Source organism: Talpa occidentalis, unplaced genomic scaffold (assembly GCF_014898055.3).
Source record: "Talpa occidentalis isolate TD23 unplaced genomic scaffold, MPIMG_talOcc4v2.1, whole genome shotgun sequence".
NCBI lineage: Eukaryota > Metazoa > Chordata > Mammalia > Eulipotyphla > Talpidae > Talpa > Talpa occidentalis.
In genome coordinates this window covers 68,021,835-68,166,013 of record NW_026555331.1, presented here as the reverse complement: position 1 = coordinate 68,166,013, position 144,179 = coordinate 68,021,835, and the positions used below count along the sequence as shown (strand labels likewise).

The 144,179-nt window shown below is 37.1% G+C and overlaps 1 protein-coding gene across 1 annotated transcript; it reads right to left on the bottom strand.

Moving 5' to 3' along the window:
• Positions 1 to 30,861: 30,861 nt before the first annotated feature.
• Positions 30,862 to 128,317, bottom strand: LOC119243697 (suppression of tumorigenicity 18 protein). The gene is made up of 20 exons (XM_037509662.2): positions 128,288 to 128,317; positions 125,739 to 125,769; positions 99,929 to 100,128; positions 92,283 to 93,071; positions 85,993 to 86,127; positions 83,909 to 83,999; positions 82,698 to 82,802; positions 79,788 to 79,981; positions 77,364 to 77,575; positions 69,337 to 69,582; positions 61,497 to 61,612; positions 56,497 to 56,559; positions 55,625 to 55,693; positions 53,022 to 53,084; positions 52,823 to 52,903; positions 51,657 to 51,878; positions 47,182 to 47,270; positions 37,407 to 37,510; positions 35,397 to 35,540; positions 30,862 to 33,326 (listed from the first exon to the last, which is right to left on the bottom strand). Exons 2-20 carry the CDS (start codon positions 125,762 to 125,764, stop codon positions 33,186 to 33,188), a joined length of 3,090 nt encoding a protein of 1,029 aa, XP_037365559.1. The 5' UTR covers positions 125,765 to 125,769; positions 128,288 to 128,317; the 3' UTR covers positions 30,862 to 33,185.
• Between the last annotated feature and the right edge of the window lie 15,862 nt (positions 128,318 to 144,179).

The following is a 144,179-nucleotide window of genomic DNA, read 5'->3' as shown; positions in this document are numbered from 1 at the left end:
TCCAAATAAGGGCAGAATTTGAGGTATTGGATGTTATAACTTCAACATGTGAATTTTTGGGTGATATCACTCAACCATGTAATAAAGTATTTTTGTGATACTTAATTTGTATATGGAGGCCAAAAAATTGCAATACCAGGCCCCAATTTGCTAGATATATATAAATTTTGATTTCTTGAAAAAAAAAAAAAGAATACTACTAAAGTAATTTGGACCTTTTTTTCAATGATCAAGAACTTATACATTTCCTTCTATATATTTTATGGTTTCAGGTATAGTTTTTAATCCATTTTAAGTTGGTTTTTGTGCATGGTGTGAGGTAGTAGTCAAGCTTCATTCTTTTGCATGTAGCAGTCCAGTTTTTCCAGCACCATTTATTGAAAAAAACTTCCTTTACTCCATTGCATATTCTTTGCTCCTTTGTCAAAGATTAGTTGACTATAAATCTGTGGGTTTATTTCTAGATTTTCTATTTGGTTCCATTGATCCATGTGTCTGACCTTGTTCCAATATCATTGCAGTTTTGATTATTATGGTTTTATAGTATAGTTTGAAGTCTGGGCATGCGATGCTTCCATTCAGGGTTTTTGGTGGTTCCATATGAATTTCATCAATACTAGTTCTATTTCTTTGAAGAATGCAGTAATAAGAGGAAAATATATAGTAGTACAGGCTCACATTAACAAACAAGAAAGAATTCAAAGAAACAACCTAATCTCACATCTCAAAGAACTAGAAAAAGAACAACAAAAAAACCCTAAAGTCAGTAGAAGAAAGGAAATAATAAAAACCAAAGCAGAAATAAACGAATTGGAAATTAAAAAAACAATCCAAAAGATCAATGAAACAAAAAGTTGGTTCTTTGAAAAAACAAACAAAATAGACAAACCTCTACAAGGCTCACAAAAAAACAAAGCAGGAGAAAACACATGTAAATAAGATTAGAAATGGAAAAGGAGAAATCACAACAGACTCAGTAGAAATCAAAAGAATAATCAGAGATTACTATAAACACCTATATGCAAACAAATTCAACAACCTAGAAGAAATGAACAAATTCCTAGAATGATATAATCGTCCAAAGCTGGACAAAGAAGAAATAGAACAACTAAACAGACCAATTACAAGCAGCAAAATTGAGGCAGTCATCAAAGCACTCCCCCCAAAAACAAAAGCCCAGGCCCAGATGGCTTCACAATTGAATTCTACCAAACATTCAGCAGTGAATTAGTGCCTATCCTACACAAACTCTTTCAAAAAATTGAAGAAGGAATACTACAAAAATGTTCTACGAAGCCAACATTACAGTAATAACAAAACCCAACAAAGACAGCACAAAAAAAAAGAAAATTACAGGCCAATCTCCCCAATGAACACTGATGCAAAAATCCTCAACAAAATCCTTGCCAACAGAATCAAACAATGCATCCATAAGATAATTCACCACGACCAAGTAGGATTTATTCCAGGGACACAAGGATGGTTCAAGATCTGAAAATCAATCAACATAATCTAACACATCAACAAAAAGAAATATAAAAACCATATGATAATATCCATAGATGCTGAGAAAGCATCGGCAAAGAACAACACTCATTTATGATAAAGGCCTTTGAAATTCTTGGGCTACAAGGAACATACCTCAACATCATAAAGGCCATATATGACAAGCCCACAGCCAATATCATTCTCAATGGTGAAAAGCTGAAAGCATTCCCATTAAGATCTGGAACAAGACAAGGATGTCCACTCTCACCACTGCTTTTCAACGTAATACTGGAAGTCCTCGCCAGAGCGATAAGACAAGAGAAAGGCATACAGGGAATCCAAATAGGCAAGGAAGAAGTCAAACTATCACTATTTGTGACAATATGATAATATACATAGAGAACCCCAAAAACTCCACAGAAAAACTAGTCAAACTAATCAATCAGTTCAGTAAAATGGCAGGATACAAAATCAATGCACAAAAATCAGTAGCTTTCCTATACCCAAACAATAAATCTGAAGAAGAAGAAATCAAGAAAACCATTCCTTTTATTATTGAAACAAAAAAAAAATCAAATACTTGGGAATAAACCTAACAAAAGAAGTAAAGGACCTATACAAAGAAAACTATAAAACACTGTTAAAAGAAATAGAAGAAGGGTCTCCCCTGGTGGTGCAGCAGTGAAGCGCTGGGTTGCGAGGCTGCCCACAACCTCTCCAGCGCCAGTTCGATCCCCAGCCACTGGCAAGGGTCCCACCAAAAAAAAAAAAAAAGAAAGAAAAAGAAATAGAAGAAGACACAAAGAAATGGAAAGACATCCCCTGCTCATTAAAATTTCAATGTAATTCTTCAAAGAAATAGAAGAAATATTGATGAAATTCATATGGAGCCACCAAAAACCCCAAATAGCCAAAATCCTCTGGGAAAAAAAAGAAGGGAATGGAGGCAACACTCTCCCAGATTTCAAACTATACTACAATGTCATTGAAATTTTTATTGGAATAGCATTGAATATGTAAATTGCTTTTGGTAGGATGGCTATTTTGATAATGTTAATTCTTCCAATCCATGGGCAGGGGATGTCTTTCCATTTCTTTGTGTCTTCTATTTATTTTAACAGTGTTTTACAGTTTTATTTGTATAGGTCCTTTACCTTTTTTGTTAGGTTTATTCCCAAGTATTTGATTTTTTTTTGTTTCAATAGTAAAAGGGATGGTTTTCTTGATTTCTTCTTCTTCAGATTTATTGTTTGTGTATAGGAAGGTTACAGATTTTTGCGTGATGATTTTGTATACTGCCACTTTACTAAACTGATTGATTAGTTTGATTAGTTTTTCTGTGGAGTTTTTGGGGTTCTCTATGTATATTATCTTATCATTTGCAAATAGTGATAGTTTGACTTCTTCCTTGCCTATTTGGATTCCTTGTATGTCTTTCTCTTGTCTTATTGCTTTGGCTAGGACTTCCAGTATTAGGCAAAACTCCACATGACATACACCTCAGTAACATTTTAAAGACTCATCACCCAAAGCAGTGATAGCGAAGGCAAAGATAAACAGCTGGGACTACATCAAATTAAAGAGCTTCTATATAGCAAAAAATACAGTAACTGAAACAGACATTCCACCACTGGGAGAAATTTTTGCACACAGCTCTAATGATAAAGGACTGATAACAAAAATCTATGAAGAGCTGATGAGACTCAACAAAAACAAAGAAAATAATCCAGTCAAAAAATGGGCAGAAGAGCTAAAAAGAAACTTCTCTGAAGAGGAAATGCAAATGTCCAACAGGCATATGAAAAAATGTTCAGCATCACTTGTCATCAGGGAAATGCAAATCAAAACTACCATGAGATACCATCTTACGCCAGTGAGAACGTCACATACTAAAAAAACTAGCAACAACAAATGTTGGTGAGGATGTGGAGAAAAAGGAACTCTCCTGCACTGCTGGTGGGAGTGGGAACTGGTCCAACCACTATGGAAAGCTGTGTGGAGATTCCTCAGCCTGCTAAAGATGGAGCTTCCATATGACCCAGCAATTCTACTCCTAGGTATTTACCTAAAGCACACAGAAACATTAATTCAAAAGGGCACCTGCATCCCTATGTTTATAGCAGCACTGTTTACAATAGCTAAGCTTTGGAAACAACCCAAATGCCCCAAAATAGATGACTGGATCAAGAAGATGTGGTACATATACACCATGGAATATTACTCAGCATTCAAAAAAGATAAACACATGCAATTTGCAGCAACATGGATGGCTCTGGAAGGGATCATGCTCAGCGAAATAAGCCAGAAAGAAAAGGAAAAATACCAGATGGTCTCACTCATAGCAGGAATCTAGAAAACCTAAGTATGGACCAGGAAAAGAATAACTATAAGAAAGAAAAAAATCAAAATCAACAAATAACTATGAACCAGAGACACTCTTTGGTGGTGGTGGGGGAATGAGGGATTGGGGTCAAAATCGGGGTTGCAATTGTATGAGGAATATTAAAAAAAAAACAAAAAACCTCCTTTGAACAGTAATATGACTTCCAAAAGTTGATTGTAAAATGGTAACTCACAAAATTAGCACACTCCCCGAAAATAAATATTATGCCCATTAGGCAAATCTTGATCTACCTGATAGTACATTTTTTTCCAAAATTTTTCTCAAGGTATAATTGCCATCCAATGAAGTGTATATATTTAAAAATATACAATTCGATCTTTTATCACATTTTTTAATAATGATGGAAATAATACCTCAATCAAAGTAATGACAGGATTCATCACACCACAAATTTCCTTGTGACCTATGTAATACTCCTCCCTCCCCTCTTCTCTCATTTCTGTCCTGAAATCCCAGTAACCCCTGACAATGTGGAATTGAATTAAGCACTGTGCCACTGGAAAGCAGTGATGGTTAAGAAATAGCACCACCTCATCCTTTTAAAAATATTCCAAAATAGCTTATCTCTCTGAGCATGATCCCTTCCAGCTCCATCAAAATAGAACTCATTTGCCTTCATTTGCATATTCTTAGGTAGGACCCATTTCCATTCTTCCTCATGACTCTCCTCAGACACTTTTGAATCTCTTGCATCTGCTTCTCAAATTACAGACCCATTTCCTTGTCTCTGTGATATTCCTCATTACTGAGTATTCTCTCTATTGCTGTAGCCTAAATACAATTATCTTAATTGTGCAGTGACCTTGGTATTTGACAGTATGATGCTCTGACAACATAGGATTGGACTTTACCTTTGAATTCAGATTTATTCACTCAGGTGAAGAGACTTTAATGGGCTTCTTTCCTCGTTGGTTTTCTGGGGACTCAACAGCTTGACTAACTTATAGTCCTGTGCTCTGAATTTATAAGCACTCTCCACTGGTAGTACTGCAAAGATTTGGTTTTGCTTCTTTTTGTGTTTTCATTTGATTTCTGGTGCTTTTGTTTAGTTCTATGGTCTAACTACTTGGTGATTTCTCTAATGAACTGATGAATTATAGAGATCTTGGGTCAAAGACAATAAAAAAAATCCTATTTACTAGTCTGTTCTGTTTGTCTGTTTTTAACTTGAACCAATTAAGAATTCACACCCTTTGGGAAGAGAATAGCTCTTTGACATAAGCCAGTGAATTTTGTAATTCTGTGTTTATCTTTGACCAGAGACTGAAATCTTGAATTGACGGTATGAAACTTCTGTCTCTAAATCATATGTTATTTATTTTTTAAAGATTTTATTTATTTATGCATCCAAGAACTGGGGTGTAGGCTAGAGGTGCGGGGGTGGTGAGAGGATTCACCAGAGAGAGAGTGGGATACAGAACAGGTGAATCTACTGAAATACACTGCTGAGGGGAGCAGTGCGTGAGTGAGACAGGAGAGGTCTGCTGTACCATGTGGGTTAGCTCCTTCGCTGGAGATTGAACTCATGCCACAGTGGCTGATGATAACTTGATAGTGCTGAGACTTTAACCCCTGTGCCACAAGGGAGGGCCCTGAGTCATGTATTTTTATGTCTGTTAAGTGGAAAGACCTTTATTCATTACTCATAAGTATGTAATATTTTCCTACCATCAGGTGGTAGTAATAAATTAGATTATAAAATATCTTGAAGGCTTAGAGATAAATAAAAACATAAACTGAATATTTATAAAATACTAGAAATTAAGGAAATTTATCTTCTAGTATTTGGTGTTCTCAAAAAATTATATTCATATAAAAATTACATCAAACATTCTCCCTATTATAATAGACTGGGTAAAAGCACATGCTTAGTTGTCTAATACATTTTTTGCTTGATACCCCTGATCTGTTTCCTGGTATTACAGTTTTTATTTCTAGAATTTTATATAAATGGAATCATACAGAATGTACTTTTTTTTTTTTCTTTGACTCCCTTTACTCACAATGGTGTTGACTATATCAACAATTCACCACCTTTTGTTATTGAGAGTATCCAATTGCATGAATTTACCACATTTTAAAAATAAATCCACCTGTTGCCAGATATTTGGACTGTTTTCAGTTTGGGACCATTACAAATAAGACCACAATGTACAAATATTTTTATGACGATATGGTTTTAATTCTCTTGAGTCAATACCTAAGATTGGGCAGACAGGTAATTATCAAATTGAAGTCTTTAACTTTGTAATATAAATCCCCTGCAAGAATTTTTTTTAAAGATTTATTTATTTTTGTACAAGAGTGGGGTACAGGCCAGAGGCACGGGACGCTGAGAGGATTCACCAGAGACAGAGCTGGGAGTAGAACAGGCAGACTGACGAAATACACTGCTGAGGGGAGCAGTGGGCGAGACAGGAGAGGTCTGCCCCGCCATGTGGGACCCTCACCAACCGGCAGTGATCGAACCGGAGCTGCAGAGGCTGCAGACAGCGTCACAGCATGGCACTCAACCTGCTGCGCCACCAGTGGAGGCCCCCTGCTAGAATTTTTTGAAACTCAGCTATTACTGTAGGGCCAACATAGTGATTTCAGGCAGAAACATTCTATAGTGACATTCGTATGATAACGGGATGGCCATAAAATATTTTCAAAAAAAATAATGAATTAAAAATCTATTTGGCCCTAATGTAAAAAAGAAAGAGTATTAATGTTGCCTGTAACATCTATAATTTTCAAATAATTTGAATAACAAACTTTATCATAATGAGATACCATTAATAAGAAATTATAATAATCATTGTTATAAATACAAATTAATATACCAATGATGTCATTTTTTAAATTTTATTTTTATATTCCCCATACAATCGCAACCCCCTTATTTTGACCCCAATCTCTCCTTTCCCCATCCCTCACCCCCCATAGTGTGTCTCTGGTCCATAGTTGTTTGTTGATTTTGATTTTTTCTTTCTTATAGCTATTTTTTTTCCTGGTCTCTTATTTAGGTTTTCTAGATTCCTGCTATGAGTGAGACCATCTGGTATTTTTCTTTTTCTTTCTGGCTTATTTCACTGAGCATGATCCCTTCCAGCGCCATCCATGTTGCTGCAAATTGCATGTGTTTATCTTTTTTTGAATGCTGAGTAATATTCCATGGTGTATATGTACCACATCTTCTTGATTCAGTCATCTATTTTTGGGCATTTGGGTTGTTTCCAAAGCTTAGTTATTGTAAATAGTGCTGCTATAAACATAGGGGTGCAGGTGCTCTTTGGAACTGATATTTCTGTGTCCTACCAAAGATGTAATTTGTATAGGAAAATAATGTAAGGTTGATGGTAGGGGATATAAAGTACAGATAATTGAAAGAAGAAAAAAATGTTTTAAATGGATTTCAAAACTGTTATTCAGGCATGTTTCTTTGTAGATAATATATGTGCCTCTTACCTGCTCCTTTCCATCAACCTAGAATCATATTTAAGTATTTTCCAATCAAAAGTGAGAAACTAAAACAGAAGTACTACTTTGAACTTGCTTGCTTTTCCTGCTGTGGTCTATTTTCTTTCTTTTTTTCTAATGTACATTTAATGTGCATAAAGGCTGATATTGATTTGCTCACAGTGCTTTTATGTTTCTGACTTTCAGCTTTTGGTCTTTTTTGTGGACCTCTCCCAACCACTTTCTAAACATATTTTTCACTGCTCTTTTCTCTATATAGACTTTTGTTTTAAAAGGATCGGGCTTAAATTTCCTTTGAGAAAATTACAAACACAGGAATCCCTGCAATTAGATAAGTTAATTAAAATCAGCCGTTTCCTTTTACACCATAGCCAAGTCAGGATATATGGTTTCCAAAGACTATATTTCACCCTCATCCATTGCCTTGCAGTCACTACTGAGCAAGAGCACTAACTGCATAGTTGTACAGTGACCTCAGCTCTCTTGGTGGTGTTTTTCAGGCTCATGATGTTTCCTTGCTCCTTGCTGTTTCTCATTGTTTTAGAATACAATACAATCTGGAAGACTGGGGGAAGATAAAAGTGTTTAGCTGCACTATATTTTTCCTTCTTTAGCTCAAAATTCTTTCATTCTATTGTGATAAATGAAATTGACAAATACAATTAAAAACAAAATTCAGAAGGAAATGAGGGGTTGGACAATGGTAGACAGACAAGGTCCTTGAATTATGACTTCCTTTAGGGATACAGAGCATAAGGATCTGGAGGGAGCAGTCACATCTGGAACAGAAGTGAGGAAGTGAGGACCAGTATCTTAACAAGGAAGAGAGACTAAAAACACTAGGAAAGACTGAGAAACAATCAGACCAGTTCACCTGGAGGCAAACAAGCCCTCCCCACACCAGTGCCCTGAGCTCTCACATGGCCCTTGCTTGGGAAGGACAGTACATAGCTATTAGTAAGCATTAACCTCAGGTGGCTGAGAATGGGGATCATGAGCAGGAAGGGCAACATGGTCATCCACAGCATAGTCTCTAGACTCCCACAATTGTTTGTGCACACTCTGTGGACACCTAGAAGACACCTGTGCTTTCTCTTCCCTATGATCGCAGCTGCTCACCTAGAAAGAAAGTGCAAGTGGTCACAGTGAACTACCTCTGTCTAGCAGCTTTTTCCATGCTACTTTGCGAAGGTAACTGAAAGACTGGCTGGGAACTGGCACAATTTCTGGCTTCTGCCTTGATTCACATCATCTGCATAGCCTTTTCAGCAAGGAAATCATAGACTGCACATTTCAAAAAGATAGTACATATCTATCCCTCCTCTCTGTAAGAACTCTGAGCCTGCGCCCTTTAAAAATTCTATTTTGCTATTGCTTAAAAGTAAAGAATTCCTAGGGAGACGATATAACACAAAAGGATATACAGGGAAAAAACACAGCACATAGCAACTTGAGACCTCAAGAGAGTTTATCACCACAAAAAGGAAAAAAACTCTTCAGAACCTAACCACAAAGATATGGAAGATTTTATATTCTTATCAGACAGAGTTTAACACTGCCATCATAAAGAAATTTAAAGAAATGAAAGAAAATGCAGCCAATACAGGAAAAATTGAATGAATTGAGAAATGCAATTAATGAATAGAAATTAGAAATTGAATATTAACAAGAAAATAAAGGTGGTCGCAAAATGGAAAATACCAATAAAAGGGTTAAAAGATTTTGTATAAAAGTTTTCAAATGGAGAACTAAATTAGTGACCTTGAAGATCATATTACACAAAGCATCTGGTGGAAGAAAGAGAAATACAAAGAAAAAAAGAAGAAACACTCTGAGACTCTCTGACCCCATTAATTAAGACAACATAAAGACAATAGGTTTCCTAGAAGGGAAAAAGATAAAAAATGTAGAAGATATTTTATTCAGAGAAATAAAGGAGGAAAACATCCCAAACTTGGCTTAGGGACTGAATATCTAAGTTAATGATGCTGAACAAACACCTAGTTATCTAAATGTAATGAGACCTATGCCAAGACACATAGTCATGAAAGTACCAAGAGTTCAAGAAAAGAAAAGAAAATTAAATGTAGGTAGAGGCAAAACAGATAATTTATGAAGGAAATCCCAAAAGACGGATATTAAAATTCTTGGTGAAACCTTATGGGTAAAGAGAATGGAAATACATATTCAAAATACTCAGTGATAAAAATTGTCAGCTAAAGTCTTATATCCTGCTAGATTCTCCTAAAAGGGAGAAATAAGGGTGTTCTCAAAAAAACAGAAGCTAAGAAGATTTGCAGAAGTAGACCTACCTTACAAGAAATATTAAAAGAGGTTTGCCTATCTAAATCTAAGAAAGCAAAATATATAGAAGAAAATATAGGCAAAACACTACATGACATATACCTCAGTACATCTTCAAAGACACATCACCCAAAACAAAGATAGTGAAGGAAAAGATAAACAGCTGGGATTATATCAAATTAAAGAGCTTTTGTACAGGGCCTCCCTGGTGGTGCAAGGGGTTAAGACACAACCTATGAAGATGTCCACAGTCACTGCAGCATAAGTTCAATCCCTGGCCAGCCAGGGAGCAACCCACATGGTGCAGCAGACCTCTCCTGACTCGTCTGCTGCTCCACTCAGCAGTGTATTTCAATCAATCTGCCTTTTCTGTTCCCCACTCTGTTTCTGGTGAATCCTTTCACCCCTACACCTCTGGCCTGTACCCCAGCTCTTGTATGCATAAATATGTAAATCTTTTAAAAAAAGAGCTTCTATACAGCAATAGAGACAACAGCCATAACAAAGAGACACCCCACTGATTGGGAGAAAATTTTTGCACACAATACTAATGATAGGGGACTGATCACAAAGATCTACAAAGAGCTGAAAAAAACTCAAAAAAACAAAGTAAATAACCCAGCCAAAAAATGGGCAGAGGAGCTCAAAAAGACACTTCTCCAAAGAGGAAATACAAATGGCCAACAGGCATGTGAAAAAATGTTCAGCATCACTTGTAATCAGGGAAGTGCAAATCAAAACCAGAATGAAATACCATCTTACACCAGTGAGAATGGCACATATTAAAAAAAAAAAAAACTAGCAACAACAAATATTGATGAGAAAAAGGAACTCTCCTGCACTGCTGGTGGGAATGCAAACTGGTCCAACCACTATGGAAAGCTGTGTGGAGGTTCCTCAAGCTGTTAAAAATGGAGCTTCCATATGATCCAGCAATTGCACTCCTAGGTATCTACCCTATCAACACAAAAACAATAATTCAAAAGGGCACCTGCATCCCTATGTTTACTGCAGCACTATTTACAATAGGTAAGCTCTGGGAGCAACCTAAATGCCTCCAAATAGATGACTGAATCCAGGAGCTGTGGTACATAGACCAGAGAGTTAGATACACAATGGAATATTACTCAGCAATAAAAAAAGATAAACTCATGCCATTCACAGCAACATGGATGGAGTTGGAAGTGCTCATGCTCAGTGAAATAAGCCAGAAAAAATAAGAAAAATACTGGATGGTTTCACTTATAGGAGGAATGTAGGGGATCCAAGAAAGGGATCAGAAAAAAAAGTAATTATAATAAAGTAAAAATCAAAATCAACAGGCAACTGTGGACCACAGACATTCTGCAGTGGGGGGAAAAGGGAATGGGATCAGAACAGGGGTGGAAAGAGCACAAGGGACTGTGGTCATGGTACATAGGTGTATCAGTGATGGGGATTTCATGGGGAATATACCCAAGATGATAAAGCATACATTTGTATAAAGATGAAGAATGATGTAAAAAGTATTAAAATAATAATAATAAATAAATAAATCTAAGAGAGGGAAATCCATGAAGAAATGAACAAGGAATTAGATAGGACCAGAAAACTAAAAACAAAATGACAATAATAAATTCTCACATATCATTATTCTCCCTAAATGTAAACAAACTGATCAAAAAGCAGAATGGTCAGTTTGGTTAAATAACAAAAACCTAATTTTCTGTTGTCTGCAGAAAGCTTGCCTGAGCCTCAGATAAAAACAAACTCAAATTAAAGCTTGTAAAACAATCTTACAAACAAATGGGCCAAGCAAAAAGCATGGGCATCCATACTATATCAGACAAAATAGATTTTCCAGCTAAAAAAGGTAACAAGAGAGAAATGGAAACTATATAATGATTAATATGTCAATACATCAGGAAGATACAACACTCTATCTATCTATCTATCTATCTATCTATCTATCTATCTATCTATCCATCTATCTATCTAACTATCTGATCTATATATACACACACATATATATACATATATATGTGTATATATATATATATATATATATATATATACACATACACACACCAAATACAGGAGTTTAAATACATAAGTTAACTATTATCAAATCTGAAATCAGATATTGACAATAAAACACAATATGGTTGGGAATGATAACCCCCTCACTGTCAGCAATCAACAGATTGACCAGGTAGAAAATCAAAAAAGAAAGCTATGGCCTTAAATGAGGAATTGAACCACATGGACTTAATAGACATCTACAGCACAATATACTCCAATGACCTGAATACACATTTGTCTCAGAAACACCTGAAACATTCTCCAGGACTGACTGCATGCCAATAAATTTTGAAAATAGAAATAATATCAAGTATATTCTCCAATCACAAGTTTATAGAAGTAGAAATTTATTACAAAAAAGGAAACAAGATCAACCTCTAATATATGGAAACTGAACACCTCAGTACTGAATTACCATTGCATAAATAAGGACATCAAAGAAGAAATTTAAAAGAATTCATGGAGATTAACAAAAATTAAGATACAAACTATCAGAATTTATGGGACACAGCAAATGTGGTATTAAAAGGAAAGTATACAGCAATACAGGCCAACATCAAAAAACAAAAAAGAGCTCAAATAAACAACATTACCCACACCTCAAGATATTAGAAAAAGAAAAACAAACAAAACCAAAGCAAGTAGAAAGAAGAAAATAATACATTTTAGAGCAGAAATAAATGAAAAAGAAGTACAAAGAGACAGTTCGACCATAAAGGTTAAAACTCATTCAAGATCATGTAGCTAGAAGTTAACCCTTGCAACCCAGTTCTGTCCATATTAAGGACAGCTTCCCATCATTCCATAGAGTCTGATTTCAAATCTCTGGAAGTCTTGATTCCAATGGACTCGTTATAGAAATGCTTTTTCTTCTTTTTAAGTTAGTTCATATTTTAAAATTGAAGGTGATATTGGCTTACATTATTGTTGGTATTTTGGAAGCATAAGATACCCTCCCTTCAGGTATCACTACCATAATACACCTGCCACCAAATAGTCCATCACTATAGTCCAATGTGCTCCCTTCCTGCTAAAACAATGAGTAGAAAATATTTTTAAAAGACAGAATTTATTTTAACTCCACCTTGAACTTATGTTGAAGGTCCTACTTTGCTGTTGAGCTTAAATTCAAATACTCCTTGTTGACATGGCTGGTGGATTTCTCCTGGTCCTCACTCTTTACCATGTCCAAAGACCTCTCTGGCATCTGGACCCTTTTCTCCAGGTATTCTTTAAGTATAGTTTTGAGAATTTCCCTTGAAGTTGGAATTAGAACGAGGAGTTGGACATGCTGAGAGAAATGGAAAGTCAATTTAAGCATCTAACTTCTACCTTCAGTGTTATAACCCAAAACCATGTTTAGAATTCCTGGTGAGCTTGCTAAGGCCATGAAGGAAATGTGGGTGAACACATCCAAAGTGGATTTAGTGCTAGGAATATGCTAAGAGACAACCTTCATGAAACTATTTTCTTTCTCCTCTCTGATAGGGCACTGTATTGTGTCCTCTGAAGGAAGGAGACTGAAAGCATTGTGGGTCAGCTGCAGTAGGTGAAGTTCCTCCAGTGTTCTAGATGGCAGAGAGCAGAGGGATGAGGGTCCTTCATTCAGGTTTGAGAGGATGTCCTGTGGGGATTATTCCCTGAGGAGGCTGCAGAGCAGGTGATGTGTATTTGGTTATCCCTGGGAAAAAGGGACACTATGACTGCATGTTACACTTTGGTCATTCTTTTGCATTTCCCAAAGCCAAAAGAACAAAATTTATTATGGATATTTTTAGAAAAAAATCTTTAAACATCTCGAGGCTATGAAAGGACATTAATAAGAGCTAGGGAATGGATATTAACTCATTGTAAATCTACTAGCCAAAACTTTTGACCAAATTAGAGAATACACTGTACTAATTTTCAAACAGAATATAATGTAGACTTTATTGGAAAATAATTATTGGAGCAGAAGTGCTGGAAGAAAAACAAAAATGAATTGAAAGGTGATGAAACTAGGTCATAGTTCTCAGGGTCTATGAAATACAGGCAACTCCCCCTTCTCATTTCAATGAGTTCATGGATCATGTAAGCCAACCCTTTTATGAAAGAGTAAAACATTTATCTATATATGACATAAGATTTTCTTTCATTACGTACCCTAACTAAATCAGGTATTTGAGGAATCAAATATAGAAACAGCCTCAAAATCATGAGGGAACATTCAGAAAAATGATATGCACTATGATAGGAAATGAGTTTTGAAATTAAGAGCATCATGGGAAATGTGTATAATTCTGTCATAGGAACAGGCTAAAAAAGGCTATTGAAAAGTTGATTTACTCATAGCTTAGTGCCAGATCCAAATGTAATTGCAGTGGAGAAATTAGCATTAGATTATTGCATAGCAGTTTTGAAAAACTGTGTCTTGGCCAATTTGTTTTTCTAAATCTATATAACATTAGCTAACATGAATCAGGCTGTGATATTTTTGCAGGCTCTGCCTACTTAGTGCCAAAACCTTTAGATGAAAAGAGAAAAAAAATGTATTCATACAGATACAGATGTTTTCAGCTCTCTACCAAAATCCTCACCTATCGTACAATTTGGGCTAACATAAGTCACAGATTTGGACATTTTAGGTGATAAAGACCAATGTTATATAGCATTTTTGGAGATGGCGTGTGGAATGTTTCATGGGGCTGCCTTTGGGTAGCCCCTCAGATCAAGAAATCAGACTAGGCATGGGGTAAAGAGATAAGGCTTGTGTTTGGCCACAACCCTCCTCTGCCTACCTTGATCCCCACCACATCTTACTTGGTTCCTCCATCCATAAGTCCCTGGGGCCAGGGTTTAGTGACTCTGACATTAGGAAGTGTTCCCAGGAAAAACTGCAATTGGAAAGGGGGACAGGGAGGACACGTCAGGGTGCCATGTCAGGCAATGTCCACAGGGGGCTCTAGAGAGGGGTGATCTGGCTCAGCTCTATGAGGGAACTTAAGGGACACTTGAGGACCCACTTCTCATGCGTGACTTAAGAACAAGGAAGCTGGAGTGTTTATACCAACCAGGGTGGTACAACAGTTAAGAGAAGTCCGTTGGAGGTCAGGGGATGCAGCAACCCAGGCTTTGCCAGCCCAGACAACTAAGTGCCTAAAGCACCCAGGGAAGGGGGCACAGATATGTTGAGGGGATCTCACAGTGCCAGTGGCACCTGCAGGGCAGGGCAGAGCTGCCTCAGGCACACAGCCCACCATCTCAGCGGACCCAGTCCCTTCCATTGCTCAGACTGAAACTCCTTATTCCTTCAACACCCAACAAGAATCTCAGAGCCTCAGCTTGTGTTGACATAGGTCTCCACCCTGTTGACCTATTTAAAGTGAGTGAAGCATTAGTGAGTTTATTAAAGAATTAAGACTAAGGATTCGAGCCTAGTTACACTACTCAGATAGCTCTGGGAAAGCTGTCTGAATTCTGAGCCCCACAACAGAATTATATAGAGTCTATATAAAGAAAATATTTTACATTTTCAAGGATTTTTACAGAGGAAGTCTGGACAGGTGTCTCGTTAAAGTATCTAATTGATCTTGTTTATGTATTGAAGAAAACAAGGCAGGGGTTGGGGGGTGTTAACATTTACCTTATATATCTAGAACCTTATCTGGGAGTGTTAGCAATGCCATAAACCTTAAAGGTTGTCCTTTAGAAGGCAGTTGCTGATTTGCTCAGAAACAACATTTTGTTGCTGATGCAGCTTCTTTGCAAGGTCAGTCCAGCTATGCCTTGGCTTCTTAGTTAGTGCCACTTAATTGAGACCAATGAGAGGGATGCCCTTTTTAATTTTTGATTTCAGTTTATAGTTCACTCTCCATCCTTTCCTTGTCTGCTTGTAGATTGAGAAAGGATCTGAAAAAATCTGGCCATTATTACCAAAGACAGGTGGAAATCAACCGAACAGTCTTGTCAAACAAAACACAAAAATATTTGCCACAATGAAAACCTGTGAGTTCAGGGCTTCTGAGAAGTAGCCACGGAGATATGACTGCGGGGAGGGTGTTGCACTGAGAACTAAAAGGAGGGGAGAGCAAGGGCAGGGATGGGGCTGTGTCTGACCTGAGGAGGAGGGTGAGGTGGCACAGGCTACAGGTCAGAAGTTCGAAAGTCAGCATAGGGACCCTGGCAGCACAAACCCCTTGGCATCTGACCAAGGTGGTTTTAATTATCATTAGTAGGGAATAAAGAAATAGCTTCATTAAAAATGTATAGTATAGTGTAGTATGGTATAGTTAATATATGTCTATAGTACTTACTATCTATTTTACATAATATACATCTGTATTACCATTCTTTTCAAATAGTCTACATATTCTCACACTTGTTATCACTCAAGAGGCTTGAAGAGAACTGAGTCATATATTATTTTACATTTGAGACAATAGACAGCAAATATCTATGGCATTTTAGATCTCATTCACACATGGCTTCATTCATTTATTCCTTCAATCAGTTATTCACACTGTACTGGGGACCATCTCTAGTCCTAGGAAACAGCAATGAGTATAATAAAGAATTGCCCCCCCCCCCACTAACACATATTTCAGCCAGGCTTAAATGTTTCACAATCAAATAGTCATAAATTATAAAGTATTTGGTATGTCTGATATTGCAAAAGACATACTTATCCCTTTGGTGGAAACTTTAGGATCAGTGAGAGTAGAACTCTGTGGGATCAGTGTCTAGGAAACTGGACATTTTTGGTGCCTCAGCTTGAGTCACATCAATAAATGCATATCAAACCTTGGGCATCCGAATTTAAAATACAGTAAATAAAAAACATTTTTAAAGCAGTGATCTTAAAATTTGTAGTGAAGGGACTATTATATTACTTAAGGAACTCTCACCAGTTCTGTCCAGGATAAAGGAGCCATATCAAGTTGCCCGAGTGGTGGAGCACTCGAGGCACCCACCTCAATACCCAGGTACTTCCTGCTGAATAGCAGAACTCCGAACACCAGTTCCTAGCTTTGTATATTGGCATCCAATAGAAAAGACTTCCTCTAGGATTAGGTAAGCCCCTGTGACTAATTATGGCCAGTGAAATTAAGTACAAGTGTTTTGTGTATTGTAGATGGTTAAAAGGACCTGGTGGGCATCCCTGGCCGGTTTGATCCCAGCCGGCAGGAGAGAATCCCACATGGCGCAGCAGACCTTTCCTGACTCACCCGCTGCTCCCCTCAGCAGTGTATTTTGTCAGTCTGCCTGTTCTGTTCACCGCTCTGTATCTGGTGAATCCTCTCACCCTCTCTCACATATGGCCTGCACCCCGGTTCTTATTTTAAATAAATCTTAAAAAAAATTAAAGGGCCTCCCTGGTGGCGCAGCGGTTGAGCGATGGGTTGCGAAGCTGCCCACAGCCTCTGCGGCGCCGGTTCAATCCCCGGCTGCTCCCCGGCCACCAGCGGAAGGTCCCACATGGCGCGCAGACCTCTCCTGCCGCCCGCTGCTCCCCTCAGCAGTGTACTTCGGTCCTTCTGCCTGCTCTGCTCCCCGCTCTGGCTCTGGTGAATTCTCTCACCCTCCCGCGCTTCTGACTGTACCCAGTGCTTGTATAAATAAATAAATAAATCTTTGAAAAAAAATTAAAAAAAATAAAAGGACCTTGGGTTCCCCTTTTACTCTTTTGCCTTTCCTGTCCTCTTTCTCTTAGTCTAGGGTATAGGTGACATGACTGGAGATTGAGTAACCATCTCAGGTCGTGTGATAACCTTGAAGTTACAATCTACTGATAGCATAATGGATTAAAAAAATAGGTCAAAGTACAGCTACATTGTACTGCTTGTCTCTTGGGAAGAGTGAGAGAGAGTGGAGGGGAAGAGAGGGGAAGGAGAAACAAGAGGGGAAAGAGAGAGAAAGAGAGAGGAAAGAGAGAGAGAGAGAGAGAGAGAGAGAGAGAGAGAGAGAGCCAGCAAACATTAGCTTTCTGTTGTTTTAAAGCTATTCTCTATGGGGTTTTACTGTTATGTTCAGAGGAACCAAATTCCTCTAATATAATTAACTGTATTACTTTTTCTTTCTATTAAATTAGAAAATACTAACATAATTATAAGTCATTAAGATGATAGCAGTTGTTCTGATGGATCTTGCAGCAATCTCTGGTTATTTGGACTGAATATGAATCCACAAATATGATGGGATTGCTACACCTTACTAAGGTATTAAGGTGACAAACACCTCACACTCAAACGCTGAAGGTAAAATGTTAACTTGAACAATAACTGTAAATGGATTCCTAATCCATTCCTAGGTTATATATGTCTCTGAAAGTATTTTGTAATGTACTTGATCTTAGTATAGTTCATAAATATATCCAGTAGAGGTCATTATTTCTTTCTTCATTGAGAAAAAAAAATAATCAAGTATGTGAGAGTATTAACTCCAGATGTTCAATCCATATTTTGATTTATCCAGGAAATTCTGCTATCATATCCTCAACATTAAAATATTGATATTTTGTCTATAAGTTCATAGATTCTTCATATTTAAGACACTAACTTTGAAATCCAAAATAGTCAAAGCTGTTCGAAACTTTAGAGATGATTTAATCGGCATTATCAGTGCAATGAAGAAATGTCTTTGTCTCATTCTTTTTTTAAAAAAAATCTGATTAGCATCTACACCTTTCTTTTTATTAGAGAGCATATGCCAGATTGAAAAAATAAAGCATTTTTTTTAATTCTCCACCAAGAATGCTAGGAGATATATATATATATATATATATATATATATATATATATACTCACACACATATCCACCATTTCCTTCAACTCAGCATTAAGAGGCATATTGCAATGCCAGCTGCTCTCTGTGATGAAGTAGCTTGTAGATTGACATTCACTTTGAGTCAGTTTATTCCTGTGCAAATTCCCTTCTTTTTATCACACTTAGCAGGTGCTCCATTTGTAGTAATATTAACTATAAATAATTACTCAAAATTTGTCATTAATTCACAAAAATATCTCACAGATTTTGGATGACAACAGAACACGTTTCCCTCATCAACTGTAGGGCAGTGTATCAGAGTGCTTACACGCACAGCTCCTGACCTGCATTGGTCAAGTTCAAGCCTAAGCTCTACCACTTACAGGCTTTATAATCCTTGTTTATGAAATCTCATTACACCATGTACCACTGGACAGTGTGCTAGTATCTGCCTTATGGAAGTATGTTTTTCAAGACTGAAATATTTGTGTTTGAATTACTACCTCTTTCTTTTCTTTTTTTTTTTAAAATAATACTTTTTTTAAAAAAGATTTTATTTATTTATTGATACAAGCACTGGGCACAGTCAGAAGCGCGGGAGGGTGAGAGAATTCACCAGAGCCGGAGCTGGGAGCAGAGCAGGCAGAAGGACTGAGGTACACTGCTGAGGGGAGCAGCGGGCGGCAGGAGAGGTCTGCGTGCCATGCAGGACCCTCGCCCAGCGGCCGGGGAGCAGCCGGGGATTGAACCGGCACCGCAGAGGCCACGGGCAGCTTCGCAACCCAGCGCTCAGCCGCTGCGCCACTGGGGAGGCCCCTCTACCTCTTTATTTTCACATCCATGCATCAATTTTGCATGCTGGTATCACCAAAACAATACATTTAATCAACTTAGTCATAGGCTTCAGCTGATATAAAAATACATTTGTTGAGAAAAACTGCACTCCATTTACAAATGTTGGCTTATATGAAAATGACCCACCCTATTGCTACAGACACATCTCCAAAAAAGAGAGAGATGCCATGTTTCCCAACCCCACTTACCCGCAGTTGCCTTGGACCAGCTACTGGGGAGGAAGAGTGGGGCTGAGATGCCAGGTGAAGCAACAGAACATGGAAGAAGACAGGCAAGAGAAGGAGAACTCCAGCTTCTGAAGCCAAACTTGCATGCTGGTACTGTGGGAAGGAGACACATGAAGTAGAGACATGTAGAGACACTTGGAAGAGATGTGGGGGAGAGATAAGTGTCAGCCTCCTGGCTGACAACTGCAGCCCTATCTTAATGTGGTATCTCTGTCTGTCCCAGCTTCCTGGAACCTGCTTTAGAACACCTTTACTGTGATTCCCTGCCAGAAGTTGCCATGGACATGTGGAAAGTTTCTGGGCCTTGGTGACCCTCATTTGGGTCATCCTTGTTTTGCTGGACATTTACCCATGCAGTAATGTGTAATTTTGGATGATTCACTGGAAAACTATGATTAGCAATATCCTTTCTTCTCCCTCTGTACTCACTAGTTCTATTAATGTTCTTTCACACTAAGAGTATGCTTTGACTTTGTACACAGGAATGGCCAGGTCCCTTTGGAGTGTGCAAATTTGGGAGTCCCGGGGTACTCCTCGATTGCAGGTTAACAATTGCAATTGTTTAGAACCTAATAATAAATATGAGTTCTGTGAAAATAATATTTTAGATTATATTTTAAATACATAAAATGCATGGACAAATTTATTTTCCTTCTTATTTCTCTGAAACTGTCAGACCAATTAGATTATAGGGCAAGCCCCCAGGACTCACTGTGCTCTGCTCACCACACTTCAGAAGTCCCAGAATTAAATTGTCAGCTAAGCCTCAGGGATTTTTCCAGTTGGGATTAAAAAAAAAAAAAAAATCACAGGTCTTAAGAAAGAGACAGCAGACACAAAATGGAGTCACTCGAGTTAAGCCCAAGACAACGAACTTAACTGCAGTTTCAGTCCCTCCCAAGACTGCAACCTTAAACTGGTCAATCTTATATTTCTTGGTCAAGGTAATCTGCCTGATATACCCCTCCTGTATTTCAAGGGAAGGTGATCTTTTCAGAAACAGTCTACTTTCTTATCTCCATTCATTCTCTCCCACAAAACGCTAGTTTCTTGTCTATAAAAGTGTCCTATTTGTACAGCTCTTCAGAACTCCTTCATATTTGCTAGATGATACTGCGTGATTCATAAATTGTTTGATAAAGACAATTAGATCTTTAAATTTACTCAGTTGAGGGCTCCCCGGTGGTGCAGCGGTTGAGTGCTGGGTTGCGAAGCTGCCCGCAGCCTCTGCAGCGCCGGTTCGATCCCCAGCCGCCAGGCGAGGGTCCCACATGGCGCGCAGACCTCTCCTGCCGCCCGCTGCTCCCCTCAGCAGTGTACTTCGGTCCTTCTGCCTGTTCTGCTCCCCGCTCTGGCTCTGGTGAATTCTCTCACCTCCCATGCTTCTGACTGTACCCAGTGCTTGTATAAATAAATAAATAAATCTTTAATTTACTCAGTTGAATTTTGTTTTTTTAACATGGGTCATAAGTATACAAGTAAAATAGAGATGTTTCTGAATCCTTGGTTCTTGACCTCTCTGAGAAATAGAAATAATGGAAACTTTAGTCCTGCAGGCACCTAACAAGGTTTTATTAAAGTTTATGAAGTTTAGCAAAAGAAAGTCAATCAGGGGCGGGGTCTGTATGATGCGCTGCAGAAAAGCGTGGAGCCTCTATTTATGTAGTTTTAACTAGACATAATTTAGGGGCTGGGGTGTTTTCTTCTTTCTTCTTTCAATGAGATCTTTCCATTGCTGGAACTTGCAATGCCCCTGGTGCCTACAATCTCTTGCTGTCTCATGATAGTTTCCACATCATTAACCTAGAGAGTTTATTTGTGGTCTAAGCTTTTTTGACGTTTTTTTTTTTAAAGATTCATTTCTTTTTATTGTTTATTTTTTAAAAGATTTGTTTATTTATTTATACAATCACTGGGTACAGTCAGAAGTGCGGGAGGGGGAGAGAATTCACCAGAGCCAAAGCGGGGAGCAGAACAGGCAGACTGACGAAATACACTGCTGAGAGGAGCAGCGGGTGTGACAGGAGAGGTCCTGCCATGTAGGATCCTCGCTGGCCCGCCAGGATTGAACCAGCGCTGCAGAGGCTGTGGGCAGCTTCGCAGCCCAGAGCTCAACAGCTGCGCCATCAGGGAAGTCTCTCATTTATTTTTATACAAGAGCTGGGGTACAGGCCAGAGGTGCGGGAGGGTGAGAGGATTCACCAGAGACAGAGCAGGGAGCAGAACAGGCAGAAGGACGGAAATACACTGCTGAGGGGAGCAGCAGGCGAGACAGGAGAGGTCTGCTGCACCATGTGGGATTCTTGCCGGCCAGCGGGATTGAACCCGTCCTGCAGAGGCTGCGGACAGCTTCACAGTGCTGTGCCCAACCTGCTGCACCACCAGGGAGGTCCTTTTTTGACAAGGTTTTTAATAATTATATTAATTTTAGGAATCCACTTTGACTCTTCCATATGTGCATACATTCCACTCACCCTCCACCAAACACCACACCCCCCCTTCCAATGCCCTATCTACTTCCTGCCCCCTCCTCCCTTCCGCTGTTCCCTCTGGTAACCAGGAAATTTTTTTCATTAAGTCAGAGATTCGTTTTTACTGTATTTTCCCACTGTATATGTTTTTGTTATTTATATTCCATGAGTGAAACCATCTGATATCTTTCACTTTCTGACTTATTTCACTTAACATAATCACCATCCATTTTGTCCCTACACAGCGATTAAAAAATATGAATGCTTTTGGTAATTTAAAATATGCATTTGGCATGGATTTATTCTGACAGAAAAAGACAGTTACAGTCACTTAGCAAAATGTGGGTACACGACTTGCCTCAAATCTCCAGTAAAGAAAATGCTGTTTTCTACTTCATAATGGTGTGGTGGGTCTCAACCTGAGTTAGGTCCAGCACCTCGGAACCTCCTAAGACTCACCAGACCCTTTAAGCTGCCTAACACATAGGTGTCAATTTTTTTTTAAAGATTTATTTATTCGTGCACATAAGAACCAGGGTACAGGCCAGATGCACGGAAGGGCAAGAGAATTCACCAGAGACTGAGTGGGGAACAGAACAAGCAGACTGACCAAAACACACTGCTGAGGGGAGCAGTTGGAGAGACAGGAGAGGTCTGCTGTGCAATGTGGGTATCTCCCCGGCCAGCCGGAATCAAACCTGCACTGCAGAGGCTGTGTACAGCCCCACAGCGGTGTGCTCAACCGCCTGCACCACCAGGGAGACCCATAGGTGTCGATTTTTAAACTAATTAAAAAGATAATGTAATTATACCTTTTGAAATATTCCCTTGAACTTCCTCCTAAAATTCAAAACAGTAGCTTTTGTTCTGGCCATCTTTTCAGCCTTCTCAATTCCCTCCCAATTGCTCTTCCTTAGTCTTCATCATCTACTTCATCCCCCACTCAATCTAGTATTTTTCTCAGACCCTGCTCAGTATAATGGGGGTGGAAGGACTGTGTTATTTGGAATTAGACAGACCTGGATTTGAATTCTAGCCATCCTGTATGCCAGTTGGGTAGTCTTGTACAAGTTACTTAACTATTTTGAAACTTAAGCAAAATAAAAATACAAATATCTGCCTTGGGGAAAGAAATTTTCTAAAATCATGTGTATTCAGCATTTTGAGAGTGTTTAGTTTACATTAAACATCCCTTGATCAATTTTGCTGCGTGCAAGGCTTATATGTCTGTTAAGGATAGAGGCAATGTGTATGCTTTCTAATTAGCCCCTTCCCAGATATACACAATAAAGGAGTTGGATCAGGGTGTCCAGGATGACGCTTTGGTCATTCATAGATAATGGGCTTGTTCTGCTACATTTTCAGAGCATGTAGGAACGACTGTTGACTCTGGCTACCTGGTCACTACACCTTTCCTGAATTATGTCTGTTAGTTTGACAGCCTAACAGGCTTCCTAACAGGATTCTGTAACTCCACTGTCAAACCTCTGCCAATTTACTTTGGAGAGCAGAAACTGTCTTCTGCATAGTTTACACATATAAATTAACATGACTTTACTACTGCAGTATCTTTATACATATGTACTATTCCAGAAAATTCTGCCCAGTAAGATGAACTTTGCATAACTTTGTTTTTTTTTTTTTAGGAATTTCCTCAAAATTCATTTAAAGCAGTAAACTTTCAATATATAGCATCAGACAGTTATTTACTCTCCTCCAAGACTCTTTTCAAAACTCTCACCCATATCCTTATCCCTTATCCATTGATTCCAAGCTATTATATCACTGAAACCTAACCTAATTAGTACTTCCACTGAGACATCTGTCTTAAACCAGAGCTCCCAAATTATAAATATTTATTTATGTATGCATACAAGAGCTGGGGTATAGGCCAGAAATGCAGGGAGTGAGAGGATTCACCAGAGACAGAGTGGGGAAAAGAACAGGCAAGACTGACCAAAGCACACTGCCGAAGGGAGCAGCTGGTGAGACAGGAGAGGTCTGCCTCGCCATGTGGGCCGCTCCCTGGCTGGCTGGGGATTGAACTCATGCTGCAGAAGCCGTGGACTGCCTCATAGTGTGGTGCTCAACCCCCTGTGCCACCAGGGAGGTCCCTAAATAGCCCATTTTTACCTTTTCCCCTCCAGAGGGATATATGTCTTAGGAGGCAACAATAAATTCAATTTTCCTTATCAACAAAAGATCATGCTGCTTAAAGGAAAAGGAAACCACCTGATTTTGAGGGGGGAATACTTAACTTTATAGTAGGTTCTCTAAGCTTCTAAATGTATATTCAAACTATTATAGTGTCAGCAGGCAGAGTGAGGGGTACCCCAGCACCCCCAAACTTGCATGCTCTAAATGGGTTCTGCCACCTGCCACATAAAGGCAAAGCATACTCTTAGTGCATAAGACCTTCAGTAGAAGGTCATCCACACTAATGGAATTAGTGTGCAACAGACAGAACAGAAGAGGAAAAGGATATAGTTTCCCAAATGAAACACCCAAAGTTACTCATCCCTTCCTGGGTAAATGTCCAGTAAACAGGGTTGACCTAAAGTAAGACCACTAAGACTGAAAGCAGGTCACAAGTCTAAGGCATCATTTGTGGGGACCCATAACAAAGGGACATAAGGGGCCATGCAAGTCTGGAGGGGAAAAAATAAATGCCAAGATAAAGTTCTCCCCATGGTTCTCTCACCCATGCCTCTTCAAATGTCTCTGCCATGTCCCCCATGTCCCTGGTACAAGTCCAAGTCTGAGAAGGAAGCGTGGCTTCTTCACATGTCTTTCTGCTCCAAGTGCTTCCTCTGGGTCTTCTTCAAGTCTCCTCTCCCAAGTCCTCTTTAGTCTCCCTTCCCCTCTCAGCTCCACCCTTCCTTTGGTGGGAGAAGAAATCTGGAACCTCCCCTTTCTGTGGGGATTATACTGTTACAACAGTGATCTTTCAAAATAGAAATTGCTTATAAAAGAAAGAGGAGGAGGAGGAGAAGAAGAGGAGGAAGAAGAAAATATAGATATATATTCATTGGTGTCTGTAGAAATTATTTCAGTCTGTCCAATTTTGCTCCTACATAATACAACCCAAATAATCTGCTGCTATCACAAACTCAGTTGACCTTGACAAGGTCTTGGAATCTGAGGGGAAAGGCAAGAAAAGGTGGGATGTTCCTATGTTGGGGTTGGGGGTTTGGTTTAAGAACAGCCTTTGAATGTGAGAGTATGAGTAGATTGGAGAAATTCATGACATAACAGTTGGAGGAGACAGACAGCAAACCAGGAGTGCAAAGTGAGTCTCTGAGAGTCAACAACCAGGAGGCTGTCATTCTGAGGAGTGTTTACTCTAGGAGTTGAGTAGTTCCTATTTAATTAAATGTATAGTTAGCAAGTTCATATAACAAGCAATGAAGATATTTTCCATTTTTATTCCTAAGCAACAATTTCCTGGATGGTAAACTTCTATTATTGAGATGATACAAGCCTCAAGGTAGTTCAGAGAAGCTCATCTACTGTGGCCTGGCGGTACCCATGGAGAACTGCATGGATGTAGATGTGTCTGGTCCTCAGGTCTCTGATGAGGCACAAAATCTGAAGGTCAAGTACACTAGTCTTGGGACATATTTTGAAATTCAGGTATGCTGATGTTAAAAAAAGCAACAGGCCCAAGTTGGGGTCATTTATACCAAGTTCCACCAAAATTTAATACCTAAAGTAATTGTGGTATTAGTTGCTCCCAAAAGTGAAATTTCAAATTAATCAATCTGGAATTTTCTGGTCAGCTAGTGAAGATATCTGCATTGAAGTTGGCTTTCCCTGAACTTTTTCTTTTCTTATCCTACTGGCTTTCTGACTATAAAAACCTTCTACTTCTTACAGCCCTTTGCAGTGACTTTCAGTTGTTAAACAGTATACTGCCCAATTCATGAATCATTTGAGTTTGTTAGATCTCCAAATTCATTCAGATGGACTTTGCTTTTTTTAAATGCTAGTCCTGGTGATAAATATTTACTATTTATAAAGATTTATAAAGTCAAAAGTTATACTGTTAAAGGCATTGCTAGAGTGGCATATCCCCTAAGTGCCATTCTTAATTCAAAATACATAGCCCGTACATCCAATCCCGGTTTTCATTGCAAAAGTAATCAGTCCCAGAAGGAAAATGACTGGGTTTATATATCATAGCGCAAATCCAAGTGGAAAATCCTAAAACCGCAGCTGTTTCTGAAGAGATTTAGAACAACCCTGTGTAGACAGGGGTCGGAGGCCATGCCCTGAGGCCTGCACACTGCGGGCCAGCAAGGCACAGCTCCTTGCGTGGCTGTGGTCTGAATGCCACACCTGACGCTGGAGGGCTCCTGGGAAAGAGGCGGAGTTGAGTGACCATTTTGGGAGACTATAAGAGGAAGATTTAAGAAAAAGCGACGCAAGTGGGTGTGTTCCTTGTTGGCCAGCTGGGTAGCATAGCTTTGCCCACCCCGCAGGAGCCCCGACCACAGCAGTAACAGGCTTCTGCCACACCTGCTGGCTAACAATGTTGCAACTCCACCTCATACCAGCAGATGGCAACTAGACCTTCTCCTTCCCCCTCTATCCTGCTCTACCCCGCTGGTTATCCCTGGTGGCGCAAAGGGGTCGAGGCACTGCACCGTGAGACAATCCGCAGCCTCTGCGGCACGAATTTGATCCCCTGCCGGCCAGGGAGAAACCCACATGGCGCGGCAGACCTCTCCTGTCTAGCCCCCTGCTCTTCTCAGCAGTGTATCTCAGGCAGTCTGCCTGTTCTGTTCCCCACTCTGCCTCTGGTGTAATCCTCTCACCGCCCCCCCCCCCGCATCTCTGGCCTGTACCCCAGCTCTTGCGTGCATAAATAAATAAATCTTTAAAAAAATACTCCCCCCCCCCCTTTTTGCCACACCAAAGGTGCTTTTGTTTGTACTTGTGGTGTTGGAGGGCTGGACCCAGAACCTGTGAGAGGGGTTCTGAACTGGTGACCATTTTCAAACCTTTTTCCTGTTAACAAGAGCAGGGAACCATTTGGGTTCTTTTTTTGATTTTGGGTATGTAATAGGTGGTAAAGATCAGTACTAAGTACCCTTTTTTGGCAATTGTTGGAGGTTTATCCAAAACTGTCCATCATATACAAAACAACTAATGACAGAACTAAATAATTATGTTATTTTCCCTAAAAAGAAAAACCATAAAAATGAGTTATTTACATTTTTCTTATTTGGGCAGGTTATTATAGCCTGTATCAAGAGCTTCCATTCCAATTTGTCAAATAAATTAAGGTGTCACATTTTTATCGTATGTCTTTACAAGAAAAATACATTATGATGATGTGGTTGAAATGTGAAATTTAATCACTTTAGTGAGCGTGGTGTTTAAATTGACCATGATTTCGAGGCAGGTTAGGAAGATGGCCGGCAAAGCGACAGCATCACCTCTCTGGGTAAAAACTGGGTTGAATTCTGACTTTGGTACTTTGGGACATCAAGCTGATTCTTTACTCTTTTTTGAAGCCTTGGATTTCTCCCAGTATAATGCTAATTATAATACTCTCATGACAGTTGACCACAAAACCTACAAGAATGAATTCAGGGGCTCCGAGGCACTCAGTAATGAGGGTGGGCAAGTATAGTTATCATGTGAAGATTTAAGAATAGTGGGCTACCATATGCCTTCATTTAACCTAATTGTTTTATTTATTCCAGGTGAGACAGCATTTGACAGGTTAGTAGACAGTTCCCTTGGGCTAGATCTTAAGATTAGGGGAAAGGGACTAGTTTTTTCAATCAAACACATCTGCAGTTGAATCAAAGTTGCATCTTTGAACATTAGTATTTAGAACTCTGTGTAAGTGAGGTTGGGAAAGTAGAGCGTGCCCACACATGTGTGTAAATCAGCAAAGTACAGGAGCCAGCATGACTAGCATCTCCCGATGTTTCCTCCTCCCATGGAAGGGAGGGGAGGGTTTCTGAGGTCCCATAGGGAAGGTTAGTCAGATTCAGGAAAGTGCAGGTAAGAGTCCCCTTGAATGCATTAATGGACCTGCCTTCTCTTCTGTTGTTTTGCTTTCTAATAACCTCTCTTGTCAAAATAACAATTTGCTTTTGTTTGAGGTCAACACATCTTTCCCTAGTTTTATGGTCTTGGGCAAGTTACTAACTTTTCTGAGCATAGTTTTCCTCATTAGTTTAATTGGGCCTGCTGATATTTACTCTATAAATACATTAGAGGGTTTCATGAGATGAAGTATACAATATATCATTGCACCTGAGAATATAAGTGACTATTTACCAATTTAACCTGTTTACTTTGTAGTTATCTGATGAATAATAACAGGAAATAGTAGGGTACCATTCAAGACCATGATAATATGGACATACTATAGGAATAGATGTATAAAATATTAATTTCATAAATAATAAAATGTTTATATACTATAAAAAGTTATTTTTTAAAGATTTATTTATTTATTCAAGAACCGGGGTACAAGCCAGATGTGCCGGAGGGTGAGAAAATTCACCGGAGACAGAGTGGGGAGCAGAACAGGCAGACGGATGGATGACACTGCTGAGGGGAGCAGCGGGCGAGGCAGGAGAGGTGTGCCCCACCATGTGGGTTTCTCCCTGGCCGTCGGGGAATTGAACCGGTGCTGCACAGGCTGCGGATAGCCTCGCAGCGTGGCACTCAACCACTGCGGCAACCGGGAAGCCCAAAAGTTAATTTTAAAAACATTTTCTAGTGAGGAAACAAAGACTTGTTCACCCCTCTCCTTATTCAGGTCATTGCTTCAAGTAGAAGTATTTCAGTTCTGTGCTTAAAGTTTCCAGAACCTCTCAAGGATTGGCAATAACAATGTCTGTATGATAGCCTGAAAATAATCACAGCAAGACTCATTGCCAATTTTTATGTCTCACAATATAACAGAGGTACAGCAATAAACACAATTTTGTTGCCTTAATGTAAGAAATATTAATTGTTGGGATTGCTGGAATAAATTGTCTCTAGTGGGAATCCAATCATGTCATTTTCTGGTTTTAAATATTCCTTTGGCACCCCAAAGTCTACTTGTGGAAATTAGAACTCTTTAGCATGATTTTCTATAATATGACCCGCTCTTACAGTTACTCGGGCTTGTAGCCTCCTATTGTGTCACTTTTCACCAACTGTTTTATATTTTAATTCCTGTATGTGGCTTGGCTGATGATTTGTCTCATCACTATACCTTTTCACCGGCTGTTCCTGCTGCCTGTCATGCCTTTCCTCAAATTTGCTCAGCTGTTCTATAACTGGCACTTTTGCCATGAAATCAGATCTAGTAAGGCAACCCTCTACACTGTTTCCACAGACCACTTCAGTCATACTACCTGTGACTCATTTCATTGTCTCCCACGAGGCTGAATTTGCATGGAAGTCAGAAAATGGGCCGGGTATGAATCTTCTAATTGAACATCTACTGTATGAATAGGTGATCGTACGAAGCATCTCTTAGTTTTACCAGAACTGGTGCTCATCCTTTGACCTGCTGGGTGATGGGAATGCAGATTCTGCTCGTTAATGAAAAGTCCCAATCAGGGCAAGGTGCACATACTCTGCTTAGGGTAAGCTGAGAACGTGGCTGAGAAGGTTTGCATCTTGTGATCCATGGAATGGATCATTTGCACATCTTGCAAAAATACGGTTGGTGAGTAAAAGAAAGTTAAGCTGTGCATTAACTGATGTAAACCAAGCCCTGTTGTGTGACTATCTAGCTAAATGCAATCCTACCTTTCTCTGGGGGCCCCAGCATCCCTTCAGTCTATTTTGCCTCACCATATGCATTACATGGGTTTCACCACATTGAGCATAAATGGCAGCCAGTCCGAGAGCTGTAAATCTGGGTAGAAACAGAAAAGTAATATTAAGCTGACTGACGTTAGATAGGAAATATATGCAAGCAAAAGATATGTAGTCAAGAATTAATATTTTTAAATTTGCATTCTACTGACTTGTATGAATATAGAGGTAAGACCCTCCCAATGGATGCCTGAAACTGAGTAGTATGAAGCCTATATCCACTATAGGTTTTTTCTTCTACATACAAATTAGTGATGAAGTTCTGTGAATGTTGTCTCTCTCTCAAAATATTTTATAATATGCAATGTTTTCGGACCTCACTTGACCAGGGATAAATTATTTTTTTTTCTTTTTTTTTAAGATTTATTTATTTATTTATACAAGCACTGGGTACAGTCAGAAGCGCGGGAGGGTGAGAGGATTCACCAGAGCCAGAGCGGGGAGCAGAGCAGGCAGAAGGACCGAAGTACACTGCTTAGGGGAGCAGCGGGCGGCAGGAGAGGTCTGCGCACCATGTGGGACCCTCCTCCGATGTCCGGGGAGCAGCCGGGGATGGAACCGGCAGCTTCGCAACCCAGCGCTCAACCACTGCGCGCCACCAGTGAGGCCCGACCAGGGATAAATTAAACCACTGAAAGCAAAACCATGGACAAGGGGGGACTACTGTGTACTCAGTACCCGAAGCAGCTTTGGAATCAAGAAGGTGGGATTTATATCTTACTGATCTTAGATCCAGGCGCAATTTTTGCTAGAGACAGCAAAGGCTTTCCTTACATCATGGACGTCTGCTATTCGGCAGGTGTACAATGAACCAAGGGCTACGATAACTTGTCAGCTAACCAAAAATCCTGTCCACTCGAGGTGAAAAATCAAGCCTCTGCTGAACAGAGAATGTCAGCAGAGGGGCCAGGTGTACTCTCGGCCAGCAGAACTCCTTCTGGGACAGTGCTTTTAATGGCATGGCAATGATTATTTCTATATAGAAGCTTGAGAAAGATCACAGTAAAACTCATTATTAATTTTTATTTCCTACCATACACCAAATGTACAGCACTGAACACAATTTTGTTGCTTTGATGTAAGAAATATTAATTGTTTGAGGAAACAGTTTACAAACAAACTACTTCAAATTAAAAAAATGCATACATCATTGCCTTTTTTGTTGTTTACAAAAGACCCAATTTACAGTATCAATCATTAACATAGTCAAAAGGAAAAATAATTCAGTGCACATTACAAAACACATCAAGTACAAAGGAAGCAAATAAATACAAACAAACTTCACAAAATATCCTGCTCAAACTATGCAAACACAAATAAATTAACCTGAAGTCATAGTAAATTATATAATAAATACATACGTTGGTAAGAGATTCCTTTTAAATTAAATAAAATATATAACAAACCTGTTAAAATATTTAGCAAATTAAACTTTTGTCTTTGTAATAAGTGAACTCATTTGTATGCATCTATCAAGTACTGTATAGCAAAATGTTTGCAATTACATAACTTTAATAGAAAATTTTGTTTGGTGTCCCATTTATAATAGACAGCACATATGGCAGCTCTTTATTTAAAATTGATTTTTAAATAAACACCATTCCTACCTAAAAAGAGACACCTCATTTTCACTAAACTAAGATTCAAGGGTCCAAAGGAACCCCAAACCAAAGATAAATCCCACTTAGTACATAACAAAGACCACAGTGTCATGAGAGTGGATTTCTGTGGATATTACTTTTAATTTGTGCAGGTAATAATAATAACAGAGGAATATATCAAACCTGTGAGTGCCTTCATATTCAATCTACATACCCATGAGGCTAATAAAAAATAAACACTTTTGTTATAACACAGAAAATTAAGCCCACACTAAGTTCAAGTGTCCATTTACACGGAGGCACATTGCACACGAGGTGTGTGTGCACACCAAAAAGGCAGTTTAGCTGGTTGTCTATACCTTTTTCTTAAAAAAAATAAATATAAAAAAACTTTTGAAACAATGCTGAACTACTTTACAATCCCTGAAATAGACATTGCCTTTACTATAGCAACTTCTAAACTCTGATCCATCCAGAAATTCAAGATTGCGGGCTCATTTTCACATGTGTGTGAGTGTATGGGATTTGTGAGTGTCTATGTGGGTGTGTGTGGGTGTGTATACTTTATCTGCACTTGTAGTATAATAGAAAGATTTTTATCAAATTGAAAGTTGTCTTGTTGCCTAGAGAGGGTGAGACAATGTCAGTAGTATTCAAAGTAATTACTCAGAGAGGAGTAAAATTGTTTCATGTGTTCTATATTTACCATTCTTTTCCAGTCAACCCAGTAAGATAAATGCTATTTCAGGGGGTATGGTATCTACAAAATTTCCCATTTGGATGTGTTTGCATTTGATAAGTACAAATCTACATCAATATTTTTACTTGTATGTTGTACCAACATATGGCAAGAAAGCCTGGCTGGTCACATCAAGTCTTGGGAAAAGAGTTGCCAACTATCTGATATGACTTGAAAAACAAACAGACAAATCTGCATTACTAAAAAGCTTATGTTTCTTTAAAACATTTCAAATAAATAATTCATATTAACTAAAACCGCACAGCCAAGCTGAATACTTTGCTGATTGCTATATTTAATTATTGCTAACAAATTCTGAACAGGCTGTTTTCCAGTATACTGTGCTTCTTTGAGTGCCATTGCCCACAAGGGGGCGCCATTTATCTTTTGATTCTTTTCACGCCACTCACCTCATAAATAGAAAAGCCAGGGGAGGGGGAGTGGAGGGAGAGAGGAAGTGTGCAATAAAAACCAAACTGGACCATAGCATAGTCCCTAGACAAGAATTTCCTTTATACTTTTTTGTTTTCTCATTTAAACCCAGCAAGATACGGGATTTGAGAATAGCATTTCTATTTAAATTCTATTGGAAAATAAATTAATAAACACACTTGTAAAAATATGGCAGACTTCAAAATGCAGTTAAAAGATAAAAAACTCTTTGATTAGAAATAAATAAAATATAAAAATGTCACATTTATTTTACATATTTTTACAAAACCAAACCAAACCAAAACAGTGCAATGAAGAAATAAAAGAAAAACGTATGAAAATAAATAAGATCTAGTATTTGACTGCATGGAATTTAATCCAAAGAGTCTATCATAGTTTTTCTTTCCTTTTTATGTTAGCTGGGGGGGAGGGGGGATTAGTGCAATGTTGCAATTGTAAATGCAGTACGGCAACCTACATGCCCCAGCAGCACAGGAGCTCCTACCAGATCCATTTATTCTTACTGCTGTGGTGATTTCTGTTGCTGGCAGGACTGGAATCCTACACATGGATGCCCTTCACTGCTTGTTTGATACTTTCCAGCAGAGCTTTGCATTCTGGGGAATAGTCCCGTTCCAGATTGCTGTACATGTCTGTGAGTGTATTTACATATGCTTCAAAATTCTGCTCACTGATAGGCCCCTAAATGAAGACAAAACACATTGAACCAATCACAGAGATCCAAGAAAAGGGGGACCATGTAACATCCAAGAGTAGCAGTGAGGCAGGAGTCCCGGAGGGAAGGTCAGGATCCACATGACTGCTGGAGTTTGGGGAGATGGAGAGAGATTGAATGTGTGTTGGGATTCATCTCACTTTTACTCAATTAATAGAATTAATGTACAGTAATGTACAGTATTTTGTGGTCAATTTGGAGCCACGTATAGGTGATGTCTTGCTGCTAAGCTGGATCTCTCAAAACTGCAGACTTGAGAGGTAGCCTCAGCTTCAACAGAGCATGCCCAGCACAAAATAGACCTCCTGTATGCAGAAGGCGAATGTTGGAGAATGTTCCTTTAGCAGAGCCATTCTGGAATTTAAGGAATTTAAGATTTGGGCAAGTTCCTCACTAACCAGCTGTCTGGTGGAAAATTGCCCTCTTTCATCCGCAGACACTGTTTTATCCATGTTGCCCTCGTAGCTTCATTGTAATATACATCTTTATTTCTCTATCTCTTTTTTTCGGGTAGCACATCAGATTCCCAGAGCCAGGATCTGTTCATCCCTTGTTCTTTTTGTGTTTTGGGGTATCTCCTTTGCCTAATGTGGTACTTCAGAGAGAGTGGACACTCGATATGTGGAAATTACATGCAGAAACGAAAGGAAATTAATAACACACTGGAAATGCTGCTCAACTATTTTTTGGTACCTCCATTTCCCCATCTTTTTGAAAACAGGACATATACCTGACTTCACAAGATGCTTGGAAGAAAGGATTTTTAAAAGGTGTAAGTGCTATAGTTACTAACGATATTATTTGCCATTGTTGCCATTTAGAAGGTAGACTTTCTAAATTCAAAGATTACTTTGTTGTGCTCAGCAAAGTACTGATCTACATGTTTAACTTGTTTGATCAGGGTTCTGTTTCCTTTAGGTTTCTGCCTTTGCTGTGCCATGTTTCTTGGTAAAGCATGTACTAGGACCAGGACCCAAGCAGCAGAGTAGATAGAGAACACACAGCACAGCCAGGCCCCCTGGTTAATCTAGCTTTGCAAGCTTGCTCAAATTACATAATCTCTCTGAGCCTGCTTTCCTCAAGAATACAATGGGAGTATCAATGCTCAGTCTTTGGTGCTTTAAGACACATTTAGTGTGTCACCCCTAAACTTCACTACTAGAGTACCTTGTACATAACTAGATAGGGTGCAAGTTATCTGGCATGGTGATGGTTATTTTTATGGCACTGGCAAAGAAAAAACACTGAGGAATATAAATTTGAAGTATGAGTTAAGGCAAATGTTAATAAGTAGTATCACCATAATACTCAATAATCAATTTTGGCTATCAAATAATATATTTTTCCTTTCTGTTTCTTATTATTACATTGTTATAAATTTTTTTTTTGTCAAGAGTAACATTTGGAATTGATTCAGATGATGGTTTCAGGCTGGAAGTTAGGTCAATGGAGGGATTTATTGCTTTCAGCAAACCAAACATACTTCATTAAATTTCTGCTTCTTTATATTTAAAACTCAGAGCTTTAGAAATATTCTGATATGCAGCACTGAGGAAATTACAAACATTCAACAGTGCAACTCCTCTCCCATATGTTCATTCTACTTATAAAAATGTCAAGGAAATTAATTTTTTATGAATTTTAAGTAGTTGCTGAACCTCAAATATATGTTTAAATTTTGGAAATAAGGATGCAATGCTCACTTTGATGTTTCTTACTCTGTAAGTGGAGAACTTAAGTATGTTCTTCAAATTTAGTAGAAAGAAGCACCAAGCTTAAAACAGTTCTTTTTTTTTTTTTTTTTTTTTACAGTTCTCAAGTTGGGTGGATGATGCAATGAAGGGGCCTCAGATTTTGTAAGTTCCCAGTGAGGAAGGTCATCGTAAGTCAGATGCAGTGAAGCCTGGTGCCTCTGCAGACTGCTGAAGGGTCCCCTCAGAGCTAGGTAATGTCACTGGTAATGTCACTGTTGGTGATTGTGCACGGACATTGCAAACTCCTGCAATGGAGAGACCAAGTTCTGGCCCTGGACTTACCATCTGTGGCAGCTGGATATCAGCAAGGCTTGAAATGAGAGCTTGACTCAGCCCCGCCAGCTCCTTCAGGAGACTTTCATTGCTCTGTTCTATAAGTTTGTTCTCCTCCTCTATTGTCTTTAAGTTGCTCTCCATTGATGTGATCTAAAATGGAAATAACTTGGAAATATGAGAAGTAGAGTTTGAAAGTACAAAAGGTTCCTCTCTGAAGGAAAATGTATCAGTTGAATTAAATGCCAAGGAATGCATACACTGTAATCTCTCTTCATAAAATTGTAACCTCATCATTTTGCTCTGTTTTGGAATCACATTCTCAAATCAATATCTTCTTCTCAAACTTCTTCATTGACTTGCAAATTTTGCATCTCACATGTCTATACAGTGGTTATCTCAGGTTCAACATGGTTTAGGAGCAAACCTTTGCTGTTTTCCCAAATCTGTTCATTGACACATAGCCCTCTGATTCGAGCTGAAAGCAACTTGAATATTGCTTGGGATTTCAAGGTATCCCTAGTGGCTCTCTTCTTCTCATACTTCAAATCCACTGGGTTCCTCCTTCCAAATTCCAGGATGCAAAGACTGCCCACACCTGCCCCGCTGCTCCCTGGGCCCAGTCACCAACATGACTGTGACTGCTTTCTCATTGAGGGGAGGTATGGTAGGGGATACCTGCATCTGACTTTGCTCAATACAACCTCTTCTTTGCCTATTTTCAACACAACTACCCAACCAGTCTCTTAAAATGTAAGTCAAAATGTAAGTCAAATGTAATGGTTTTCACCTTGAGCTCGACAACCCATAATGACTGTGATATTCAGAATAAAACCAAGGTCTTTAAAATAGTCTACATGTTTCCTTTGGGGTTTCTCTCCCCTTAACTTGCTTACCTGAAGCTACCCTTTCTATCTTATTTATCAAAATCTTGGAAATTCTCAAGATTTAGGGTTTTTGCACTTGCTGTTTTTGTTATTAGACATACTCTCCCCTCATACTTGTTTAGCTAACTCCCGTCATGCCTCAAGTCTTCATCAAAATGTTTCCTTCCTCCTGAGGCCTAGCCTGACTATCCTGTTTCATGTTGAAATCTGGTTGCTTCTCCCAAGTCCATGTCACATATGATATAATTTATCACATGATTCTTTTTTGTATGGTGTGATTCTGTCTTCTAGGCTTTATGTTCCATGAGAGCAGAGGCCTCTGTTGTCTTTGCTAATGTTCCTCAAGAGGAGCTCCTATGAGTTCTGACCAATGCTCCATGCTACTGTAAGCCTGATCACTATTAAGGAAGACTATGACAGTGAACACAATGGGTAAGGAAACCAAAACTGCTTTCAGATGGAGTAAATCCCCCATATTCAGTTGCTGTGAATGAGGATTTCTGTGATTCAAATGATGTGGTCTAAGAATCATACCTTTCAGGAGACAACAGAAGGAAAAAAGACACTTTTTCCTATACTTTATTTCACTTTCTTTTCCTTCTGATTTGTTTGTTGAGAGTCATTATTAGTGTTTGAAACAACCTGGAGCTGAATTTTTCAATCCATTTGGATACATTTCATCAGGGGAAGGGGCAGGCATGATATATGAAAACTGCAGACTTGAGAAATTGTTTGGATTTTTCACTAAAGAATCCATTCAGGAAAATCTTCAAAAAGCTCTGTTTCTAACAACATTGACACATTCAGAGGTGTTCTAAGTTAAATTTGAAAATTTGCTCCATTTTTACTGAATTTTGAATGAAACTAAATCATCTCCTTTCTTCTCATCATAATTTTTCCACCTTACTTGATCTACCTTACTTGCTTACAAAGTCTTTGATACAGACAAAGTAAAACATGAATACCTTTACTTACAACTACCAAATCAATAGTAGTCCACGGTGCTCCACCTAGTCAATACTTTATAATAATTGTATATACTCAGTATATCCATTGTAAGATATCAATATAGTTTTAAAACATTTTTTATAAAATATTTTCAATGTTTTATTTCTCTCTCTTCTTTTTTTACCTGCGTCTGAAGTTTCATCATATCTGCTTCAATTTTAAGGTTGGATTCATTCAGTTCCTTTATTTCTTCATCCAAATGCCTAATTTCTTCATCACTCTCTATACCTATAAAGAGTCAGAATATCTTAGTACAAACTAAAGATATTAGGCTGTGACAAATATGAATCATCTGACATTGAATTCATTATATTAATTTGTGCCTTTAAGTGAACATTAGATTGACTTTAAAATGTTTACTATTTATCCAAATTCATAACCAAAACTCTGAAAGAGTGAGTTCTAAAACTTAATTCCTTTGGAAGAATAAAGGAGTAGAAAATGCCACCACTTAATACAAATCTGTTATTTTCCAGGGGGGTGGTGCTGAGCATCGAAAGGTATTCTCATTTAAACTTCACTGCACCCTATGGGGCATGTTCCAATATATCTTCTCACATGATGACATTAAACCTTACAGAGAGTAAAGAAACCACACTAAGGGTGGGTGGATGTTATATATCTTGCCCAAATCCAAAGTAAGAGGCAGTGTGGGCCTCCCCAGTGGCCTAGGGGTTAAGTTTCATCACTATCACCTCCATGGCCTCAGTTTGATTCTCGACCAGGGAGCTAACCCACATGGAGCAGCAGACCTCTCCTGTCTTGCCTGTTGCTCTCTCAACAGTGTATTTCAATAGATTTGCCTGTTCTGCTCCCCACTCTGTCTCTGGGGAATCCTCTCACCTCCTGCACCTCTGGCCTATACCCCAGTTTTTGTATGCATAAATAAATAAAATAAATCTTGAAAACAAAAACCAAAACCAAAGTAAGAGGCAGAGCTAGGACTGAATTCAAAATCCATGCATTGTATACAACACTACAAGAATATTTAAGATATGAATTATGCTAATCAATTATATATTTGTCATGTGAGAGGAACCTTATGGACTGATCATCATTAAAGACAGAGCTAGGGTGCTGGCAAGTGGACTAGAGTCCAGGGACACACAATTTGGGTTCTTAATAGGGTCGTGGGAGCAAATGCAATCTACAGAGGGAACATGGACTATGGAATTTGAATGCTGGGCTTCTGCATGCTTCAGTTTCCTCTTCTGAAAAGTAAGATAAAAATCTATGTTCTGAGAATAAGTAAAAAGTGCTGAGCATATACTAAGTTCTCAATGAACAGGAGTCATTTTCTCATTATTATTTGATAGAAGGAATATGAATACATTTTAATATTTTTATTTATTTATACAAGAACTGGGGTTAGGCCAGAGGTGCAGGAGGGTGAAAGGATTCAACAAAGACAGAGCAGGAGAAGAACAGGCAGATGGACTAAAAAACACTGCTGAGGGGAGTAGTGGGCGAGGCAGGAGAGGTCTGCCATGCCACGTGGTTATCTCCCTGGCCGGCCAGGAATTGAACCTGCGCTGCAGAGGCTGTGGACAGCTTCACAGCATTGTGCTCAACTCACTGCACCACTGCGGAGGCCCTGAATACATTTTAAAAATTAAAAAACTGGGACTGGTAGATAATACTAAGAATGCTAGAAACAGGATTTAAAGTAATCTTATCTTTTAGGAGGAATGTAGAAGATCCAAATAAGGGATCAGGAAAAAAAAAGCAATTATAATAAAGCAAATATCAAAATCAATGGGCAACCGTCGATCAGAGACACTCTACGGGGGTAAGGGGGCAGGGAAGGAAGCAGGATCAAAACAGGGGTGGGAAGAGCACAAGGGACTATGGTGATGGCACATGGGTGAATGGGTGGTGGGAATTTCATGTGGACTATAACCGAGATAAGAAAGCACACATTGTACAAAAGTGAAGAATGATGTAAAAAGCATATGAAAAAATAAATAAATAAAGTAATCTTAGCAGTCCAGAATGATTAATCTAAGCCAAAGAGATGACAGGAGGATAAATGTAAACTTCTGCATTTATATTTAATAAGATCAATTTCATGAGAGCATGATGTGAAGATGACAGTAGGTTTGAAAAAGGGCTAGTCCCTGATGCTTCCCTGGCATTACTACATGAAAACAGTTTATTACCTACTGAAAGTGAATGTCACATCCCCTCATAGATACACACCCAACACAAATATTTGCACCAGTGCAATAGGAGGCATGTAGAGGGGTATGTAGCAAATGGTTCACAGAAGTACAACCTGGAAATAATTCATATGTCCACCCAAAACAACATGAACAGCTCTAACCTAACATTAAGAGAATCAAGATAATCCTGAAGTTTATACACAGCATGATATGAACAGGTGGCTGTTTTGTAGGTATTTATTGACTTATTAGTAAGCAACTATCTAAATAAAAGTGGCTGTGTGCATGGACCAATGAAGAGAGTGTGTCATAAAACTGATCTAATACTGGGGTCTGAGATGCAATCAAAAGAAAAGCAAGCCAACATCTAAAATTTAAGTATTTTGGTATTTAAAACAATTTGCATATGTGTCAAAAGTGTGATACAGTTACTAAGAAAACAATAGGAACCCCAGACTACACAAATGTCACTATAGTATTCAGGGGACACAGAAACGACTGCACTGGCCAGTTGTTCCTGGAGAGTTGTATAGTATTCTGACTGCTGCACTATTAGAGGGATCTTCTCTCAGACAACCAGATTAAAATATTTTCAACAATTTTTGGGAGATTTTCAGTCAAACATTTTGAGTGCTGTCAATACTTGAGAATTTTATGATTTGAGCAAATGAACATTTCTGTTGCTGTATTTCTTTGACATATTATTTTTCTCTGTCTCTGTGATAGAAATCTACTGCACAGAGTAGTATTTTCTTACACAGTATCTGGTGGCACAGACCATGAGAAAGGAAACACAAAATATAAAAGCTATGAAGAAAACAAGTAGGCTATTAGGAGGACCCTCACTACAGAAACTTCCTTTACTTAATCTGAGACTCTACTGAAATGAAAAAGGCAGCCATAGCCAGAGTGAGCAATGAGCAGAGCAGCCCTCTTAGGGATACAGGAAGGTCAGAGGCCCGCAGGTGGGCAGGAGTGGGAATGTCTGCTCCTGGGGCCATGAAATGCACGTGAGATGGCAGCGAGTGAATGCAGTGGATCATGGGGCACCTCAGAAGAAGCCTGGCTCATTCCATGTGCAATGGGAGTCGGTGAAGGACTCAGATTTTTCCATAAGGAATGGATTAAAGGAGAATCCAAGAAGGCACCAGAAGAAGATAAATTTGGAAGTCTTGGCTGGGTCTGAAGGCCCTTGCCCCACACAAAAAATAACAGAATAATTAATTAAAATGGATTCAAAATAAGCTTAAAGGTAGAATTTGCAAAGAATGTGATGGATTGGAAGAAGGGAATGAGAGATGGAAGGAATTGAGGGTGATGGCTTGTTTCTGCATGAGCAGCTGGGTAACTGAAGTCACATTCTGGGGTGGGGAAGACAACAGCAGTTTACAGCCAAAAATCAGGAGTTCAGTTTTGCCTACTAAGCTATGGATGCTTGTGAGAAGAATCCTTTTGTTATCCTCAGGTTTGTCCTCATCTTGTTTGCCTCTGCCTCATTTTTCAAATTAATTTTAAATAGTTTTCTTTTTTTTAAAGGTACCTTTGTACTTCCTACCCTTTAAGTATTGTTCGAGGGCCTCCCTGGTGGCACAGGGGTTAAATACAACGGTATCATGCTACTTGCAGCCTCTGCAGCATGAGTTAGATTCCTGCCTGCCAGGGAGCTACCCATAAGGCGCAGCAGACCTCTCCTGTTTCGCCTGCTGCTCCCCTCAGCAGTGCATTTCAGTAGATCTGCCTGTTCTGCTCCCCACTCTCTCTGGTGAATCCTCTCACCCCCTACACCCCTGCCCTGTAGCCCAGTTCTTGTATGCATGCATAAATACATCTTTTTAAAAAAGTATTGCTTGAAATAAGGTTAAATAAATAAATATTAAACTGTGCCAACTTCACCAAACAAGTGGGCATTTGAGGAGTGGGGGGTATTTCCAAGGAACAATCAAAGAATCTGGAGAAAATGCTTTGACTAAGTACCTGAACTTTGGAAAAAATATAGGCTGCAGACCTGTCCCTACATGCAGCATTTTTTTCCCCTCCCTGACTGCCTGTGGCTCTCAGTAGTGACCACAGATAAAGAGAGGTCCCAAGGGATCACTATAAATAAAATGTGACAGTAGCGAAGCCTCAGAGGGGAAATGGTAAGAACCCCAAGAGTGCTTTCCTCCCTTGGATATTATACATCTTCTATTTAAAAATCACAAACAAATTAAAAAGATTGAGCAAGCTTTCAGAGAAATAAAATAACAGCAGTTAAATGCCAAAGATGCTATTAAATAAAATATCCAAAGCAAAATAATTGTATGGCATCGTTTCTCAGATGTTTTTGAATGATTCTTGCTGGAAAACAAAACATGCTTGAGAGAATGCTGATGAGAGGGCACTCAAGAATCAAAGAAGAATTGGAGATTCAAATATATAGCTCAGAAACCAGATATTACCTTTGATGAGGGATTGACACTAGAAAAATATGTAGGAAAATAGAGATGTGGAAATTAATACTGTAATGCTATAAACAGCGATAACTTGTAATACTATAAGATATTAAATTATTCAAATACATCATGAAATATTATTTTAAGTATAGAACAAAACTGAAAGATATAAAGATAGATGCCAGAAATCATGTATCTTAAAACTGGGTAGAGAGCTTACACAAGGAACACACATACAAATAGTCATGCAGAAATTTGTCACTTTGAACACAGGAGGAATAAGTTCGGCCAGTCTTTATTCATTGACTATCACTGCTTGAGTTTCTCTTTGGAGATCCTTATTAAAAGTAAGGGGGGGGTGGATTAACATGGCGGCGAGGAAACACTTCGAGTAAGATCTCCCATTAAATAGAAGTTAATAAGAAGGAAAAGAGGCAGGTCCCAGTGAGAACTGGGACATGGAAGATAAACGGACGACTCCAGCATACTACCTGAAGAAGAAAGTTGCCATAAAAGAGGACTAGAAGGGAGGAAAGCTCAGAACCCTGCTACCCTCCCCCAACCACAAAGTTGGCACTCTCCGACCAACAGAAAGGAGGAAAAAACAAAAAAAAAACCTAAAACAACCAACAAGAACAAACTACGCATCAAGCGGGACTGAGAGTGGAAAGGAACTATTTCAGCCACCACACCCCATGAACTGGAGCTGTGGAGAACCCTGCAGGATTTGCCACGGAGATGAGCAAACAGCTCCAGGCGCCATTAGAGAAGAGCAAAGACTCCCGGAGACCTACACACAGCCCCAGGCCAGTCAGTAAGCTTGTGCGGAAAACCAAACACGGATCGCGGCTGCCCAGGTCCCCGCGCCTGTGACCTAGGCTTGCTGGGAGATGTGTGGGGGCCCTCACTGAGGTGAATGTCCCTCACTGAGTAATCAGAAACCAGGTGCTGGGACACAGGAGCAGGGTGCAAAAGGCGCCATTTCTGCGGACACTGAACTGAGCTACAGCCTGTGTCCTGGACCTGAGGATTTGGAACTGAGACCCGGGGCATGAAATTCGGGGTGTGGGTTCCCCACGACGATGGAGCACAAGGCAGACACAGCACCTCAAAGCCGTTGAGGCTTTCCCCACCACTCCCACTCTGTTACCCTTCCCACAGTGTAAAAAAACAGCTCCCCAAGGACACCAGGAGAGATCTCTAGCACCACCTAGTGACCAGGAAAAAAATCACCAACACTCCATAGAACAGGGACCTTTCTTCAGTAAAGATGCTTGAAACCAGCAGAAGGCTCCCGGAGGAGCCAGTGGTGAGCTGGGAAGTTCGCCCACGCCAGGCCCCTTCTGACCAGCAGTCCGAGCCCAGAGTGGGAGCAGGCACCCACGGCTGAGGCAGACCAGACGTGTGGAAGTGGGTGCCTGTCTCCAAATCGCCATTTTAGAATAAGGACCTTTCTTCAGTAAAGACTGCTTGAAACTGGCAGAAGGCTCCTGGAGGAGCCAGAGGTGAGCTGGGAAGTTCGCCCACGCCAAGCCCCTTCTGGCCAGCCGTCCGAGCACAGAGGGGGAGTGGGTACCCATGGCTGGGACAGACAGGGAGTGCAGGGGAGTACGTACTTTCATCACCTTTTTAGAACAGAGACCTTTCTTCAATAAAGGCTGCTTGAAACCAGCAGAAGGCTCCCAGAGGAGTCAGAGGTGAGCTGGGAAGTTTGCCCATGCCAGGCCCCTTCTGGCCTGCAGTCTCAGCCCAGAGGGGGAGTGGGAACCCACCGCCGGGGCAGACCGGGCACACAAGGAGTGTGTCCCACATCGCCATTTTAGAACAGGGACATTTCTTCAGTAAAGACTGCTTGAAACCAGCAGAAGGCTCCCGGAGGAGCCAGAGGTGAGCTGGGAAATTCGCCCACACCAGGCCCCTTCTGGCCTGCAGTCCCAGCCCAGATGGGGAGCGGGAACCCACCGCCGGGGCAGAGCAGGCGCGCAGGGGAGCGTGTCCTTTCATTGGCATTTTAGAACAGGGACATTTCTTCAGTAAAGACTGCTTGAAACCAGCAGAAGGCTCCCGGAGGAGCCAGAGGTGAGCTGGGAAATTCGCCCACACCAGGCCCCTTCTGGCCTGCAGTCCCAGCCCAGATGGGGAGCGGGAACCCACCGCCGGGGCAGAGCAGGCGCGCAGGGGAGCGTGTCCTTTCATTGGCATTTTAGAACAGGGACCTTTCTTCAGTAAAGACTGCTTGAAACCAGCAGATGGCTCTCAGAGGAGCCAGAGGGGAGCGGAGAAGTTCACCCAAGATGCCGGCCGGTACCAGCAACACAGTGTCCCAATACATATGGCAAATTAGAAAACAGACAGGAGGGAATAGAAGAACCACACGCAACCTAACAACTCCTCAGGAAAAAAGCACACCACAAAAAGAAAACCACCCCCCAGATTGCAATGACAGCAACTTGGAAGAACTTCTGAGCCTTCCAGAAAGAGAATTTAAAATTGCCATGATTAAAAAACTGACAGAAGTTATAAAAGAAAACAATGATAAGGGAAAAATAATCAACGATCAGAAGAATGAAACTGAGTCCCTAAAGAGGGAAGTAAAAGAAATGCAGGAGATCAAAGAATTAATGAAGGCACTAAAGAACTCTGGGAAAAGCAATGAAAGCAGAATAGATGAAATGGAAGAACGAATAAGTACTCTTGAAAACACAGAAATAAAAAGAACCAAAACAGAAAAGGAAAGAGAAGTACAAAGGAAAAAGACCCAAGAAAGACTTCAGGAACTATCTGACTCCATGAGGAAAGGAAATATAAGAGTTACAGGAAACCCAGAAGGAGAGGAGAGAGATGTAGGAACAAAGAAAATATTCAAGGAGATAATTGAAGAGAACTTCCCAAACGTGAAGAAGGAGCTGAAAATTGATATACAAGAAGCAAGAAGAACACCAAACTTCCACGATGAAAGGAAAAATATAGCAAGACACATAATAGTAAAGCACCCAAGAATCCAGGATAAGGAAAAAATAATGAAGCTGACAAGAGGGAAGAAACAGATAACATTCAAAGGAAAACCAATCAGGCTGACATCAGACTTCTCTGATGAACCACTACGTGCAAGGAGAGAGCGGAGGGACATAGTCAACAGACTCCAAGAAAACAGATGCCAACCAAGAATACTCTATCCCGCAAAGCTGTCCTTCCTCTATGAAGAAAGAATAAGGACCTTCCCAGACAAACAGAAACTCTGGAATTTCATTACGACTAAACCCCCACTCCAAAAATTACTACAAGGAGTCCTAAAGCCAGAACCTCAGAGGGACGAATAACAACGAAAGAAGGCCAAAAAAAAAAGTTATTAAAATAATAAATAAATAAAATCCAAGGAAAGACAAACACAATGGCAAATACAGATACTAACATATCAATATTAACTCTAAATGTAAATGGATTAAACTCTTCAATAAAAAGACACATAGTCACAGCCTGGATTAAGAAACAAAACCCAACCTTTTGCTGTCTCCAGGAAACACATTTAGCTACCAAAGATAAAAATAGATTCAAAGTTAAAGGATGGAAAACAATCCTACAAGCAAATGGACCAAAAAAAGAAAGCAGGAACAGCTATACTTGTGTCAGGTAAAACAGATTTCAAACTCAAAAAGATAAAAAGAGACCCCAACGGTCACTACATTATGATCAAGGGGATAATTCTTCAAGAAGAAATAACACTCATTAACATATATTCACCCAATGAAGGAGCACCAAAATATATCAGACAACTATTGTCATCTCTGAAAACAGACATCAGAGAAAACACATACGTAGTGGGAGACTTCAACACACCACTATCAACAATGGATAGATCAATGAGACAAAAAATAAGTAAAGACACTAAAGCTCTAAATAAGGATCTAGAGCACTTGGGCTTAACAGACATCTATAGAACACTAAACCCCCAAAAAACGGAGTACACATTTTTCTCAAGCACACATGGATCATTCTCCAGGATTGATCACATACTGGGACACAAGACAAGCATCAACAGATACACCAAGATTGAAATCATATCGACCATCTTTTCCGACCATGAAGGCATCAAACTAGAAATAAACCATAAAAAGAAGGCAAGGAACTCTCCTACTTCATGGAGATTGAAAACCACACTGCTGGAAGACCACTGGACTAATGGGGAGATCAAAGAAGAAATTAAACAATTCTTTGAATTGAATGACAAGGAGGACACCAATTTCCTAAATGTATGGGATGCAGCAAAAGCAGTAATAAGAGGAAAATATATAGTAATAGAGACTCACATCAAGAAACAAGAAAGAACTCAAAGAAGCAACCTAATCTCGAAGCTCAAAGATCTAGAAAAAGAACAACAAAAAAATACCCCAAAACCAGTAGAAGAAAAGAAATAATAAAAACCAAAGCATAAATAAATGAAATTGAAACTGAAAAAACAATCCAAAAGATCAATGAAACCAAGAGCTGTTTCTTCGAAAAAATCAATAAAATAGGGCCTCCCCGGTGGCGCAGCGGTTGAGCGCTGGGTTGCGAAGCTGCCCGCAGCCTCTGCAGTGCCGGTTCGATCTCCGGCTGCTCCCCGGCCACTGGAGGAGGGTCCCACATGGCGCGCAGACCTCTCCTGCCGCCCGCTGCTCCCCTCAGCAGTGTACTTCAGTCCTTCTGCCTGCTCTGCTCCCCGCTCTGGCTCTGGTGAATTCTCTCGCCCTCCCGTGCTTCTGACTGTACCCAGTGCTTGTATAAATAAATAAAAATAAATCTTTAAAAAAAAAAAAAAAAAAATCAATAAAATAGACAAACCCCTAGCCAGGCTCACAATGGAAAAAAGGGAGAAAGCACAAATAAACAGGATCATAAATGAAAGAGGAGAAATCACAACGGACATAGCAGAAATCAAAAGAATAATCAGTAACGACTATGAACAGTTATATGGAAACAAGTTCAACAATCTAGAGGAGATGGACAAATTCCTACAACTCTACAATCACCCAAAGCTACATAAAGAAGAAATAGAACACCTAAACAGACCAATTACAAGCAGCGAAATTGAAATAATAATCAAAAACCTCCCCAAAAACAAAAGCCCAGGACCTGATGGATTTACAAATTAATTCTACCAAACATTCAGAGACGAATTAGTGCCTAGGTAAAGGTATAGTTTTCATTCAAATTTGAGGAAATCTTCCTTCTCACATATTAAAATTACATGTCACCTATGAAATAGAGTCTGGGATACGCAGGCCCTGGGGTGGCCCAGGCTGACACTTCCAGCCTCGCCTCTTACCTCCAGTTGCTTTGAGTTTGATGGTCATTAGTTCTTCTGAGACCTTGCCCTTTTTGATTGCTTGTGCATTTAGAGGGCATCCAGATAAACTGTGAAAATAGAAATTATACTGTAAAAAATTAAATTATAATTGAAACATGTTATTTCTTACAAAACTAAAATTTCTATTCACTATTTTTTAGTCTTTGCCTGCCTACTAGTTGCATTATAAGCTGTAGTTTCTTTGTAGAAAGTAACAAGTAAATAAATATCGTTAAAACAAATGCAAAAAGACCTTCAAATTAAGTAAAATATTTTTTTCTTAAATCAAAATACAAGTGTCTGCTTCCATTATCATTTAATTAATTAATTTAGGAAAATGCTACTATTCTGATGTATAAGTGGGCCTTTTTACAGCAGTGGTAATTATTTACCCTAAATGTGAAACTGTGCATAGATATTATGAATAACAATTGTCCCAAATGAGTCAAGATTGCACGAATCATCAAGTTGAATCTAGTTCTTCCTGTACTGATAGCACTACTGTGTGATCATCACAGAATAACTCAATGCAAGCCCAAAATAACACCCTACACCCTTCTTCAGCAACTTCAGTTTGGGTATGGAAAACATTCTAATTTTTTCTTTAACTTTAGAAACATTGCTTTTCATTATAAACAAATTCCTTAAGCTGAAAGAATAAAAGGAATTGCCATAAGTATATTCAGACGCAACCATTGCCGGGATGTCTATTATCCTGGAGTGGCATTTATAACCTTCCTTTAACAGTTGCATTCTTCAGCAGTGATTATTTCCTTTAATGTCATCTTTTATTTCAGTTGCACCAAAATAATAATGACAACAGTGAACAAAACTTGTTTTCCACAGTACATGATCAGATGGTTTTGTTGTTCTAAACAGCAATTAATTCCTTCATAATTTGTTGTATTTTAGAGATAGGATTCTTAAATGAAATTAAAAATTATCACAGCCATGTAAAATATTTTTTCAACAGGTATTTGGTTATAACTTGTATGAAATAATCACTTTCAATCCAAAGATTATATATACCTGGCTAAGTGAGACTATTTCTGAGACAATGCCTTTAATAATTGCTGAGTGAATGTACTTTTTGAGAATTCTAACTTATTCTATATGAAGATTTTATGAAACATAAAAAGCAATACATATGTAATTATAAATAAAAAGGATGCTATGTGGCTTGACAGAATTTAATAAAGTATAAAATATTTTATACAGGAAAAGAAAATAATGAAAAAGACTAACTGAACTTTGAACCTGACTTTTCTATTTTGGAAACCTCTCATTATTCAATGTGGCCGATGTAAACTTCATTATCTTTTCTTCTATGGAAAGTTTGTACAAATCTGTCTTGTTTAATGTCACATGTTGTTCTCTCAGAAAATGGTCAGGAACAGGATTATTATTTAGTTGGTAAGTTGGGTTTTAAAAGTGACCTGTAATAAGTCCATTGCTAAGGTAATGGTTGTTAGTACTTTATGAGAACTTCTCTGACTCACTCCCTAAAGGATCTGCTTTTTTCAGTGGCAGATGTTAACAGGGCTGCGTGGAAAGTTAAAGTTTCTGTAACCTCCTAACTTAGAACCCGAGTCTTTGGCTTCAAAACCACCACTTGATGTTTTGTATCTTCAAATATAGTTCTATCTTCCAGGATATAAAACAAACACTAATTGTTCAAAAATGGTGTGGGAAAGTATTTTTGATGTCCTTTCCCTTTAGAGGATGGCCAGTTCCTTCACCAGGCTGGCTGGGGAGTCACTGTTGAGGTTTGGACTTCATTTTGCAAAGGCAAAAATCAAAAAGTACCTTATATGTTATCGTTTTGTTTTTAAAGATTTATTTATTTATGCATACAAGAACCAGGGTACAGGTCAGATGTGTGTGAGGGTGAAAGGATTCACCAGAGACAGAGTGGGGAACAGAACAGGCAGACTGACCAAGACACACTGCTGAGGGGAGCAGTTGGAGAGACAGGAGAGGTCTGCCACACCATGTGGGTAGCTCCGTGGCCAGCCAGGATAGAACCCACACTGCAGAGGCTGAGGACAGCCCCACAGCGCTGCACTCAACCACCTGTGCCACCCTTATATGTTTTTGACCAAATTTATAATTCTATTAAGGTAAATCAAGGCAATTCTAATTACATCCTTGCTGCCTTGTTAAAGTAAAGTGGTGGTGCTTCCATCAGAGAGCACCCCAAGTAGATGTTAACGTTTCTCAGTAATTGGAAGAAGCACTAAACAACCTCATGGATTTTAGGGTCAAAATACATAAAATATATAAGCCTATCATAGGTTAGAACATGCAGTTCTAGGATAAGCCATTCTTGCTTTAATGAGTTATTGCCTATATACATGTTATTAACATAATTTTTACTAAAGGGAAAGCAAATGGGATGTGTTAAATACCTGTTATGTGGCAGGCAGTAAGTTTTTGTTCTATTACTTCATTAAACTCCAAATATAGTAAAGAAAAATCTTCTATTTCAAGTTAAATTAAATTTCTTAAATCTTTTAAATAAGAAAAATTTCTAGTGAAGAACAGTGAAATTTGACTTGTTTGCTAAACAATTGCTTTCCTTATCTTAGAAAATAGCATCTTAGCATTAATATTAAAGTCCATATTTTTTGAATTAAAAATTATTTTTTGTGAAATACCTAATTTGTAGATAAAAACTTGCAACATGTATTTGTAGTTTAAAGAATATTCTCAAAACAAATACCATTTACCTGCAAACATAAAACTTGCCTTTAATAATGTACCTTTGAAGTGCCATGGCTCCCTCCATATTGCTTATCTCCTATCCCCCAGAAATGACTTAATAATTACTGGAGGCTGGCTGGAGAGTCACTTTTGAGGTTTGGATTCTATATTGTAATGTAATTTGCCCATGTTTTTAAACTTTTGTCAACAAAATCTTATCATATGTACTCTTCACAGCAATGTTTTCCACTCTGTTTCCACAAGCCACTCTTGCTATGCCTTCACTGTTACCTCTGAGGGGGCGCTCCTGTGTGGGGATACGACAGTTCACTTATGCACATGACTGTGAGTGGCACATGTCCCTTCCAGCTGAGTCAGTGACGCTACTACCACACGCGCAGACATGTCTCTGTGCCCCGACGTGTGGGAGATTCTCTAGGGTGTAAGTGGGTGCAGGGCATGTTCATGTGCTCATTTTCATCTTGACTCCTGAAAGGCAAGTCGCTTCCCAGTGTCCCTATCAATGATTCTTTCACCTACAGTGTAAAGGAGTTCCTGTTGCTCCCTATCTTCACCAAGTCTTGAAACTAAAAACTTCACATTTTTTAAAGATAGTGCTGTTGGTAGGGAGGGCTGCGCTTACCTCAGTGCAGCATTAGTGCTTCATTATCAGTGTTCACAAGGACATGAGGTGTGATCAGCAAAGCTACCGTGCAGAGTGCCATTGCGCACACTTGATTTGTGATTGTCATTCCCGAATATGAAATGACGATGCAAACTCAGAACAACACATTGTGTGCTATGGTGGATATGACAATTCATTTGAAAACTATGTAAAATAAACCACTTAAAAAAATTCAGATTTTCTCCAGAAGACTGTGGGACTCAATAATCACTTAGATCGATGATTCCTAGAAGGTTTCATTTTCTGATGCCATTGATATGTGTCCTTAAAACTAAATAAGTATCAAAATGCCCCAGTTTTGCTGACTTTGCATAGTGTCCCTCAGCTAAGCATAAGGATCCTCAATGCTTCATGGAATTTAAATCCACATCATGTGCAATGGCCCCGAGGCTCGAAGGGTCCCTAGTGATTAGAGAAGTGTAGAGGGAATCTTCTAGCTACTTTCCTTCAGGTATAATGTACACCAAAAAGCTGGATGAAGATCACTGTTCCCAACAAAGGACTCTGTTGAAATACATGACATTCCGTGATAAAGGAAATAAGTCATTGTGAATCTATAGAGGGTTTTCTAAATCTCTCTCATCCCGCTGAACACTTATTAGTCATTGTGTCATTTTTTTCCCTGGCTCCTGGGGTTGAGAGTCGTATCTTCCCAGCAGCAAAATAACTACAATTTGGTCTGAAATTGGGCCAGTTTACAAGAGGGAGTGACATCAATGTGTAAAGTGAAAGTTTACAATTACATGGCATACTAGAGTAGATATCACCACTTTGAATTGAAGTGACCCATTAAAAGATTGAAGCCTTAAAAAATAGCAGCATAAGCAATATTAGGACACACACAAAAAATTCAGTTTCCAGAGCACCTTGAAAATTGTGCAATGAATTTTCAAAAAAAGAGAAAATACCATATTTCATTCTTTAAGCCAGTCAGTATCATCTAGGAAGACAACTGTTGTAACATCTAAAGTGCCATGCTTAGTAACATAGAAGAGGGCTTCTCCCCCAAAGCAATCCAGATGACAGGCAATCACAGCACAATGAAAAGACAGAAAACAAATGTTACCTTCTGTGGGTGACAAAAACATTATTTACATGGCCCAGCCCATTGCAGCCTGGCAAGGGACAGTGTGGTAGCTCCTGCTTGTTTAATTTCCAGGAGAGGGGGGCCCCATTGAGAGGATTCTCCTTCTGTCTCTTGGCAGCCAGGGGACAGCCAGAAGCTGTGCGGTGGGACGTGTATTTGCCTGATATGTGACCTTGGCCGTCACACCCTATTACAGGACATCTAGAGAGACACAGCAGAGACATTATCAGCTGGGAGAGACAGGGTAAGTCACACGAAACGCAGTAACCGGGTGAATAAGACAGCAGTGGTGATTCCGTACTGTACAGAAGGCAAGTGGCGCAATACGGACTTTCAAAAGACGCCCCTGCTACAACTATCAAAACAGCATTTTATTAGCACAGTAATGGTCCCCAGGCTCTGAGTTATGTAATTGCTATGCATTACCTCACGACAGCTTCACTGCAAACCTATGGGGCACAGTGTTATCCCATTTTGTAGGTGGGGAAAATGAGATTTGACGACTTTGGGTTACCTGCCACCCATTTTACCATAAGTGATGTCAAGTTCATGCCCACACTGTTTCGCTCGAGAACCAACTACAGATACACTACATTACATTGACTACAAACACCAAAGGTATGAAATTTTAACTGCCTTGCCGATGTGACTTAGCACACACTCGAAGAACTGGAATGTTGGTTTCTAAATGTTTAAATACTGCATTAAGAAAGGTGGTAGAACAAACCATTTAAATTTCTACATATATATGTGCATGTATCATCTAAGTTTTTGGTAGCATATTTTTCAGAAGAGGAAATTCAATTTAGATAAAATTTCACCCTGGGTATAAATAAAGTTTTAGGGAAAAAGCAGCCATATTTATTATTCTCTAGCACTACCACAATGCCACTTTCCTTTAAAACAACCAGAAAAGTCATGAAGTTCTCCTGTTCCTTTTGCAGGCTAATTAACTGTAGGAAAATACCTAGGAATGGGAACATTTTCTTGAACCTTCAAGTACTCTGCTGCTTCAAGAATCTTGTGTTTAGCAAGCTACGCTGTCCCTGAAAGCCAGCCTATACATAGTTGCATCTAATCAAGTCTTCCCAGCTAACCAAGGAGTGGCAGTGGCCCTGACACCATTGCTCCTCTACCCCACTTACTTGAGCTCAGGGTCTTCTTTTTCTTCCTTCGTAGGAGTCATTTTGACACCACCTTTCCTGGCCCGAGGACAGCCAGACAAGCTAAAATATGAACCCAGGAAAAAAAACAAAAACAAAAAAAAAACAAAACTGGGTGATCTCATTGGTCACGTCGTCTGACACTCTGCTTTCTATCTCTCAGAAATGAGATCAATCCTACCTTCTGTGGGAAGCATAGTTTCCAGTCACATGCCCTGAACCATCACAACCTGGAGTTGGGCACCTGGAAAACACAGGAACAGAGCTCGGGCCTGTGACTTACTGGAGGGAAGGGGATCAGGACACAGTTAGAGGGAACTAAACAGAATGAGCTGCTATTTGTGGGACTCTTTTTGCTTAGATACAATTAACTTTTGGCTAAGAATTTATTTGAAAAAGATTGTTAAGACACGTAACTACTGCATGATACTTGATGGGCAATGTATTCATTGCAATACACTCATTTCCCCCAGCCTTTTTTAAAAACCTATTTTGGAAGGAAGCTGAAATTCAGCATACAGTTTACTCCAGGGCTTCTGTCTACATTATTCAAAGTTCTTATCTTTTACTTAAGAAAAAAAATTTTTCCAAATTGGTTTTCGTGCTTAATTTATTTTCTTTTAAATGTTCTACTACCACAATAATTCATTAAATTCAGATGAACAACAGCAGAATACCTGAAATCCAGAAACTATGCACATTTATATGGTTATCAAAGAACCCAAGTCATTTCCCTGGTGTTTCTGCCTCATAGCTCCACGTAAATGGCTTTTTGGAAAATCTAACAATTAAAATTATCAACAACCAACCATTAAATTTGGAATAAAGAGGGTAAGAGGAGGGGAATCCGATTCTACTGGAAATGCTAATAAGGAATAGCTTTCAAAGTACACTTGAATATAAAAATGTACACAGATTCCCATCCTTTTGCTGCCTTTAAAATAATCTTAAATACTAATTAAAACACAGGATGCCATAAAATGTTTTTCTAAAGTTTTCTATAGACATTATTTTGGTATTACTTCGCATGTATCCTGGCCTTAATTCAGATTTCTACTCGAGTAATAGTTTGAAAAAAGTAACAATACAAAGAAAAATGTGAATACTATCACTTTTTAAAAACTCTAACCTACTGAACTTTCACAGAAATGATTTTATTTTTAATCCTCAGGCAAAAAACAGGGAGTAAGTGCTTTTTCTCAAGTGAAATATAGAATTAGCATACATCTCTCCAAGCTAACCAAAGAAACTTATGCTAAATCTTTATTCAGTCATTTAGAAATATAATGTGTATTCGATATTGTAGGAAAGGTTTGAATGCTAATCTTTTTTCATTAACATTTTTAGTAAAATTGTAATATACTAGCATATTGCAATTATAGAAAAATTTGTGCCAAATAACCTTGTTTTGGAATTCTTGAGTATCTAAACAAGAGGTCAATGAAATGTATCTTTTTTTCCTCTGCATGGAAAATAACCAGAGTTGTTACATATTAGGTGACTGTATAAAAATGCAAATAGTGAATTTTGCTGTAGGAATTTTAAATCTACACATTTTCAATATATTATCAACATTTTTTCTAGAAAGAATATTCAGAGAAAATACTAAAGAGAATTGATAGCAATTATTAAGACATAACAGTATAGAAGTTTAGAGCAATTGAATAAGACTAAGTATTGAATAAATGAGATTAACTACTCTTGGTACTTTTCTCTTTTCAATCTGTTAATTACTAGTCTCTACTTAGTATTCTTAAATTTCATCCTAGAGAGGCAGCAGTAAATAATATCACTTCCAGAATCTACACTGACACAATCAATTGTACTTTACACTCTGAACATGAGAAAAGTTGTATAATTCATAGTTTCATTTTCTATTTTTGATTATAAAATTTTAATTTTTTATATACCTGCTTAATATGACACCTTCTTTCATAAATTTATTTATCATATTTTAGATTAAAAAATAAACAATTTTGAAAATGGAAATACCATCAAAATGTTAAATAAATATCTGCTATTTTACCTACGATTTAGACATCAAATGCTGATTCTATTATTCATGTGAGTAGTTTTATTACTAGAGTCAGTAATACTCATTCTTCCTAAAAATATTATTTGCAACTAAATTTAATTTATTGTGTTTAACATTATTCCTTTACCTTTTAAAAACTTCTGCCTCATTGTATTTATGAGAGGCATAAGAGAGATGATAACATCTTATTGTCCTATATGATGCAACATAGAACAAGATATGAAAATAAATAAGTGAGAACTTTGGGAAAATAGATAAAATTAGGAAATAAAATCAGTAAATTAAATTTAATTTACATGTGACTTGGAGATCCTGTGGGTTAAGTAGAAATGAGCCAAAATTGTGTCTACATTCAAATGTAAAACTCATATGTTTCATACTGCCCATAAAGTAAAATACCATGCGGTTTTCTTAAAATTAGATATTAATACTTTGCCACACCTCCAAGGTATGATTTAGTATATAAATGTTCAAATTAACAGAAAAAAAGTATTATGTAAACTCTAACATCATCGCTTAAAAATTATTATAAAACACAAAATCTCTAAAGCAAGCAAATTAACAAAATTAAATTACAATGATTTGGTTTTAGTCATTTGAACTTTCCGGTGAAAGATTGTGTTGATTATAATTTATTTTGTTGGTTATAATTTAGTTAGACATGATTTACTACTTGTTAATGGCTACACTGTTCCTGAGGGGGAGAGTCCTACCACAGTGGGTAAAGGGCAAGGAGGTCCACCACTTACTTAAGCTCCTGAGAGTTAGCAGCCATGAGGGATTTAAGAGTCTTATCTGCTAAAGGACATCCAGAAACACTAGAGAGGGATGAGAAAACAAAAACACACTTACATACAAATCCAACTCACACGACATCCTGAGTTTGTGAACATATGTTAAATTTACTGGGGACTGGGGACTGGGGACTGGGAAAGAAAAAATAACTGGGATTGAATCTGACTTTGCTATTCGAACTAGTCTAAGCTCATGGGCACATCAATTATTTCTCATTGACTCAGTTTTCTTTTCATCAGATGAAGGACTTTAATCTAGTGAGACTCCCAATTCTAGAATTAGGTATACAATGATTACTGACCCGTGTCCATTCCCTTTGAATCACCAAGGGATGGTGGCTTAAAGGTTTTAACCAGTGCCTAAAGAAAAAGTAATCACATCAGTGAAGAAGGTAAGTGGAAAGATTCAACACAACCTTTGCCTTGTTAATTCTCTTTTAAATCTTGACTTATTGCCCAGGACTGGGCATACTGCATTCCACAGGATAAGTCATAACACAAGTTACTCTGTTGTCTTATATTTGTTCCACTTGAGTCCTAAAACTAGGCAGAACCAAAACCTTGACATTAACTTTAACCCTTGATTTGTAAACTGGACTAGAGGATCAGAAAACTGTTGTTGATCAAAAATCATGGTGTCTATACCACAAAAGTGATAAAACTATATTTAACTTAGTTTCATTTTCTAAAAAGCAAAACAAACCAAACCCACCTAATTCAATCTCCAGACCCTGATCCAGATAATATCTTTCTTGAGTGGGCAATAATAAATATTTAAATTGGAACAAGATGATGAAAACCTGACTGTGCACCAGGGTATTAGGTACCTTCGATGAGATGCATAGTTTCCTGTGACGTGGCCGCTTCCATCACATCCTGGCGTTGGACAGCTGGGTCAATAAAAGCAATACTTAGAGTTAGGTGCATTTCATGGATTTGTTTCCTCTGTCTGATTGATTATAAGGTAGCTTTACTTTTCAGCATAAGTTAACACAGAATAGGACACACAGAAGCTAGTGAAGTAAATTTATGTTACTAAGAAACAGTAAACTAGCTAAAGATGCAGGTTTCTGAATCACATTGAAATCTCTAATTCAAAGGATGTTGGAGAGAATATTAAAATCTATGTGCTAGTGAGGTTGTGAATCAACAATCGGTGGTGTTTTACTTCCTTGAAAATAGAGTGTTATAAAAATAAACATTGTAAATCCATGTCTTTAATGATAGTGACTTATGGGATTACTAGCACTAATCATGTAACAGAACCCAGAAAAGTATTTTTTCTTCAGAAAGGAATTTTTATGGATTTCAAAGAGAATGTCTTCATAAACATTTTAGAAAGACCAAAATCTTTGAAAATACTGCATCCTGAAATGTAACCTGACATTATATTTATTTATTTTTTTAAAGATCTATTTATTTATTTATTTATTTGTTATTTATTTATTTGTTTGTTTGTTTGTTTGTTTGTTTGTTTATACAAGCACTGGGTACAGTCAGAAGCACGGGAGGGTGAGAGAATTCACCAGAGCCAGAGCCGGGAGCAGAGCACGCAGAAGGACTGAAGTACACTGCTGAGGGGAGCAGCGGGCGGCAGGAGAGGTCTGCATGCCATGTGAGACCCTCCTCCGGTGGCTGGGGAGCAGCCAGGGATTGAACCGGTGCTGCAGAGGCTGCCGGCAGCTTCGCAACTCAGCGCTCAACCTCTGCGCCACCGGGGAGGCCCATGTAACCTGACATTTTAGATGGAAATGTTACTGACAGTACAGAAACAGATTACAAATTTAGTTAGTAAATCATGTGATCAGTTTTGTCCTAAACCAACAAAGATTATTACTTAAATACAACCATAGTTACTAATTAACAATTAACCTAAGAATCAGGCTCTCTAAGCTATCTGCCCAAGACCAGAGTCTGGGCCATGCCCTTCATTTTATCTTGGAAGGTGGTCAGGTTACACCTCATGCCTCTATGTGCATCTTAGGTGGGTCTTGTACACTGAAGTAGAGGACAGCTATCCTAAGCCGTTTTGCTTTCAAAGTTCATAGATTTCTTGGCTTCTTGATTATTTTCCTCTGACACTGCTCAAAAGTCTCTCATTTGAAATAGAATGACTCCAGCCTACTCAGTGCTATTTATGATAGTTTTAATAATCAGAGGAGAAACCAATCACATCATCACCTACCCTTCTGATTTTCTCTGACATCCTCCCTAAAGTGAAAGATTATTTATATGTAGAGAATACAGAATTTACCCCTTTGAAGGGTCATTTAGGGATAGAGTGACAACATGCAAGATTTTCTGAAAGGACTCCCTTTAAATAGTTTTCTCGCTGTAAGTTACTTTACAACCTCTAAGACACTAAGAAGAGGTAGACCATTTCTCAGAGAGATGTTTGACTTTCAGGGTTTGAGCTAATCTGACTCATCTTCTTTTCAGTCACCACTTTTCTAGATGGGATATTAGATGGGAAAATAGACTAGTGGCATAGTGGAATATTTATATATATTAAGTAATTTTTAAAAAAGAATGATAATTAAGATTTAAGTTGTCTGGCAAGTGCCATTCACAAACTAAATGGAGATGAATTTTTTTTTCTGAACATTATACAACTGAAATATTCAGAGCATGAGAAATGTTTTTATTACCCGGGGATTCCCACATTGGAAATTTGTCCCCACATAGTGTGCCAAAACAACACTGCAATTATTTTATTTTGTATTTTTATTTTTAATTAATTCTATTTTAAAAACAACTATAAATTACTTAGGATAATAAAGTATGTATTTAATTAGCTGTCTATTTAATTTTTTGAAGCTTAGTGGTATAAAGAGGTCAAGGAATAAAGAAAGGATTGCAGGCAGTTGTATAGGAATAACTTCTGTTTCAGATTCTGGTAACTGGCTTATATTACAAATCTTCAATGAAAAATCTTATGCAATAACATGGGCTAATTCCAGCTGGATGGTTTATTCTAGGTTTGAAAATAAAGTATCCAAATTACAGAATGGAAACCACTAGTTAGTTGCCTTAGTAAATGACACTCAAATGCTAACCAAATTCATGCTAATTACATTAAAAAAGTATTCTAGCCAGTTTTTGATAAGTAATAAGGTATATTTATCTTTTGGAAAAATAAAATACAACTTAATTTGGACATGGTGAAACTGTAAAGTAATGAAACTTTTACAAGAATTTTTATAACATCTGTGTACTAATATAACATCTGTGTACTAATACAATAATATAATAACTACCCACTGAAACACTCACCTGCATGTAATAGAGGTGAGAACCATGAGGTCTCTAGAGAGTTAATTTCCTAGGAATTCATGATCATACTCCAAAAATTATTCAAAATATGTTGGGAAAATTCCCTTTTCCATGTTCACCTTTGACCCACTCAAAAGTGCCCATTGCAAAATAATATTTCATTCTTCTCTCCAGACAGTAATGCAGTCTAAATATCAATCTTTTACACTACATTTAGTTTGGAATGGCTCTGACAATTTCCAAAAAATCAACCTTCAAGAGATAAAAATTCGCTGGTTTTGAAGATATTCAAAAATATTTGCAGAAACAAAATCTATAACAAAATTACAAAACTTGGATTATAGCTCCATGAGGGAATAAGTATATGGTTGAGACATGTGACTTCTGGGGGAGCAACTACTCAGTGAAATTGAAGTTCTAGTGTGTTTGGGCAGTGGCGGATGGAGAGGCAGGGTCAGGGTTTGAGAAGAAATGGAGAACCCATCAACGTGTGTTGCTGGAAATAGATCCAGAGTGATGTCAGTGTCAGTGTAGAAATGATTCTTACACTGTGAGTCAGGGGGAGAAAGTATGGAGAGTAGAGAGAAGGGTCCCAGGACAAGTTTCTGAGTTACTCCCACCTTTAGAAAGTTGCACCTGAGTGTGTAAAAGGGTAACAGGTGAGGCGGGGAAAAACCCAAAGTCTGGTGTCCTAGAAGCCCAGTGAAAAGAGTAGGTTTAGGAAGAAGGAGTGATCAACTCTTAAATTCTTCAGTCTGTCATGCACAATCCAGAAGACCAAGAGTCATATCAAGATGGGGGTTCCCTGGAGAACTTAAGAAGGATTTTGGTGGAACCATGCAATTCAAAGTTGGGAAGATTCAAGAGAGAAACTGAGTTACAGAGGAAAGATAACTTTCTTGAAGAGTTTAACTGTAAAAGGATAGAAAGACAGGGGTGAGGTAGGGATATAGAAGAAAGGGACAGACACTATTGCCTGAGGGAGGGGTCACTGCTAGAATTCTCATTCATTCTTCCCCTTACTCATGCTTAACACAGCCCAGCCAGGGCCACACTTCCTGTTGAGGATAGACGTGCAAAAAAAATCACTGTTTATGCCTGTCTTTGCCTGAAAGCCCTCTGTCTTCATCCTCACTCAATTAATGTCTACCCTGACGTCCCCACTGGGAAACTGGAAGCTGGGGTGTGAAGGAGCTCAAGACTTCAATCTGATTTGTACTCTCTTTCCTGATAGTAACCCAGATGAACTCATATCAGGGGGAAGTTGAGTGAATCATACTTTAAATTTTTACATCCTACAGTCTTCAGGTTAAAATAATAATAATAAAAAGGATGTGTGAGCTGAGGTTAAGTCCACAATCTCAATCAGTGACACTACAGTAATTTGGTGGCCATGTCCCCATGGCACCCACCCACACTCTTCTCAGGGGATTTCTCCACTTCAGGCTGGCTACTCTCTATTATCCACAAGGCCAACTTTGCAAGAATTTGTCCCCTTTCTTATTCAAACTTTCTGAGCTTTTGGTGACATTTAGTGTTATGAAATGCCCCATTATGGAATTTCCCCAGCGTTTAGCTCCCATGACATTCACTTTCCTTTGTTCTCCTCTGTCTCTAACAGTCTCTGCCTCCAAACAGTATTCTTTATAGGTTTCTTTTTTCCCTCCTCAGGTCTCAGCAGTGTGTATGTCCTCAAATTCCAGTCTGAGCATTCTGTGCTTCACTATCTGGACTTCTGCCTCTACACATTCTTCCCAGACCAAACTATCATGATCTCCTTTCTGAATATGCAAAGACATTTTTGATGATCTTCCTGATTCCAGATAGTCCCCAAGTGTATCCAGCCCCAGAATGATTGTGTACTCCACTCTTCCTAAATAGTTAATCATTAGTTTGCTTTGCTGCTCAAACACCTTGTGACTTGTTCATGCAGAACCTGTATCCAGGCACTTTTTGTGGGGCCCTTGTCTTGCTCTATCTTATCTATACTCTCTTTCCAGGGGCATGCTTGCTTGCCCTCGGGACTCAGCTGAAGGTCTTTTGCTCAAAGCAATATCCCTGATCCTTGCATCCTGACCTCCACCTCAGAAATCTATTGCACTTTTAACTAGTACTTACTCCAGGCAGGTACGCTTGAAATTCTTCTGAGTCAGAGAAACACTTGAGAATGTTATTTAAAAAAATCTTTCTTTCCAAAATTACAATTTGCATTAAGTTTTTTAAGGTTTGTAGATCCTTTGAAAGACCTGACTTGGATGTTCTAGGGTCAATGAATTTCAGATTAAGAATTTCTTATCAAAACACAAACTTTTCTCATGATTTTTTGTTATTTAATTAATTAGACTTAATTCTCTTAGCATGAGCTCATGTCATGATCTTCTTAATTGTAGTCACAGGTTTGTTATATACAGAACATTTAACTATTGACTAGTTGAAATTGTCATAAAACATTCTTAAACTCAAATATATAAACTCATGATATTATTACTCAAAATTGTGAACTTGAGTCTCTCAATTCTAGAATCTTACTAAGCATGCTTTGCATATCACTTACGTGATTAGTTCCTTTTTGAGATCTCTTGCATGGAGCTTAGATTTAGGGCTTGGTATGGAGGTCTCTCCAGGAAATTTTTTTTCCTCTAAATTTTCTAGAGAGTTCACTGGATCTTTCTGGGAAAAAAATACAGAAGCACAGAAGATGTTAGAAAAAATCAAAAAGACAATTGAATTTGATGCCACAAAGGTCAACTTTGAATTTTGGCTTAGCTGAAACTGCCCATAGGATTTGTATATGAAATACAATGATAATGATTATAAAGATATATTTTGATTGTTATGAATATTTATCCTCGGTGAAGAATAAGAAATTCAATTGATGAGGACACCTTTAGTTTTATCTTAGCAAACATAACTACAGAAGAATTTCTTGAGGCATATAAATAGGTTAATGTCTCAATATGTTTCAGGTTTAATTATATAATAAACATTCCCTAGAGAACACAAGAATACTGGTTCTTTATGTACACAACAGTCATTGGCAAGATGACCAAATACGGGCGCGCAGACCTCTCCTGCCACCCGCTGCTCCCTTCAGCAGTGTGCTTCGGTCCTTCTGCCTGCTCTGCTCCCTGCTCTGGCTCTGGTGAATTCTCTCACCCTCCTGTGCTTCTGACTGTACCCAGTGCTTGTATGTATAAATCAATCAATCAATCAATAAATCTTAAAAAAATATTTAAAGATGACCAAATACTGCAAAAATAAATCACATAAATTTTTAAAAAGGAGAAGTTTAGACAAGCAGAATGTTTTCTTCTAATATATAAATAATTACTATATAAATCATTTAAAAATAATAACTGAGTCATTTAGGTATTTCAGTTTGATTTTTTCTGGACAATTGTTTTCATTCTCACATAACTTCATGTTTTTAAGTTGCTTCTTTTGCTAACTTGTAATGTTTTCACTTATTGGGTGGACATTTTTGTTGAGTATCATTAATTTTCCTGGCCATTATTCAAACTTAATGCTGATCTTGAATCCATAGGGAAGACTGACTAATCCTTTCATATAATTTATCGTGTGATATAGTATCTTACAGAAACAATGTTTTTTTTCAGTCATATAATTAGTTTACTTTCACATTAAGATTATATATTTAAAATATAGTATTCTCTGGATTTCATATTAAAATCATATTAACTAACATAGAAAACTCTAATTCTTGATAGTACCTTCTAGTTAAGGTGAACAAAAAACATATATATATATATATATATGGATATATATATATACATGGATATATATATGGATATAAAAAGTGGTGCATCCATATTTTATATGGATATAAAAAGGTGGTAGCAAATACAATTTTTATATTTCCCTTTCATTAGTTACTTGGAAAACAATACAGTTATTTTACATTAGACCAAGCAGTAGTAAATATTAGTTTGTTGGAAAAGTCATGACACATTTTTGCTTGAAAAACATAGAAAAATACATCATGACTTTTCTGGCAACCCAATCTATTGGTAAACTATCTAAAATAATATAATCTTCAGAACAAATTAATAAAAGCTGGTTGGTACAATTTCTTTCTTAATATTATTTAGAGTGCTGAGTAATCCCTCTTATTTAATTGATAGCTGTTTGAAAAGGCCATCAAATCCTCCATATCCAAAGCATTCCACATCTGTGGATTCAACCAAAGATTGAAAATGTGTACTACGTCTTTAGGACTGTGATGGCTGCATCTTTACTGAATGTACAGACTTTTTCCCCTCAGCAATATTCCCTAAAAATATAGTATAAAAACTGTTTACATAAAATTCATGTTGTATTAGGTTTTGAAAAGATGTTAGAAATGACTTAAAGAATATGAGAGGATTACATAAGTTATATGCAAATACCATGCTGTTTTTTATAAGGATTCAATCTCCTCTGATTCTAGGGACCACTGTACTAGCAGGTTATTATACATCATTTAAAAATAGAGAAACATGTGCTTGACAACTGTTGTCTGCAGAACAGAAAAGCTTCTTCTCATTGCTATCATGAAATCTATAGCAAAATAGGTAAATGATGGAAAGGATGGTGGAACTATCAGATTTAAGTTCTACAAGCAGGAATGGCTTCACTTTAGGCATTTACCCTGTAAAACCTTCCAATTGGTAATATTTGGCTTCAGTCTGGATAGTATTTTCCACTATAATTATGTCTCAACTTTTTGAAAGTAGATACAAATGTTAAATCTGATTGGCTCACTGGGAATCAGCCTTTGTTTTTCTGTTTAGACACTGAATTTTAACAAAAATGCCATAGAGTAAAGGAACAGTCTTATTTTTAATGATAAAATTAAGAGCAAAATATTTCTAAGGCATGTACATTAACGGATGAACATATATAGGTTATCAGCTATTGCTTGACTGCTGACTATACAGTATGGAAGATAAGGAAATGGAGAATGGAGATTTTGAAAGAAATGATCAATTATCTAAGATTAAGTTATTAATAAAATGGAAACAAAAATAAAGCTTACAGAATATATAGTATTTGATTTTGTACAGTAATGTGGTAATATTTAAATAGGATAATTTTATTGGATATAATCTTTTAAATTTTCTAACTTCTAAAAACAATGGATTCTTACATATTGAATTGCATTATAAAATACTTGTCTTTTTACCTTTTTCTTTTTTTTTTGATTACCATACTATTCCTGGAAACCTACAAAGAACATACATACTAACGTACAGGTGGCTACCACTAAAGGAATCCTTAATTTTATAACAGAAGTATTTTATATCCAGTGCAAAATTAGTCAATAACATTCATACGATTTTTTTTTCAAAATTTCAAGTATCATTTTGAAGAGAGTAATTTTTATCCTGTGGATATTTCAGAAAGAATGTGGCATATATGTGTGTGCTTAGAGAGTAGATGTGTCCACTGAAATTCCTTTAATGTACAGATGGAAGTTTATATTGATTTCAGTAAAGACTGGAACATAATGGTAACATGAATAGCAGATAATAGCATCTGGCACTTTTAACATTTTAAGCCCTGAAATCTTTGGAGAACTGACAGTTGAATGAAACTGACAGCCCTAGTTATTTCTCAGCACTTTCCTTTTGAGATATTTTGAGTTTTTTCCAGATTCAGGATTTTTTTTAGGGGGCATCTGGACAGGCTATTTCACTGAGAGAGAAAGACAATATTTTCTGAAAATTACCACCAAAATTAAGCAACTGTTGTGCATATGAACTAGATAACAATGAATTAGAAATAATCACTCAGTTTTCACTAGTGTGTGTACATGTGTGTCCTGTGGGGAGACAAGAAGGGTCCCAGGACAAAGAAGGGCAGGATTCAAGGACAAAAATTGTGCAAGAATTTTTCTATTTCCAAGGACTGGTAAATAAGAGGTTAAAAACCTGATGACCTGTTGCCATCAATTTCTTTGGCTTTTTTTTTTTTTTTTTTTTTTTACTCTCTAAGCCATCTTTCCACAGCTTATCAAATTGGCTGCTATGGGAAGGAAAGGGAGTTGCAGACCCAGAAGAAAAAAAATAACAGACCTTGAGTCCAGACCAGTTCAAACTGGAGCTGGGGACACACAGCCTCCATGAGATATTCACCATAGAGGTCAGGAGCCCCGTATGACCACAGAGCTGTTGCTGATTGGTGCCCACCACTACCAACATGAAAGGGACCTTCTTTCCAATCTTGACAGGTCTCTCGAGAGACCTGTGCCCAGCATAGGCACGGAACCCCTTGGCCCACCCCTCTGTCTCTGGGAGGGTGAAGCAGTGGACAGCAGCTGGCTCACCTCCAGCTGCACTGTTGGAAGATGGGATTGGACTGGGGGGTCCCAAGGCTGCGCCTTATCTGGTGACACAAGGAGGTGGAAGAAGTGGCCACTGGAAGGAAGGGGATATGGGGAAGGAACTGGTTTTCAAACAATCACAGTCCGTCACCTGGGCCACATGCAGCCAGCAGAGAATGTTTGGAAATGAGAAGCATGAAGCAATCTCTAGCTGATTTGTGTGGTCACATCCTGTAGATCTGGGGCAGAGGTTTGTCCTGCAATCCTGAGGTGCCATAGAACAGCATTGCCTCTGTCACAGCTTGCAAAGTACCATGTCATCACTGTTTTCTTTCTAATTTTTCTCAATATTTCTTACTTATTACCATTTTTTTAACTTCTCTCAATTTTCTTCCTTCTCTTTTTTTCATGATTTGGGAGCCCGGGCTCATTACTTAATTACTTAATCAACAACTTCACCTTCTTGAGCCTCAATTTTCTCCTCTAGAAACTTTGATGATAATCCTGCTTTTCAGGATTGCCAGGATCATGACACACTAGGTAAAAAGACCTTTATAATTTTATTGAATGCTATGTCCTCTGCTGTGTTCCCAATGAGGACACTGAATACAGTCTACTTTTTCAAAATGCCTATTAATTATCAGATTTCCCATTTTCAAGATTCAGAATAAGATATGAAAAGACTCTCTACTAGTAGATTACATTGGCATGTATGAAGCCACAAAGAATACAGTGAGAAACTGTATTAGAGAATTACATTGATTCAGAGGCACTTCTGTGTATGTCCCCAATAGCTCCAGCTTTCTCAAGCAATAAATCACCTATCATCAGATTAACTGTGGCAATAAGCATTAAGCTTAAAAAATATTTTGCTAATTCAAACCAAGGGCAAGCACTTTGACTCTAAGAAATCACTTAGCAGCTTCTCTTTGTTATTCTTACTGACAATGACTTCTTAGTGACATAGCTTCTGCATTACAGAAGCTTCTATATTTCAAATACTTAGGTCGCAAATTGTGGCAGTAAATGTCTGTACCCTGGGACCTGAAGCAGGTAAGCTATTCCAAAAAAAGGAGAACTCTAATTTAAATAAATCCATTTTCCCCATGAACTTACTGAGAAAAAAATGCTGCCATAACCCAGCTGAATCCATAACACTGTCAAGGTGAATTCAGATTTTTTTGAGTTATAAAATATGAGATTGGAAAGGAAATAAAAATATTTGTTATGAGACCTCATTTTATGACTCTCTGAATAATAAGAAGTATAACCAAGGAGCCCCCAAAGTGCTTACTAGACCCCTAAAAGGGAGGAGTCTCTCAGAATACAGTGAAATGCTGACATTGATGCTGAGGGCACAGCATTATAACAAATATTGAACAATACAAAAGACCCTAAATGGAAATGGGAACCAACTTGATGCAAATTTGCTTTGTTACAACTCAGGATTGGACTCATATGTCTGACACTTGTAGGACTAGAAAGATTTCTGGTGTATGCTAACCACAGTCCATTTATAGCACAATCACAAGGTTGGGGACACACAGTCTCCATCTTATCCTGCACAGAGAGTTAACATCCTTCCAAACTGAGTAGATTTTATACTAGCAGGAAGCTGCTATGCTCTGTAAAGCACTGTCCCTCCTGTAACATCGAACTTTTACTGAATCCCCATCAATGGATCTGTGACTAGGGCTTTAATGATATGCCTTAATCCCACTGGCTGCAGTAAAGCAGAATTCATCCTTGTGAATTGAAGGATGTTCCACTTTTCCTGAAGTTGATTTGCATGGAGTGGGATGGAATCAACCATCTTGATCTTACGATTGTGTTTCCCATTCTCGACCACCTACCACAGCCCAGTTTGTGCCATACTTCCCTTTCAGACTAGTTGTGCAGAATGACCAGTTAAAGTGAATATTGACAGCTTGCTGCATTGTAAAAATAGATGGGAGTTAAATGTAACTTCTTTTCACTTGAACAAGCCTGGTTTGTCAGGGGGCTAATGTATTGGTGAAGGGAATCTTGTTTACTGGTTTATAGTTATCACTTAAGGCAAATCAGCCTATAATTTGCTGTTTTCAGTTTTATACTTATTAAAGTCAAACAGATTATTTTAAGAAATGGCTCTTTTAAAAGAATATTATGATAGGTTTATTAAGACTAGCCCTAAATACTTCAGATGAATATTTTAAAGTTAAATAGAATAAAAATCAATATTTCTGAATCTAATCAGAAAGCTGTTGATGTATGATTCCCCTCACCCTTCTCCACTATGGTGCATATGGTGGTGACACAGAGCTTGTTTTGGGTCTTTGTGGGCTCCCCAAAGGACCGATGACCACCCACCTTTTCACATTGTGTGCCTGCTCATACTACTCGACTTATGAGTGTACTTGGTTACATGTCAGTCCTCCCAGCACACTGAACAAATGTGTGGCAGGAGCATGTTTTATTTGGTACTGCATCCTTAGGTCCTGTTTTACTTCCTGGACATGGAGCTGCCACTGAAAGTGTGCTGATTGAAAGAGGGAAGGAAGGAAGGAAGAAAGGGAGGAAGGAAGGAAAGAAGGAAGGAAGGAAGGAACTGTGGTTAGCATACACCAGGATAACTAAATATGCAAATGTATCTCCTTGACTTTGGAATTGGTAGAACTTAACACATCCAACAATCATGACCCAATACTCAGTCAATGCATAGCGATGCAAGCACAGCTCCTTCGTGAAACCAAGGAAAGAAGTTTGATGAGTCCCACTTGTTCCTGGGAGGGAGGGAAGGAGGGAGGGAGGGAGGGAGGGAGGGAGGGAGGGATAATTACTAGAAACAACCCAGTCTTGTAATGACTGTTGTTTATGTTCACTATTACTCTGAGATGTTAAAGCATGTGCTAAAATCAAATTAATCTTCCACTCCCAAACTCCCTGAACTTCAAAAAGTGAAAAAGGTGGGGTATTCTTTAAAAAAAGAATGCCTATTTCATACCTTTTGCCTGTCTGCCTGTCACCTGGCAAATCTATCAATAGTTTACCTGACTGACAGCAAAACAGAGTCAATTAATGTAATGATAGGACTATGTATGTAATTACATGCAGTCTAAACAATGGAGGATTCTAGTAATGAATTCTTTGCAATGATACTGTCATGTTAATCTGACCAAAGTAGGTGTTTCAAATTATTGTGATGAAGACTAGATGAATTCTTGCATAGTCACTATCTGGCTTCCAGTGGTGAAACCACCTCCAGGATAACTAAATATGCAAATGAATCTCCTTGACTTTGGAATTGGTAGAACTTACACATCCAACAATCATGACCTGATATTCAGTGAATGACTCTATGCATAGATATGCAAGCACAGCTCCTTCGTGAAACCAAGGAAAGAAGTTTGATGAGTCTCACTTGTTCTAGTTTAATTTCATCTTCCACCCTCTGGTTCACAAAAAACAGTGAGCTGGAACTCACTGTTGAGTGCACATTGCCCCTTACAATCTGCCATATCCAATGGGGTAGATGATGTCATCTCTTGAATGGTGCACACAATTTTGGTCATGAATGAGGATAAAATGCACTATAATATCATATCTTAGACAAGTGACAGAAAAAGTTGGATGCACTGATAAATTTCTTCTGAAATTTAAAATCATTACTTTTCCAAAATATAAAACCAGGTAAAGAATTATGTGTTATCTACATAGGAATGAGGGCCTCCCTGGTGGCACAAGGGGTTAGGCACAGCACTGTGAAGCTACCCGTGGCCTCTGCAGCACAAGTTTGATCCCCGGCCAGGGAGCTACCCACATGGCACAGCAGACCTCTCCTGTGTTGCCCACTACTCCCTTCAGCAATGTATTTCAGTCAGTCTGCCTGTTCTGCTACCCACTCTGTCTCTCGTGAATCCTCTTGCCCCCTGCACCTCTGGCCTGTATCCAGTTCTTGTATACATAAATGAATAAATCTTAAAAAAAATAAAAAAAAACCAGGAATGAGAAAAATAATTTAGGGTGAAAAAGCTAACAACACTAACAACTCTCCAATCATGCTCTAGCTTAAACTTATTGATTGAAACAATACCTCTTTCTCCTCCTCTGTCTTCCCATGAGTTTTGCTATAGTTGATAGGCGTATCCCAGCCCTCTTGGTCACAGAGAGCCTGATAGAATGCGGCATTGACCAAAATGCTGCTTGTTTTGAATGGGGAAGAGGAAGGAGTTGGAACAGAAGCATTAGAGGAAGTTAAGGGTGCAGCTTTGTCCAGGATTCGGTTTTTTTTCATGCTTAAGTCCAATGTGCCATTTTCATCCACTTCTATCTCGGCTCCCTGGTATACAATAGGAAACAGAAAAACATTTAAGCACGTTACAGTTATAGCCTAGCCATGTGGAGCTTTTAAGTGATGATTTCAAATGCAGGCTTTCATGTAAGCATATCTGATTTCAAAGCTGGCTTTCTGGTCTGCCTTGAATAGCGTTGAATTCTTAGGCAGACTTTTAAGAGCAGTCCCATTAGTGAGCTCTGTGTTCCTAGATTTAAATAAATTAAGCTTAAAATAAGTAAGATATTTCAAATACCAAACATATAGGCTAAATCTGCTTTATATATATATATATATTAAAATTTAGCATTTATCTTTCTTTTTTAGTTTGTAGAATTATCACTGCCAATTCATCATTTAAAGCTTTAACACTTGAGTTTATAAAAAGGCACAACACTACTTCCTACCCCCTCCCCCGCTGCCCCATCACAATGTTAATCTAACATGAGAAATATGCAAAAATAACCAGCTGGAAGAGAATTTTTATTGAAATATTACATTAATATGAAAGTGCCATTTTACTCTGTGGAGTGGAGCAGACAGTGCAAACCATAGCTCACTTGGGGGCCTTTAGGTACCAGTTGGCCACAGGACTGCTGGAGGTTTAAGTTCTAACAGTGGAAACCTAGAATAAAGGTTTCCAGATACTTAGTATGGAACTTAAAGCCAATTTTACCTCCCAGTATTTCTCCTGTGATATCTTAGGCTACTGTTTTGGTTTTGTTTAGATTAAAGTCCTAGTAAAGGACCCATGTGCTCTGGATGATTTCCATGGTGTCAGGTGTGATGCATGTTGCCAGGTAGTAGCTCAGTATGTGGGGAAAACATTCTTGCTGTTTTTCTAAGTGCATCAAAGGAATACCTTCCTGGTACTTTCTTCCTCATCCACCAATTCACAACCAACTTCTGGACAATTTCTCTGCTCTTTTTCCTTTTGACTGGCAAAACAGGAATCTCTGAATATGTTAATAAGATTCCTAACACATGTGGTCACTTCCCAGTATTTCCAGTCACTTCCCAGGGGGTTATTTTTACTCACCATTACTCTCTACCCTTAATCCCCCTGCCCCAGAAGTTGCCAGTGAGGTTCAGGCCCCCCTAGCTGGACTCCAAAGCCTCACTGTTCGTACTGACTTAGAAAATAAAATCACCTCTTCTATTTGCTTCTTTTACCTGCAAATTTCCTATTTTCAACCTCTCAGCCTATAAGATAAATGTGCTTTATTGTATTTGTGGGAGGTAAATACACTTTTAATATGTTTGTATTAAGATGCTTTGGCCATATCTTTCTGTCCTTTTTAGTAAGTAGTTTAATCTCCTGTGATAGTTTTAAGCCCTGAATTTGACAGCACAGCTTATCCAGGATAATAACTTAGTAACCACAACATCCTATGCCATCTGTATAATATCAAATACGTTTTTATACCAGCATTAATAAAACTTACAAAAATCCAAGATATTAAGCATATCAGTGCCACGTGGCTCGCTCCATGATATACCAATGTCTTCTGCCATGAGACATCAAAAAAATTTTTGGCTAAATATCTATATGTAACTGTAGCAATAAAACAGCTATAGTAATTACGTTTAATGGCCAATGTAAAGTAAAATACTAAATATTGTAGTTGCTGACATTTTTCATAAAAAAATTTTAAAACTTGGGTTAAGACTGCACAACCAACATTCACATAAAATTCCAGACCTCTGTGACAGATGGCTTAGGAAAAAGAAGCCATGTGACTGGGCTGCAGAGTTTTATAGTGCAAAACCCATAAATAGTGCAGATTTGATCTCACTGAAAAAAATATGAACTATTCCAAGACAACGCTAATATGTTTCAGTTTTTTTACAGAAAAATCTAAATAGTAAATTTAAAAAGTAAGAGATTTCCAGTGTTGCTGGGATTATATTTCTTGAGTAAGCATGTGCTGATTGAAAAAAAAAAAATCACTCCTAATATTTAAAAGAGGTCCTTTTCTGTCTCCTGTGCCCCAGCAGGCTGCTCTGAGCACCTGACTTGACTGGAGTGAGCACGTTTGGGTAGCAAGGTACAGATGGGCTTTAAGTGAGCACACAGATGCAGTCAACAATTACACACAGTACCAGAGAAGGGCCCCTTTCTGCCCATAGATCGGTGGATCACACATTTATGTGTGAATTTTGATTCAGAGCAATATCAATAGACATCACATCTAGAAATCACTTGTGTTAAAGCTCCAAATGGCAGGACAGAAAGGCTGGGATGGTAGGAGAAGCCACAGGAGGAGGAGATAGTCCTGACATGTACAGCTCCAGCACATACCCAACCATCCCCATGACCCCCACCTTCCAGACTTTAACATATTGATTTCTCAAAATGTCATTTTGGATCCTTATTTTAATCCTTAAAATTTATATTTTATATATTTTTGAGGCTAGGCATAGTTCTACTACTATTCAACTATAGGATAAGCATAAGTCTAACACTACGTTATGTACTTTTCAAATTAGCAGTGAAATCAAATTATTGACTTCAGTCATTTTTGAACTACAGATATACTCCCTATAATTTAGTCAAAAAAAATCATTGAAAAAACAGTTAAATTTTCAAGTCTGCAAGAAGTGCCTGCCTTCAAGGAGCTAATTTTATGCATTTAAAGAGGTATTTAGTGAAAGAAAATTTAGCTAATATGTTATCAATTATTGTCATACAGTAGGTTCAAATAATTATTCATTATAATTTTCGCATGTACTGTTAAATGAGAAATGACTCATGCCTGCCCAAAGAGGTCAATGAAATTGTATCTTAAATAGATGAAACATCTTTCTAATGGCATATTATGCAAGCAGTAAAATGATAATTGTGAGAATTGTGTCACAACTTGGAAAAGAATTGTATCACTGAAAGCAGTGACATTCCATCCTAACTACTACTAAGAAAATAGAAATTTGTTTTCTGAAGAAGAATGAAAAGGAAAACAAAAATTATTGTATTTGGAGTAATGGCTAATGTCCTCCAAGATTTTCGAGACAATTAATAACATTATAGTGTTTGGACAATTAACCATTATGAAGTAAGAGCAAAATCATAATTTCACCTTAAATGTTCTGATTTGTGAAAATTATTAATTTTTAAAACACTGATGGACTAAAACAGCATTATTTTATTTTTTGGGGCAAGTTTTCTATAACTACAGGATAGGCCACCCACATCTTTCCTTTGTTTGACATGACCTAGAGGAAGTGCAAAATTAAGTGTCTCTCAGCCTAGATTTCTGCTATAAGTAACTGCTGGCTCATGACTTCTTTTCTTTCATTTTTAGCTTCAGGAGGTTTTGAAGCTTCAGGGTGTCTCTGTATTGAATGCTATCTGAAATATGTTTTCAAAGGAGTCAGGGTAAAATCAATAAGCAAATAAAATTGTCTTATTCTTTCTAAATAGCAACTGCAAATTAAAATAATTAAGAGCATAAAGTTATGAAATTTAGTCAATATAAATAGAATGATTTGGCTCAGAAGAGGATTATATGACTGATATTAGGTTTTAAATTATAACCATTTCCCAGAAATCTTTGGTGGGGCTTGAAATCATAGTCAATGACAGCCTCATGGTGGGCCAGCAGTCTATGCACCATGATAAGATTTTGAAGATGAAAAGTCAGACAGGTGTGAGCACAAATTTCACCTCCCACAGTTGCAACTGCAGCTCATAGAGAATTCTTTATATCTGTACTACTGTTTTTTCAGTTGCAAAATGTAATAACTATATGCTTCACAGAGCTTCCAGCAGGTTAAAATGGATTAATATGGGCAAAGTCTCTGGCCCCAAGTAGGTATTCACTAAATGACAACTAATGACAACAACAACAACAACAATAATAATTTGATTGGGATTTTGATACCAAAAGAGGTATCCCTCATACTACTATACACAGAGATGAAGAGCCAGTTATAAAATATCTTATTTCCTTACACATGTATCAGTTGGCTCCTGTGATCCTTGATCCAAATTCCTCAGAACACGTATGTTATAGTCTTATCCTGTTGTTAAAGTTACTGAAAAAGACTACTTTTGGATTCTAACCACCCCCAGAGTCACCAAGCTATTTCTGATACCCGGCAGAAAGAACAGTGATGTGATATCATGTTGTTTCTAGGCCCTGTTCAAGCACAAAACAGACTTTGAACTTTAAACATTTCAAGCAAGTGTCAATTTTTTGTTTTCTTTGAAGGCACATTGTGCATATGCCACTTTGTCTAAACAGGTGGGGAAAACACCAAAACAAGCAACAGAATGCTTGGCAAGCAGCAGCGATCAGGATAAAGATAGACTGTGAAGTATGTTTCTACCTCTGCTGAGGAGGATGAGAAGAAGGAGCAAAAATGGGAAGTTTCTTTGACACGTGCTGTCACATGCTCTCCCAGGGACAGAGAAAAGCTACTGGAAAAAGGAAACTGGGTTCTCATTGAGAACCTGTGGCACAGTCCCACCTAGCGTGCCCTCTTCTCAGGGGGAACAGTCCAGATTACAGGGGAAGTGTTTGAAGCTTTGCTTTACAAATTCATATTCATTCCAAATTCAAATAAAGGTCCTTCAATAAAGGACATGCATATCTTCAAACCAATGAAAGTACTAGAATTAAAAGAGGTATTGCACTTCAGAGAGCATTACCTTTAGCCATTATGATAGCCAGTAAGTATTGATATTGCTAATTTTCCTTCTTACTTCTTCCAAAAAGAGACACTTAAAATAGATTATTTTGCTGGTGTACATGTGCTATGTACCTGCCAGATTATATTTTAAGAAATAGGCCCCTTTGAAAGATACTTTTAGAATATAATGCACTGGAATTTGGGCAATTACGGGCACTGATATCCTGAGCCCAGTGTTGAGAATGAAAACATTTTAATGTTGGGTAGACAGCTGCTAGCAGCTCAGAAACTTCTATAGGAGAACATTTTGGAACATCCTTTATTATTTTTAAAGTGTGTAGAGCTCAAAGTTTTTTCATCCTCTTAAAACAGCCTATGTATGCATGATCTTCATAAGAGTGGGAATTTTGCAAATAAGGAAATCATTTATCTCCTGCTAAACTTGGAGTCAGTTGTGAGTTTGCACATGGAATGAAAAAAAAAAAGCATATTAGCCCCAACAGGAACGTAGAAGGCTATTTCAAGGTTGGTGTCCTTTGACTTAATTTTAAAAAGATCATGCCCATGATCATGCCAATTTCTCTTGTGTATCAAAAATGTCTCGATGTTCAGTTTAGAAGTCAAGAGTAGGGAAAATTTCCACATTCTTCTTTCTAGATAAGGGACTCAAGAGATCCATGGATTGCAGCTGGCAAAAATAAACATATTAACAAACTGCTATGGAGTTTTTGGAGAAAAAAAACAAATTAAAGTGCCGAGTCAGGCTAGTATTCAATGTGGAGGGGCAGAGTGTTTATACTGAATCCTACATTAAGTAAAAGGCACAGAGCAAAGTGAAACAGAATAGAAATGTTACACATGGGGCACTATTGGGTAGAAGGCCATTTTTCAGGGCTATTTACTTTGTTTTTCCTCTCATTTTTGGCTACAATGGATTATTTTTGGTTGTTTTATAGCTTCTGAGATTCAGAAAACAGAATCCAACAATAGTAGAAATCTGCAAGTTGTTATAGTCGTGTGCCAGTGTCTGAGTATGCGCATGTGTGAACACTGAAGGAAGGACTCTGGACAAACTGACATTGGAGGGGGTCATATTTACCCGACTTATCACATGTCAAATGAGACAATTTTCATGGAAAAATGATTTTTAAAACTGCCAGCAAAATAAACTCCTTGCAAAATTTGATTGGTGCACTTTCTGTCTCCTGCATGTTTCTCATCATATCAATGGCTTGGCTTCTGCAGTTCGGACTTGCCTGGCAGTTGGAAGCTGGGCCATGCATGGAATCCTGTCATCCTCGGCATGCGGTCTGCTCACAGGGCTGCCCTGGCACAGAGCGTGTTCCCAACACGAGAGTCAGAACACGCACAGGAAGTCCAGTATTTGAAATTTTGAAATGTGCCAATTTAACTCACCTTTCTGACCAGAAATGTGTTGTTTTTTTTTAATATGTAAAGAGCAGGTTTATTAGAAAAGGGATAGGACAGTAAAAGACACTTGTATAGACACAAATGGGCAGGAAGAGCTGTCAGAAATGTGTTTTAAAAAGAGAAGAATACATATTGATAATGTATTACCCTCAAATTTTAATCATCTCTGATTCATTGTTTCATTTTGGCAATAGGTGATGAAGAGGATCTAAAGGTTAAAAGGCAGAATTCTGAGGAACAAAAAAGATATCTCCACTCTAAACTACTTACTCAAGTAATTTACGTAGCAATAATCCTTACAATATTGGCACCTTTGTTTTTATAGGACAACCTAAACAAACAAATACTAAAGTACCAAGATGGAAGAAACTGTAGTATTTTTCCAAACCAGCTGCTTGTTAGAATATATTTAAAAAGGAGCAATTAATTCAGATTTTAAAATATGAATTTAACTGTACCCAAAGTTGCATTTTAAAATACCCCAAATCATTCACTTATGTAAATAATTTCTGACTTGAATTCCTTTGGACTTGGATAGCTTGGCATTTTCTTTATATTTTTTAAAAGATGTGTTTTTCTTTGTTTAAGAACCTCATTTGTTTAAAAATTGTTTTTGAGTGGTTTTTGGCCACCAACTCTTCCTGGGGTTTATTTGGCTCAGATTTGTCCAGAAGCTAATTCTGATTCTTCTGTCAAATGCTCGATGGCACTATGCTCCCTGCTCGCCTGAAGCCTGGCACAGCACAGGTGAGCAGCTGACCACACCGGGGATGGGCACAATTAATGGGAAAAAGAGAGCCATATACTTCCATCGTCCCAGTTTCAGGGTTAGAGTTTGACCCAGGGAAACGTCTACTTAATGCAAAAGTAAAATCTTCTCCAGAAAGTCTGGGCACCTTGCTTCACATGACTCAGACATCTAGGTAGGGAAATTATGTCCTTTAACTGAACCCTTTGTGTAGAAAGTGTAGTTGAGGTTTACTCTGCTGATCACTGCCATTCTGAGTGCTATAAACCTTTCTCAAAATGGAAGACACAGGGATCTTCACTTTTTCTTTTTTAAATCATGCAATCATAAACACAGGTACCTTCTCATTGCTAGTCAGAAAGGAGAGGCTATGAGGAAAATATGGTCATTTTCATGGGCTTCAGAAATGTAGTGTTTTCATAAATGACAAAATTTGGTTTTAGATTTGAATGCTCTGAGTTCTCTGCCCCCTGAACCAGCTCTTGCTAATACTATAGTTACTAAGATGATTGTATGTCATACAATAGTGACTTGTGCAATAATAAAATGTCATGAAGCAAAGTTGCAAATGTTTCCCAAGTCACTGTTCCATCAAACGTTTCCTACCATCCTTCACTTCCAAACAGCAAAAAGTGTCCATTGTTCAGAATAATTTTTATATTAATCCTCTTTCCTTCAGTGCTAAAACTCCCCCATAGGAAAATCATTTTGAAATCTACATGTCTCCCCAGCCAGTCTCCTTAACTCCTCCCCAAACTTTATTGTATCACCTTCAAGAACACCACTCTTTCATTCCTCCCTTATGCCACCAAGTTCATCTCTGTCAATGTTTCTTTGAGTCTCTTCCGAAGACAAGGGGGAATGTGCTTCAGGGCTGGGGAGCGGCGTGGTAGTGAATGTGGTTAGGAACATGAAAGGCAGTTTATTCTCACGGTTCAGTCACTGGCCCACCCTCTAGGCTCTTGGACTGGCCTACCTTGGCATGCAGACTCTGTGGTTTGTTGGAGAGGATGTCTGCAGCTTCCCTGCAGCGGGTGGAAAGGTTCAGGATAGCAGCAGCTGCTGCTATGTGGGTGTCTTCACTACATTGACCGTAGCTATAAGAGCTGGCACGGCAAGGGCTCTGTGTGTGGGCGCCTGCACTAGGCAGTCGATTAGGAAATTTCCCTGGATTTGAAAAATGCTTTGCTGTTGAAGAGAGATTTGATTAGCAATTGCATGTACGTGGTTTCAGTCATTAAATAGATTTGTTTTAAAGATATAACTTCTTGCATTAAAATAAGTGAAGAATAAATTAAAACATGATCCATTATCCATTGGTACAGTAAATGAAGGTTATTCAGATTGGTTTTCACAGAAGTTCACAGATCAAATGATGTGATTGCTGGGAAAGAATGCCTATTCTCTTAATTTTATTTTTTTTTTGTATTTATACTTCTTATGACAAAACTCCATGTCTAGTGTTATGGGGCAGGTGCACTGGCAGCCTTTGTGGCTAAAATTGTACATTAAAAGCCATGCTAATGAAATCCATCAAATACTACAGAGACTTAAGGCTTGCACATCTATGAACTGTGTACATGCGAGGACCGGCAATTCCAGTAGAGAAAAAAATGCATGTTTTCAATGTTTATTTTTACAATAACAACTTAGACACAGAATTGCACTTTTTTTTTTTTATGTGATACACAGGTTTGTTTTGTACTTAAGACAGTAGAAGTTGTTCTTCATCTAACTAGATGGAACTAAATAGAAGGCGGAGTCTTTAATGAGCTGGCATTTTGCATGTGAGGTGGAGCTCGGTAAGTAAAGGACAAAGGAAATGTTCTCAAGGTGAACGGAAAGGCAATTTAGTTATGAAGGCTGAGTTTCTGTTTTACATTTCTGTTGTGGATACTGAGATATTACTGAGAGATAGAATTAAGCATATTTTTCCTCATTTTGGGTATTTGTTAAAATCACTCATTCCAAGATTTAATGCAGGATAATATAAAGGCATTTAGATATTTATTATGTTATAAATATTGTTTATTTAAAATATTTGATCTTTTTCATAAAAAACACTTAAACTACTATCAAATGCTATTCCCATAATTATAAAAATAAGAAAACATCACTGAATGCTTTGCATTTTTTAAACTAATGTTCACATTATCAGAATACATAGAATGCTTTTATTAACTAGTTACACCTAAATTAAAATATATGGATGCGTGTATATTTTGTGTATATATAATAAAACTATATGTATACTTTTATAGATAAATACAAAATAATTGTGTGTGCATGCGTGTGTGTGTAAATTTTTTCCCTGAATCTAACAGGTTGTCAGTGGTTATTTGTCTTCACTGGGACCTGTTTTTGGGAGGAAAGGGTAAAATACTTTTGGAGTGTAATGTACTTCTCATAGATGGGTAAATTCTTTTCACACTTGTTAATCCATTGCTGGGTTTTATAAGGCATTCTTGTTCTTTGAAATAGGTTGTCAATATCACATAATCAAGCAAATATCATCTGGTCTTGAGAATACTCAATTTAGGTAACTAGGTGTGAGATCAAAGAAATTCCATGGATTTGTAGAAAGTTGTAAAAAATTCAGTCTATGGAGGACTCAAAGTGGATAATTATTTTGCTTTCCCTTTATGATTAAGTTACCAGAATGCAGAATCCATTTCTTGGTTTATTTTCAGCATTCATTTTTTTTCTTTTACCTTTTCATTAGAATAGTTAAGGACTTTAAACAACTTGAAGAAATATGTTAGTAAAACACCAAGTTTCAATGTTAAACTATCTTTCAATTTTATAAAAATTCATGTGGAATGTTAGCATTAGGTATTAACACATTTTAAATGCTTCTACATTAACTCTTAAATTTGTGGATAAATATCTCCATAACCACACATACTGTTTTCTAGTAAAATCTTGATTATTCAATTGTCTCTTACCTTTCACTCCCCCCACACTTTCAGTCAGAACACTCTCATTGATTTAAGTGATATTAAAAATAATATATCAACATTTTCACCATTTAAATTTCTATAATTTCAATATGAATAAAAATTTTAGTTATAATAGCTTTTGTAGTTTTCAAATAGTAATCTCAATTCCAGTTAAATGTGAATTAAATATTTCTTGAGAATTATTATAGTTAGGTTCAATATAGTTCCATATTTGTAGAATAATGAACCATTAACTATTCCCCAAATTCAATGTGACTGAAGTGTAAAATTAGTAGCTGATCATCTTATTGTCGCTTTCCTTAAAATAAAGTATTTCATTGTACAATATATTTCTGTTCTCCTAACAGCATATATTATGTATCTGATATATGCCCTGCCCCCCATCTCACACATACACAAGATGTACAATTTTGGATAACATCTTAGAATTCAAAACTTACATTCAGGAAATGGGGTTGTTTTTCTTCCTTGCCCGGTTTGTACAAGGGGCCGTTTACCAAAAACCTGGGCATCAAAACTGGCATAATCAAATGGCACTTTTCCAAACTTCTCTTGTTCTTTTGACACAGTGGTTCTGGGAGAGGAAATGGTTTGTGATCGGAAATTGAACTCAATTTGCTTCACCAAGCTTGTCCTGAAGAGAGAGGGGGAAAGTTCAAAAGAAACATGATGAAATTGTTGGTGAGCATATTAGCATCAGAATTTAAAGCAGATCGGACGTGTCATGGCTGTGGGTACACACAGAGACAGCGCAGTGTGGGCAGAGCTGGACTCTGCACCGGGGCAAATGGTGGAGAGGCGCTTGTGTTCAGGTTGCTCATGGTAAGGCCACAAACTGCCTGTCCCTTGGGTAGAGGATGTGTAGTTCTTACTCATGTCATGCAGATGTCATGAGGACTGAGTTCTGGTATCTGTTCACATAGATGACTGTGAGCACAGTGAGCTCCTTAGTGAGAAGTGCCATGTAACTTCCATTAGGCACTGACACGTTCTGTACATTCTGTTTGTTAGAACCACCAATCAGACTAGCAGTGAAAAGCTGCCATTGTAACCATTATTTTCTGTCCAGAGGAAACTGCCCTGAGCGCTGTCTGCAGACTTGGCAGTAACCTGATGCCTGAGAGATAATATGGGCACCAGAAACTTGATTCTTGAATTGTGAGTTTTTTCTTCATCTTTTCACCCTTTTCTTCTACCTCCAGTCTGAATGCTTTTGTTAATTTATTTTTTATTTTTTTTAATTTAAATTTTATTTTTATATTCCCTATACAATTGCAACGCCCTTATTTTGACCCCAATCCCTCCCTTCCCTGCCCCCCAACCCTCATAGAGTGTCTCTGGTTCATAGTTGTTTGTTGATTTTGAGTTTTACTTTCTTATAGTTATTCTTTTTCCTGATCTCTTATTTAAGTTTTCTAGATACCTGCAATGAGTGAGACCATCCGGTATTTTTCTTTTTCTTTCTGGCTTATTTCGCTGAGCATGATCCCTTCCAGCTCCATCCATGTTGCTGCAGATTGCATGTGTTTATCTATTTTGAATGCTGAGTAATATTCCATGGTGTATGCTTTTGTTAATTTAAATAATATTTTCAACAATGTTTTAATATATTATCTATTAAGCTGACATCATTACAATAGGAAGCAAAATTACTATATTATAATGATCTCATTTTTCAAATGAATCATCCCCATTCGAGATAAATGTGAATGACGTATTCCTTAAAAATTACTGTATTTGGATTAAACATGGGCATCATATTTGTACAGCACCAATTTTTGCTGAGAAAAACAAAAATATTGTGGTGCTGTAGTCTATCAATAAAAGATCATAAACAATTATACCTCTCAGAAATAAGCAACATCAAAACATATTTTTCATTTGCTTTCCACCAAAACATTCATGAAATTAGAGTGTCAACATTTGATAATATTTTTGGATTAGATGAAGACTTTTTAGCTGTTACTTAAAAATATTGGAATGAGGAGTTGATCTTGCTCTATGTATCTAACTTGGTGTATGCCCCTGAGTTTACATAAGTCTTCTAATCTAAAACAACATTTATCTTTCAAGAAATGAGCAAAATGGAACAATGTTATTTTTATATTTGATACATAACCTACTTAGGAAGAAATTAGTGAATATAATAATACTAACCAAGAATATTCTGAGTTTTAATTGTTATTTATTCAGTAATTCGTGATCTTAATTTAGGATTTTCTCTTGGCATATTATCTTTACTCCAGTGATTTGAATGACAATTTGTACTTTTTAAATAAAATCCACAGATGTAAATATGAAGGGAAGCCATACCTGAAAATGTTCCTAATAATTACTTTGCATTTTGGTGACTCAGTAACAATAAAAGATCTGGTCATCTATTATAATCCTGAAATCTCTTTTCCTACTTATATGACTTTTTAAATAATAAAAGTGTAATTTCACATTATAACTACATACATTTATTGTTTAGGGATATGTAAGATTTCCCAAACAAGATATTATAGAGCACCTGGGAGCAATTAGGACCAATTGGAAATATTTTTTTAATAGCTATCAATTCATGGATTGAATTTTTGTTTTCAAAACCTATATGCACATGTAGAGCAGAAGGAACAATGCATAATATCACATATTTTGAGTGGGTATGAGTGATTTATGCAGTCAAATGTTCTACCACTGAGCTATGCCCCCAAGCATGACTGATTTATGATGACATTTTCTCCAGACAGCAAGGTTAAGTCAAACATAAGGGAACTCACCTGACCAGGGGAATGGACCGTACTTAGTGACACAGAATTTTGATTGATATATGATATCACATACTTTATTTGTTTTATTTATTTTTTAAAGATTTATTTATTTGTACAAGCACTGGGGGACAAGCCAGAGGCACAGGAGGGTGAGAGAATTCACAGAGACAGAGCAGGGAGCAGAACAGGCAGAAGGACCAAAATACACTGCTGAGGAAAGCAGCAGATGAGACAGGAGAGGTCTGCCATGCCATATGGGAATCTTCCTGGTTGGCCGGGAATCGAACTGGCACTGCAGTGGCTATGGACAGCTTCACAATGCTGCACTCAACCTGCTGCACCACTGGGGAGGCCCCTTTATTTGTTTTAGATTGGCCCACAGTATGTTACCACTTTATATGGATTAATTTCAAGTGAAATTTCTGGATGGTCTAGAAGTTCATTTAAGTGATAGCACGATTCATTGACCCAACCTCTTAAATGGATCTTGGCAATTGAAAATGAAAACTCATTGTGTGCTGGCATGAGAGGGTGTGAGACCTTGAAAGGTGGATCTTGGGGTGAACGAGTATTAAGAATATCATGGGAAGGTCATACCTGTGAATTTGATCAGGACACTGTCCAGTTTTGGGAGAATCAAGTTGATTTTTGTCCTGGGACATGGCTAATTTTTCAGCTGCAGCAATCGGACAACCAGAAAGACTGTTAAAAAAAAAAAAGTGGGAGGTATTGAGTTAAAATGATAATGTGCTTTGCTTTGGCATGTACCTCCCAGCATATTTGGCATATGTTAAATGTTAAGTCATATTAATAGTTCACTTAGCACCATTCTCCTACTAAAAGATTCCAAAAGGTTTTGCAAACTGCAGTGTGAACATTTGTCCTCCAACCCCATCTCAGAGGTGAAAAAAAACAAAAGTCATTTTTAAATAAAAATACTGTGTAAGAGAGAAATAACAAAATTGTTCTGAAACTTCCTATTATTTTAAGTAGAATGTGCTTATTTCAATTGCAACATAACCAACTATAAATGTTAGCATGACAACTTCATGGATTATCTTAGCATCATTAGCAAAACATTATGGACTTAATTTTATACCTTAATTTAGGCTGAAAGTATGGAATATGAAGTTTTCTAGCAATATGCTTATGAGTTAAATAGTATCCCAGACCCATGTAACCTATACATAATTTAAAGTGTACAAAAAAATAAAAAAAATTCACCAAAATTATTTTCATATACACAATACACTTGAAAAAATACACAGATGTTTTATGTTAGTTGCAATCTCAATAAAATGCATCTCAAAATGAAATTACAGCTAACTTCATCATGGCTTTAATTCAAAACAACAGTATGTTGACCCTTTGATATCTTTGGTACCTTTTAAATGCCTATTGAATAGGATCCAGTGTAAGCTCCAGCAACTCTTTTCAAACTCTGTTGAGATCCAGAGCAAAAGAAAACATGTTCTACTTATATGACTATATAAACATATAATTTATGTATAACTACCTAAACATATAATTTATGTATGGCTACATAAACATATAAGTCTTCAAATAAATATTTTTGGTTATCATAAATTGACTGCTAAATGTAAATGTCCAGAAAAATAATGAAGATAATTATTTTTCTTTTTTTATTCTGCACACATAGAAAAATATTTCTCATCTATATCAGGTGGTGAGATAGTTGATAGTGATCCAGCAATTTTGATAACAAATTGTTATTCATTATTTCCTTGGTAGAAAGTTTCTCTCACTTCTTTCCATAATGTAAATGATTAGCAGCTCATCAGAATTACCTCCTATGTGTGTTGCGGTTGCTGTTCACATGCCCCCTTCCGGTGCATCCTGGGGTGGGACACTTGAGCACGTTTTCATGCATGGCAAGAACTAAGCACAAAATATCACATAAAAGAGAAGATACTTTACCGTAAACAACACATTAACAAGTTGATTTCTCAGCTTTGCCTTTAAATGAATTTAGTTACATAACCCAACAGGCTTCCTCCCTATAGATGTTTGGGTTGAAACAAATGAGCACTTAGGAACTTCAAAAATTCAACTCAGCAAGCTTGTTCAAGTTTTAATTTCTCTAAACTCCATGCTATGGTTAGTACTAAACTTAAACTGAAAATATTATAACCTTCATTTTACAATTATGTGCTTTTCCTTGGGGCTCGGATTGGTCAAATAGTTCTTTCTCCCATGGCTAGAAGTCTGAAATATAAACTTATTTCCTAAGTGCTATTATTTTGCTTCTTTGTCCATCATCCTCTCCTCCTCCCATCTTTTATTCCCACTGCCATTTGGTTATTGGCAAAAATGTGTGGTTGAATGAACAATCAACTAATCAGTTTCAGGAACTGCTGATATAGCTGACAGTACTGAAATGATTTGATTCAGTGATTTGCAAAACTGTGCTGTTTTGAAGGGTGATAAGGTGTTTTTAACATTGCTATTTGTATGATCAAGGGGTGTTTTGATAAGTGGGTTCAGAAAGTAGAGGATGTAACATGCAGAATCTTCAAAATGGTGGAGGTGATCCTTTTCTCAAGTTTCCTAGTGCCTGTAGGCTTTGAGTGGAGAGCAACTAGGGTTTGCTGTCTGCTGCAGGGCAGATATCATGTGTCTTATGTGCAAAGGATTGGCAGGAGGACATTGGGGATGCCACACACTTTCTGTACTTAGAGGATGATGCACAGAAGCTAAGATAGTTCATGGGCTTATGTCATGTTTCCAGGAGAGAAAGGACTGTGCAGTTACATGTTAAAAGACATGTTAATATGGGGCCTCCCCTGGTGGCACAGCAGTTGAGCGCTGGGCTGCGAGGCTGCCCGGAGCCTCTGCAGCGCCAGTTCATTCCCAGCCACCAGCGAGGGTCCCACAAAAAAAAAAAAAAAAAAAGACATGTTAGGACCTCCCTGGTGGCGCAGCGGTTGAGCACTGGGTTGCGAAGCTGCCCGTGGCCTCTGCGGCGCCGGTTTGATCCCCGGCTGCTCCCCGGACACTGGGGGAGGGTCCCGCATGGCGCGCAGACCTCTCCTGCCACCCGCTGCTCCCCTCAGCAGTGTATTTTGGTCCTTCTGCCTGCTCTGCTCCCCACTCTGGCTCTGGTGAATTCTCTCACCCTCCCGCGCTTCTGACTATACCCAGTACTTGTATCAATCAATCAATCAATCAATCAACCTTGTATAAATAAATAAATAAATCTTTAAAAAAAAAAAGACATGTTAATATGTATTTGGGTCTCTGTATCCTGTTGCACTGACATCTGCAGACTTGCTGACCTTGGAAGATCATCATTTCCAAGATAGCCAGTCCTCAATGTAGTCAATAACTAGTCTAACAGTCCATATTTCAAATGCAAACCTACCAATCCAGAATCCATACCCAGTGGCCTCCTCTTGGACATCAGGGCACTCCAGACAGGAACATATCACCCAAAGCCTGGTGTCAGACCACTAAGAATGGTCCATGTGTTCCAGAAGCTAGTGAAATATTCAAACCAGCCAATCCTAAGCGCACATACCCTGGTGTCCCCTGCTGAAGCACAGTGAAGGCTCTTGCCCACAGTTAGCCCCTCCTTTGCCCCCTGACTGGCCTTGGTGCTTCCCACGTGGCCTTGCCCAACTAGCATGCCCCCTCCTCTTGGGAACTGGAACAAAATATATTTTCAGTGGTAGTTGTCTTCTAATCTGTTGACCTTACTATATCCCAAGATTTCCATTAACACTATATTTTATCACACAGTCAGATGGAAACACACAGAAAGAAAACTTTATATTTCCATTTCTAATTCCAAATTGAAGGAAATATAAGTTCATGGTGATGTTGTGGGATGTATGGAAAGTGCCTACTTCTTTCAGAGATAAGCAGTACTCACTTTCCAGGGGAACCCGCACTTTGTGGGGGCACCCCGAAAGGCTGCGATGGTGGGGGTAGAGCCCTGTCACGTGTCCTGTGCCATCGCACCCCGGGATGGGGCACTTAGTCTCCCGCTTTTCAGACCTCAGTGAATCTACAAAGAAATTAAATTGAGAAATTCATTTGGTTATTCTTTCCCTTCCCATTCAATAGAGTGGCCTTGCAGGGTGACATTCTCACTTTATTCAGTTTCATCATCATAAACATTCTTCTCATATTGCCTTGAATAAGACCCTCAACTAAGACCTGTGGAAACATAAAAAATGTTTTCAATTTCTTCGTTTCCTAAGTAAAGGCTGACACAGGGCAAGGGAGTGTTAAAACACAGAGATAGTTTTAAGTTGCCATGTCACAGAGCAGTCAGAGCCTCATTATGAAAAATCAACCTCACACTAGAAGATGCACAGGCTCCCCCAAAAGAAAAAAAAAGGTAAGAAAAAAGAATTTATTTAAAGAAGAATATTTTTTATATTTATATTTATATTTAAACTAATGCATATTGAAGGCATCTGGAGAAAGTCAGATTCAAAATAGTACAACAAAGAAGTCACTATATCTGAGAAGAGGCTTTTTGGCCTTGTCCTTGTGGGTCCCTGAGAGCGCGTGGCCCTGTGTCCACCAGCTGCTTCCAGTCACGTGCAGAGCCTACTCTGACAAGAATTAGGACAGGGAGTCAAGATGCAGTCTGGGCCAAGCCCAGTCAATCAGCAGTGCTGCAGAGGCCCAAGATTCCAGCACCCTATTGGCCATCACTTCAAATTGATATTTAGGGGCTACAGAGAAGAAGCTGTTGATTTTACTTGAAATACAGAAACTGAAAACAGAGGTAACTGGAATTTGGCTTGGCAAGGAGAGTTTCTCAGGGGACACCTACAGAAAACGGAAGGGCAAAGAATGGAGGTCTCCTGGAACCTTCTAGAGAAGCTGCCAAGAACCTGTAGTGGTGATGGGGTCACTGGTGCAGTCAGGCAGAGAAAGGGCATCTTTATGACACAGTCTGTCATGGTTTGGCAACCATATGGAGGAGGACTGAAGACAGGTTTGGGGTTTAAATTTCCAGGTGTACATATATGGCTGAGGATTAGGTCAAGTGTTATAGAAATGCTACGTCAACATGGCGATGTGAATACTGACAAGGTTTGAACAAAAACAGAGGAGGAGTTCTTTGTATATATTTTTTAATATTTGTGATAGATTGGTAGATAAAGAAGTGTATTCTCATAGTCAAAATTATCCCCTTATTCATGCAGGAAGTGATACCTGTCACTGGGAAAGCATTCTGGGCATTTAGAGACCCCAGATTCAAAATGAAGATAGCAATCTCAGAGAATCTATGTGGCACGTGAGCAGGCTGAAGGCTTCACAGAACATGGAAGATTTAGGAACAGTGAGTACACTCAAGACTGCAAGTGAAAAGAATCCACATGATCCTACTGCAAGAAAGCTGCTGGCAATGGAATGTAGAACAGTCTTGTCATATGAGGAGACACAGAGGGCTCAGATGCTCCTGCTCCAAGTGTAGCACTGGGAGCAGGACAGTGTTTTGGGATGCAGACAACTGACGTCTCAACAGCAGAGTACTGCAGTGGCCAGGCAAGCCTCTGTGATGCTACCACCCCAGCTGCTGGATTATAAATGGTCCTAGGCATATGGGCACAGCAGGTTGTATGTAATGCAATTATTTGGGGGCATGGTTTCAGCAAAGGAGGAGGAGCCAAGGACCCTTCAAGTTATCACACAGGCTGCAAAGGAAGGGAGGATCAGTAGAAAGAAAACTAAATTATATGAGAGAAATGCATAGCTGACAGACAGGGGTGCCTTGAGTAGCAAGCATAAATACCATGATATCCAGACTGTACCCTGTGTTCTGTAAAGCAAAAAGAGGCATTTTTAAGAATTTTGATGTATCCTATGATTTTGTATGTATGTATTTTGTCAAATTCAAAAATATTGCCAAATTTCAAAATGTATTGTCTGCAGACCCCTCCAGTCAAAATTCTGGAAGCTTGATTCAAGTGAAATTAGGAGGGTTGACACCATATGAGAACGAATTAGAAAAAAAGGTGAAGCAGTTTGCATTTTGATGTCTTTCCCTCCCTTGGATCTAGTTCAAATAAGGCCACATTTCTAAGCCACACTGAAAGGTTTGGCGTGGAATATTTCTCCTCCTTGCCACACTATTTGTCTACAGGAAGCCAGAGAGGATGTGGGAGATAAGGCAGGGATGGCACCTGACCATGTGTGATCCACTGACAGCCCATCTTGTACCTTTGTCTACACGCCTCTCCTCTGCTGGGCAAGACAAAGATGCTGATGAAAAGCTCTGTGGGGCAGGACCTGTTTGCATGATAAGAAGGCAGAGCTGGAAGCTGGGTGATTCTCAGGCCTGGCTCTTCTTGCTTTATTTTTTTTTTTTTTTTGTGGAATGATGCATAATACAGGTGACCTTATGCTCTTGTGATCTTACATCTTGGTTAGCCTGGGTATATCCTATTCATACCTGATATACTCTATAATTGTTTATCTTCACCCTCCTTTACTCTAAAATTTCATAACTGTAAAAGACATTATATATGACTCTACTTATATTGTGATCTAAAGTCTCACTAAGTCACTAAGTGTAGCCAGGTAACTTTACCTTGGAATTGCCAACTTAGCTGAGGACTTCTGTAAAATGGCATTTTTAAGCCCAATGTGCTCTCTCTAACAGTTAAGTCACATTTCCAAGAAATATGGGAAATTAATATTTTTGAGAGCATGGCTATCAGATAGTATAAGTGTTGACTTAAAAGCTATGGAATGCATGTCAGAGAAAAAGACTATTCCTATGCTACTGGCAGGTAAGAGAATACTTAATTTGAACTCTGCAGGTATCCTCTAGACATACTTGTAGTTCCCCTGAAATATGGGCTATTTTTGTTTTTGCCTCTTATCTCTACCAGTCTGGATCCACTTGCATAGGCATTACATGCAACAAAGCAGTACCATGACCTGGGCAACAGGTTCATCCAACCCCATTAGAAATGCTCTAAGTATCCAGTATGACCCATATTTACAATCACTGGTTCTGTTACTTAGTTATTTCTTTTAAGGGGGGGAAGGAGAGGATAGATTAGGGCCAAAATAAGGGGGTGGAAATTATATGGGGAATATAACCAAAATGAAAATGCATACATTATGCAAAAATGAAAAATGAAGTAAGAATTATATAAAATTAAAAAAATTTAAAAAAAGTTTTAAAAGTTACATTGAAAGGACCTAATGGTTGTCAAGTATTTTAAACTATGGTACAATAATTACAATATCTCCTAACACAGATTTCACTGACTAGAAGACATAATCAATTGTAAGATAAATCATCATTTTGTATGTTAGAAAGAAAAAAAAATAGAAAGTTAAATTGTGATAATTCCTCCTCATTTCAGAGATGGTAAAATGAAGAAACTGTATATATTAGAATGAATGGATTACAGTATGTTGGAAATTATGAGTTTTTGGAATTCAAAGTAAATTTTTATTTTTTTCTGATTTTGTTTTTCATTAAAAAAACCACATAAGCTTAACAAGTAGCATATTAGTGAAACACAGAAAGCTAAGCACACCATCCTGTTTGAAACTACACACTAGTCATTAATATTCTGTCCCCATGCCAGTCCTTGCAGTATGTTGGCATAGCTTTATTATCTTGCTCCTCATTACATGACACTATTTTATTCTTTTTTGTTTTCATGGCTCTGAGTTACAAGACAATATTCAACAAGATTGCAAATGAGTATTAAAATGGACTTAAAATGAAAAAACTACACAGTTCATTTTTGGACATATTTCAGCAATCAGAATATCTAAACCATACGAACATGGTATTCATACAAACTCTTTGGGGACATGACCGAGATTTTCTCTAAGGTATGCCTCCCCTAATTCAGTGGTTCTCAGACCTTAGGGTACCTAAGAATTACTGGAGGTCCTTGCTTAAAAGAGAAAAGGCAAATTCTAGAGCAGCAAGTGTGATGGGATCCAGAAGTACCCACCTTGCTCTGGTCTTCCAGGCCCTGAAGGACCACTATTATTTAGGAAACTCCACCTACCGTGAGTACCATCATTAAGCCTACCTGGCAAAAGGGAAAGGAATCTCCCAGTGGGAGGTGTACACAATTTCCCTGTAGTCTGAGGGATAATTTTAAGGTTTCCTCCAGGCCCAATAAAGAAATAAATATTTCTCCAATAAAGAAACATTCTTTATTTCAAGTTTGGACCAGATATTTGTGTGCCCTGAGTTAGATACCTCGGAAAAGCAAAAGCATAGACTTAGAAAAGCATTAATACCTAGTTTTAGCCTAAGAAACAGCTGGGCTTCTTAAACGATCTGCATGCAGTTGGACATTATTTTTTGCTCAAAATCCCAGTAAGAAGCTGGGAAAAAGCACTTAAATTCCGAGAATTAATTTGATTAACACAATGGCTCAAAATCAAACAAATATTAATGTACTTCTAATATGTTGAATAAAATACTTAAAAATACAAAACTATAGTACTGAAAACAGTATGGTATTGGCATAAAAATAAACATATAGGAAAACAGAATAAAATTGAGAGCCTCAAAATAAATCCACACTTACATGGGCAGTTAATTTATGACAAAGAGCTTACAATGGAGAAGTGAAAGTCTCTTCAACAAATGGTGCTGGAAATACTGGACTGCTATCTGTATAAGAATGATATTAGACCACTATCTCACACCTTATAAAAATTTAACTTAAAATAGATTACAAACTTAGATGTAAGACCTGAAACTATAAAATATGTCAGAGAAAACATAAGCAAAATGCCTTGAAACATTGGCTTCAAAAATGTTTTTTATGGATTCAACTCCAATAGCAAGAGAAACAAAAGCAAAACTAAACAAGTGGGATTACATCAAACTAAAAGGTTTCTAAACTTCAAAAGAAACTATCATCAAAATGAATAGACACCGTACTGAATGAGAGAAAATATTTGTACATCATACATCCAACAAGGGGCTATTATCCAAAATCTACAAAGAACTCATACAACTAAATAACAAAAACAAATAGCCCAATCAAAAAATGGGCAGGGAACTAAACAGACATTTTTCAGTGAAGACATACAAATGACCAAGAGGCACAAGAAGAAATATTCATCATCACTTAAATATCAGGGAAGTGTAAGTCGAAACCACAATGCCATACCACCTCATTCCTATGAGAATGTCCCATATCAAAAACACCAGAATCAACAAGTATTGGTGAGGTTGTGGAGAAAAAGGAATCCTTGCACACCGTCGATGGGAATGTAGACTAGTCCAATCTCATGCAAAAAAAAAAAAAAACCACCACATTATGGAGATTTCTTAAAATATTAAAAATAGAACCATCTTGCTCATCAGTATCTAAAAAATGCAAAAAAAGAAACCCCACTAATTCAAATGCATGTATGCACCCCTATGTTCATTGAAGCACTATTTATAACAGCCAAGTTTCGGAAACAATCTACGTCCTCAAGAACAGATGAATACATAAAGAAGATGTGAGATATATATATCACATAAAACACACACACTTACACATAGTGGAATACTACTCAACTATTTAAAAAAAACAACAACAGGTAAAATCTTGCCATTTAGGGAAACATGGCTGGAAAGGAAATGGAGGGGATTATGGTAAGTGTAATAAGTGAGAATGAGAAAGACAAATACAATATTCTTTCACTCCTATGTGAAATATAAAGAAACAAAGCAAAGAGACAGACAAAACCAAACCAAAACAAACCCTTGAAGACTGATTGCAGAACTGAGGTTACTAGGGGAAATCTGGGCATGAGAAGCAAAAGGTAGACCGGGCATTGGACTGTGGGGATAACTATTAGTGCTTTGGTATGGTAAAATACAGTTGAAATGGTGTGAACCTATACCCCTAAGATATACTCATTGTTGGAAGCCATCATTACCTCAATTTGAAAAGTACTACATATTCTTAAAAAAACAGTCAAATTTAAAGAAATAGAGGCGATGATCTTTTTCATATGTGAAATAGTTACAAAACTAAGGAAGCTTGATCTGAGAACAATCTAGAAAGTAGGGAAAAAAGAATTATTTTATGACATAAATTGACTTTAAATCACATTAAGTTTTCACAAAGCTACCTGTGGGAATGAATCAAATTTCACTAATATTTTTCCAACCCCAAAGCTATTTTATTTCTAAAATAATGTAAAAACATGTCTTACGTTTATTGTTAAAGATTTGTCGTCCACTCATGTCAATAACTTTGGTTTGTCTCCTTTCTCCTGCAAGGTGCTCCAGTAGAAACCTGTCCAGCTCTTTGTAGGTATTATGGAAAACACAGCCTCTCTCAGCCTGCAGAGCAATCGCTTGCTCCAGCACACTTAAGTTCCCCTTTGCTTCCTCCAGGTCCATAGATTCTTCAGTCATAGCTGCCAGGCACTCCTTGTCATCATCCTCCATCCCAGAAAATGAGGATTGGGCTTTGCCATCCAGTGTTTCAGTGTGAGTGCTCCTTGGGTCTCGTTTCTCTGTCTCAGACTCACATATGTTTTCACAAGAGATAAATTTTTCACCTTCAGTTTTTATATCAGGAACTTCCAATAGGTCTTTTCTATTATCCACTAATATATACTTTGGGACTCTATGTGGTTTGGTTTCTTCTGAGAAGTTGGAGCCACTGTCCCAACCATTCTCTGCACTTTCTGAATTACTTTCATTATCATCAGAAGAACAGAAACGTAGCTGGGAATCATCAGTTTTGTCTTTCCCATCATCAGAATGAATCATAAAACACTCATCTACGTCATCACTCTCTGCTTTAAGAGACTGGATGCCACTATCGTTTAAGTTTTCACTTGTCTGAACTGACACATTTTTTTCAAATTTCCCCAAATGCATTAAAGATTTGACCATGAGCTCGCGATAGCAGCCATATCTTTCTTCCTTCCCACTGGGATTTTCTGGTACAGTTAAACGTAAGTTCTCATCCTTAGGTTTTATCTTGATTTCTTCTAAGGAAAAAAAGAAAACAATATTTGTATAGGGAGAACAAAACTATTTTAAGAATGTAGCACTGACTATTGATAGATGGCTAAGTAGACAATAGATATCAAAATATTTACGTATATATGTGCAATATGTGGACTATCAATTTTATAAACATTGGGGAGAAAAAGACATATCCTCTTAAAGCAAAGCAAAACTGAGACCTTAATACTGTGAAAATTGCCTTTAAAGAAATGAGCTTTTCCAATTTTTAGCATATTAAGAGTTAAGTGCTTCCAGGTACAGAAGAAGATATTTAACAAGAGCATGCTGAAATTATTGCTACTATCTCTTATATTCTCAAATCTTTGCTAACCTGAAGGAATCAAATATATATAATTAAATACATTATAAAGAAAATATCATATTTCTCTGGTAGCATGGCAATTTATTTTTCAGCTTATTTGGTTTATGTTCTCTGCCTCAAGAAAGTATAGTTTCTCTAACATACTTTCAGATTTTATGGAATGTTAGCTAAAACACAAAATACAATTGTCCAGAGATAACTAACAAAATTCTGAAGCTTTCAAGACTTCCTTTTTGCTTTCACAATTATCACACACATTCCATGCTGAAGGAAGTACAGGCTAACAGCAAAATTAGCATGATCCAATAATATTTTAAATAGGAACACATTTTCTTCTCTGGTATTTGTGAATATGTATGCAAAAGGGAAATGAGATGAGAGGTGGGTATGGCTGGGGGGTATGGGATGTTAGCTAGCTGTTCTCAATACAGGGATGACTAGGGTTTTGACAATCAAGGAACCATGGGACTGGTAAGAAACCCCCGAGTGTATACACACACAGTCTGTCTACCCAAGCCTGTCTCAGTGCGGATATATCAGTGGAGGGTACAAATTCTTTGGGCACCTAGCCCTGACCCAGTATGCAGGGTCTGGGGATGGTGGTACCCAGCATACTCCAGGTTATGAAATGAGTCAGAAACTCTGCCATGGTCCCCTGACATTCATTAAGACCCCTTCCACTCAAAAAAAAAAAAAAAAAAAATCGGCAGGACCATTTCTGTGTCTCAAAAAGCAGAGTGGGGAATGGGAAACAAAATAATCAGCCCCCTTAAAAACTGTTCAAGACACCAAGTGAAGTTCATTCTGTGCTAATAAATATCTTTGGAGGGAAGAAAAGCACAACCGTTCCTCGTGAGGGCTGCAGGACAGGGTGTCTGTGCAGAAGACAATGTGCCTTTTTTTGTCTCATTTAATTTTTTATAAACATTGTCTCTGACAAGGACACTCAAAAATACATCTCCATCATCTTCCTTTCTGGTAATTATCTCCCTAAATCAACACTGGACTGCCAGGATCAAGTAAATATTGCCATAGTAACTAAAAGCATTTTTGGATGAAGGGAAGAATTTAGTCACAACACTAGCCCCTTTAAATAATGCTGATTATAGGGTGCAGTCTTTTGTTGGGATCTATTCAACATAAACTGAAAAATTTAACATTTTACTTCCTAGAAAAGAGGCTGCATAAACAAGCACATAATATTTGATAGGATGGTCTATCCTCTCCTGAATTCATATCAGAGGAACTCCAGGTTTAAATAATATATTAAACATAGTCTAAAATGCAAATGAAGTTTTTCTCAATATCACGGTTGGCTATTAAGAGAAAGTGTAAAGGGTTATGATAATTTTAAAGTATTATGAACTACAGAAAACAAATAAAAAGCATTTTCAGTGAATATGCTCAATTCATTGAACTATTCTCTCACTCCACTTAACTACCCACATGTGTACAATAATGATTTATAGACATTATACCTAATTATGCATATTTGGGCTGTGTTAGAGTGCTAACAAAAGCTCTAGAAAGCAACAATTACCTCTGTTGCTTAGCTACATAGTTTAAAATATTCCTATTAAGTGCAGATCACCAGAGAGGCGGGAGTGACAAAAACGCACATGTGCAGGACAATGCATTTCAGTGTGCTGCTGCCAACTGCTAGCATTTTGGGTCATTTCCAGTTTACATAATTGTCCGGTTCAACTGTTTGTTATATGCTAAAAGAAAATATTTATTAATTATTCTTCAGAAAAAGAGGAGCCCCGCCGTTAGAGGTGCCTGTACGCCTCACACATGATGGTTTCCAGGGATGTTCTGTAAACCTGTAAACCAACTTTCCATGTACTCACCCCCTCGCTGGCTTCCACTGTAATTATAAGGAAAAAAGTTGAGTTAGTTCTTGAGCCTCACAGATCTGTGTGACGAGGCACTTATTTCCCCTAGCTTTGTAATGGGCTGTTTACTTTTTCATGCTAGTGTGTTTTCATTTTTCCTGGTCATCTGGTGATCGATTTTGTGCTTTTGCACTGCAATCACATGAAGACCCTACCTTTAAAGTCAGAGAGATCCGGGTCTGATCTGGGTTTGGTATTTGTCTCTGCCAACTTTGGCAGGTTTATAAACTTTTTTTCTGTACAAAGGAGGCATACAATGGGGGAGGAGAGGTCAAATGGGAGTGCATGGAAAGCAGAGGTCACCCATTAGTTATTCAGGAAGTGATGGTTCTCTTCTCGTTGGCCCAGATACTATTTGTGTATGTGCGACCCTTCACATACATGAAGTGGAGCCTGAGTTTCAATTAGATTAAGTCATGGCATTGATGCCCAAGAAGGGCACAGTGCCAGAGCCTAAGAAAGGCCAGCCAGCTCGCCACTCACGCCACACTGGTGTGGTGTTGTTCACCGCTGCCTTGAGGACAGCGCAGTGTGGAAGGAAGACCTCCAGGAGTTGCAGATCCAGAGACGGACCAGGCTGTGGCTCAGACCACCTGCTTATGCGATCTTGGGTGGCCTGTGTCTCCTGAGTCCTGGGTCCCCATCAATAAAATAAGGATGATTCATTGGTGCAATAGCTGGATAATCGAAGACCCTCAAACAATTAACTGACATCTTCCCAGCATGGGGTTCAATTCTCTATTTCATTTGATCTTCACAATAACTTCAAGGAAAATATGCTCTGTTCCATTTTACATAAGGGAAACTCTGGTTTTAAGGAGCTCAGGGTTTGCGCAAGATCATGCAGATCACCCAGTGAGCAGAGGGGGACTGGGATCTAGACCCAGAGCCAAGTGCCTCCCAGCTTTACTCATTTCTCTCTGCCCAGGCACACTGTAAGCCACATCTAACGTTTACAAGTTGTACCAGCCCTTAGAAGAAACTGCTCAAAATACTAATAGCCTGTTATTTTCCAAAGTTTGGATATTTTCAAGAATTAATTTATATGATGATACTAGAGTATGATTGTCAATTACCTTCCAATGAGGAAATAATGAAACCTATAGGTTGGAAAATTCCTAGAGTCCACTACTTGGGAGATGATCAGAGGGCAGGATAGTTACCTTACGAGTCTTTTTTTTTTTTTTAAACTTTTTGTGTGTGTGTTTTATTTATTTATTTTAAAGATTTATTTATTTATTTATACATGCACTGGGTACAGTCAGAAGAGCGGAGGGTGAGAGAATTCAGCAGAGCCAGAGTGGGAAGCAGAGCAGGCAGAAGGACCGAAGTACACTGCTGAGGGGAGCAGTGGGCGGCAGGAGAGGTCTGCGCGCCAAGCTGGACCCTCCTCTGGTGGCCAGGGAGCAGCTGGGGATCGAACCAGCGCTGCAGAGGCTGCGGGCAGCTTCGCAACCCAGCGCTCAACCGCTGTGCCACCGGGGAGGCCTGTATGAGTCTTTATTATCCTCAGTGCAGGATAGTATTTTAAAGCATGGGGGAAAGATGACATTTTCCTTGTAGAGTAAAATAAATAAATATTTTTGCCTGATATGTAAAAGTTCACATTTGCTTATTAAAACTGATATCTTCACTCTGACCAGGTGTCTGATAATCCTGGAAGGTATGTATGTATATACGTCAGTTACTCTGATTAAGGCAACTTAAACAAAAATGCCCTGAAAATCACAATACATTTAAGTTTGACTCCTTTGGTTTAACTGGTTTTTATTATAATTGGATTTTAGTTCTGTTCCCATAATTATCTAAGTTACTTTTACAAGCAAATTAATTTTCCAAGCCTCTTGAATATATAAATTCTGCTGAAACTAAAAATCCTAGAATAATGAATTCATCTTTCAAAGTTCTACAGTTGAAGTGGCTTATATGTGTTTTTTGCTTCCATGAACATAATACCCTTCTCCATCATTTGAATTGCCCCCAATTAAACATTTAGCAAGCTTCTGACCAGGTGAAGATCTTGGCGTCTCTGGAGTTAACGGGACAATGGGCAAAAAGCTCCAATTCTGGGTTTAGACACTTACTTAGCTCTCTTTTCTCCTCCAGAGTGACAGAAAATTAGCTTAGAAGACTGAAAACAAGTTTCGCTCTTCCAACTAGGAATAGGAATATCTGTGATCTTTCCATTTTCGAAATGTATCTTTGTGATTTGAAGTGGTAGAATCTTTGGCCAGTTTGCTTTCTGAAGGCAGTCAGAGCATGGGCAGAACTGGATTATGGAATTAGGTTAGTTGGGAAATTATTATTTTCCTGGTATTTTAATTGTTTCCTAATTGTTTTTGTTCTAAAACCTACAAATTGCATCAGCTTAATCATTAAATACCTTTGGTAATAAATGATCTCATCTGTAAAGTTTTGAACATAATCATACACACCTCATATCATTGTTGGATGGAGTAATGAAATAATTTATATGCCTAGATTATATTAAGGAATTAAAAATAATGGTCACTACTGCTACAATTACTATATAAAATTTTATTATAGTGGTTCTAGCAATAAATATTAAATAGTCAACTTTTGTGAACTTGCAATTGATGTGCAACAGTGTTTATAACTGAATGTTTAACTGAGTATATTTTGTCTTTAATAGTTAATATTAAACATCTACAATGTTAACACAACTATAGTAGAAGGCAGGAAGTCGGAAGTCTGAGGGTAGATTCTTGCATCAAGAATGTGTTGATGCAAAAGATCCCTATTTTCTTAAATATTTGGTGAATAATATGTACTAGATAAATTACAACTCAAGTCTGACTATACTGATTCAAGGTCTCCCTACTATTAGATTCAACTGGCACTTTTTATTAATCACCAAAAAACTAAAGATTTCAAGAGTGATTATAGTTTACAGTTAAGCCAGGAGGCTTTATGTCACATGCTACAAATAGAAGGTTTAGAAAAGTCACTTTAACACTGTCAATTCAGAATTTAAATTTGTTTTAACTACAGAATCTCAAAGTATTTGCAAGCTAGCACCACTGAGATGTGGTGATTCTGACCTGAAATTTGTGCTTACTTGATATGCTTTCCTATCTTTTTTATTAACACCTATTATTATTATTACTGTAATTCTATATGCAATAGATGTTTATCACCTAAAACCTCATTGCTTTTGGTTTGTATAATACATACTTCTTTTTAAATAACAATATATTTAGTATATTATCATTCCTTAAAAAGCCACGTTTGGAAAAAATGTGTGTATTTTATAGAACATAGGTACACCTAATTTCATTTTCTAATAAATCAAACTTAAAACTTCCAATTTTTCATAAAATTTAAAGATATTTTGCATATCCTTGAATTTCAAACTCACCAACAAAAATGATATTCAAACTCTTTGAGGCACTGTGCCCACCAGAGAAATGGGAGGAATGATAAATTGGGGGAAAACACATCCTATGATCTCAAAACAGTAGCTACATTTCACTTAGTTTGCAAAGAGTGTTTTATGAGTGAGTGGAGAATTAAATTCATGGAATATAATGTGTACCTGAAGGTAAATTAAAATTATTTATTTGTGAAATAATAGGCACAGAAATAATTTTTCTGTTATTCATTGCTTTCCTACTGTAGAAAATTCTAAACTGCTTCTGAAGTCCATTGCTATAAAAATTAATTATTATTTTTCTTCTTTGTCCCATGACCTTACTTAATGTGGTTCTCTGAAAATAGGAATGCACATGTTTCTCTTCTTGTGCCAGGCACTCTCTTCCTCTCCTGAATTAGAACAAACCCTTTCCATCTTTCAGGTCTCCATTTTACATATTTCTCAGGTGGAGAAATTGTCTGACACACAAACTCATGCATGCAAAATGTGAGCACTCAGTTTTCTAGAAATGAACTTGCATTCTATTAAAACTTATTTAAAAATATTGAAAATATTAAGGTGACAGTCCAATTGCATTGTCCTATGTTTTCAATATGTTAGGGGGCTTAAGTAACACTATTATGCTTCAAATAAATATTTTAGTTATTAAACATTTTACATATATATTGTCTCAATCTCTACAGTACTGATAAAATAGTTTGTATATAATATATATGAATATATGTATGCATGATTACAACATTTCATAAGTATAATAGATATTGCCTCAATCATTACTGTATTATAGAGATTGAGACTAAGAACAGGTGAAAAATTTCACATAGGTATATTGCACATATTTATGTATCTTAAATATTTTAAAGCTTATTATTTTTTTTTATTTATAAGGGCTTTTTTCAAGGATTAGGCTTTCACTTAACTAGGGATTCAGGCATCCTTCAAATTTAAGGCTTACTGTTTTTTATTTTTTTCAAAAAGAGGCACAATTCACTCCTATGTTTCTGGAAATGAAATCAGGATATGGACCTTGTTGTTTATCTTTAGACTCTCTACAGTTACTGATAAATAATTGGCCCTAAATAAATGGACACTGAGTGGAATAAAAGTTTGGTTTTGTGTCCAAATTGGAATTATCTTTCACAACCACACAGACTGCAAGTCCTGAGTAAGTGAAGACCATGTCAGTGGCCAGGGAGTAAGAAAGGATAAGGCCATCCTCCCTGCTACCTGTGGTAGGGTGCCCGTTGGTTTCCAGAAGGCCATCATCCTCATCTGCCTCGGCCTTGTTGTCCTGTTCTTCTCTGCAGTCCATGTTTGGACTGTAGTGTCTCGGCTTCATCAGCAGGGATTTTCTCTTGTTGATGGGGACTCCCAAAGCCTGCTCATCAGCTCTCCTCTTCTTCGCTATGGAACAGTCATATGCAGCACTGCAGTGAGACAAATCAAGGCAAATTAAGGACATGGTAAAATAGTGTATTGCTGTCTGCCACTTGATTTTCAGAAAGAAAACCCAAAGCCTGTATAAATGTGTGGCTGAAAGTTTAAGGTGAGTTGCTGGCACTAACACAAACAATCCATCCATTGATTCCATTGAACTATGTGGATTCTGTTTTGCTGCCTATCAGAAGAGTTTAAAAAAATATATCATTCTTAATCCTGAGTAAGCATATGTTAATCTGTGCTTTGCTTGGCACTACACTAAATACCCATGGAGGGATGAAACAAGATTTGCACTGGTTTGCTAATCCTAAGAAACAGCTAATGTGCAAAATATACCACCAGATATAAAAGACATGTCCAGTATGGATAAATCACAAGGTTTTTCAAATAGTTGTTTTCTACTGAAACTGCTTATCTCTGCCACGGTTGTACATCAAACCTAAGATGCCACATCCTGGGCTTTGACTTGAAAGAAAGCTATGGACATTCAATCAACCCATCTTCAGACACCAAAAATATATAAATAAAAAAGTGAAAAGATGCTACATGGCATTCTGCCTTTTGATTCTCACCCATCTGGCACACAAAATAAGCAAATAAAAGGAGGAGAAATAAGATTGGATTTCACAAAAATGGACAATAGCTTATCATTACTCCTGTTCTCACATGATTTTATTTGGAAATATTCCTGAAGGTCACCATTTCAAAATAGATTTTCTACATATAGCTCATTCAGAATTAATGCAGATTACTCTATATGTTGATTTTAAAACAAACATTCTCTTAGCTGGGTCCATAAAGACAAGAGGATTTAGCTAATAGGAATGATGAGAGATATTTATTAAATTCTTGTGAAGACAAAAACAAGAGCTTTAGCTAAAAAGATCCAAAGGAGGGAATCCTAGACTCAGAGGAATAATACATTGCTTACCCCATCACTAAAATATGATCATGTATCAGTAATATTACCAGATGGACAAGGCTTATAAATTATCATATTGGAAATATTATTGCAAAGGCGGTGGCCTATTTATGAAAATTTTGTAGCTGGACTGAATTCTTGAATCTAGAAGTGTAGATTTGAAATCTTCAGAGGAATAAAAAAGAATCTGGAAGAAGACCTAATCCAAAAGTGTCAGAAATCTCTCAGAAAGATTAAAAAAACCCAGAGAATTGAAAATTATCCTGAGGAAGAAAACAGTGATGTTCCTAAATAATGTGCTTCTGAGAAATTTCTCTTTTGAGTCCAAATTTGAAGGGACCATGTAGAGAAGATGGAGTGAAAGAGAATGTAACCAGGGGGCCATGAGAGCAAATCCATGCTCTTCAAAGAAGACTGAAGAAAATGAAGCTTTTATAGCTGGAAACTGCTAGTTTGCCAAGAACAGTTTACAAACTGAGGATCTGATGTAATGAGAGTGGCACAGAGAAGCAGTGTCACCCTATACTTGCCTTCTGTGTTAAGGAGAATGACCTTTAAAGGGAGGGCAGGAGAAACCTACCAGTGACATATGAAATTCTTAGATGTGTGAAGAGAGTTCAAGAAGTTCCCTAAACTAGTTAAATTCTCCTAAATAAAGTAGTTTCTATCAAAGATGCTCAAACGTTACACAAGTAAGGACACTGTCATTCCAAAGCAAAAAGATTTATAGAAACTGAGACATGCTTGTGACAAATGTCATTCAGATATTAAAATGGGATTCTAAAAAAAAAAAAAATTAAGCACATTGCTTGGGGGACGAGACCAAGAAAGTTTATCAACGATTTTCAGCTCCAGGAAGCATTGCTCAATAGGACTTGGGATGGTGAGATGGTTCTCAAAGACCCAGAATTGTTCGGTCAGAAATCATCAATTCATTCTGTGATGGTTGTGGTGATGAATGAGTTTGAACACTACCTACCCATAAGGCTCTTGCAATCTGTGTCTTAATATTATTTGAGTTTGCTTAGAAAGACAAGTAATAATTCCTTAAATCACACAGTTGGTTATTGCTGGGTTTGGTATTTGAGTCTCTCAATCTTTACTACCCCAAAGTTCATGCTCTGTCCTATATGTTGCAGTCAGAACATTGAAGGTGGGTAACTTCTATATATGTTTAAACCAGTTACCTTTATAATTAGAAAGAGGCTGCCTACCACAGAGTATGCCCAGAGATTCGTTACCTTTATAATTAGAAAGAGGCTGCCTACCACAGAGTATGCCCAGAGATTCATATATATATATATATATATATATATATATATATATATACACATATACACATATATATATACACACATACATATACATATACATACATATATAATCTGGAGATAATGCTGGGTTGCAGCAATGAAAAACGTTGCAAAACATTATTAAGGCCCCCCAAATATCCATAGTCTGGAATAATAGAAAGAGCCTAATGAGATGACATTTAATGGTCATAAAAATCAGGTTCATTATTTGGGTCCAAATAATAACGGTGCAAGTATGAATGACATGCAAGGCTTTATTGAAAGGGCACATTTATCTTTAAAAAAATTAACTGTGAATGAGGTACCTCAAGTAATATTAGCTGTGCAATCTGCGACAAAAAAAAAATGGAATCTTTTGGAACACCAAGTTCCTTATCAATCAAATAGAGATAATAACTTCCAAATGAGGATCTCCCTGGTGGCTCAAGGGATTAAGTCTCAGCATATCAAGCTATCACCAGCCATTGTGGCCTGAGTTTGATCCCTGGCCAGAGAGCTAACCCACATTTCATAGCAGACTTCTGCCTCGACTGCTGCTCCCCTCAGCAGTGTATTTCAGTAGATCTGCCCGTTCTGCTCTCCACTCTGTCTCTGATGAATCCTCTCACCCCCCACACTTCTGGCCTACACCCCAGTTCTTGTATGCATAAATAAATAAAAATAAATCTTTAAAAAAAAAAAAAACAACTCCCAAATCAATGTTGTGGATAAATGAGGTAACATCTGTTCCGATAGTGACAAAAACAGGTAGATATAGTGCTGTTCTGACTCCTAGTTGAGTGCTCTTAGACTTGATGAACATCAGGATGGAGTTGCCAACATACATCACAGCTCTATCTCTGTCACACTGCAGATTTATGCATGCCTTGTATGTCCATAAACACACTTTACTTCTTTACATATTATTTATATTTACATAAATTACATATAATGTTTGCTTTAAATCTCATATTCTGTGCATTTCTCTGTTACAAAGTAGGCATGGCCCAGGCAGCATTTAGAGCTAAAATGAAAGGCTTTATAATAAATATTACCCTTTGTGTGTGCATGGAAAATGGTCCCTTTCCCCAGTTTTCCCTGAGGGCACACTATTTTGGCTTTATTGTGACACTTCACTGTGACATTGCAATGAGGGAAAGCCATGCTTTACATGTCACTGAAAGAAATGCCACAAAATGCTAACATATCTTCTCAAGGTTGCCAGAAATAATTTCCACTGGGTTGTGTTTTCCCATCTGCGGAGCTCTGAAATGTTAAGGAAATAAATGAGCTCTATTATCTATATTTTTCTAGTAGATGAGAAAGGAAGAAAAAATACACTCAGCCCTGCTGAGTTCTATTCAATCAAACTGTTCCTTTAAACATCTAGATTCCTCCAGGGAACTTTATCAATGCACCAAATACCTTTCAATACTATATATCATACCTATGGTTTTGATTTTATTAAATTATATTTTAAAGTTTAGATTTTTACCAGTGAGAAATTTGGGGTTACACATTTAAGAAATGCTTCCATTTATAATAGAAACTCAAATTCTAATTTTAAATGTTATTCCCTTTGATTACAACACATGAATAAAATTTAGTTCAGAAAAAGAGTGAGGAAAATAATAATTAGGTAACATTAATGATAGACTGATTTCTGGCAGTATGTTTAGAAGTTAAATTAATTTACATTTTATGTTTTAAAAAAGAGTACAACTAAGAAACTATGAATACCCTAAATCTATGCAATGAACACTGGGTGAAGGAAGAGTTTTCCAGCTTATTTTCCATAGTAATGCATCTTCAGAGTGAGTTACCAGAAGATATTTAACAGGTTTAACAAATGTAGGCTAGCAATATATTCTAATTACATCCCCAAAAGAATAAAATAAATAAATGAAAGTTATGAATCCCTGAGTCCAAGGAAACTATTTACATGCTCCAACATTACCATAGAAATTTTATAGTATTCCTAAAATATCTTCTAATTAGGCTCAATACCACCAATTCATAGAAAGGCACAAAGAATATGATTTTGACTTAAGATCATCAGGGAAAAACAAAGGTATAATGACTGAAATAAAATTGAGCTATTATTATTTCAGAGATATGATTGTGTTTGAAGAAAACTCAAAAGAAGCTATAGGTAAAATATTAACTATAGATAAAATGTTAATATAACTTAATAGTGGGCCTCCCCCATGGCGCAGTGGTTGAGCTCTGGGCTGTGAAGCTGCCAGCAGCCTCTGCAGTGCTGGTTCCATCCCCGGCCACCAGCAAGGGCCCCACATGGCGCGCAGACCTCTCCTGAAGTGCCCACTGCTCCCCTCAGCAGTATGTTTCGTCATTCTGACTGTTCTGTTCCCTGCTCTGGCTCTGGTGAATTCTCTCACCCTCCTGTGCTTCTGACTATACCCAGTGCTTGTATAAATAAATAAATAAATGTTAAAAAAATAACTAAATGGTGACATCATATTAAAATGTTATTTGAAAGTCTATAAAGCAACAATAAAAAATAAAAAATACAATACATAGAAATATGCAATAGGAATAAATCTAAAGACAGGGACAAGGAGGAAGAGGCTCATAGGTAGACATATGAGAGTTAGGATGAAATATCAAGGTCTTTGACTTGCAAGGCAATAATCACCAAAGAGCATATTCCATGGAATAAGCTTCAAAGTATTCAGAATCACTGGTAAGGAAAAGTCATCATCTCTATCTATAGCCTTAATTGTGGAATCATTGATAGGGCAGATTGAGTGGGAGGGATTGAGGTGCTGAATTGCCCCAACAATATAGGTTCCCACTAAGACTGACTTAGCTGCTTCCATAACACAATATATCCAATCTGCCACCAAAAAGAATAAATGCCAAGTAATGGATATTTATCACTCTTGAAGGGGCCACAATTCAACTTGACCAGAATGGATAAATAATATATAAATAATAAATAATGCCATTACTACATTCAAAGCCTCAGATAATGCCATTGTATGAGAGCTTATAGAATATTTAATCCACCACCAAGGAAGGGATCTTCATACCTCTCATTGAACAAAGGAGCACATTTGGAAAATGATCATGGGGACAAAATCATTGGATTCCCTCACATCATTACTTACTATACATCCCAGACACTGCTGGTCTGATGCAGCAACAGAATGGCGTCTGGAAGGCACAGCTGAGATTAGCATTGGGGTAGTACTCTTCTAGTGCCCTCCTGGCCGGCAATGTGCATTCATAATGGTCATTATATAAACCTATCCTCAATAGTTTGAATAATCTGTCCAAAAATTAAGTAGTGGTATTAGGAGTGACTTGGTTTACCATGACTCCCAGAGACCAACTGAAAGGAACTATCCATTTCCTTAACTCAAGTCTAGACTCCAAATATAAAGTTCTTAGTCTACAAAGGGAGAATGCTCCTACCAAGACCACATTAAGAATTCTATCAAATTTTAAGCTCCAATTGCCTCTCAATAATTGGGGTTTCTTGTACTGAGAGATCAGTAGACAAGGAAAAGAAGCACTATCCTGGCAAGAGCAATGACCATGATCATGGAGAGTAGTAGGCCGCAATTACATTTTGAGGAGAGAGGAAAATACATTTGGCATCCCAGTGAACTTCTGAGGTGTCTCATGGTTTTACGTGACTAAAATTTGATAGCAAATCAAGATGTGCAACAGCTAGAGAATCTGAAAGTATGGAGACAAGGGGGCCCAGATTCCGAGGGATGAAGGTCCAAGCCATGCCACCAAATAATTTATGCCGTTCAGAAGAGGTACTTAAAACATGAAAATAATGGATAGAGGCATAACTAGAAAATAAAACACAAATACACAAAGCAAGTGGATTTGAACTATGAAGCAGGCTTAGTGAATATTATATTATGCCACTACCTTCCCCTACTTTAGGACTAAAGTATATGAATACTAAAGTATATGAATATTTCCCTGACATAGAGAGAGTTCTCAGAGATCATGGATTTTTGCTGAATCCATTTCTGGTCCTTGCTCTCAGAGAACCATCTAACTTAGAGTCACTTCACTGTGGAAGCAGTCCATATTCACTCTTGCCTTAAGGGTGATCTGTTGACTAGGCTGTAAGTGCTGGCAGGTGTGGAGATCCTCTTGACCTATAGAACTCCGATATTAGTGCCTCTGCAGTCTTTGCAATGAGAGTCATATGGTCTTAGATACTATATGTAGGTTTGCTCTTAACTTTATATGAAGAAGGTGAAAACAGAATTCATTATCATCCACTTAGAAAACCAAGAGATATTGATGTTTTTGACTTAAAAGACTGATGGTGGAAAAAAACATTAGTTTATTTGACAATAGAGTAGATTGTTCTGACATAAGGTTTTCATCTTGCTTTATTGAGGTATCTACTTATGGTGAGTCTTCGTGACTATATACTCAATTTGAAAATATGAAAAATATTGACAGTGACTTTTCCAATGGATTTGTTATTAACACAGTATGATAAAAACGTAAATGTATTTGTTGAGAGCTCATAATCCAACTAGGGAGGAAAAATAAGCACATGAAACAAAAATAAATCAAAAGAAAGAATATGCACTTGAGTTTGAAGTGAATGACACAAGCAGTAAGTAAGGAGAGGTCAGAGAAGAGATAGACAGGATGACACTCTTTTCCATGTGTTGTAACAGATAAGCTTACTTTTATGACCTAAGAGAGCATCTACTGAAATCTAAGACCCTCAATTTGTAAAATGGAAATATAATCTTAATACAATGACTTAGGAAGTCATAGTTTTTAATATTTTCCCACTGTATTCACAAAATGAACAGATGATCTTAAATGATGAAATCATTTCTGGTAAGAATTTAGGCAAATGTGTAGTCCTTTTTCCCCCAGACATGATGTCTCATTTGGTACAATGCTATAGTCTCACCTCACATTTTTTTTTTGTTTAATTTGAGGAGGTCGCTTCCTTTCCTGAAACTCCCTACCTGAATACTCTGTGCTATGGATTCATAATCTTCAATGGCTACTTGCCACACTTTGGAGACCAGACCCTGGGGTGAAGTTAAAGTTCTATGCAGTGGCTTGAAAGGGGTTTCACGATTCCTAAGAGAGATAAAGGCCCCCGTAAATGGCAAATTTACTTTCATAAAGTGAGGACTATAGAGACATTGTTCATCCTGTGAGGACAGAAATAAAATTCAGGACCCGGCTCTCTCCTCTACATATTAGAACGTTGTGATGATACTCCTGTTTACAATGCTGTGTCAAGCTGTAGTGTGCCCATTAGTAAACCTATAATTGAAGTTTCTCCTTTATTCATGCTATAAATTCAGCACCTAAGTTGTTTTATTTATCCATGGCTGGTTTGCTGTCATGGAACACTGACTCCATTGGCAAGGTTATTTGATAATATCAGGTTTACGAAAGGGGAGAATTTTTTCCCATAAGTTCAGCACTAACGGATACATTTTCCTCAATTAGTTTGGATTAAGTTTTATGAATGATAAATTAATTGCATAACATCCACAGGTTTTTTTCATAAAATAGTCATTAAAAGCTGAATTGTAGGAGTAACAATAATAATAATAATAACAACAACAACAATAACTACTTACTCTGAAACATGAGGTAATAGTTAAGTGGAATTAAGAAGAGTCCCCTCAAACCTCCCACTGCCCTTACATGATGGGTGCATATATTCTCCTTTGGGATGTCATTTCAGAAGCATTGTGAAAACACTGTCTTTTTATGCCACCACAGGATTTGGCATTTACCTTAATTATAAAACTTAACCCTTTGAATTGTAATTGCTTCCTTCTCCACCAGTCACCGGGAAACATGTACGAGAGAAAAGAGACTGTTTCTAGTTTATCTTCCTATCTCCCAAGCATAATAATATAAGACCTGTGTCTTAGTAATAGGCTCAGTAAATGTTCATTGAGGCAGAACTTCACCCAGATATAATTATATAAAAATTACTTTGGTGCAAACATGAACCTAAGGGATTGACTTTCTCCAGAAGATGCATCAAAAAGCACAGTCAAGTGTTCAGGTGACGGGACTGATCCCCATCCTTGGGACATAAGTTCACTGACCAGATGTGTATCTGTTCCTAGCTCCCCTCACCACAGAAGGTGTGCTTCTGCAAATAGTCAGAAAAGTCAGAAAAGAGATGAGAGGAGGAGGGAGCAGTAGGAGGTGAGTCAAGAAATCTTAGTTGGTCATGTGACAACTAGGCAAATCATTGTGCCATTTGGAACTGATGTGTCCTCAATGCTGCTCCTCTAGAATGTAGAACAATCATTTCATTTTATAATGATAACTCAACCCTCACATGATCCACATTTTTAAAGAAACAACTATTTGATCACTAATAAGAAAGCAAAATAATATGGCAAAATTTGGGGGATAGTCTAACATAAAAACATAAATTTCCTTCAATTTATATCCAAAGGTGACTGATTTATCTCAGTTAAATAATGTAAGCACCAATGTCCTTTTATTTGCTTATAGACTGAACAATTTATTAATGTATAACCACAGCTTAGCCATGTAATGTACAACTAGTTAATTGGTCTCTTCAGAAATACCATCTGATGGATTATAGAAATTCCTTCAAAAAATAGAAGGATATATTAAAATGAAAAAAAGATACAGTCATTATGTGAATTTTAGTATCAGAATACTGAAAATATTCAAAAGAATTTTAATACAAAAAGAGATTTATTGTTGTTTGCTGGTACCATTAAAGTCAGGCAGTTATTTTAGTTTGTCAGGGAATACTTCAAAATACATTCTCTTAAGTATAAAAACAATATAATATATGTGGGCCTCCCCGGTGGCGAAGCGGTTGAGCACTTGGCTGCTAAGCTGCCCGCAGGCTCTGCAGTGCCGGTTTGATCCCCAGCCACCGGCGATGGTCCCACATGGTGCGCAGACCTCTCCTGCAGCGCCCGCTGCTCCCCTCAGCAGTGTATTTCGTCAGTCTGCCTGTTCTGTTCCCTGCTCTGGCTCTGGTGAATTCTCTCACCCTCCCATGCTTCTGACTGTACCCAGTGCTTGTATAAATAAATAAATCTTAAAAAAATACATGTGGTTTTATATTAATTATATCAAATATCAGTATAAAACAAAAAATATTTAAGATAAATATGATCATGAAATTATATAAAATAAAAGTCACACAATTCATGAATTATTGTCCTAACAAAATAATCATTATATTGAGAAGATATTTAAAATAACTTACTTAAGAGATTGTATCATCTTACTTTATCTGTGAAAGTATTGTATTTACAGATTGTATCTGTTAAAAATATTGAATGTGGTTGAATAATAATATTAACTTCTTGACAATGCAAGGTAAATGCCTTTGTAGAACTGAGTTAGAGTGACTTTTTTTTAACTTTAACTAGTTGGCTGATAATTTGAAATCTTTCCTTTACTTGAATCTTGTTTTCCTAACCAATGAAATAATGAGAGTTGTGAAATTTCATGAAAATGGGCATAGAAATACTGAACTTTATTTTTGTATATTATGTATTATTATAAAAACTATATGCATTCATTTTTCAGTATTTACAAATATCTAGCTTTAGAATAAAGTACATCCTTCTTTAATTTTCCTAGAATAGTATTTTATATAGTAATTTTTGCTATCTGCAGAAATTGAGTTAGCAAAAATGGTTGAGTTCAAAAAGCAATGATTTAGCCCCATTAATTCCACTCCTGGACATTTAGCTGAAGAACATAAAAACAGTAATTTTAGATGTATGTACCCCAATGTTGCACTCTGATTTTCCAAGTACTACTTACAATAGTCAAGATATGGAAACAAACTGTTAACAGATGAATAGATTAAGAAGATATGGTATATAATAGAATATATACACAATGGAATACAAGTGAGCTACAAAAAATATAAGATGTTGCCATTTTCACTAACTTAGAAATATCTTGAGGGGATGATGTGAAGTGAAATAAGAAGCATAAAGACAAATACAGAGGCTTTCATTCTTATGTGGAATAAAGAAATAAAACAAAATAAAACAAAGCAAACCTTAGATACATAGAACAAATTGGTGGTCACCAGAGGGGAAGGAGATTATGAAATATGGGTGGGGATCACCCATGAAAGTGGGTGAAATATGTAAAGGATGTTACCTCAATTAAAATGTATTAAAATCAGAAAAGCAAATGACTTAAGCCATACTCTGAAAGTTGTTTGTGGTACCCTACTCTTCTTTCTTCTCCCTTCCTTAGCTGGGTCTACACTTTCCTCCTATGAAGGGAACAGCTTTGTTGGCTCAGCTTTGCACTGGGGGGAGAACATTTTAGGGCACCAGCCTCAAACTTGAAAGAAAAAAATAACTTAAAAATCAAGTATCATTATCTCATTTTTAAATCATTCCCATGAATAATGCAGAAAAGCTTCATGCATTCTCCCATGTAATTAACATGTTATTTTATTTTGTTTGGTGAATGTCTGCGTTAGTCTTGTGTGGACTAACATCCTGTGTGTCTTCTCCCTGACTTGCACCTTATTTATCTGTATTTATACTTCACACATCTATGTACAGCATAGGGCTGAGAATTTCCAGGATTCGTGGCATTTAATATGACCACGTAGGCACTGTGCCAGTACTTCTGCAGTTGGAGGAGACAGAGTCCTTCCATGCACACTTCTAAGGAAAGAAGAAGCAGTTAACTTTGTTATAAAAGTTGGGATTCAAAGTCAATTGCAGTTATTTAATAATCAGAATGAGAACTTGAAGTTTTTAATGGAGGTTGATAGAATGCAGAGCCATCTCCAGGCACTAGTAAAATTTCATTTTAAAAACTGCATTTCAACTCTCATTTTTAAATAGGAAGATCAGAATGGAATGACAGTGATTATAAAACACACAAAGAAAAATATCTTCTCTAAAGCTAATCCTGAACAGAAATAACAAAAATATGAATCTTCAATGAATGATTATTTGAATAAACTCAAGATCATGTGACTTGTTAGACAAGTTGGGGCAGGAAGAATTCAGTGTGAACTTATAAAGCCTTATATAGAAATTACATAAACTGGCAGAAAAAAAAAAAGCCGAGAATAATTTCTAAAGAGAGAAAGAGTAGGAGACACAGACATACTGACCTAAAGTAAATATACACCCGCTGAGGGAAAACAAAACAAAACTGGCACATAATACATACCCCGGAACAGTACTTCTTCAAGTAATATGGTATGTTTTGGGTTTTTAAACTACTATGACAAAAGACTTTTTAAGAGCATGTTACTGTTTTATGACTACTGTCATAAATGCCAATTTTATTTTTTGACATTTACTTGGATGCAGATATTTGGCCCCATAAATCTAGGATCCCCCTTTTTTTGTTCCTACCCATTATACACAAGGCCTTTGCTGTGAAAAAAAATTGTCTCGTATTTGGAAAGTTTCCATACATCTTTCTCAACTTCTCAACTTCATTGAATCATTTGACAGAACTTGCTGACATGTTGTAGTAATATTTAACAGGAAGATTACATGTTAAAATAGTGAAGTTAATACTTAATTAGTAGAAATCAACTACTTTGATATATTACTATAATAAGGTACATACAAATGTGTGTAATACCTAATTGTGAGTATATATAAGTATATATACATATATATGTACACACACATTGTTCTGTGAAATGTTTTAGCAGACAAGTAAGTTACTGAATCAGAAATAACTTGCTTTTAAAGGCTGCCCTGACTTAAAATCTCTCGACTAAAATTGAAGCCTACAAGTTCCACATGTCACTTCCCCTAACCCAGCCCCTCTGTAAGTAGCTATGCCTTCTTTTCCATCCACCTCCCTTTCTGGCCCACTATTAAGTCAGACAGATTTATCCTCAACATGGTTCTGCCATCTCTCAACCCAATGGGATGGCTAGCTAGCTCCCTGGGTTACACATGGAGAGCTCCCAATTTCCATTCACCAGATAAGAGTGGGTGACGATTTTGCAACTCCCTACATTCTAGTTTAATATTACATCACATAATCATTTCAAAAAAAGTCACATTCTCATTCAGAGTATTATATAACTGGGCTTCCCTGAGAATAGCAAAGAAAGTGGGAACCCAATTCTATATCAATGCTCATTCATCTAGATAATGTGGACACAGCACCTTCCACATGCTGTGGAAGTAATAGTGAAAAGAATTTGCATCATCCTGAAGAAACAATGTTTCAAGGCATGAAAGGGTTCTGTATACTCATTTCACCATTGGATCCACACTCTGGTTGCCTGGATTCTGGGAACTGCCCTGTAAATCATCATGTTTAAGGATGTTTCTATAGTTAATAAGGCTCAAAAGATTAAAAACCTGTTTGCAGGTTTAGTCATGGTGTTGTCAAGAAATTGTCCTGCATCGATTTCAGATAGAAAAATAAACTGAACAACAAAGATTAATTCATTAAAGCACAAAATCATAAAAATGGAAGAAATTGATCTTAGACTATGGGCTTTTTTTAATATGATATTTTAATATGATATTTTAATATGATTTTTTTAATATGATATTTTTCATTGTTTAAAAATATATGGGGCAATCTTGTTAAGGATGGGCAAGTGAAAGTGGGTGTGAAGTAATGGGGAAGACTGACCTTCATATATACTCAGGGAACAATATCTGTTCTTATCTTTCCTTCCCCCTGGATACCCAACCACCAAAATGATAGCATGTCAGGAACCACTGGAAGAGTTTGCCATTCAATCCAATTGAACTCATTTTCACAGAGTGATTGCAGTCTGTCCATAGGAGTTTCCTGGTGGATACAATCCTATCCTTCCAACTCCTACTCAAATTAACTGCTCATTACATTTTCCTCCCTTACATAAATCTACTTTATATGATTTATAAGACTGACTTTTTATGACTTTTAGATGTGGTCTTTCAAAAATGGTAAGGTCCCGTCTTATTCCAGTGTCTTCTATAGCTCTCAAAACACATTTACCCAAATATTTCATTAGCACTTTATATGCAACTGGCACTATGTTAGATGTTGGGGATATTATCAATGAAACAAAAGATGGTAATTCTTGCTCTCAGAGACCTACATTGTTATGAAAGGAGACAGGTTAGAAACAAGGTAAACAAGAAGACAAATTGCAAATAAGTAGAGTTGTGCTGCATATTAAAAGGTGATCGATTTTTTTTCACCAAAAATTAAACAGGTAAGGGGAATAGAGAATGCTGAGGAATGAGGGCTTGGCATTTTAAAGGTGAAGTTCAGGGGAGACCTTGCTGACAAGGGGGCATGTGAGTAAAGACTTGAAGTGAATGAAGGAGGGAGACATACTGCTAAACAGGAACAACACTGTAGGCAAAGGGAAGGGCACACGGGAAGAGCAATGCCTCAGCAGATCTGATCAAAGGAGGTGGCCAGGCATAGAGGGGAGGGAGAGACCAAGCCAGAGTGAGGATTTTGCATTTTTCACTGAGAAAAGGAATTTCAAGGGTTCTGAGAAGAAGAATGATGTGATCTGGCTTTCCTTTTTAACACACCATCTAGGCATCTCACAGAGGGAACTATCAGAAAAGAAGGACAGACTCTAGGAGCTGGGAGGACATTACTGCAATTATTCAGGTGAGCAATGCTGGGGATCTTACAAGAGCTGTGGAGGTGCTGAGAAATTGTCAGATTGTAGCGTGACCTTAAAGTTGAGAGAGAAGAATGATAGAGGAGATTAGCTATAGGGCATGAGGAGAGGAAGCATCAAGGAGGTCTTCACAACTTGCTTACACTCGGGGATCTTGTCTACATAGTCGCAGATGAGAGTTTGTGGTAAGTGAAAGAGAGAAATAGAGCTACAAATTTATTTACATGTGAATATATCCAATATATCTAAAGCCTGAATAGGATCACCTCAATCACCAGCAAAGAGGACTCACCTTTAGAAGCTGCACCATGGTGGGAGTCAAGAAGTCAAATTTGTTTAAAAATCACTGCGGGAGAGTGAAGTTTGAAGAAATACAGAACTTAGTGGTCCTGCAGGACACTGCAGGCTTTGTGTTGACTTCCACCTACAGGGATACAGGGTCCTTAGAGGCTTGAGAGTAATTACCAAGACCACTTTAAGAAGCCTAGGAGTCTAAATTCTATTCTCATAGGGCCAACCTGGAAGAATAGAGTCTACTCTGTGATTCCCACACAGGGAGAAAGGTGAGAACACATCCCCGGGGCCATACTATAATCATTTCCTTGCACAAGTTTCACGCCCTTGGCCCTGATTTTGAAAGGAGTCTCTAGAGTCCCACTTTTGAGAACCACCCCCAGCCCGCACACCTCTCCCAACAGATGGAGCATTCCTGTGCCTGAGAAACCTTATGACAGTTAAAGAAAACCGTGACCATGTGCCATTCTCCCTTACCTGCTCTGCTCTGTACCTGTCTGCCCCGGTCTTTGATTTAGTCTAAATATTCATGTGGCCAGCACTGTCTTTGCTTTCTGACCTATGGTGCGACCTGTAGCATGTCCACAGGCCCCCTTAGCTGATTTCTGCACACAAGCAACTTGGAAATGGGTAATTTGCATCTCTATTCCAGTTTTTGTTTTTTCTTCCCAACTGAAAATGACCAAATGAGAGCAAAAGTTAATAGATTCAGAGCACTTCACTTTTATATTTGATACTTTATTTTTTTTTTGGGGGGGGAGGGATATCTTTTTTATTTTTTTTCTTTTATATATATTTTTACATCATTTTTCATTTTTGCACAGTGTATGCATTTTCATCTTGGTTATAGTCCCCATACAATTCCCACCACCCTTGTTTTGATCCTACTCCCTTCTCTCCCCTCCCTGTAGTGTGTCTCTGGTTTATAGTTGCTTATTGTTTATAGTTGCTTTGATTTTTATTTTATTTTACTTTATTATAATTTATTTATTATAATTTTTACTTTACCCCTGATCCCTTATTTAGGTTTTCTAAATTCTCACTATGAGTGATACTTAATGATAAAATGTTTTTGCAAAGGAAGATACTTATTGACATTAGAAAAAGTGAATGAGAAATAATTACAGAGTAGGCTTATTTGTCATTAAAGGGTCAATAGAATATTTGCTGGTTAAATAATCTTGGCTTTAAGGGGACAGAAGTGAGGAAAGAATCTAAGAATTTGGGAGCAAGGAAATTTCAGGCACTATAAAAACAGTAATAGAGACTTGATATATTAAATAGAAATTCCATTCAACAAATTACTAACTACTTATTTACTATCAAAATAAATACTGACAGGCAATGGAAAATAAAATATTTTTCACATACTGGAAATACAACAGTCAATAGCATTCTTGCCCCTAAAAAATTCACAGTGTATTATAAAATATTTTTTTTAAAACGTTGTTCCTTTTTATAGTATCCCAAACAAATTATAAACTTGAAAACAGGGGTTCTGTTTTCTTTTGAATGAGTGGACAGATTAATGGATAATTAAATAGCTGTAATTCAAAGTAACAATGCTTAAAACAGACAAAAGAAGAATTGTGTTGGGCAAACAATGGAAAAGAATAGTGGCCTGTGAGTCATGGAAACAGTTCATAAGGCGATAACATCAGTGTTAGCCTTAAAGAATGAGTATAAATCCCACATGGGAAAAGATAAATTAATAAATTTTGCCTGGAATAGTCTATAATAGAGTTAACATGAAAGATCATTTTATAAAAATGAAAATAACAAGTAACTTTAAAGATGGAATTTCCTGTAGAACATGGTATGGTGATATTAGAAGAAGAAAATTCAGGGTAGGGTATTTAGAAAAAAAGTATGTTCTTCAAGAAAGAGAGAATTAACATGAAAAAAGATTATTTAATGAAAATCCCAAGGGAAAAGGTAACAAAGTAGAGGTTCAAAGGCAAAGATGAATTTAGAAGACATGTCTGACTAAACCAGGAGTTTACATTTCAGTTTTGCTTTGAGGTATGGGGTGGGGGAAGAGGAGGGAGGAGTTTGGAGGGGGCAGGCAGATAGGTGAATCCAGAGGCCAGAACTTAAAGTGTTACATAGAAAATGTTTCATTAGTTAAGAAGTCAGCAAGATGACATTTGAACAATTCTCCAAAGTTACACATCTAGTCTCTAATAGAACCCTTGGCATACAGGCCACTATTAACCTAATGTTTTATCCATCACATGAATCCATCAAATTCTAAGTGAGGACTTGCATTAGAGTTATGAGGAAATTTTGTGTTGTGTCAAGGGGCTCAAGAGAACTTTAGGGTGAGAAGATACTGATCAAAGGAACAAATAAACTGGGGAGTGCCTGCACTTGTTGAAAGGGGCCTCAGCATTACTGGTTACCAATAAATCAAGGGAATAATGCAGTCGTAGGACATATGTAACTTGACAGAACTTTTGGATCTTGTTTGCAACTTTAAGAACACATTCTAGATGACTGGAGAGTCCTCTACAGAGGCATGTAAAGTGGTGTTTAGAAAGCATTCTGACGTAAATTATCTTTCTAATGTGAAAATATTTAAGGAAGATTTGGTTGATTTCAAACACTTCCAAGAGGTCAGAACTAAGGCTTTTGCTTGTTATTACATGACTGTCAATATTGTTTGTTTAGCATTCTGTTACCCTGCATCAAATAGAAATGCAAACGTTCAATAACATTATTCTAAGAAGTCAGAGACCAAGACAATTTCAAAGAAACTCAGACCCTTGAGATTTCTGCCAACCTATACCATTGACAATTAGCAATGGAGAGAAGAGTTTTCCAACTAGTAATGAAGTCCAAGCTAGTACTTCTTAAACACTGTGCTTGTTAATAGCTTAGAGATCTTAAAATGCAGGTTCAATAGGTCTGGGGTGAACCTGCATTTCTAATAAACTCCCCAGGGGATACCCACCATGTTGACACTCTAAATAGCCAAGTTACAGGGTTGCATTTGATCCCTCAGTTGGAAGTAATTTCTCCACTTGATGCCCATAGTACTCTGCTTATATTACCTACAATGATGTCATTACATAATTCATTGGGTTTAGTACATCAATGCCACTAATTGTCTCTATCATAATACCTAATTTTACACTGGTAGAGAAAAAGCATTCAATAAACAAATATTAAAAGAAATATTCATTCTTCAATCAAGAATGAAATCTGGCAAATTCCGCTATGTAACAAGGTTTATGTTATAAGAAAATAAAAGCTAAATGGATGAAAAATTACCTCTGTGGGTGATCCTCTGAAAATCCAAAAGCCACTGTGCAAATACATCTTCACATATAACTTACAATAGTGACACTTTTTCACAGTTTCTAAGTTTAGATTCCTGGAACCTGTTGATTAACATAGGTCACCAATATCCTTGTGATAATATTTGTATATGGAAAAAAAGTTAAAAAAATAAACCACATTCTCTCTTTTCTTTTGGAGAAGCTTCACTCAGTGGGTAGTTACAAGCCTTATAGTATTCTTTGAAATAAGATATTATAATTTAAAATATATGCATTGGCATTTAAAAAAGACATATAGATCAATGGAACAAAGTAGAAAGCCCAGAAACTCACCCACACATATATGGTCAATTAATTTATGACAAAGTAAATAAGACTATAAAATGGGAAAAGAATAGTATCTTCAATAAATGGTGCTGGAAAAATGAGTAAGTCAGATCAAAAGGGATAAAATTGGACCTATCTTATTTTACACACAAAATTAACTCAAAATGAATTAAAGACTTGGATGTAAAATATGAAACTATAAATCTCCTAGGGAAAAAAAAAACACCGGCATTAAGTTCTTCGACAAAGTTCTTCACAATGAATTTTTTGACTCTGACACCAAAAGTGAAAGAGGCAGTAAGGGAGAAAATAAACAAGTGTGTCTACATCCAATTAAAAATCTGCATGGAGATGTGGTACAAATACACCATGGAATATTACTCAGCATTCAGAAAAGATAAACACATGCAATTTGCAGCAACATAGATGACGCTGGAAGGGATCATGCTCAGCAAAATAAGCCAGAAAGAAAAAGAAAAATACCGGATGGTCTCACTCATAGCAGGAATCTAGAAAACTTAAATAAGGGACCAGGATAAAGAATAACTATAAGAAAGAAAATATCAAAATTGACAAACAACTATGAACCAGAGACACTCTATGGCAGGTGTGGGGCGGGAAAAGGAGGGCTTGGGGTCAAAATAAGGGGGTTGTAATTGTATGGGGAATATAAAAAATAAAATTTAAATAAAAAAATCTTCTGCATGGAAAAAAAAAAGCATGATCCAAATGAAAAGGCACCCCAATGAATGGGAAAAAAATATTTGTAAATCACGTATCTATAAAAGGGTTAATATCCAAAATATATGAAGAATTTATACAATTCAATAGCAAAATAACCAATCCAATTAAAAAAAAAAAAACAGGCAGTAGGTATGAAGAGACATTTTCCAAGTAATGCATACTCAAGGTTAACAGTAGAATAAAGGATGCTCAACATCATTAATCATCAGAAAAATGCAAATCAAAGCCACAATATCACCTCACACCTGTTAAAATAGTTATTAAAAAGATAAGAGAATATAACCAAAATGAAAATGAACACATTGTGCAAAAATAAAAAATGATGTAAGAATTATATAAAATAAAATAAATTAAAAAATAAAAAGATAAGAAGTGTGTTGGCAAGGATGGGGATGAAAGAAATCCTCAGGCATTGGTGGGAGTATAAATTAGTGGCAGCCTCTATGGAAAGCAGTATGGAGGTTCCTCAGAAAATTAAAAATAGGACTATAATATAATTCAGCAATTCCACATCTGGGTATTTATCTAAAGAAAATAAAAACTCTAACTTTAAAAGGTATCTGAACCCCCATGCTCATTTCAGTATTTGCAATACACAATATGGAAACAACTTAAGTGTCCATCAGTGGATGAATTGATAAAGAAATTGTGGGTACATGAATGCAATGAAATATTATTCAGCCATAAAAAGAATGAAATCTTGCCATGTGTGGAAACATGAATGGACCTTGTAGGAATGCTAAGTGAAGTAAGTCAGACTGAGAAAGACCAATACAATATCATCTTACTTATCTGTGAAACATGAAAAAAAAGTAATCCAAGCTTAAAGCTTATAGACATAACAGATTGGTGGTTGTTAGAGGTGGGGTCATGATGATGAAGGTGGTGGGAGAGGTGGGTCAAAAATAATTTACAGGGTGGTGTGATGTACAGCATGTAATGAACAATATGTTGATTCTAGTTACTAAATCTGTATTGCATATTTCAAAGTTGCTAAGAGAATAGATCTCAACACTTTGCATCACAAGAAAAAAATTATTTATAAATATGTAAGGTGATGAATGTTAACTAGACTTATTGTGGTGATCTTTTCATAATATATGCAAATATCAAATCATTATGTTATATACCAGAAACAACTAATATAATGTTATATGTCATTTATACCTCAAGAAAAACACTTAAAAATAAAGTAGAATATACAAATCCATAATAATCAAAACTGCATGGTATTAGAACAAGAATAGACACAAAGACCAATGGAACCAAATAGAAAATCCAGAAATAAACCCATAGGTTGACAGTCAACTAATCTTTGACAAAGGAGCAAAGAATATGCAATGGAGCAAAGAAAGTGTGTTCAATAAATGGTGCTGGGAAAACTGGGTTGCTACATGCAAAAGAATGAGGCTTAAGTACTACCTCACACCATGCACAAAATCCAACTCAAAATGGATTAAAGAACTAGACATAAGACCTGAAACCATAAAGCATATAGAAGGAAATATAGGCGAAACACTACATGACGTAGACCTAAGCAACATTTTTAAAGACTCATCACCCAAAGCAGTGATAGCAAAGGCAAAGATAGACAGCTGGGACTACATCAAATTAAAGAGCTTCTGTACAGCAAAAGAGACAGTAACCAAAACAGAGATACCCCACCGACTGAGAGAAAATTTTTGCACACAACACTAATGATAAAGGACTGATCAAAAAATCTATAAAGAGCTGAAGAGACTCAACAAAAACAAAGCGAACAATCAGTCAAAAAATGGGCAGAAGAGCTTAAAAAGGAACTTCTCTAAAAAAGGAAATGCAAATGGCCGACAGGCATATGAAAAAATGTTCAGCATCACTTGTAATCAGGGAAATGCAAATCAAAACTACAATGAGATGCCATCTTACACCAGTGAGAATGGCACATATTAAAAAAAAACAGCAAAAACAAATGTTGGCAGGATGTGGAGAAAAAGGAACTCTCCTGTACTGCTGGTGGGAGTGCAAACTGGTCCAACTACTATGGAAAGCTGTGTGGAAATTCCTCAACCTGCTAAAGATGTATGTACCTTTCACTCAGTTTCGCTGTGAACATAAAACTGCTCTAAAAATCTATATTCTTTTATAAAAATGAATGTGGGGGTCTGCAGTAGCAGAACATAATGTCATGGCTATGGTGGGTACAAGAAGGTGTGGGGCACACCCTGAACCACCAATGGGACTTATGTGTTGCCTTTGATTCACTAAAGACATATAAAAAAATTATACTTAGTGTTACTGAACTATGCTCATCAGTCAATGGTGGGTAATGTCATTTGTCCTGGTTCTCTTATAGGTTTGCAGTTTGGATCTACTTAGACACCAGGTATATTATTACAACACCTCACTTGGTAGGCACTTACTGAAGGCCTGCTCAATAGCAGAGTCAATGCTAAATGTTATAAAAAGCTGTGTAGGGCCTCCCTCGTGGCGCAAGGGGTTAAGACGAAGCACTATGAAGCTATCTGTAGCCACTGCAGCACCAGTTCGATCGCTGGCCAGGGATCTGGCACAGCAGAGCTCTCCTCTCTCACCTGCTGCTCCCCTCAGCACTGTATTTCAGTAGATCTGCCTGTGAATATGCTCACCCCCTGCACCTCTGGTTTGCACCCCGGCTCTTACATGCAAAAAAAAAAATTAATCTTTGAAAAAAAGGCTATATAAGTACATACTTAGGTAGCAATATAGTTAATGAAATTTTCTTGGTTAAACAAAAAACTATTTAAAAATATTTCATTCTTATTGCAAACCCTCTTGCTATATTTTAAGGTACTTTCTTATCTTAGTAAGTATAGTAGAATGAAAAAAATAATTTTTCTGGAACTAAGTTATTTCATGCCTCAAAGTCACATGGCCACCACCAAACCCACCCATTACACAGAGTGTGGGTGAGAAGACGGGGTTTGGGGGTTAGCAAGATAATGTACTATGAGGCTTCAGATACCCCCAGGCTGGATACTTCTTTTCATCTATATTAAATTCTTATCATCACTTTCCTTGGTTATCAGTCTCAGTTCGCCCTCTAGGTAGAATATTATAGGAAAGGAAAATAACTTTAAAGTGTCCATTTCTTGGATTCCAATTTATAGATTTGGCCATAGTTTTACAAAGACAAATTGCTAGCATGAATATAGTAAACACGTAATTAAAGATCCAAAAGATTAACTGAGCCTTGCATTTGGAAATCAGGGTGATGAGGAAAGAAGAGGGGGCTCTCCCTTGTTTTATCCAACCTCATGATTAAAACAACTTTTTCCTTCAACCTGGATAATGGATTTATGCAACACTTACTATTTGAAATAATTTTCTATCCACTTGTTCCTCTGGAGTTGTCATCTCTACAAATCTCTGCTCCACAGATCACTGTGCAATAAGTAGCTCCACTAAATTATGCTTATTAAAGGAAACTTTATTCTCAAAAAAAGAAGTCGGAAAGAAAATGTTGAGCATTACGTAATTTAACTGGCATAAAGACTATAGTGGGGCCTCCCCAGTGGCGTAGCAGTTGAGTGCTGGGCTGTGAAGCTGCCCACAGCCTCTGTAGCACTGGTTCTATGCCTGACCACTGGCGAGGGTCCCACATGGCACACAGACCTCTCCTCCCACGCCCGCTGCTCCTCTCAGCAGTGTATTTCCTCAGTCTGCCTGTTCTGCTCTGGCGAATTCTCTCACCCTCCTGTGCTTCTGACTGTACCCAGTGCTTGTATAAATAAATAAATAGATCTTAAAAAAAAAGACTATAGTGAATGAAATAAGATAGAAGGAAAAGGGAATCATCTGGAAGTCACAAATTTTTTTCATGTCAATTAAATGTTATTAAACCTATAGCTTATTGATTACATAAAATATTTAACATTCTAAATCTTATAAGAAATTTTCAAATAATAGGGTTTTAAGTGAAGGAACAAATTATATGAAAAAAAATTAAATAAAGTTCATTACAAAACTTAAGCCAACAAATTTTAAGCAGTAATGAGATCATGAAAGTACAGTGGGATTTGACTCTAATATACTTACAAGCCTTGAATTCATTTGTATCTCTAAGCAGTCACATAGGAAAGCCATTTTAGAGTCCAGAATATATTTTCCTAATTAGAGGGGAGGGGGGATAGACTGGTGTAAAACGTTTTGCTAATGCATGAAACAATTACCAATATTAGTAGATGAAATAATAGCATGAGGATCCGATTAAGGATAATAGTAATGAAAGAAAAGAACAGAGAATGCAATGCTCATGATTTAGAAAGACACAAGAGAGCTTTCTCAACAACACCTGTAACCTGAATTGTATTAGAGGAAAGACTGGAAATGCTAATAAGGAATATGATGAAAGGTGGGCCTGTGGTTATAAATTGTTTTTTTAATACTGATGATAGTAGCTGATGTAGAGTCTAACAAGAAGATGAGAATGTCAGTATCAATTTTTATTAGTGTCATGAACAATATACGGTATATTTAAATTAGTTTATTTGTATTAGTATTTTTGCAAGTAGTAGCTCTAGATGCAATAACATGTCCAATGCATTCAAAAAAAGAAGCAAATAAAGTTGCCAATACTCTCTACAAAATAGCTGTAAATTTTACACTGCAGAAAATATGCCACACTTTCTAAGAAGCTCGAATTCAGGCACACAATACTGGATTCTGGATCATAAGAAATATGTGGAATAAATTGGAGGGGCAATTGTAGCAAATGGAAAAAGTTGTACAAAAATTAAAATGACACTAAAAATATAACATGGCATATAAATCAGAACTTTGATCCCAAGATTGATATAGGATGATAATTAGGATCTACAGCTAGGTTGATTTAAACCATTTAAAAAAAAACCTGAGACCTATTCAGCCTAAGCATAATCATTTTGCTGAAAATAACTATTTATAAAATGAACAATAATCAGTTAATAATTTTTATAAACTGAGTTTTATTAAAGAAAAATAAGTGAATTAGTTTTGTTTATGAATTTTCCTAGCAATTGTCATCAGCTTTCTGAGTTACTTTAGTGACGAATTAGGAAAAACTGAATATGTGACAAAATAATTTTTAGTGAATTAGGAGACTAGGAAATATTATTTTAATTAAAATATATTTTGAATTTCAGAAAACGAGGCTGTTGAAAAATAAACCATAAGAGTTAAAATGTAAGATTTTGAAAGTCCAGCTCTTGAGTCATGAACAATGAACCACTTCTTTTTATTTATATTCTTGACAGTTTGGTATTAACTATGAATAAGAGAAAGCTTATCCTGTGACTGAGAATGTGGCTTCTGAGTCAGAAGTCTATGCTACTAGTTTTTAAACTATTTTCACCTTATTCATCTAAAAATTGGAACATAACTTCTACATTGTAAGATTATTGAGATTAAATTAGACAATAGAACAATACAGAATGCTCAAGAGTGTCTGGTAGGCAAAAAGACCTCAATAAGCAGTAGTTTATTGTAATTATTAATGTAATGAAGGAATAGTAAATTCCATTTCCCCCAGAAAAGTTAATTTAAACATTTTACCCTGACAAACTTTCTTCTTGTGGATAATTCCTTCCTTTTTCTCTAGAAATTCTATAATTTCTTGTTTGGTCATAGTACATACTTATTCATTCCATCAAAAATTCTCTTTTCTTGTTCAAGGTTTTCTTTAAATCATCTAACACAAAAAGTCATTTTCTCTCTCCAAAGTGTTTGAGACCCTCAAAAAAAAAAAACTGTCTGAAAACAGCAGGTGAGATGGCCAAGAGTTCGTGGGCACCCCTGTCCGGTAGTGACCAGCAGGAGACTTTCTCTGTATGTCAGACACTGACTGCTTTATGAGCCTGTGATCATTTTGAATTTATCTTGATAATTCTATAAGGGACATAAAGGCTACAAATAGGAATCTTACTGAAAACATATTTAAAAAGCAAGAATTTAACAGAGTCAGACAATTCAGTCATTTAATTCTGTCCTAATATGCAGATATTCTATTATATACTGCTCATATATAGGTACATATATGTGTGTGTATACTGCTCTTATAAAGTATTCTTAAATGTACAATTCTCAATGAAAAAATTGGCCATAGAGTCCTACTAACAAAATTCCACAGAAAAAAAGCATCAGAATGAAAGTGTGTACTCACTTCTGATAAATACATGTTCTACTAAATGCATAAGTCAAAATTGTAATGGAACAAATCATACAAAACATACAAGTAACTAAGGTGGCCTTGCTTCAGGAAATCATGGAGTACATTGGCTGGAAAAATAACTATGGAGATTATGAATTCATATATTGTGGATTTCCAAGTGCAGCTACACATCATCTTGTTTTCAGAGGAACAGATACATAGGCCACTGATGTTGTTTATATGCGTTCCTCGGGAAAGAAAGGTGGATTAGAGTGGTTTAGAACTTTCTAGGTATACAATTGCAAGCCTTGAGAAGAGACTGGTGTGACTTATTGTATTACTGACATAACTTCTCTTAAAAAAATATCATCCATACAGAAAAATGTAGCACCAGCATGCATTTCTCTTAAAAAATAAAAATAAAACTTGACAAAGATTCTGTGAAAGAAAGTCTAATTGGAGTTTAATCTAAAAATCTGTTACATTAGAATTTTCTGAACATTGCTGAGGCACATTCATGGTACCTAAAGAAATGTACAGGGTCACCACCACCAACTTCCAACAAATTCTATCAGTTATATTACCCCTAAATGTCTATGTTTGAATAATTATGTGCTTACATGATGGAATTATCTAATTATTTCAAGCAAAGAGTGGCAAATTTAAAACTTGGTTTTCTTTTCATCAGGTTCATAGATACGTGGCAGCTCAATTCTTTTGCACCTTTATTGCAAAACCAACAGTAAAATAGTGTGTTTCATTATCAAAATATTAGATACATCAATTACCAGTAGGTTTTCTCTTTCTCTTCCTCTTTGGTATGTAAACAGAAGTGCATTAGCTTATTCCTCATACTAAAACAGGGACTCTCAGCCTTGAAAGTACAAAATATTATAAAAATTGAAGCCAATCAATATCAGAAACAGAAATGTAGGACAAATCTTCAAATCTTACCTGAGTTCCTGGATTAGAGAATCCATTGCCACTGTTGACAAAATTGAGGAGGAGAGGAGAGGGGAGGGGAGGGGAGGGGAGGGGAGGAGAGGAGAGGTGGGGAGAGGAGAGGAGAAGAGAGGTAGAGAGAGAGCGGGAGGAAGGGGGGAGAAAATAACATAAAAGAAAGAAAAGAAAAAAGAAAAGGAGGGAAGGAGGAAAGGAAAATCAGTTTAGAATCTTGAAAACCATATTACTGAAATTTCCCACCCACCTGAAGATAATGAGCAATAAATGGTCAGCACAGACTCTGCTTATTTTCCCACTGGGTAGGAATTGATCTTTTTTGGTTCTGGTTCTTTGGAGACAATTGGATAGATGACTATGAGCTAGAAGAGATGATTGTGGATTTGGTGCCTTAGATGACCCCGGACCTTTCAGTCATAGTTTTGATTTTCCAAATGCCTAGCTTTAGAGATTCATTGAAAATTATAGGCAGAAAGGGCTTAAACTATTTTTAATCAATTTTGTGGATCATATAGGAAATTATCAAAAGAATCCTAAGTTTACATTTTTTATTTCCATTAAATATTTAAGTAAAACTAAGCATTACCAAATGAGCATGTCCTAAGATTTTATTTCCTAAATTTCATATGTATAGAAAGAGGAGGGTAAACTTCAGCGATGCTAATATCAACATCATTTTAAAAATAAAAAAAAAATAAGAGCTGTGATTTTTCTGACTAAAAGATGGAAATGAAAGAAGTCAATGTTTACAAATACCTGCCTACACAAGGAGAAGCAGCATGTTGAGACAACAGGTGGCTTTAAAAGATTACCCAAGCTACACGAGAAACAGTTGTTTGATTTCTCCAAGAACATTTTGGCTCAATTTAAGGGTATATGTACGTACCAAAAGAAATCAATGTCTAAAAAGAATCGCAAGTTAAAAGACCCACACTTAAAAGTACAAGTACGGTAGAGCAATGTAATTTTAGAGTCAAAACAAGAGATTCAAATAATCCAAATTTAGTCCCTGGAATGCTGATATTTATGACAGACATGAGCTTTTCTTAAATAATGAATATAATTGTGTTTCCTAAATTTGTTTTCTATTTAGAAGTTGGCTGATTAGAAAATTAATATTTAGCGATATCGCTTTCCAAACATTAGGATTATGTTATTACTACACACACACACACGTTATATATAAAACATGTATATATATATGATATATATATATATATAATATACGTAACATCAGCTAATAACATTGTGCATAGAGACATTTAGAGAGAAGGTTGCACCCTCCATGTGTATGTTACCACACCCACCACCAAGGCACCCAGAGCCCTGCACTATAGTCCACTGTGCCCTTCCCCCTATTTGTTCTGCCCTTTCTTTCTCCTCCTCTGGTAGTCTCAATTCTATAGTCAGATTTCTAGGGTTAGTTATTCATTTGCTTTTATCTGATCCTTTGTTTCATTTCAAAATTAATTTAAACTAAACCTGGAAAATAATGCAATGCAAAACTTCTGTTTGGTTTGAGAAAATTTCCATTATCTTGTCTAGCAATAATCTGCATCTTGGTTAAAACATAGCTAACGCTAACCAAGATTACTTTTTAACTGGAAAAATAATCATTTGGAATTTATTAAACATTGGGGGATTCTGGATTTTAGTCAATAGGAATTATTTACCTTGACTACATATATAAGCATCGCCAATGAAAGCATTCCACTTGATCAGCCACTTTCAAAAGTAAATCCCAAAGCCCTTCCAATTGTAGGACTGCTGCCTGACTCAGCTTCCTCAGCAAAGCTGACTGTGAAAAGAGTGGGCTGTGGAACAGCTATCCAGAGTGTTTTCAGAGACCACAGTGAACCTACAGTTTTCCATTTAGAATTAAGGGTCACAAAAATATAGCTAATTATAATAAAAGTTATTTTCCTTAAGGGGTATTATTGCCAGTCAATCCTGTTTTCCAGATGTTTAGATCATCAAGGGCCTGTTTATATTTCAATATTACATTACCATCTGTTGGTTACAAAAAGAGAGGGATAACTGGCGAGTTAAACCTTTCAAACATTACTTTGCAGAGCTGCAGGAGATTCCCAGGAGGGATAGTCAAAAAACAAACATCATCATTTTACTTGAGCTAAGTTTAGATTAGGAACCACTAAACCAGATAACATAAAAATCAAAACCTGCTTTGGCAATAAACTAACAGTCCCCTCTTTTCCCTTGGTCATTAAAGGTCACTTCGATAATTTGAAGGTCTCTCTGAAGCATTTTTCTTTTACTGATCCTTATGTTGTTTTGCATGATATTCAAGTCCACTCATGATTTCATTTTGTAAAAATTAGCATCATATATCATTTGGACTTTCTGAGTCCTTTAACTACTGGTCATCACATAATATAATGTGATGATGCAGTTCCCTAGCTGGATTAAAAAAAAACTAAGGAAGTTGTAATCTTTTTGACTACACATTAGGGACCACCCATTGGAACTCCCATATTTTATGCTTTTGTGGGCATGATGTCTTGGAACCTGCTTTGCTAACTCACCCTTGGTTTCTTTAGAGCGGGTCCTCAGGGTTTTATCTTCAGCCTCTGCATCCATCTGTAATTTTAACACAAAGACCTGAGGTCATTCCTTTGACATTGACCAAAATTTGAAAGCATGTCATTAGTAATTCTGAAGGCCATTATGAAAAACAGAATAGCCTTCCTTGCTCTTAATAGCATCCTGAGCCTACAAGGATAGAATAACGACTTCTCTTGAACTCCATAAGTTTTGGAAATACTTCTATAGATACTGGAACCAGAAACAAGAGGGCAGGTGTTCCTGTCCACAAGTGTCTGGTAGGGCTTCAAACATGTCTGGCATGGCAAAGATAGAAAAAGGGGTCATCTGATTAACCGTGCGTGGCTGTGGAGATGAAAACTCAATTGCCAAACCAAAACGTCTCAGACTTATTTACTAAAACCTAACTCTTTTGCATTTCTAGACACTTTCTAATACACACCTCTTTGTAACTCAGGACAAATAATTCCCCATATAATAAAATATCAGGAAGGCAAGCCCTATTTTCAAAGACCATTGGAAATGTGGAGCATTAACAATGACATGTATTTACTCCCAGAATGCCAGAATAAATATTGGTTATAATAATCCAAATCTATAAAGAAGGTGAAATTTGCATGTTGTGTGTGTCAGTGTCAAATTCTCTAAAACATCATTACTAAATATTTTAAATGTAATCAAATAGATTTTCAAAGGGATGCAAGGACTTTAAAAGCCTGTTGTTTTTGTCCACATGGAGATAAATTCTGACCTGACTACACTCATCCATTTCACTAGACTCCTCTAATCATCTTTGAGTGTAATTCACTTCTGCACAATATCAGAAGGAATTCTTAAATAGAAAGAAGTTGTTTTGTTGAAAATCAGAGGCAGGCAGAAGGCGCTTTCTGTGGCTCTCATCCTTAAATTCTGACACTAGCTTGGATGTGGTGTGACTGCAATGGTAATGGGAGACGCATCTCTGCTCTCTGAGGCTGAGTTGTGATTGAAGGCACTGACCTGCCATAGACTTATAATAGGGGAGCAGGTGTGGCAATGATGGACTTTAATTTCCTTTAATAAACCTTTTATGTGCCACACTTTTACTGCCATTCGACGCTCTCCAAGGTCCTGCACATAATAGGTTCATTACTTTTGATTACTATAGTCTATTGAGACAAACAACTCCAGAACACACTATATATTATGTTCAGTTAAACCAATATAGACTATTTATCCATTGTGCATTTTTTCACCTGCAACACTACAGACAAAATTAACGACAGCTCTCGTAAACTATAACTATTAAAACCACCAGTACTCTTTTGTCATCACTTCATAATAAACACCACACCAATCACTGAACTGCTTTTTAAATTAGCAAACAAAAAGTGTTCACTGCTTTAGCAAAACAGCAGTTGCTATAGTCTAAATAAAATGGTTCTTGTTATGGATATTTTAAAACTACAAAATAAGTCAAAGCAACAATAAAATAGGTGATTTTTTGGAAAAATTTCCTTCTTTTAAAACCACATGAATTTATGATAAATGTGACACCATGTGGATTAAATATGCCTGATTTACTCAGGATGGTGAGCACTGCATTGTGAAATCCTCCTCCTATGTGAGTATCTCTGTATCTCTGTTGCATATAAAGTGGCTCAATTCAGGTAAACTCCCCTTCATGGGCTGAACTAATGCTCCAATAGTAGCATAAGGGTTAAAATGATGAAAACCATCAACTATTTCTGAGGAAGCTATTCCCATGAGTGAAGAACAACTCAACATGGGTTTAGTGCTACCTACCACAAAGGTGCTATTAGCTTTCCCCAGTCACTCAGAAAAATTCTCCCAAAAGACAAGTAAAGGTTGAACTCTGTGAGTTCCTTTACCAAACTGAAACACAAATTTCAAAGTGCCAGCAGGCACATAGAAAATTCAGAGAAAACTACTTAAATATAACCTTGTTCAGAAGAGCATTCAGACAACTTCATTTTGCAATTCAGCTTTCCATTAACCAGACCACCTCATGCATCCACCTCTCCAAAGCCTTTGGATGGAAATATCCATGCCCCTCTTCTTCAGTGTGCTTGGAATTCTGGTCTCATAATTCTATTTTAAGGAGCTATTGTCCTCTTATTGCTGTAAAATACATGTCCCTCATAAACTAAAAAAAAAAAAACCTGGTAAATCATGCACAAAACTATATATTCAAATTTAAATTGTGGGTAAAATTTAGAGTGAAATGGATCAAGATTATAATATTACATCTCACCTTCTTTCTTTCCTTCACACCTGAAGGCCAATAAAAGTTTCTAAGTTCAATGTCTAGTCAGGTCTTATAACTTATTGGGAAAGAAGAAAATTAGAAACCTAAAACATGCTTTTCTTGAGATTATTGAAAAATCCCAAACTTCTCTTAATGCACTGTAGGAAGACTTAATGTTAATTTCTGTTTGATTTATTCTTTTTTAAAAAAGATTTATTTATTTATGCATACAAGAGCTGGGGTACAGGCCAGAGATGCAGGGTGGTGGTGGTATGTGTGTGAGGATTCACCAGAGACAGAATGGGGAAAAGAACAGGCAGATTGACCAAAACACACTGCTGAGGGAAGCAGCAGGCAAGTCAGGAGAGGTCTGCTTTGCCATGTGGCTTGCTCCCTGGCCATCCGGGGATGGAACTCATGCTGCAGAGGCTGCGGATTGCTTCATAGTGCAGTACTTAACCCCTTATGCCACTAGGGAGGCCCCCTGTCTGATTTATTCTTAACATTTTATTAAAATGTAGATAATGAAATACTTATATATATATAATTCATAACTACAAACATATAAATGTTTTTATAAAGGTCTGAGAAAAAACTTAGAAAATTTTTAAAAAATATGCTTTTCTTTTGGGGGACAGAATGTTTCAATATTCATAAGACTTACTCTTCCCATAAATCTTCATTTGAAAAAAAGTCTTTGTTGTCTTAAAATCTTGTATAGGAGAATAGAAATTTCTAAGTATTCATATGGATTTTGTTCTCTAACTAAATTGACAATAAGTAGATTATTTTTTGTAAAATCAAACCTCATATTTAGTGGGTACCTCATTTGGGTAATGGGTTGAGACCTGGCAACTGAGGTGCAAGTGGGGGTTACCTCATCTGAAATTGTACCAGAGCTAGAGAATCACAGTATGATTCAGAACATTGACCCAAATACCATGTACTGCAATCTTGAAAACTATACTTTGTTTTGGGAACTTTTTTCTTTCTATTGAATAATAGACAATATCTTACTACTTAGAAATTCCCAAACACAATTGATAATCCTGCAACCAATTTTGTAAAACTCATGAGCCATTTCTTTTCTCAAAACAGAAATTTGATTTTCTTAATACTGTACTTTGAAAATATTTAAGACTTATAAGGGAAATGCAAATCAAATCCATAATGAGATATCACCTCACCCTCTGAGAATGGTCCATAAAAAAAGGATGGAAACACTGTTGGTGGAAATGTAGACTGGGCCAGCCCCTATGGAAAGAAGTGTGGAGATTTTTCAAAAGATTAAAAATGGAATTATCATATGACCCAGAAATTCCACTCCTAGATATCTATCCAAAGAGCACAAAAGTACTAATTGGAAAGAAAATATGCACTCATAAGTTTATAGCAGCATTATTTCCAATAGCCAAGATATGGAAACAACCTAAATGCCTCAGAATAGATGAGTGGATCAAGATGTGGTACAATCATTCAATGGAATACTACTCAGCGATCAAAAAAAGAGGATAACTCACGCCGTTTGTGGCAACATGGACGAACTGGAAGGGATTATTCTAAACAAAGTGAGTCAGAAGAAGAAAGATAAATACATGATGGTCATTTATATGCGGAATCTAGATAAACCAAACAAAGGATCAGACAAAGGCAAACTGTGACTGAAAGTAGACTGTAGATCTGAGACACAAGGAAGAAGGGAGGGGGAGACGGAGGAGGAAAGAGGAAAAAGAGAGAAGGGGTGAGGGAGGACTGTAGGCAGTTTGGTGGTGGGAAAACTATTGTGACCACACCTGAGGGGAGAAATCCTATATTGTGAAAAAACAATGAAGGTATTTTAAAACAAAAGAGCAGACAAAAACAAACAAACAAAAGAACAGAAACAATAAATACTGGCAAAGATGTGGAGAAAAAGGAATTCTCATCCACTATTGGTGGGAAAGCAATTTGGTACAGTCTCTATGAAAAACTGTATAGAGATGCCCAAATAAAATAAAAAAAATGGGAATTCTATATGATCTAGCAATACCACTGCTACGTATTTATCCAATGAATGTAAAAACACCAGGACAAAAAGATGCATGCACTCCTGTGTTTATAGCAACAATTACCAATACGTGGAACCAAAACTCAATGGAATACTCCTAAGATATTAAAAAAAAAAAAAAGATGAAGTGTTGTCTTTTGAAACAAAATGGATGGATGTTGAATGATTATGCTAAGTTAATTATCAGAAAGTAAAAGATATATGTAGTTTTACTTATTTGTGGAATATAAATAATCAATGAACGTATACTGGCAAAGCACCTCAAAAATAATTCTTAGACTTTGTTTAAAATATACTGATTACTGGCTTCCCTGGTGGTGCAAGGGGTTAAGATGCAACCTATGAAGCTATCACAGCCACTGTAGCACAGGTTCCATCCCCGGCCAAGGAGGTGACCCACATGGCACAGCAGACCTCTCCTGTCTCACCTGCTGCTCCCCTCAGCAGTGTATTTCAGTCAGTCTGCCTGTTCTGCTCCCCACTGTGTCTCTGGTGAATCCTCTCACCCTCTGCACCTCTGCCTGTACCCTAGTTCTTTGTATGCATAAATAAATAAAACTTTAAAAAATAAAATAAAACATACTGATAACTGAGGGGATGGGGGGCTGGAGGAGGGCATAGGTGAAGGAAGAGCATTGGGCACTGGCATTGGGAGTTTGATGGAGGATGAGTATAGCATGTACACACAGGGAGGTGTAAAAAACTATCCCAAAAGTTGTTCAGACATTTTCCAGGTTTCTGAAGCCCTATATCTACTCTAGTCCATTGTTTATGAGAACAAGACTAAATATTTCCTGAGAAACCTATCATGGATTCCTCTTGATTTTGACAATCTCTATATTTACCAACAGAGATAGGGAAATTAAAAACAGTCTTCTCTTTGATCTGAAACTACTTTAGCAAAAGTTTATTAGCCTAATAAGAATGGGTATGTTATACATTATATTTATGTGGAAAAGAGAAAAAAATGATTGCAGTTTGGTTTGCAATTAATAACAAAGCCATAAGAAAACTTTTAAAAACACTTGATGCCCCAGTTCTCTGGGGGGAAGAGAGATAACACAAAGTGAAATGACAAGTAGGGAAGAAATTTATAAAATAAAGGACACAAAGAAGCAAAAACTTAGAGGAAGTGTATGCGAGAAATAAGCAGATAGGCAATGATAGACAAAGAAGAAGAAAAATGACCATTACATAAAATTTAACTATTTGCATGAATTTGGAAAGCTCTCATTTAACATTTTTGTAAACTTCAAACCTATGTATATGTACACAGTAATTCCCTAGTTACTTATATTTGACCAGCAGCATAATCAGCAGATTTCCCCAACCACATCGCCCCAATGCACAAAGCTGGTACCTTCCTTTGGGCTGAAGAAGGAATCCTGTATGTGCTGGTTTTAGGAGAAAGGACTTCCAGGAATGCAGGGCACAGAATTCATAAACTTTTGAACCTCAGTGGTTGCTTCCACTCATTTAAGCAAGTTATTGGTATGTGAGATTTGGTTTCTTTTGATTGTTTTACTCAAAATCCTATTTTAACCTAATGGTAAAAAAAAAATAAACCACCAACCAAACCCCCCCCCCAAGTATATGCTTACTCATTTCTTTTAAAAAATTGGATAAAGGGTCTCCCTGGTGGCACAAGGGGTTAAGCACAGCAATACACAGCCTCTGCAGCATGAGTTCGATCCCTGGACGGTCAGGGAGCAACACACATGGCGAAGCAGACCTCTCCTGTCTCGCCCGCTGCTCCCCTCAGCAGTGTACTTCAGTCAATCTGCCTGGTCTGTTCCCCATTCTCTCTCTGGAGAATCCTCTCACCCCCCACAATCTCTGGTCTGTACCCCAGGTCTTGTATGCATAAATAAATAAATCTTCAAAAAAATGGATAAAACAAAATTCTTGTTGATATTGAAGTTTTATTCCTCCTTACAACATATCTCTGGATGTTTGCTTCATTTATATGTAGATTTGAGTTTTCTTAATGTTAATAGAAAAAATCTTGGATATCTAATATTTTGAGGACACTCTCAAAATCCATATGCAATTAGTCTTAAGACTGTCTAATTTAGATAAACCTCATACAGGTAACTACTTTAATATGAGAAATCCTTCAGATGCATTTAACTTGTAGTAAGTGGTATTTTAACAAGATTTCAATGTAGTCCTCTCCTGTGATTTTTGAAATGGCAATGCAGTTTTGCAGGTGATGCCACATTACTCTTGTTAGATGTCATTTCATCCTGGGGACTCATGGCAATAGTGAGTTCTGTAGCTGCTGAGAAGACACCCTGGAGTTTTTTCCATGAGGAACTTTTTATCTTCAGTGGTTGCTGTCTTCACAAAAATCATTTAAAAAAATAAAATGGCAAAGAGAAACCCAGGAACTTGGAAAAGGCTAAGCCCAGAAAATTAAACAATGAGTTGATGTAGGTACTTTGGCAAGAAATTGAGCCAGAGTGAAGAACAAAAATCCCTACATTGAGTGCCCTTTCCTTTTATGATTCTGGCATCATTTTGTTTTAAACAGGACTTTGGATCAGTACAAAATGATAGCAAAAGATATTTCCCTATTACACAAGGAAAAAATGGGGGGAAATGAGGTGTGACGTATGTTTCTTTCTCTGTTCTCTACTTTCATTTCATTTTCTGGTTTTCTTTTCATATACATACAAATTACTTAGGAAGTATAATATACTTTGAAATATACTTTAAAAAGCTAAGTGAATAAAAGCAAGTGCGTTTTCGTGCATGGAGAGCTGAAGAACTGAATGATGTGTTTCCTTGAAATTTATGGTATTTTTCCTAGTTTCCCCAAAGCCTCCCAGCCCTGACAAACACCATACCTAAAGGAAGAAACAGATTCATTTTTCTATCAGATTAAGTATAACTCCCTGGAAGGAGCTGATCCTGAGGTCCTACTATGTGTACATTCCCTACAGATGGTGCAACTTTCAAAGGGGTTTTCTAAAGTCACTTAGAAATACACTGCAGTGAAAGAAACCTTAGGCATAAGACAAGCTTGAGAAGCTTTAAAGGAAGCTGATCTGTTTTGATTTTCACTTCTTATTTCTGAGCTGTAACTGCTGTTGTACACTTCATCCTCTAACTTTGCACAACTGGCAATGCTGAATATAAACCAAAGCCATATGTTTGTGTCCTATTGCCAAACGACTCCAGCAAATAGTTCTATTATTCCCTTAGGTAGCCAACGTGTGCCAAGGATTTCTATTAGTCGCCTACCATGGTCTCTGAGTCACAGCTTTGTGACATAAGGGGGCAATTGCCAGCTTTATGTTTCAGGATACATTTTTTTTAAGTATTTTAAAATATGCCCTGTTTAAAGATAACTCAGAGTAAATAATACCCTAAAAGGGCCTTAAAACTCTTTTCTTGCTGATATTTTGACATGCATCTGTTGCAAAATATGTAAATGTTAGAAAACAAGTTCTTTCATATAAGCATAGATTATTTGGAACAGATTTTTTCCCAAAGACAATCCAATTCCTCACTTTTCAGTGTTTGTAAGAATTAACTGTAGAAGTAGCTTACAGTGCTTTTAAAAACATACATTTAAAATGTCTCACTTACTTACCCTTAATCAATGTGTAAAATAATTTCAAACAAAAAATGAATTCAAATTGTACTTTAAAACTATTTTAATGCTGAATTTTTCTTTAAGAGCAGACATGTATGAATAAATAATATACACTAGTCAGAGTCAGAGAACTTTGCCTGTTTAATATTTTTAAATATTAAATGACCTTACTTCTGACAAAATTCACAATTCTCACTCCAGCATTAACAAATTTTCTTACAGCAAATCCACAAAGAAATCAAGGAAGTGTTGTAAAAGACAACCTGTATGTAAATGCTTTGATTGGATCCATTTTCTTTCAATATATTCTACTTTTAAATAGAAATGTTACTTTACCTCTCCTTCTGTGGGTAATTTTCTTTCAACTTGGTTTGCCCTGCTCTGTCAGAGTGACAAAATGTCTTTGTTTTCAGTGAGAAATCCTGAAATTCATTCTATTAAGATAAAAAATCAAGGAAAATTTCTTGAATTTCAAGAAATCCTGAAATTCATTCTATTAAGATAAAAAATCTTACATATAAAGTAAGACAAATACATAGAAGAGCAACAACAAACACTGAAATGAACAATAAATGCATTTTATACACAATTTGGTTGTACTTTATACCAAACATAATGAAAAAATCTATTCTACCTATCAATGGGAAAATAAAATATTTTTACATTTTTCAAGGAAAGCCAAGTTCATTGCTGTGTTTATTACCAAATATGTGGATGTAGATATATGTTTGTATATATATGTGTGTGTGTTTATGTGTATATTTATATAATATATAGACTACCCTTGACTTAGTGGAGAAATCAGATAAGAGGGACTCTCAATTATGTTACTGCTAGTTTTTACTTTTAACCTCCAAAAAGAAAAAGTTTAGAAAAGATTTGGGATGTGCTATATACTTTAGGAGTTACAAAAGACAGTTTCAAATTCCCCTTTTGTTTTGTGGGGCTCCTTTAATGAGGCTGTCACAAAATGCTATCAATGCTTTTTGCCAATGTTTAGTCATCTTTCTGTGGAAACAATTTGCCCTTGGTTTATTTTGCATTCAGACAGAATACGCTGTAGGCTACCTCACCTCTTAGATGGTCCCAGGGATGGGCCACTTGGCCCTTGAGAGAAAACTTTGAAATTATTCAGTTTAGTACATTCAGCATACTAGAATAAAGCCATTTACACACATATCCCATATATCAGTGCACATTAAAATGTGTAAATCTGGCAGTTCTGATACTTTAAAACAAAAGCCACCAACCTTCCTTGCAGAAGATTTCTATTGTGCTGTATTTTACCCTTTGCAGTAGATTGCCAAACTTGACTTTTTAACTATAGATTTCTGTACTACTTGTAAGCTTTGACCAGACATTAAGCAGATGCTTCTTCAACTCAAGTCAGCAACTGTAGTTCCTGGAGGAAAACAGGGATAAAACTCAAGTGATAGAGTAGATTACTGTACATGTTATAAGAATTGAAAAGTAGCATAGGAGCTTGGGAATTCTTAGTTTGTTTTTGATTGCAACTTAAAAAAGCTTTCTCTGCAAATGTGTTTGGCTTATTCTACTTGTCCCTCAGTTCAGAAAGAGTTCTGAAGCTTTCCACCTGCCTACTCCCCTTTGTTTGCCATACTCTAACCTAAAACAAAAGATCCTGGAAAACAGTCACACTGGTGCGCAAAGCTCTTTCTAAATCCTGAAAGTAATGGCTTTTTGTCTAATACCCTATCGTGTTATGTATTTATTAGCAATACATTTTCCATTTATTTTCTCAAAGATTGCCAATAAAGAACTGAATCACATAAGGGAGTAGCTGTAAACCCTCTGAGTTCCCTAATGTCAAACTCATTAGCATCCGAATAAGCACACAGCAGCACATCATCTGCACAATTGCAATTTTTTACTACTTTTAATAGCGTTTCTCAAAGGGCTCATTTTCAACTTTCTTCAGTGGTTAGTTGGTTCTCAGGGGAAAAGTAGCTTCCTGACGCTTGCAGCTTCCACTCAACAACCCGGCCGTTTGCTGTCAGATGCATCAGCCCTCTGCCCTAACCCCATCTGCTGCCTTTCCCCTCCCTGGGGAAGAGAGTTAAGGCAGCACAGCTGAGATCAACTTGGAGAGGTGGATGTACAGAGGGCACTGACAAAATATAAGTTTAGAAATATGATTTGACAAAAAAGGACACGAGAAGTCCAAGTACACCAAAAGACAAATGGGAAAAATAATCCGTGTAGAGGTTCCCCTATTCCATGTGTCTACCATTAATAATTCACTTACTTGCTTTTTGGAAACACACCCTTGGCTGATACCAAAGGGACCCTTCCATGAAGACTCCCTCTTACCTTTAATCAAGGATTACCTTTAATAACTCATTTTATTAAATGCCATACTTCAATCTTTTTTTGCTGATCTTTAGAGAAGTTCAAATGGATAAAAACTATTATTTTTTAATAAAACTTCAGGACTTACATTCCTGATCAGGTTCCTATAACAAGCAGCACAGTTAGTTCTTCTACCTATCAAAAAGAACTCATTTGTACTGAAGCTTGTATTTTTATGAAACATCAATCTTAAAACTATCTGACAACCAAGGTGTTAATAACTTAATAGACTACATAACCCTTAAGTGTACCTGTAAATAAAATATGGCTTCACTTGGTAAATGGATTCATCACAAAGTACCCCATTTGTCTACTGTATGCCAAAATTAGGTATTCTTAGTTCTTTACAGATGCTTCCTGGGTGCATGTCTGCTTCTAAAAAAGATAGTTCTTTAAACCAATAATAATATCATGTGATGAATTGGTACATCAGAAAAAGAGAGTATATGATTTAATTTAGTGAGGATAGGGAGTACAAGTGACCTAAAGTATATGCTACATATGCTAATTGTGTCCACAAACCAGAGAACCATAAATTTACTGATGGCTCAAAAGGACAGAGTAAAAAATCGTTTCTTCCAAACTGAACTCAATGTGACCAACTTAGTAAACGGGAAAATAAATGTAATATGAAATATATGTAGCACTTGATGCCCTGCAGTGTAACTAATATGAGCTCACCACAACCATCAATTTCCTTTTGGAGTTCACTTGTCAATTCTGACTGAGTCAGAATGGTAAAACATGGCAAGATCCTCTCAGAAGTTAGGAATGCCCATACAAGTTCCGAAGACCATTTATTTCTTAACAAGGAAATAAAAACAGAAGAATGCCTGAATATTTACATTGGTATTTCTATCCCATGAAACTTTGTCTTCACAACTACCAACAGTTTAAATCTCTTAATCACTCATAAATTCCAAATGTCCACCAATTTTTGTTTAAGTGTTGAAAAGGAAGTTATACTGGCTTCGTTTTTTTGTTTGTTTGTTTGTTTGTTTTTTAATGACTGGTCAGGCAGTCCTTTACCATTCTATATAACAAATAAATAAATTTCCAGGTTTATTTTATATTCATCAGTATGGTAATTTAAAGTCAAATTTCATATAAACCTTAATGATATCTTTGCCTGGAAAGACAATCAAATTCTTTGGTTTTCCATTTGCCATGTTGCTCCATTAAATGTCTAATGAACTCTTAAACCCTTTATTTTGGAGTTTCTAATCAATGAGCTATAGAATTGGTCTTTCCATCATGGTCAGAGATTACCTATTTAGAAATTGATGTATTAAAATTATGTAAACCTATTGTCACTTTACATTATGCTGTCAAAGATGACTTTCTACTGAGTAGCTCCCCAGGTTGATATTAAAAACAATGCTTCATTGGCAGGAGCAATGAAGAGACATAGTGTTTCACATAAGTTGTTTTAGGTAAGCAAAAATAAATTTTATTTACAAGTTTTAAGTTTACCATCAACTCATAATTAGGTTCCTGATTGTAGCAGAAGTAAGAAAAAAAACCCTAGAGGTACTCTGCAGAAAGGCAGCTTTGCATGTTGGGTTAATGGTATCACTTTTAGGGAGAATGGTTTGGATTTTAAATCATTACATTTCAATAAGTTTAATACTTTGATATTAGTTGTCAAAGTGCTTTTTATTCCATTTTGAACATTTGTTTTGCTTCTGTGAGTGATCAACAAAATTTAAATATATACCACATTTCCTTTTATTTAGTATGGTTTGTAATTTTCAAAGAATAAAGTAAGATTCATCAAACAATGCATAAAATTTCCACTGATGGACTTAATTCTTACTACATTGACTGACTTCTTGAAATTTCTGCCACATAAAATCTTTCAAGGAATTTTTAAGTACAAGCAGAGCTATGGAAATTATGAAGTGTGAAGTATGTTTCTTTCTCTGTTCTCTACTTTCATTTCATTTTTCCTTTGTAAATTGCCCAAGTCATACAGAACATCAAAATAACACCTGGTTTCCACTGTGATAGATAGGAAGTAATTGTACCTTGCACTACCAGACAGTGTAGTATTTGTGTTTGTTATTCCAGTACCTGTAAACATAAAACAGCCCTCTTCTCCTTAACTCTGAAGCAATGCCAATAACTTGCACAAGACCCTATTTCTTCTCTCTGCAAGAGGATTTAACTTTCACCTGATTTAAGTAACAAAATAGCCCTCAAAGATACTTAAAGCCTTGCTGCAATTAACATAACTACATTTAGATGCCATTCATAACTGATAATTCCAACACCTTGTGGGGAAAAAAGTTGCATGCTGTAAACATTATAAGCATATTCAAATAAGCTTAACACAATCTGCCATGCTTATTTCTGCCTAGATCATGGACCAGCGAAATGGTTAATGCAAATGGATTTATAATTTGCTTTGGGGGCCAGTTTCTTCTCCTTATTTATTAGCCCAGCTGATGGGGCAGATTTGATGAGGCACTTCTGGAATAATTGAGTCATCACACAAAGAAGGCTGCTAGCATTCAGAGTGGTTTTATCAGCAGCAAGCAGGCCTGATTACTGACAATTACACTCTGATCCGGTGATGGAGGAGAAAGAGCCAACGAGTGGGAAATGTCCGTGTTTCTATCCAGGAATAATTTCTACATTCATTTTACATGCTAAGTGTTTCCTATCTCTGCATAATAAACTGTAAACAGGAATAGATGGCACAATGTCCCTTAATATTTCCTGGTAATGAAGACACAAATGTACAGTGAGTGCTGATAAATATAGATGAAACATAAGCTATTCTCCTAGTCTGTATTGTTACCTTTAAAACAAATGCATTTTTGTGGTAAAAGCATAATCATGGCTAATGCAAAAAAATGACAGAAGATTGAAACTGTCCTTGTAACTACATAGAAACTTTGTAAAAGTCCTGTTAATCACTGTGCTTCAAAGACTCAAGAGTTGAAGGTGAGATAGCAGAAACCACATCATTTTGTTTCCCAACAGTCAACTGTGAAAAACTCCTTGGGTTAGACACAGCAAAGGACAACACTGACAGTGACCTATATTAACACTGAGAGAGAACACATCTCAACTCCAAACTGAGAAAACAATGAAGCCAGCAGAGGAAGACATTTACACCAGTGTAGATTTCCACTTCCCTTCCATCAGACCCTTCCACAAAATGTTGCTCAAGAATAATAAAGTTAGACTGAAGATTGCCTAATCTGTCACATAGAGCATGACATTGCTGTCTTTGACATGGCATCTTTTACAACTTGTTTATGACATGGTTTATTAACTGAATGCTATGAGAAAAAAAAAAAAAAGTATCTCACAGAGATATCTTATTAAGCTAAATTTCTCAGACTCAATCCAGCTTGAAATGCCCAGAGAAAGAGATGTTCAGATTTCTTAATGTGCTGCTACACATTTCAATTTCCTGTAATATCAAGAGTTTCCTCTTTTAAAAAGTCAATCAGCTGTGAAGCCCCACAAAATGAATCTGCTTGGGTCTGTTTGCTTAATCTTTTCTCTAAAACCCCTTCCTACCTGCCAAAGAATAAAAGTTATCCTCTGTTCTCCTGTGGTAACTATGGAAACTCTATTTTATTAAACTAACCACTTAAATTCAAGGCTTATGTTGCAACTAAATGTACTATTTTGAGTAAATCTATGCCAAACAATCTTATAATGTCAAAACATTTTTAATAAGGTTCAAAGAGCACTTGTTGATTCAAAACTGAGGCTTTTTATTATGTAAAGGGAATTTTCTCCAAGTGATTTTATTGTATAGATTTTTAGATGATACACTTCCTATCTTTAGACATTTTCTGTTTTCTTTACCCATTTTTAATAGATTTTTAATAGTTTTCAACAAGTCTGCTGTTTTTCTAACAGTAACTGCTTTTTTCATTAAAATCTTCACTATATTCTCTAAATTAAAATTAAATAAAAGAATATGGTCATTTGTCTTTATTTTCTAACTAAGATTTGGAATGGAAGTATATTAAAATTTACAAAGAAAATGGCATACCTCTCAATTGGTGACGTCAATGTTAGATTTTATTTTCACTACTCTGTTTAATATGGTTTCATTTGTTAGAAGTATCTTTCTCCTAAAGAATTAATTATTATTGTTTCAATACACATTTATTAAATACCAGTCAATAAATTGCTCAATTTTAGACAGTGGGCACCCTCTTGTCCTCACAAGTACAAACCATCAAACTGAGGATTCTAGCATGAATTGGAAGTATGATTAATGGGGGGAGGCAGAAGGAACAATTTGGATCTCTGACTTAGATCAGACTGGAAAAGCATCCACAAAATGATGATTCCTGAAGAATTCATCCCTAGGGAGATTCAGAGAACTTTCACTGAAGTAAATAAATGTCCCCAAAGACCAATTTAAAAGCTATAAATAGTCAAAATTGTCCTTGACTTGATTAAACAATATATTAAAGTCATAATTTTATATTATTTCATGAAGGGCAGAGAAGACTAGATGGTAAAAATTAAATAACTAAAATTAATGTTTAGAATTTTCTGATTTCATTTGGAACTTTCAAGGGAACTTCAATGTCCAAATTGCAAAATCTGACTGTAAAAATCCCCAAACATGACTTGCTACTCGCATTGTAGTTCAAGTGATAGCAACTCTTAGAATCTGTGTTCCTATAGGATTTTGGTGACACCTTCATCTTGATTACAAGATGTTCTGCTTGATATTGTATTCACTTATGTACATTTAATGTTCCTGTGCTGGCATAAACTCATGGGTATGAGGATCTGTATCTTATTGACCTTTCAATGCAACATAATGTTATGCAACGATGAGAGTAAGTGCACAATACATTATTGTTGAATTGAATTGAAATAGCCAAAAATAGTACTCATCAGATGCTTGAGATAATATTTTATTAATTGTATTTCAATATAAAGCATCCCAGAACACCAACTGGGACACTATTGACTTTGTGTTGATTGCTATACCAGCTAAAAACAATTTACAATTCTGTCTTCCTTTATATTGAAAATGTTAGCTCCCAAATACAAAGAAGATCAAGCATGAAGGATAGCATATTTGATGGATAGATTTTCCAAAATGTATACTTTTATCTAACTTATATGAAAAAATGGTTTACGATTTCAGTTCGTCCCTTTGGTAATACGAGTCAAAAGTAAAATAGAAATAAAGTCTTATTTTTCCAAATTTGGTGACAAAGCAGTTTAGGAAGATCTCCAATTCATGTAAGCTATACCTGGTTCCCAATTTATACCTCGCTTTCTTCATTCACAATTTATCAAATTGTCCTGACAATTATGTACTTATATTTTACTTTAAGCAACATATATCCATTTGGTTTTAACTAATGACTATTGTACTGGAAATAAAATGGTTCTGACCATGAGAAAACACAAAATTAATCTATCATTATTATCAATAAGTAAAATGACATTTTCCAAATAAATATAAACCTTTACATAACTCGTATGAAGTAATTGATGCTTTTGGAAATTCTAAACTTTACTATCTTGTTTAGTACTTACATGTACTCTCAGGATGTGCCTGTGGGAAGGTATTGCCAATTTTACATATGAAGAATAATAACAAAGTGTGCT

Coding starts and splice junctions, on each gene's coding strand:
- LOC119243697 (XM_037509662.2), bottom strand. CDS start 125,764: ATGGATTCTCTAATCCAGGAACTCAG. Junction 56,560..61,496: donor CTCAAAAAGGAACTAATCAC/GTAAGTGATATG, acceptor TTATTGACCCAG/CTGTCCAACGCCAGGATGTG. Junction 55,694..56,496: donor AACTATGCATCTCATCGAAG/GTACCTAATACC, acceptor ATCCCTCTCTAG/TGTTTCTGGATGTCCTTTAG.